The sequence below is a fragment of the Suncus etruscus genome, chromosome 8 (assembly GCF_024139225.1).
Source record: "Suncus etruscus isolate mSunEtr1 chromosome 8, mSunEtr1.pri.cur, whole genome shotgun sequence".
NCBI classification, from domain to species: Eukaryota; Metazoa; Chordata; class Mammalia; order Eulipotyphla; family Soricidae; genus Suncus; species Suncus etruscus.
In genome coordinates, this window is record NC_064855.1 from 44,868,825 (window position 1) to 45,013,003 (window position 144,179).

Consider the following 144,179-nt stretch of genomic DNA (forward strand, 5'->3'; position numbering starts at 1 on the left):
CATCCCTACTATCTCACTCTGCACCCATCATAAGACCATCCCCAAATTCTCAGAACATGGAAAGTACTTCCATGCCCTTAATGATTAGTAGAAGATCTAGCAGACAACATGTGCATAAGGAATGGCACAAAAGTAGCATCTTTGCAAACAAATTGTATGTCTAACTTAGACTACAAATTGTAGTTATTTTTGATGATGGAACAATTTGGGGGGAATATTTAAATAATTTGGAATTGGAATCATGTGATGTCTTGATATGTATTTAGAGAATCCCATATTGCATTAATTATCAGATAGAATAAAACTATGTTCTTTCAGAAGATATTAAAGGAGAAAAATTTCTATCAAAAAACTATTTCCTGTGCCAATTAAAATATTTTTAAATTAAGAAGAATAGAAGTTGAGTTTCTTTGAGATTAATATAGAAACTATGCTGGAATCACTGATTATAATAAAGCAAAAAAGGTGCAGATAAATCTATATGGTATTCTTGAAGCAAAACCAAACTCTGCTATCAATAAAATGTTCATCCCTAAGCACATCCTTCCCTTACAAATGCAAAAAGTTATGGAGAAAAAAAATTCTTCCGGGAACGGAGAGATAGCATGGAGGTAAGACGTTTGCCTTTCATGCAGAAGGACGGTGGTTCGAATCCCAGCATCCCATATGGTCCCCTGTGCCTGTCAGGGACGAATTTTGAGCATAGAGCCAGGAGTAACCCCTGAGTGCTGCCGGGTGTGACCCAAAAACCACGGGGCCGGTGTGGTGGAGCTAGAGGTAAAGTGTCTGCCTTGCCAGTGCTAGCCTAGGATGAACTGTGGTTCGATCCCCCGGAGTCCCATAAGCTCCCCCAAGCCAGGAGCGACTTCTGAGTGCATAGCCAGGAGTAACCCCTGAGCATCACCGGGTGTGGCCCAAAAAAGGGGAAAAATTCTTCCAAGTTGTCAAAAAGATAAGATTATTTAAGGATGAAGTCTAAGGGTATTTTTGGAGTTGGCTTATTCCTATCTACTCACAGTTCTTTTAAGTAGTGTAAGGTGAAAAGGAGCATTTTTAGTAACTGCAAAATTTCTAGCAAAGTTTATTTGCCCTTCAGCAATGACACCAATCGAAACTGTGTGTGTGTGGGGCGGGACAAAGGAAAAGGAGGGGATTAGCAACAAGTTAGTATATGAATGTTTCTTTTAGTTTTGTGACTAAGGAACAGTATGGTGGTAGGGACTGGACCTGGGACTTCACCTTACTCTAGTCCTGTGAGCATTTCTACAGACCTGACCCTCTTTTAACATTGATTTCTGAAATAAAGATAAAATAATTTTGTTTTATTTTTCAATAATTTATTAGTAAATGTTCTTCATGTGTGTAATTTTGCTTAATTTATAAACACTTTATTTTAACAAGGTTATCAAATCACTGCATGTTTGAATAAGACAAACTGTTGACAGATAATTTTCTTATTTATAAAACATTTACGATTTCTCGAATGTTTGTTAGCAATAATTAGTTATTTATAATGATTTTTTAAATATATATATTTTATTTAAACAACTTGATTATATACATGATTGTGTTTAGGTTTCAGCAATGTAAAGAACACCACCCATCACCAGTGCAACATTCCCATCTCCAATGTCCCAAATCTCCCTCCTCCCCACCCTACCCCCACCTGTACTCTAAACAGGCTTTCTATTTCCCTCATACATTCTCATTGTTAGGATAGTTCACAATGTAGTTATTTCTCTAACTAAACTTATCCCTGTTTGTGGTGAGTTTCATGAGGTGGGCTGTAACTTCCAGCCCTCCTCTATTTTGTGTCTGAAAATTTTTATTGCAAGAATGTCTTTCATTTTTCTTAAAACCCATAAATGAGTGAGACCATTCTGCGTCTTTCTCTCTGACTTATTTCACTCATCATAATAAATTCTATGTACATCCATGTATAGGAAAATTTCATGACTTCATCTCTCCTGATAGCTGCATAATATTTCATTGTGCATATGTACCACAGTTTCTTTAGCCATTCATCTGTTGAAGGGTATCCTGGCTGTTTCCAGAGTCTTGCTATGGTAAATAGTGCTGCAATGAATATAGGTGTAAGGAAGGAATTTTGTATTGTATTTTTGTGTTCCTAGGGTATATTTCTAGGAGTGGTATAACTGGATCATATGGGAACTCGATTTAAGTTTTTGGAGGAATTTCCATATTGCTTTCCATAAAGGTTGTACTAGACGACATTCCCACCAGCAGTGGATAAGAGATCCTTTCTCTCCACATCCCCGCCAACACTGCTTGTTCTCATTCTTTGTGATGTGTGCCAATCTCTGTGGTGTGAGGTGGTACCTCATAGTTGTTTTGATTTGCATCTCCCTGATGATTAGTGATATGAAGCATTTTTTCATGTGTCTCTTGGCCATTTATCTGTCAAAGTGTCTGTCCATTTCTTCTCCGCATTTTTTGATGGGGTTAGATATTTTTCTTATAAAGTTCTGTCAGAGCTTGTATATTTTGGAGATTAGCCCCTTATCTGATGGGTATTGGGTGAATAGTTTCTCCCACTATGGGGTGCTCTTGTATCCTGGGCACTATTTCCTTTGAAGTGCAGAAGCTTCTCAGCTTAATATATTCCCATCTGTTAATCTCTGCTTTTACTTGCTTGGAGAGTGCAGTTTCCTCCTTGTAGATGCCAGTAGTCTCAATGTCCTGGAGTGTTTTGCTTATGTGCTGTTCTATACATCTTATGGTTTCGGGTCTGATATCAAGGTGTTTAATCCATTTGAATTTTACCTTTGTACATGATGTTAACTGGGGTCTACGTTCAATTTTTTGCAAGTGGCTAACCACTTGTGCCAACACCACTTGTTGAAAAGGCTTTCTTTGCTCCATTTAGGATTTCTTGCTCCTTTATCAAAAATTAGGTGACTGTATGTCTGGAGAACATTCTCTGAGTATTCAAGTCTATTCCACTGATCTGAGGTCCTGTCTTTATTCCAATACCATGCTGTTTTGATAATTATTGCTTTGTAGTAAAGTTTAAAGTTGGGAAAAGTAATTTCTCTCATATTCTTTTTCCCAATGATTGCTTTATCTATTCTAGAGTGTTTATTGTTCCAAATGAATTTCAAAGTTGCCTGATCCACTTCTTTGAAGAATGTCACAGGTATCTTTAGAGAGATTGCAATAATTTGTACAATGCTTTGGGGAGTATTGCCATTTTGATTATGTTAAACCTGCCAATCCATGAGCAGGACATGTGCTTCCATTTCCACGTGTCCTCTCTTATTTCTTGGAGCAGAGTTGTATAGTTTTCTTTGTATAGGTCCTTCACATTTTTAGTCAAGTTGATTCTAAGATATTTGCGTTTGTGTGGCACTATGATGAATGGGTTATTTTCTTAATGTCCATTTCTTCCCTATTATTATTGGTGTGTAGAAAGGCCATTGATTTTTGTGTGTTAATTTTTTAGACTGCCACCTTGCTATATGAGTCTATTCTTTCTAGCAGCTTTTGGTAGAGTCTTTAGGGTTTTCTAAATAGAGTATCATGTCATCTGCAAACAGTGAGAGCTTGACTTCTTCCTTTCCTATCTGGATTCATTTCCAGAGCTATGTTGAATAGGAGTGGTGAGAGAGGACAGCTTTCTCTTGTGCCAGAATTTAGAGGGAAGGCTTTTAGTTGTTCTCCATTGAGTACAATATTTGCCTCTGGCTTGTGAAAGGTTCCTTTCATTCCCATCTTGCTGAGTGTTTTGATCAAGAATGGGTGTTGGACCTTATCAAATGCATTCTCTGCATCTATTTATATGATCATATAATTTTTGTTTTTCTTATTGTTGATGTTGTGTATTGTGTTGATAGATTTATGGATGTTAAGCCATCCTTGCATTCCTGGGATGAAACATTGATTGTAGTGGATGATCTTCTTAATGAGTCATTGAATCCTATTTGCCAGGATTTTGTTGAGGATCTTTGCATCTGCATTCATCAGCGATATTGGTCTGTAATTTTCTTTTTTGGTAGCATCTCTGTCTGGTTTAGGTATCAAGGTGATGTTGGCTTCATAAAAGCTAGTTGGAAGTGTTTCTTTTTTTTCGATTTCATGAAAGGAGTCTTGCCAGGATTGGTAGAAGTTCCTCTTGAAAGATTTGAAAGAATTCATTAGTAAATCCAACTGGGCCTGGACTTTTGTTTTTGGGCAGACATTTGATTACTGTCTTAATTTCCTCAATAGTGATGGGGGTATTTAGATATGCTACATCCTCTTCATTCAACCGTGGAAGATTATAGGATTCCAATATCCATTTCTTCCAGGTTCTCATTTTTAGTGGCATAGAGTTTATCAAAGTAGTTTCCTATTACCCTTTGAATCTCTGCTCTATCAGTAGTGATCTCTCTTTTTTCATTCCTAATACGAGTTATCAAGTTTCTCTCTCTTTGTTAGTTTTGCCAGTGGTCTATCAATCTTGTTTATTTTTTCAAAGAACCAACTTATGCATTCGTTGATCTTTCTAATTGTTTTTTGGGTTTCCACTTCATTGATTTCTGCTCTCAGCTTTGTTATTTCCTTCTTTCTCTCTATTTTTGGTTTGTTTTGTTGAGCACTTTCTAATTCTATGAGCTGTGTCATTAAGCTATTCAGGTATGCCCCTTCTTCTTTCCTGATGTGTGCTTGAAAAGCTATAAATTTTCCTCTCAGTACTGCTTTTGCTGTGTCCCATAGGTTCTGGTAGTCTATGTCTCCATTGTCATTTGTTTTCAGGAAGGTTCTGATTTCCTCTTTGAAATCATCTCGGACCCACTGGTTACTCAGTATTAGGCTGTTTAACTTCCAGGTATTAAAGTTTTTCTTCTGTGTCCCTTTGTCGTTCACATATAATTTCAGGGTTTTGTGGTCAGCGAAGGTAGCCTGCAAAATCTCTCTCCTCTTGATATTATGGAGGTATGTTTTATGTGCTAGCATGTAGTCTATCTTGGAGAATGTCCCATGTACATTATAGAAGAATATGTATCCAATCTTCTGGGGGTGGAGTGTCCTGTATATATCTACTAGGCCTCTTTCTTCCATTTCTCTTTTCAGGTCTAGTATATTCTTGTTGAGTTTCAGTCTGGTTGACCTATCAAGTGTTGACAATTCCATGTTTAGGTCTCCCACAATTATTGTGTTTATTGATATTATTTTTCAGATTTGTCAACAATTTTATTAAATATTTTGCTGGCCCCTCGTTTGGTGCATATATGTTTAGGAGAGTGATTTCTTCCTGCTGTACGTATCCCTTGATTAATACAAAATGTCCATCTTTGTCCCTTACAACTTTCCTAAGTATAAAGTTTGCATCATCTGATATTAGTATGGTCACTCCAGCTTTTTTATGGGTGTTGTTTGCTTGAATGATTTTCCTCCACCCTTTTATTTTGAGTCGATATTTGTTCTGACTATTCAGGTGCATTTCTTGTAGGCAGCAGAAGGTTGGATTGAGTTTTTGATCCATTTAGCTACTCTGTGTCTCTTAACTGACATTGAGAGAAAGAATTGTCCTGGGCGTTAGTGCCATCTTTATATCGAAGTTTGGTGTGTCTGTTGGTCAGTCTTGTCTTAAAGTAGGCCATTCAGTTTTTTTTTTTTTAAGAATGGTTTTGAGTCTGTAAATTTTCTGAGCTGTAGTTTGTCTGTGAAACCATGTATTGTTCCTTCAAACCTGAAAGTGACTTTTGCTGGGTGCAGTATTCTATGTGAAGCATTTATTTCATTGAGTTTTGTCACTATGTCCCACCACTGCCTTCTGGCATCTGAGTTCCAGCAGAGTTCAGCAGCTTCCCCCTTTCTGGGCATATCCATTTATAGTGATTTTTAAAGTTGTAGTTTTGCTTATTGTTATTGCATAGTCTGGCATTTGATAAATGTCAGTTTCATAAAATAATAACCACACAAATTAATATTTCATCATAAATCTAAAAAAATTTATTAGGGCAGAGCAATAATACAGAGGGTAGGGTGCTTGCCTGTATATGACTGACCCCAGCATCTCATAAGGTTCTCTGAGCTCTACCTTGAGTGATACCCTAGGTAAGAGCTAGGAGTAAGCCCTGAGCACTGCTAGTTGTGGCTCCTAACTAAACAACAAAGAGATTAACATGCCCACATGATTGTTAGAGTAATTGGGGAACCCTGCCTATATCATGATTTTTCTATGTTAATGACCAGATTCACTGAAGATGTTCATATCCCACCTGTACTGATCCTGATGGTACTGATGTGGCTGACCTAAGATGAGAGAATGTGGCCACTGGTCCAGGGAGAGAACAGACCTTCCCAGACACAAGGCCCAGACTTTTTTGTTTGTTTGTTTTCGGGCCACACCCGTTTGATGCTCAGGGGTTACTCCTGGCTAAGTGCTCAGAAATCATCCCTGGCTTGGGGGGACCTTATGGGATGCCGGGGGATCAAACCGCGGTCGTGATCTTTTCTTGGCTAGTGCTTGCAAGGCAGACACCTTACCTCTAGTGCCACCTCGCCGGCCCCAAGGCCCCAGACTTTTAGTCCCAGTAGTAATCTGAAACTGTGAGCAACCTTTGGACTATCTCATGATTGAGAGCATGAGGTATTAAATAAGATTACTATTTTCCCTAGGTAACAACAGCTCTTGAATGTAGACTAGAGCTGACATAAACCACTGTAACAAGGGCCCTTTCTGCTCTTATCCTCTTCTTCATAGTTGGAGTTAACAGAAATTATGCTTATGCACAAAAAACTTTTTTCTCCAACCTTTTTTAAAAGTAATATCTTCATTTAAAACCATGATTACAAACATAATAGTAGTTGGGTTTCAGTCATAAAAAGAACACCCCCCTTCACCAGTGCAACATTCCCACCACCAATGGTCCCATCTCCCTCCTCCCCTACCCCCTGCCTATATTCAAGACAGGCACTAAATGCTCACTCATTAACATTGTCAAGGTAGTTGTTAGTTATTTCTAACAATTATTTGTAGTTATTTCTCTATGTGCACTCACCACTCTTCATGAGCAGGTCCTTCTGGCCCTCATCTTTATTGTCTCTGGGCACTATTTCAATAATGTCTTTTATCTTTCTTAAAGTTCATAGATGAGTGAGACTGTTCTGTGTCTCTCTCTACCTCTGACTTATTTCACTCAGCATAGTGGTTTTCATGTCCATCCATGTATAGGAAAATTTCATGATTTCAACTCTCCTGGCAACTGCATAATATTCCATTGTGTATCTGTAACACAATTTCTTCAGCCATTCATCTATTGAAGGGCATCTTGATTGTTTCCATATTCTGGTTATTGTAAACAAAACTGCAATAAGTATAGGTGTGAGAAAGGTATTTTTGTATTGCATTTTTGAGTTCCTAGGGGGATATCCCTAGGAGTGGTATAGCTGGATCAGATGGCAGCTCAATTTCCAGTTTTTTGAGGAATCTCCATATTGTTTTTTTTATAAAGTCTGGACTAGACAGCATTTCCACCAGCAGTAAAAGACAGTTCCTTTCTCCCCACATCCCCGCCAGCGTGAATTTTTCATGTGTGTGTGTGTGTGTGTGTGTGTGTGTGTGTGTGTGTGAACTGTGGCATTGCAGAGAGCCCTGTCCTATAAGCAGGTCGTTGTTGTTGTCAAGTCTTCTTAATTTTAAGGAAAGTCTCTTTTGAGCAGGTTGATGTCAGAGCAGTGGAAGGGTCTTCCCTGGTAGAGGATTGCTTCCAGGTGTTGTTATAAAAAACCTTGGATGTTTCGTAGATAGCTTCCCTGGTTCAGGGGTGAATGGAGGATGCTCATTCTTCTGAGGCCTGTGCCAGGTCATTATATCAATGTTCAGGGTGTAAGGTCTCATTGTACTACAAGATTTTTGTGTTCCAATCTCTATTAGATAAGAACTTATTTGTATGTATAGCATTTTCCCATTTTAATATGCCTATGCAAACAAGGAACAATGCCACGTGGTGTTATCAGCGCATATGGGGGCCATAAGAACAAATCCAGCAATCCCCAAAAGTCATGGAATTTTTAATCATCTCACATCCTTTCAGATAATTGTGCTGGTTTTTTATTGCAGGCTTCAAATACAAGCTATTTGCTTTTAAACTGACTCGGTAAAATGTACAAATAATAATTGACAAAGGTGCATGGCCACATTAAAGTGAAATCACTTGAAAATAGAAGAAAAGATTGTGAAACACTTACCGTATTTACAGCATATAAGACGACTGGGCGTATAAGACGACCCCCTAATTTTGCAGTTAAAACATAGGTTTAGGCCTATATTTGCTGTGTCAGACAGAACATTCCTGTGCTGCAACTGTATGTACCACAGTGAGCCAATCACAACAAGCAAAGGTTCAAAGGTTATACTGTAATAGACTTCCTCTCTGACTCTGGCCAATGTGAGCAGGCTTTTTACAGTGTAGATTCAGGTCCAGAACACTGTCTAATTTGCATGCATAAAAAGCCTGCTTGGATTGGCTGAGTTAGAGAGGCGGTCTGAGCAGCCTTGCAGTGATTGGTGCAGGATCGAGTTGGAAAATTTGTTTTGTGGTAATATTCAGACAGTTTTCGTTTAGCAGCATATTGAAACATTTTTCAAGATATACTCGGCGTGTAAGATGACCCCCGATTTTTGGTTGACTTTTTTTTTATTTCAAAAGTCGTCTTATACACCAGAAAATACGGTATTTTTTAATCTCTCAGAGAGAGAGACACTTATATTCTCTTTCTTTTTTTCTTTTAGACACTGTGGTTTGAAATACTGTTACTGAAGAGGTGTCTCTTTACTTCCTTCCAGTTCCCCTAGAATAATAGTTTAAAAAATTGTTAAGACAGGGGCCTGAGAGATAGCACAGCTGTAGGGGGTTTGCCTTTCAAGCAGCCAATCCAGGGTGGACGGTGGCTCAAATCCCGGTATCCCATATGGTCCCCCGTTCCTGTGAGGAACGATTTCTGAGCACAGAGCCAGGAGTAACCCTGATCGCTGCTGGGTGTGACCCCCCACCAAATATTGCTAAGGTAGATAATGATCTCAGAATAGTATATTGTTACTGGTTTTTGTTTGCTTCAAGTCAACTATGGTCAGATGGATACCTCTAAAGCTCCTTTCCTTGGCTTCAGAGGCTCCTTCTCCCACTGCCTACACAACTTCCCAGGCTCATAGCATGCTTTACCTTTTCTTAAGGGCACAATCAGACTGTGCTAGCACAAGTCTTTAGGACTTTATTTTTAGATTTGTTCAGCGCCTTTAAAAAGTTAGGGTGAGGGGCAAAGGGTGATGGTATGTGATATACTCTAGAAATATGGTGGAGGGAGCTTGACACTGGTGATGGATTGTCCCTGAGTCATTGTATGTCTAAGACAAAACTATGAAGAACTTTGTAAATCACAATGGTTTCAATAAAATAAAATAAACTTAAAAATTAATTTTTTGAATCAACATGAATTACCAAGTTTCAAAGTTATGATTGAGTTTCAGGGGTACAATGTTCGAGCACCAATTTTTCATCAGTGTCCACTTCTCTCAACCAATGTCCCTCATTTATCTTTGATAGAGGAAAAAGCAGTAAATATGAAGTGGAGCCAAAGTCTCTTCAACAAGTGGGGTTTGGAAAAAACTGGCCAGCTACATGCAAAAAAAAAATAATAAACTCAGATAATTTTTTTGTTTGTTTGTTTTGGGGTCAGAAGTTACTCCTGGCTCTGTCCTCAGAAATCTTTCCTGGATCAGGGGACCATATAAGATGCCGGGATCAAATCCAGATATGTCCTGGGTCAGCCACATGCAAGGCAAATGCTCAATCTCTGTGCTATTGCTCTGGCCCCAAACTCAGACCTCTTTCTAATGTCATGCACAAAAGTCAAATCAAAGTAGATTAAAGACAGTTATATCAGAACTGAATAATTGTAGGCAGACTTTGCATTGCATTGAACTTGAGGTGTCTTTAAGAATGAAAAACTACTCACCAAGTAAGTGATTACTCCCTTTGAAGACCTTCTAGATAAATACAGCCATATTCTAAGCTACTGGGATTTCAGCATGAATTCAGGTATATGTGGGGGGGAGGGGAGTTACAAATCATTTGTAACATGCTCCTTTCATTTTATTTGCTTTATTCTAAGAGTTTTGGGGGGAGGTCCACACCTGGTGACGTTCATGAGTTACTACTGACTATGCACTCAGAAATGGCTCCTGGCTCGGGGGACCATATGGGACACTGGGGATTGAACCCAGGTCTGTCCTGGGCAGCCACGTGCAAGGCAAATGTCTACCACTGTGCTATTGCTCTGGCCCATATTCTATGATACTTAATATAGCCTTACTATAAATACAATCAATTTTAATAAACTGCACTTAACAAGTTCATAGCCTTAGAACACTAATGGCAGATATTATATTTCTAAAAAATTTAAAGTTCTAATTGTCTTGTGACTAAATATTTGAAACTTCAGGAATGTTCTAGATGCAACTGCTTATGTTCCCTAGCACACTGATCTCAACAATAGCTGTAAGCTTTTACACTATAATTAGGCGAAGCGTTCACTCAAAATGACTTTGGAAGATATTTATTGCAAATCTGCACATCAAATCTGTTTGCATGGTATAATGACTGGTCCACTCAAGAAACCTAGAAACTATTTTTGAGCCATTTAGACTAACTGTCGTGCTTTTTCAGAGAAATGTCAGACTTTGCTGTTGCCCCTTGTTGTATTTGCACACCAAATCTTTATCTAAAAAACAATAACTAAATGAAAAAACTTTTATTCAAATTTTAGAATAAGTGTTTTTATTTTTATTTATATCTACATTAATGTAGATTAATTTTAACATCTAAATAAGAAAAATCAATTCAAATGGATGTCTATGAAAATGTATTCTGACAGGGCTGGCAAGGTGGCGCTAGAGGTAAGGCTAGCCTTAAAGCACTAGCCAAGGAAAGGACCGCGGTTCAATCCCCCGCTTTCCCATATGGTCCCCCCAAGCCAGGGGCAATTTCTGAGCGCTTAGCCAGGAGTAACCTCTGAGCATCAAACGGGTGTGGCCCAAAAAAACAAAACAAAACAAAAATGTATTCTGATTGAAAAGCCTCAGAGAACTGAAAATTCCCTTACCACTGAAAGGAACATAAAGGTTGAGTTTCTTGACCTTTGTTCTGCTCTCTGGCAGCAGAATCATCTAGTATATGAACCACTCCAGATTGTGGGTTGTTCTAGCTGTGTTTTAAGGCATATTTCTCTCCCTTGACATCTAGCAGATGTTTGCCAGAGGGTAGATGTCATGGGTTGAGCTGTTTCCCAAAAAACCAAATGTTTACTATTCTGCTAGTTCCTTAAAATAAGAGTTTATTTGAATGTAGTGATTAGCAATATAATGAGCTAAAACAAATCCACACTAGCGGAGGGAAGACCCTTATACAATATGGCTGGTATTCACAGGAAATTAGAAGGTTTGGACACAGGCAGGGATACCATTAAACATGATGGTGTGCTTCTCCATCAGAGGAGCATTCGAGACAGCCAGCAGCTACGGGGAGCTAAGTGGTTGGTGGAGAGAAGCATGAGATGGCTTCTCCCTCACAGGCAGGAAGGAGCAAGGTGCCTTCCAACACCTTGATCTTAGACTTTCAGCCTCCAGAACTATCACTGTGCCTAGCTGTGCTCAAGGGAGAGAATTTCTGATGCTTTGGTAGGTGAGCTCTGGGAAGCAGATACTGTGACATTAATCATAGTGAGAGAGCTCTGTTAAAACTGCCACCCAGAAACAAGCATCACTGAGACATGCTCTGCTCCTTCCTATAAGTACTAGTTGAATATTTCCTTTCTTACCCCTTTGTTCTGTCTCTTACTGACAGGATTGCCAAAGCTCTACAGTGACAGATGCAAATTCTGTTTCTTGCACTGTGTCAACAAAGTCTTATTGGACCTCTGGTAAATCAAATATATTTTTTAGGGTCACTGAAGTTGCCATTTGTGACCATGTTATACAAAACGTGTCTACAAAAACAAGAATTCTGACTAGAAGAAACTAGCTTGATAACTCTGTACCTCAGGCTGGTGGACATACATTTCTCAGTAAACACATATGTCACCATCTCAGCACCTGATTCTGGCCTGGGAACAAAGTGGGTTGTAATGCTTGTTTCTAGTTCTCACTATGGTGAATGCATTTGGAGACCATTCATTCTCAACCACACATGTATTGGAGAGTTGGGCTTGAGGATTTGGGGAAGTGAGAACAGAAATAGAGATGTATGTGAAACTCCAGCACTGTCGAATTTGCAAAGGACTCTGGGTCCTCTCATTCCTGCAGCACAGTCTCCATTTTCTGTAAATCACATTCACACATTATTTCTCCCTTTGAATGTTACTTCTTTGCTCCCACAGAATAATTTTCATCTGAATTCATCCATAGGCACAGAATTTAAAACAAACAAACAAACAAAAAACAAGACAAATATTTATAACAGATAAGGCATTTGTTTTGTATGTGGCCAATCTGGATTTAGTCCCCATTACCACCTATGTTCCCGAGTCCTGCTTGAAATACTCATGAGCATAGAACTAAGAATAGTCAGGTTGACCCCTCCTAATATAAATAAAATATAAATAATGAAGTAAAAATAAAGAACACTTGGGGGATTGTCCTGAGCATATATCATACCTGTTTTCTATCTCTGGCACCTGAAATCTATACAGAATAATTGAAGGGGACCCTTGGTGGACCCAAGAACCTAATCAATCCTAGGCCCTTAATATCAAATCATAGGCTTGGTTGGTTGAGAATCTCTGGGCATTGCCCAGGACCCCCTGAAGACCCAAAGAAAACAACAACAACAACAAAGAAAAGAGAGTTCACATCTTTTGAGCATTTTCTCATTGAATATTAACAGCAATAAACCTCAGAGACAAGGTTTCCCATATCTATTTCCATATAAGGAAGTCTATGTTTAGAGAATTTTAATTCTATGCCCAAAATCATTTAAAAATCATTTAAGTAGATTAGGGTAGACCTGGGATTCTGAAGCACATCTTTCAGACTGTCGAACCTGTGTTTTTTCAACTTCTCAACAGGGGTTATATAAAGGCCAACTGGCAGTGTAGACAATAAACGAAAAGTAGGCTAAGGCTCATCACAGTGAATGAGTCTAAAACAGCTGAGAGTTTCCAGGCAACCAGGAACAGATTGCTGGGCTCTCATCTGATAAGTAGGTCAAAGCAATTCATCAAGAACTACATGACTTCAGAAAAATCAGTTACAGAGATCTCTCATAATATGGGATCAATATAATAATGCCAACATCCTCTACCATTCAGGAACTGTCTAATCTGCATCCTTTGGAAAAGAGGTGTCAAGGTGGTGTGGGCTCAGTTGTTGGGGGTAACTGGGGGAGAATATGTAGTAAGAGGAGGTGAGTGGCAATTAGTAAAATAAATACCAAAGAGAATGTACAGATCAATATCAGGTCTCCACATCATGGGCTGTGTGTGTGTGTGTGTGTGTGTGTGTGTGTGTGTGTGTGTGTTCTAGTGATTAGGACCAATTCTCAAAGAGGTCAAAACAAGTAGAAGTAAGATTGCATTTAGCCAGTTGAATTTCTAGTACCATATACAATCCTCCAAGTCCTCAAGTCCTCCAGGACTTTGATCATAGAGCCAGGGATAAGCCTGAAAATCCCTAAATGTTGTCCTAAAATATAAATAAAATAAAATAAAATTGTGTGTGCATTGTTCTGAGTTACGAAGGTAGAAGACTGGCTAGTTTGAGCAAAAGGACATAGTGTATCTAACAACTTAAAGGAGGAAGAAGACATCCATTTCCCAGCCACCTTTGACCAAATGGCCAGTTGCTAGGATGGCTTATGAGGAGGAAGCTTCCTGCAAGCCAGAATGGGATGCTCCAGACCAGAATCCACTGACTCTGTGCCAGGTCTTTCTAGCAGAACTTTGTAGTCTAGGTGCATGCTCTGGAGGGCAACTGTAATTCCAAACTTTAACTGAGTGCCCTGCACAGGAGGAACTTCATCTGGAATTCCAGAGGCATGAGAATCATGATAGTTGGGGGAGAGGCAGGAGCTGTTCTTAAGTGGTTCTCAGGAGTTCTGAAGCTTCAACAGTGATTCTTGTCCAACCAGGCTAGTAGTTTAATGCCAGGGCCTGGGGTGCTATGTTTCTTGGGCTCTGTGGTGCTGGGTATGATCTGGGAATGATCTGGGATACTCTGATGGTGCTAGGATCTTAGTGCTGCTTAGGAACTTTGCAGTACTAGGGAGTGAATCAGGTCAGGTACGCACTGTAAAGCCCATGATACTCCCCAGCAGTTTTTGCAGATATGTTAGAAAGTGCTTGGAATGGACATAGGATAAACCATCTCTCGTATTAATCACTGAACATCTTGAAGCTACAGACTATGTGTGCCTTCAGAAGTAAAGTCACTGATTAGTTCTTGACCAGAGGGGGTCAATGATCAGTGAAAAAAAAAGATTAAAAGTTTTATCTGGGGCTGTGAAACCTTAGTCCTTGAGGTCTAGGGTTTGATCCCCAGAACAGCCCCCCCCCACACACACAGAGTTTTATCTAAAGCCATATTCAGAGTAAATCTGTTATAAGGAAGTTTAAGTTGAAAATATTATTCTGGGCCAAAGAACTAAGCCAACGGGTTAGAGCAAAGGCTTTGTATGCAAAAGGCCCTGGTTTGATCCCTGGCACAGCATGGTCCCCTGAGCACCAACAGGAGTGACCCCTGAGCACTGATCAAAACGTAGACACTACACAACCTCAGACCTGGCCCACAAATAAAATCAAACATTTCTCCACCTTAGCTAAAGACATGTGGGAGACTGTCGTTCTGACACACGTCTGAGAACATGGAGTCTGGAGGCAGGAGATAGCCATGGAGAGAGAGGGGACTAACCTGACCCCAGCTGACATCACAACCCTGTGTGCCTCATCTAAGAGAGAGATCCTTGCTAAGCATGGTGTAAATCTCAGTGAGCACTGTGGTCAGATGGGGGAAAGCCATGGCCGTATGTGTGTCCACATGTGAGCATCACAGCTAAAAACATGAACACCACAGTAAGGCATATGTCATTTCCCATCATCCAGATAGCAAATACTATGGCAAAGAGGGAGAGAAGAGGAGAATGTACAATAAGAAAAGACATCATCTTAAGGCAAGTGATTAAATAACCATTACAACGGCAGAATCAGACCTAAAGTACAGTGGGCAAAGTGCTTGCTTAGCACACAGCTAACTGGTTCAATGGAGGCACCTATAGGGTCTCTTGAGCCCACCAGGAATGATCCCTGAGTGAAGAGTCAGAAGTATGCTTCAAATCACTGCTGGGTGTGATTCCAAAGCCAAAAATAAATCAATAAAACAAAAAATGCCAATAATTTTACTTTTTTCCCCATCATTTTGCCCAGAAGCTGAGATATTAAAAAATGACATTTTTATTATGATGAAATCTATGAAAAATTTACCATTTCAGATGTTAAATAGTTGGAGGTGAATATTATATTCTGTAGTGCTCAAAGGATTTTCCTTCCTGAGATTTTCCTTTCCAGGGATGCTTGAGGCACCAAGAAGAACCCATAATCGTCTCTTGCATACCAAGTATGTTCTTCAACCTTTTGAGCTCAGTCTGACCCTGTATAGTTTTAAAACTATTTTAATTTGAGGTCTACTGTTCAGGGGCCTCGAGATTTGCTACATCCAGCTCCAGGCTCTTCTCATATCTAGCTCAGACTCTGCACCCAGGAATGTTTACTTCCCCTCTCTGCTCCCTCCTGTTTTTGGGAGCCTCTAGCTACTTTGTGTCTCTGTTAAGGTACTCATTTAAGGCATTTCAAATAGTACTTATCCTTTCGTGTTTGCTTATTTCATTGAGCATAAAACCATGGAGGCTCCTCCATGTTTTAGACTATCTTGAGGAATTCCTTTCTTTTTGAAACTGAATAATATCCTACTGTATGTATATGTTACATGTTTATCTGTTCACTGGTGTGCAGACAGTTTCTACCTTTGAGGTATTGTGAATAATGTTGTTAGATACATAGGAATCAAATCCTGTTTTTTATGAAGTTCATTTGTTGTCATTCTTTTAAAGTCTGTTCTGATTTCCTTATTTGGAGTAAAGTACTTGCTGAAAGTGATTTCATACTAATTCACATGCACACACTATCATATCTATCAGGCTGTTAGAGCAAAGTCTACAAATTCTGCTTGTCTCCTTTTCCAGTAGATTATGGATGGTAGCAAGCCAAAGTCACTTCATTTAACTCAGAATCTTTAATGCCTCACCTAGTATTGATGCTAATGCTCAATAATGCTTTGGGAATTGATAATTGGACAGAATTGCACCTGGCAGTGCTCAAGGTGCTTTATATGTACTGGGAATTTAAACTGGGTCAGTCATTTGCAAGGCAGGTGCCTTCCTTGCTGTACTATCATTCCTGTCCCAAGGGTCAGGTGTATTTTAGGTATAAAAAAAGAGGGTGGGGAGATATGGGTAGGAATGAAAGGTAGAAGTGTGTCCTGGGTGCATAAGCATCATAGTTATAACTTTAAAAAGTGTCAAGCCGGCAGGCTGGGAGGAAGGAGGGAACTTGGAAACACTGGTGGAAGAAGTTGACACTGGTGGTAGGATTGGAGCTGTCTAAATACATCAATGATTTTGTAAATTATGGTTCTTTAATAAATAAAATCTGCAAAAGAAATTTCATAAAGTAATATACACAAAATGCGTTGAGTTCAAATTTTATGTGTATCTACCTATGCAGCCACCACCCATTTCAAGATATAGAACATTTTCAGCACCCAAAATGGCCTACATGTTTTCCTGCTGAGTAGTGTTTCCCACATGGTGAGACCACTGTATTGACCTTAAGATTACAGGCTAATTTTGCTTGTGTGTGAACTTTATTTAAATGAGCTCAGAGTATGCATTATTTCATGTCTAGCTTCTTTCCCCATTATTATTGATTCAAGTAGCAGTAGTTTGCTGTTTTATACTGCATTATAATTCTCATTGTATGAATATCACAATTCAAAAATCTATTCATTGTGAATATTTTATTTGCTCCTAGTTTGTAAGTTGGCTATGAAGACTCTTGTGCATATCTTTTATGGATCTTATCATTTTTGCTGGACATATACCCAGGAGTAAGTAGAATTTAGTGTTGATAAATGCAACACAAGTTTTGTAAAATGTTGTTCTAATTACAATTCTTGCTAGGAAAAAGCATTTCAGTTGTTTCAAATTCTCGCAGACTTGATACTACCATTTTAATCACTTTGGTGAAGAATAAGCCATTACTCCATAGTAGTTTTAACTTTTAATACTTTTATTTAATAGTTTTGATATATTTAATAATATATTTTTAAAATTTTAATAAATACATTAATTAAATGATATGCCTATAAACTGAGTATTATGTAATTATAAACAAGTGTATTCCAAAGTAAATTAATATTCAGGGTAAGAGAGATTCTACAGTGGGTAGAGTGCATGCTTTGCACACAGGTGATCCCCTGCACCATATATGGTTCCCCAAGTCCTGCCATAAGTGAGCCCTGAGCATAGAGAACAAGTTTTATTTCCTGTAAAGAAAAAGGCCAGTGATGTGCCATGGAACAGTGCTTGTCTGTCATCCAATATACAGAGGGCAGCTTTCAAAAACAGTTTCTTAGCCTCAGCTGAAGAGAATTTCGGAATGGACTTTGAAAATGACCTTTTGGAGAAGACTGAAATAAGAAGTCTCATTTGGATCTCAGATTTTAGAAGGCAGGGAAGGTTTCATAATAGCGAAGGGTATGTGAAAAGAATAGGCTGTCAAGGAGGGTTTATCTGTCTGGGCCCTTAGTAGATAGGTTATGGTGGATGTGAAAATGGGCCTTGGTTCCTGACTATGGAGACTCTGAAGTGGATATTGGGCTAAACTTAAGAGTATGTTTTTCTAGAATTCTGCAAGGCCAGTCCACTATGTCCAGTTATCTAAACCCAAAGTAATGGGAACATTGTCTGCCGGTTACACCCTCATCTTTCAGCTTCCAATTCCATTTTAGCCATATTACTCCTTCCTATGTTTTTTATTTGTATTCTTGGTTTATAAGTGGTTCTTTTCATCTGCAAAAAATCAAGGCAACTGTTGAAGCCCCAAACCTCTTGCTATAATTAGGCTGATGTGAGAGATTTGGGTATCAAAATTTAATAGTAAAATATCAGAACTGCCTGATTCTTTTCTATAGTAGGGTGTGAGAAAGAGAACTTCTAGTTCTGGACACAAAAGGCACACTTTTAACTGTCAACTCTAGTTCTGATCTCAATCCTTTTGTCACATTATTATCAATGGTGTTTGTAGTCACACTTGGCTTAGAGAGCCAAACTCCCATTTTCTTCTTGTCTTAAAATTAAAGGGATTGGGGAGCTGACTTGGTCTCATTAGAATGTCTCCAGCCTCCATCAGGGTTAATTTCTATCATTTAAGATTTATTTTTGAGAATCTGAACTCAGAATCAGTTTTCTCATCTTTTTATGTGAATTTCCTAACAATTAGAGTATGTTGATGCTGGAGTATATTCCCTTCCATGTATTAGGAATGCTTTTGGAATGGAAGTAGGGGAAAAGAACCTTCAATAGATTGTCTATCTAGAAATGTAAAGCACGTGCTTCCTCTGAACAGAAATGGTCAAGTCCTCAGTACCTGCATAGGTTTCGAATGACCTATGGCTGTGCCTCAGGTGAGCTCCCCACAACATGACTTTACAGATTTTAATCTTTACCTCTAGACCAGGGGTCTCAAACTTGCGGCCCGCGGGCCGTTTGCGGCCCTCTGTACATTTTGTGGCCCTGCCCTAGAAGAATCTTTTTTTGTTTTGTTTTAGTTGTTTGGGTCACACCTCCCAATGTTCAAGGCTTACTACTGACTTTGCACTCAAGAATCACCCTGACTTTGCCTCCTGCGGCCCCCAGGTAAATTGAGTTTGAGACCCCTGCTCTAGACAAAACACTAATACAAGAAGTCTCTTTAGACTGCTTCATATCTAAAATTTTCAGTCAAGATCCCAGATCCACTTCTTAATCTTTTACATCAGAGATTGAACCCTTGAAGCGAAACAGGACAGCACTTCACTGGTCACAAAGAAGGTGAAAACGACCACCTGCAATCTTCCCAAAATAAGGGCTCAACCAGTGAGGGAGAAGCAGGACTGCTGGAGAAGTGCCCATCAAAATGGTGTTTTCATCACAAGTAAAGCACTTTCTCTGTAGGTCCCTCATACATCCCCAATTATCTTTCCATTTACAGCTCAATCTACCAGTGGGGGTTGTTATTTGTTTTTGGTTACTACTTACCTTATTGTCTTTTAACCTGTCAACTTGTTTCCTGGTATTACCAGCAAGAGTTAACAGGCTCTCTTAGGAAGTTACACACCCAACAAAGTTCTTTGCTCACCAATACACTGCTTTACCTCAATTTCTTCCTTGCTTAATTAAATTCAATAAAATCAACAGCCTAAATCTGTAAAAACAATTAAAAATTGTTTTTTCTTTATCTTCTACTAATCCACTTTGCCTCTTAGTTCTGTGAAGTTCCACCTAATTTGGGATGAGAATTCTATTTTGCTATCTTGCCAACAAATCCTATCTCAGAATGTCCTTAACATGTGTTCTCATGTCCCCCAACATGTCAGCATGTGCTTTTTTTGTAAGCTCATTACCTGGTGTCTGGAGTTATGTCTCCTGTCATTAGTAGGCCCTCTACTTTTGTTCTAATCCAAGATGTGAAGATCTCTCCACTAGCAGATGTCTACGAATAGTCTCTGAATACATCCTTACACTGACATTTTCATAAGCTGTTTTGGCACCTTCTTTCCAATGTCTTTTGACAGGTTTGCTAGTCTATGAAGTAAGCTCTTCAGCAGGTCAGTGCTCTTAAATATTAAGTAACCTATAAAATCTCCCAAAGTAATTTTTATTCTTATTTTATAAAAGAGCAAAGCCAAAGAAATGATTTGTTCTGTTAGCCATCTTGAAATCAGCCTTTACAACCACACCCACTATTCTGAAATCTGAGGAATGACAGTACTAGTCATTATATTTTTAAATGCTTCCAAGAAAGTGAGAAATAGCACACTAATAGAACCCAATTAACTGATTCCCCCCCCATCAAACCCCAGAGATAAAGGTGGCAAAAAAGGCTCCAGAATATTGGATAAGTTCTCTTTGGAGAACTGAACATATCCCAAATTTTATGATAGGGACTATCTGGGCAGTATAAAGCAGCTCTAACCAGAATTCTGTTTCCACATAATGCTATTGAAAAGATTTAAGACTCTCCCATCTCCACAAAAATTTCTTACATGGTAATAAGGCTCAAGAAAATGTTTGTAGGAAACAAAAAGATACTGGATCATGTTTGAATGTGTAATAACTACACTTTGAAATCAGATTCTCTGCCTAAGACTCTTAAATCACTCCCAGAAACATTTTAGGATCTATGTATTTTGTTTACCCAACTCTTCTTTTATTGGCTGAACTATCGGAGAAGATTGACATTCCTTTTACCAAGAGTTGATTTACTTTGTAACTATTTACTGAAGGTTGTCATTCTTGAAGAGGGACAGAAAGTAAATATACTAAAGAACTGTCAAAGACCACAAGATAACTTAATAAATCAAATGCCTTTATAATCTAGAACTGGTTCGAGTTTAACTAAGGATTAGATATTAGATTTTGCTGGTGATCTCTTTTGGAAGCCACCATTAATCACCATAACAACTTGTCCTTAAAAAGTTTATCCAACAGATTAGTATTCTGAAGTACACACAGCCAGTGTCCCCTCCAAACCAGGTCTGAGATGTCCATTTGCCAACCTATGCCAGGACAAATGTACCTACATAACAGCAGCAGTCTAGAATGTCATTTCCACCAGTTGAGCATAGCTGCTTTTCTTTTAAGCTCTCTCCCAATCAGTACCTGGCTATCAGGTACAAAAATGGTAATGGGAGAACATTGAAGCTATACCTGCAGCTAACAATAAGGATGGTATGAAGGCATGTGATTTTGGATGACTAGCTATTCTTGACTTTATGGAAGTAGCAAAATAAACTGAAAGATAAAAAGAACAAAATCCAAAATTAATAAATTGGGACCATCTAAAAGAAGGGAGATATTCTACAACAGATGAATAAAGTTTTAATTTCTTTTCACATTAAACATTGTTTACCACAATCAGCTAACAGAAATTACTATAACATTGGTCAAGTTGACATAAAACTAAGGGCAAGTGTTTGTTATGAGAAAACCTCATTTAATATGAATGACTGATGTTAGGAACTATATTTTTCATGATAAGATACAACTTATCAGGAAAAAGCAAATAATCCAGAGAAGACATGCTTAGGTTTTAATAAAGATGACAGCTTTTGCTTTGTTCAGAATAGTTAATAAAGTCTAAGATAATTTAGGTTAAAAGAAGTGAGTTGGATATTCATCTGGGTTGGGTCATTAGGCCCAGAATTCTGTCATTATATACATTATTGGAATTATGTGGTGCTCACGTTTAGACAGTGAGTTGTTAATTTTGGCAGAGGATCTTCCGTTGTAGCCTTGGAACAGACCAACCAAATTCTGACCTCCAGGCAGCCTAAGGAACTATTTTAAGAGGGATAGTATTTTCATGTATACACTATTAAGGCATCCAAATTTTTGGTGCTTTCAGTAAATAATTTTACTGCTAATTTTTATTCTATTTTTCACAACAGTGATATTAAGTATTGTGTGATATCATTCTTTCTATCAACCAGTTTATCTGTTTTGCAAACTTGAAATTGAGGTTTTGTGAAAGGAAAATTTATAATATGGGAACACGGAAAAAATATATTGAAAATCAATAGAGGATATTTTTTAACCACCAATCACAATTAACTGATAGTCTTTAACTTTGAAAAAAACTGAAAGCGTAATTAGAATTAAAATAGATTTTAAAAATAATCAGTCATAGTAGCTTGCTTTACAAAAAAATAGAGCAATAAATGGCTTAATTACCCAATTAAGGAACTACTAAATTCTTCTTTAGTCAATACTAACAGAATTCACATTTAAGCTAGTCAACAAAGCATATAAATATTTAACAACCCATGACTGTGACATTTTAGTGATTACAAAGACTATGTAAGTCTATCTGTATGAAACTCTGCACACTTTAGCCAGATGAAATAATAAAGACACACTGGGAATATTCCCCAAACCAACAACAGAGTAATAATAAATGAATTAAAAGATTCAGAAATAAAAGCAGAAAACAATTTAACATAAATGAAACAAAACTTAAACAATTATTGACCTAATCAAGACCTTTAAAATTACCACTGAAATGCACTATACTTTTTTAAATTTAGTTTTACAGAAAGAATCTATTAAGTACAAGTTACAGAAAGAAACTGTTTAGTGCTATTTACACTCATTTTAAAACTCTGCTCTATACAAATTTAATTCTGATCAGTATGAACAATATTTTTTGTAGATCTACTGCATATAAAGCCTTTTCATCAGTGTTAAGATGAAGGAAATAATCCAATTAATCTTTAAACAAAGTTGACCACTTGAAACCATTTACACTTAATGTTTGCCAAGGCTGTGAACACTTACTTAGAACTTAATGTCAGCCAGCAATTTGATTCTTAAAAAGGCTAAAGTTATGTATATGGAATATTGTTCTATGTACTACACGCCAATCTATATTTAAGTTCTATATTTAGGTATTTTATAAGTTCTTTATTAAATATATTCTACACATATTTGTAATTTCATCCAGGAAGGATTTCTTCCCAGTGAAAAAATATAAAATCTTTTCTATTTTTACAGATTTAGATGAAACTAGCTCATGCTTTAGTGTTGTGCAAATAGTTTTTTTTAGCATATCAATTTTTAAATTATTGGTATAAAACAAAAGAATGGCATCCTTACCCATGTATGCCTTAAAAATTACCTTTTGATTTTAATACAATTGCAAGCACTAATACCAAATGCAAACTACATAAAGAAATAAAATTAGTACTATGGAGAATTTTAAGAATTCATCTGAACTCTCTACTGAGTAAGACACTGGGCACAATTACAGATGAACAATAATTATGGAAAAATTCAACTTGCTAATATTGAAGTAAATAAAATTGATGAGTAAACGAGGTTTTCTACTAGTTTTGCACAATGATGAAAGTCTACGAGTGATTGGAATTTACCCCTCCCACATTAAGGCTAGGAAACGCACTCGCCCCTTTTTGTGCTGTGTGAACAAGCACTCAGTTACTGTCTGACTATAGAGTGCACAAGTTAAAGAAAAAAACAATTCATTTCATCAGCCCTAGACTGAGTGCTTTAAAACAACAGGCACATTTTTTTTTCATTTGTTGCAGTGAAAAGTCACACTCAGTTTAGTATTCTGTGCCAGTGCAGCCACCAGGGCTGACTTTGGTAGAATTCACCCAACATTTTAGTAACTTTCTCATTTTCTCTTAAGTTGGCCCTTCATTAATTGCTGAGTGTCTTTAGTATGGAATTGTGCATGAGTATTTTTAGATACCATAAACCAAGTAATAAATTCTGCTTATGAGGAAAATAATGCCAATCATTTTAGTGAAAACTGTATTGGAACATTTGATTTGTTAGTTCTGGTGATGGAAATTTTTGTGGAGGAAAAATAATTTCTCCTATGAATGATAACTTCTTAATTTTTCCCCTGGAGACTGACTGTATTCACAAACCAGTATATAATAAAACTGCTTAACATAAAAATATCAGAAACAAAAAAATCAGAGTGAAAAATGTTCTTGGTTCTTTCTATTTTTATGAGAAATGATGAAGTGTTCATGTGGTAATTCAGTTCCATAAATTCACAGGCAGACTCTTCCTAAGGGTTTCTGAAGCAATGTTGGGTCTCTTCTGTCCCAGCAGCATGAAAGACAAAGACTACAGCCACATCACACTTAGCAGACATCTTTACAGGATCACACAGCAATTACTCTCTCCAGTCTTTTCACGATTTCTCTGACCTAGGAGCAAGAAAAGCTGTGTTTATAAAACGACAACATCCACCCCACAAAAACCTCAAATGAAGGGGTTTAGAGTAGATGGCACCCAAGTATATTAAGAACTAGATTTTCTCATAATTTAATGCTTATACTTTTAAAATAAAAAAAAAACGGTAATAATGCTCTTAAAAATTTAGCTAGATTCAATTCTGTCTGGTTATTAATAAGTTATATTCATAATCTATAAAAACTTTTTTAGAATGGCTGCATCTGAGGCTCAAGAGAGAACTTCTTTAGTTCCAAGCTTAGTAAGCTATGAGCTGCAACCTACATGGGTCACGTAATTGTGTGGTGTTGTTTTGAAGAAAATTTATGACTTTATTTTCAATAATGTTTAATCTGCATGCCTATTTCATATACCTGGGATTACATAAAAAATGCATAAAAACTGGGGGAAAGGAAAGGAGTTGTTAGTAGAAAAAGTTTAAGCAACTGTGACCTAGTGGACACTTACCTTGTGAATTTGGCTCTGGCAATGTCTCTCTGGCCACCAAATGCATCACTGTTGTTTTACCAAAAGGAAGTTTTAATGCTGTGTGAAAAGAGAAAGGCAAGTTGTTAACAAATATGCTGAGGGACTAAAATCACTGTAACCAGAATGATTTTAATGGAATACTTTTTGTAGGACTTCCTCAAAAGGTTTAACTTCTGACTGGATATAGTATCTCAGAACTCATATCCATATTATTAAAGAAAGGGGATAAGGAAACATACATATATGGTTAAACTAAAGACATTATACAGAGATAAAAAGAAATTAAAATTTTAATATTAAGGTATAAAATTTAGATGAACAGATATTTATATATTTAAATATATGTCAGTTATGCAATATAACTAACTACACTGAACCGGCCATTATAATGCAGAAATAAAAGCAATCACAAGCAATTTAAAACATTTATTTTTAAGCTTGCATTTTTCAATTAGTAAATTATTTTCATAAAAACATTGCTTAAAAAGTAAAACATTGTCTTGTTTTACTGCTAATCTGCTAACGATCTTGATCTACTTGATCTGCTAATAATCTTGTCAGAGAATAATATATATATTAATTCAGTTAAAACTTGTTCAAGTACAAGTCAGGAATGAATGCTCACAGTCAAAAACTTGTACTTGTACAAATACAAGTATCAAATTTCACTGTAAATCTCTTTACTCTGCATAAAATTAGAAACTGCTGAGTATCTGACTTCCGAGTTATTTCCATGGTAGTGATGTGACACCCCATACTCTACTTTCTACAGATCCAAGAAACTACTTATCAAGTACGAGCCATAGGTTGATGTATTTTCAATCTTCTCCCACAGTGTTATGATTAATATGTAGATGAGATGAGCCTAATTATCTTCTATTTTATTTCCTCATCCATTAAATACATTATTTAAAGTTGGCCCGCTATTTTCAGTTCCTTCTCTAAGCTTCTAAAGTTCAAACAAAGCATAAGGGTTCACAAAGATATATTATGATGAAGAGAAAACATACTGATAATTTCCTTGACATTAATGTGAAATAATAAATTGAAAGTAAGACTTTATATTATTCAAAAACCCACTATTTGTACTGTATTAATTGCAATTATATACAAATCAAACTTTATTTTATCAGTCTAGTAAGTCAGCCCTGGGTAAATTGCTTCTCTGCTATTTGCAAATTTTTCACTTTGTTCAAGTACTATTTTTTAAATTGGATACAAAATTACCAGCCTTCAATTTTCCAGTTTGTCCTGTCTAATTTACAATGTTGGGCACCTCAAATCTTTTTCTATTTTTTATTTATTTTATTTTTTAAATTTTTATTGTGACCAAAGTGCATTACAAATTTTTCACTGCATCATTTATGGTACATAGTGACAATGAATGAGGGGCATTCCCACTACCAGTGCTGTCCTCCCTCCACCCCTAGTCCCAGCATGCATCCCATATCTCCCTCCTCTACCCCACAGTATGCTAGTGCAACTGCTCTCCACTTTACAGCTTGTTGTAGATTGAGCATCTATTCCACCGTCATTGGAGATAAAAAGGATAAGAAAAAGGGGAGAAAAAAATTTGGTGACAACTACCAAAAAAAGAAAGGAGAAAAAAAAAAAAAAGAAAAATGGAAGAAAAAAGAAAAAAATGGACCCGGCAAATAAAAATAAATCTCTAAATAATAACCACAAGAATGAAAAAGAAAGAGAAAAGTGGAAGAAAAAAGAGAAGGAAAATAAAGTAAAAAACTAACAAATCAAAACAAAACAAGAAAAAGTATGGGTGCTGGAGTGGTAGGGTTTGGCGTTCCCCCCACTTTTTTTTTTTTTTGCATAGGCACAGTAAGCATTGGGGAAGAAAGGGAATTCCTGTGGCCTAAGAGATTCAGGGTTTCTCCATCCTTGAAGCATACCATCATGGGATCAACCCCTGGCTCCATATATACTCATTACCCCATCCCAAAGGCTTTTTTGTGATGCCAGGAAAGTTTCCTCTCGGTTGTGTGTGAAAAAATCAAACCACTGTAGCTAGCGATCTTGGTATTTGTGCAGGTTATAGGTCAGGGTCTAGGTTAGAGTCTCTAGGTTCTAGAGGTTCCTATCCATCGTTGTTGTGGTGTTCAGTCTTCTGTAACATTTGCTCCCTGTTTTCGTTCAGTCCCTAAGCCGAAGCCTAGGATATTATGGATCCAAAGGTTCTGCTCAGTCTCTGTTGTCCAAGTTGGACCTCTGCAATAAGACATCTTGTTGTTGTTGTTGTTTATGTGTCCTGGACTACAGCCTAGAATAGGGTTTTCCTTATTAGTCCCAAGGTAGGCTCTGTTTAGTCACGGTTGTCAAAGTCAGTTTTCTGTTGTTGGTGCTCTTATTTTTCACAGTTCAAAGGAAGATATCTCTTCTGATTTCCATTTAGTGTTAGGTAATGTGATAGGACAGTCTGGTCTTAGGTCAAGTTTTCCTTTCCTCTCTGTCATATCAAAACTGGCACAAGTTGGTGTCAGAGTAGCGTTCTAAATCTCCCAATGGAGCTTAGTTCCTGGTGGTGTTGCCCGGAGCTGTATCATTTCTACGTCGGAAATGTGGGGTTTTGGATTGGACTAACACTGTCCAATCTCCTGGGGACTGGTTGTATCCACATGACACATGTTCAGGATGGGAGGCACCCTTCTGCTATAAAAAGTGAGTTCTTATCCCTAGAAGATGAGATCTTGTTTCTGTGTATATGGTTTCCCCTTTTTTTTTTTTACTGTGCCCATACAAAAACGTATGGTGTCATACTGTGTTGCTGGTGCTATTCTGGCTAAGGATGACAGGCTGCACACAGTCTCTGTCATCTGATTTTGTTCTGAGCTTTTATCCCAGTCAAGGCTTTTTGTACCAAGCAGCACCAAAAATGGTAAGGATAGAGAAAAAAATGTATATATTAAAATAGAACAAATAAATAAAACTGAGTTAAAAAAAAGTTATTCGAATAAAACAAGTGGTGGAGGAGGCTACTTGTATATTCAGGAATACATATCTTAAGATGTATTGTTATACAGACAGGTAATTGAGCTTCCACAGGCATTATAAGACTCCCAATTAAGTCTTTTGATATATTCTTGTGGGGAGTAAAAGCCAAGGTACTTTTCGATTCACAGGCCTTGGAATTGAGTATGAGAGATGCTTTGCTGCATTACGAGACCATATAGATGAAACCTCAACCTTCTTCAAACTGGTTACTTGAATATTTGAATATTAGTAGCTATCACTTTGTATGCTATCCCCCTTTATAACTCACATTCAAGTATACTATAATACTGGTGACTAAAAAAGAAAAAGTGATTAAAAAAAAATCAAAAGCAAAATGTTATTATTCTTTATTAAAAACCCAGCTAAACAGACTTGAAAGGTACAGGACTAAAACAAGGGGTAGTTCACTGTTTTTGTTTTTGAAAAAAATGAATAAATTCTATCAAATTGAAAGATTTCATGGAATGATAAAAAATAATCCAAATTGTTACTCAAAAACAAATGAGAATATTGCCCAAAATTTATATCTGAATGGTAATAAATTAACAATTTTAGCATAAATTCCAAAACATTTAAAATGAAATTAATAACTCTAAGGCCATACGAGAAAGACATATAGATCAATACCCATACCCAAAGGGAAATAAAGTCTTTAGGTTCACTTACGTAGTCAAAAGATTAAATTTCCTCAACATTTACAAAGTTTATTTGAGGTATAGATATAATAATAACGATAATAATAATAATAATAATAATAATAATAATAGAAAAGCAGGGCTAGAGTGATAGCACAGTGGTAGGGCGTTTGCCTTGCACATGGCCAAACTGGGACAGACCCAGGTTTAATCCCTGACATTCCAAATGGTTCCCCAAGCCTGCCAGGAATGATTTCTGAGCACAGAGGCAGGAATAACCCCTGAGAGAAGGTGGGTGTGGGCCCAAAAACCAATAAAATAGAACAAAAAGAAAATCTTCATGACAGAATCAGTGTTGGTTGCTAAGAGTCAATTCTTACATTGAATTGGCCCATGTAACATACAAAGGAGAGAATTACCAATTAAAACAACTATATTTTAAATGATTCTTTTTTGGGTTATCTTTGATTTATTATGAGAGACATGTCAACTATTAAATGGTTTCAGACCATCAATGTCAGGGGCAGCTGTCCAACAGTGACTTATTCTCTCTGATATGTTCTAAGACTGTCACTATCTCCAAAGAAATAAAAAATTGCTAGAGCCATACTGTTCTCCAGTTTTGACACTAACTGGTTAAATCTCTAACCCTTGGTGACCCATTCCATAGCTACTATGTTGCTTATAAAACTTTTCTTGGAGGTTTTTCTGGAAAAACCCTACCTGGTTTCTAAGCTGCACTCTCTCCAGACTGATCGAGTCACTAAGGTGATTTGGTGAACTTTCTGAGTGCCAGGTCGCTGACTCTAGTTGCTTCAGCCTGTTCTCTGACCTTGTACCATCACTGCAAGGGAGTGGCACTTTGCAGCTTTTATGACATGGTCCTGAACTAGGGTATGTAGAAAATGAAATCAAGATATGCTTTTACTTCAGTCTTTTGCCCAGTATTTGAAGGGTGAACTGTATGCTTTTCTTACATAATGTATGAAACACCCTGAAGATTCTACCTTGATATACCGTCTTCAATTATTTAGCAGAGTACTGACAAATAAGAAATAAAATGCTGAATAAATAACTGAAAATATGCTTTTGAGGACAAAAACAGGTGGAATGTATTTTAGATAAAAAGAGACATTTCAACAAAGATGTGTTAAAAGTAAGCTAATTTACCCACAAGTTTCTTATTGACTATATCTGAGAAACATAATAAAAACAAAATTGCTGGTGGTAAAAAACATGCCCCCCGTTAGGGGGCACTATTGAGCTATTTTCCTCCGAATACCTTAAGAAGCCATAATAGTTAATAATTAAGGCGTTTTACTGTGTGCCAAGCACTGTTCTAAGTGCCTAGAATAAACAAGCTAATCAAACCTTCTACCCTTTGAGGTATGCACTGTTGTTACTCCATTTTAATGATAAGAACAATACTGAACACAAAACAATCATTGCCAGTAAGAAGTGGAACTCAGCTACATCTTGGACAGTCAGTCTGGTTCCAAAATCTGCTCTATTACCACATCCTATTGTCACTCACTTGAAGTTCTATCATCTAGTTTTATTTTTGTATGACTGGCAATTATATCAATCTTAAAACATTCCTTCATTATTACAACTGAAAAACCATTCATCACAAACTTTTCTACTTTGGTTTTAACTTTAAAACTTCATAGCTCAATAATATTACACAGAATATAATAAAATTATACTTATGAAAAAACAGGTCCCAATTCCAACCTATAATGAGTTTATTTCATAAGGAAGTAAACTTACCATAGGGCTAAAATTAAATTTAACAGAATATAAAATGTAAAGACATTGAAATGCTAAAAAACAGATTTATACTAAATTTGAGATAACATTTTAATAAATAATTTTAAAGCACAAATATTGCTATGGCAATATACATGTAATTACATTACAAAGGTGACTTACCTCCTAATGTGACATTTCCATGTAAAAATCGCCCTTGATAAATAAGTCGTAGAATATTTGGACTGCTAACCTGCTCTTCTTCCCAGTCTGAAAAGAATAATGAACTTATTAGGCACATTTAGCTCACAAAGTATTTCTGCATTGGTCTAAATATTCAGATTCAAATCAGAGAGATACTTTGGAACTAAAAATATATTAGTATAGAGAATAATGAAAGAGTTAGACCTCAATAAACTGAAACAGAAACCAAAAAGAAAGAAATAACAACAACAAACCCCCTAAATACCTGCTTCCGAAAAACATTGATTTACTACTTCATTGTCTTTTTAAAGTAATTAGTAAATATCACTAAAGACTATTTCATCCCCACAAAAAATAAACACACAGCAAAACCAAATGTGATTACTGCAAAGCTATGTTAGTTCACAAAGAAAATAAAAGGCAAAGTGATGCGTTGGATGAGCGACCAACAATTTCATTACAGCAAGTATACACATGAGATTAAAATATGGGGCTCTGCTATTAGGACTCTGATGTTGTTAGAGAACATACGATTATTGTTTGTTTTGGGGGTGAATCGTATGGTCAGTGCTCAGAACTTAACTCCTCTCTACTCTCAGGAATCACTCCTGGAGGGGATGGGGAATCATTTGGGATGCCTGGAATTGAGCCTGGATTGATTAATACAATACAAATGTTCTACTCACTGTATACTATTGTTCCAGATTCCTGCTTACTTTTTACTAACTTGTATATTTAATAATTTAAGCTCTGGTTTTGATGAAGAGTTGAGCATTCATTCATCACCTGTCTCAATTCTAGTATATTCTTTGTATTAGCTGATGCTAATACAAAAACTATGATAAGTCACAGTATATTTGGACTGCTGTGGCGGTACCTCACTATTATTTTGATATGCAATTCATTGATGCAAAACACTTTTTCATTTGCTTTTGACCATTTGCATGTCGTGAGAAAGTTTTTGTTCATCACTTCTCTTTTTTTTTTTTTTGGAACTGGCTATTTTTTTCTTGTAAAATTCTACCTTAGAAGACAGGAAGGTATGTATCTCATACCTTTATTAGATGAGTGGTATGAAAATATTTTCTCCCAATCTGTGGGATACCTTTGTATTTTGTTAATTGCTTCTTTTGAGGTGAAGAGCTTCACAATTTAATGTAGGTCCATTTGTTTATATTTGCTTCTTGGTGAATGGTGTTGACTCCTTAAAAATGCCTCTAGCATCAATGTCATGGGAAGTTCTATCTATGTTTTCCTCAATGTAACGTATGGACTTACTTGGGATAACAAGGTATTTAATTCACTTTGATTTTACTTTTGTATGTGATGTTAAAAAGGAGTCTTGAGTTCTTTTTTTTATTTTGCATGTGGTCAACAACTTTATTTAACACCCCTGTTGAAGAGGTTTTTCTTACTCTACTTCATACCTTTTGCTCTTTCATTGAAGATTACCTGTTCATATACCCTATTATCAATTCTATCTGATTCATCTAAGACTCTATTTGTATTCCTGTATCATGTTGTATTAATTTCTATTGATTTATAGTACAGTTTGAAGTCGAAAGAGTGACACTTCCCATCTTCTTTTCTCCCTCCACTTCGGGAAATTCTGATCTAGATTACTCAAATACTCAATCACCTTACAGAGCCAGCACTAAAATTTTAGTGTCCACATTTGGATTAAGGCTTATTAAGAAACTAACTAGAAAGAACAGAATACATAAGTAATGCATTCTTGCTAAGTAAAGGCTGAATTTTGGTGCACTGTATGAATAGAGGTTTTGTGGTGATTGGAGATAACTAAATATTCAAAACACAAGGATACTAAAGTCAACACTGTCATATTCATGGGTAAGCAGTGAGCTTCTTTAGAACAAATTTCTATATATTATATTGAATATATATTATATTATATTCTATATATATTATATTCTATATATATTGTGTCTATATATTATTTACAATCAATAAACAGTAATCTAATTCCTTTTGTGTACACTGTGTCCTTTGTTGAGACAGCTCCTGTCCCTTACAAATTCAAATTGCTCTGGCTAGTAAAATGGAGTGAGAGAGAAAACAGTTAAGTCACCTGGCATATACCATAAAAAAGATGACTTAGGAAAAGTTCAAAGGAATTTTGAACTAAAGACTCATTTTAGAGAGGAAAGGCAGAAAATAAAGAAGCAGGAAGAGGAAGGAATTCTTTATTGCTCTTCTTTCCTTAATTTTGTTTATCATGGATACCGACTGGCTTACAATTCAAAGAACAGGGATGAAAAGAAAGCTCATTGGGATGAGCATATTTTATATGCAGAAAGCCTGGGTTCCTCCAGCACCGTATCTCTGTCCACTTGCCCAAATAATGGCAACAATCCCCGAACACTGAGCCATGGGTAGATAGTGGTTGAATACTTCCAGCCTCCTACCTCCACCATAAAGGGGGGAAAAAAAATCAAATTATAGAGACCAGAGATGGCATATTACTGGATAGGGTGCTTGCCTTGCGCACAACCAACCTGGGTTCAATCCCGACAGCCAGCACGGCCAGTAGTGATTCCTGGTACAATGAGGAGTTACCCCTGAACAGTCATGTATGGCCCCAAAATAAGACAAATTTTGAAGGGATAGATGGATTTTAGACTTCCTGACCTTGTAATAGTACAGCAAATGCTGATATACATAATAAATTAATTTTATGCCAAATTTAATTTAAAACAGGATATAGATAAAATAGGCCAAAGAGAATTTATTATGAATTATATAACCTGTTAAAGATCATTTTCTTTCCTTTGTATTTTGGCATAGATTTATTGATATGAAAGTAGTGTATCATTTTATTTTAAAAAGCATATTTTAAATTTATATTAAAATAGTTAAAACTTTTTGGTTTTTTTTCCATTTTTTTCTTTTATTCATTTAAGCACTATGATTATAAGCATGTTTTAGTTGGATTTCAATCATAAACAGAATGCAACATTCCCACCACCAATACCACCCTCCTCCCCCACTCCTGCCTGTATTCACAATAGGCATTCTATTTCTCTCATTCTTTAACAATGTCATGCTGGTTGTTAGTATAGATATTTTCCTAACAGCATTCACCACTCTTTGTGGTGAGCTTCCAGTGCTTAACTCTATTGTCTCTGGGCTTTATTACAGTAATGTCTTTAATTTTTCCTAAAACCCATAAATAAGACTATTCTGTGTCTATCTCCTTCTTTTGACTTATTTCACTAAACGTAATAGATTTCCATGTATAGGAAAATTTCATGACTTTATCTCTCCTGACGGCTGCATAATACTCCATTGTGTAAATGTACCATAGTTTCTTTAGCCATTCATCTCTGGAGGGGCATCTTGATTGTTTCCAGATTCTGGCTATTGTAAATAGCGCTGCAATAAATATAGGTGTGAGGAAGGGATTTTTGTATTGTATTTTTGTGTCCCTAGGGTATATCCCTAGGAGTAGAATAGCTGAGTCATATGGGAGAACAATTTCCAGTTTTTTGAGGAATCTCCACATCATTTTCCATAAAGGCTGGACTAGACAGCATTCCCACCAGCAGTGAATAAGAGTTCCTTTCTCTCCACATCCCCGCCAACACTGATTATTCTTGTTTTTGTGATGTGTGCCAATCTCTGTGAGATAGTACCTAATTGTAGTTTTGACTTGCATCTCCCTGATGATCAGTGATGTGGAGCATTTTTTCATGTGTCTTTTGGCCATTTGTATTTCTTCTTTGAAGAAGTGTCTCTAATTTTTAATATTTTGATAGGGGTATATACTTTTTTTATTAAGTTCTGTCAGTACCTTGTATATTTTCGATATTAACCCCTTGTCTGATGGGTATTTGGTTAATAGTTTCTCCCATTCTATGGGTGGCTTTTGTATCTTAGGCACTATTTCCTTTGAGGTGCAGAAGCTTCTCAGCTTAATATAGTCCCATCTGTTTATCCCTGCTTCTACTTATTTGGACAGTGATGTTTCCTCCCTGAAGATACTTTTAGTCTCAATGCCATACAGTGTTTTACCTACATGTTGTTCTATATACCTTGTGGCTTCAGGCCTGATTTCAATGTCTTTAATCCATTTGAATTTGACTTTTGTGCATGATTTTAGATGGAGGTCTAAGTTTGATTTTTTGCAAGTGGCTACCCAGTTGTGCCAACACCGCTCTTGAAGAGGCTTTTCTTGTTCCATTTTGGGTTTCTTGCCCCTTTATCAAAGATTAGTTCACTGTATGTCTAGGGCACATTCTCTGAATACTCACGTCTATTCCACTCTGATCTGAGGATGTCTTTATTCCAACACCATGCTGAATTGATAACTATTGCTTTGTAATACTGTTTAAAATTGGGGAAAGTAATGCCTCCCATATTCCTTTTCCTAAGGATTGTTTTAGCTATTCGTGGGTATTTACTGTTCCAAATGAATTTCAGGAGTGTTTGATCCACTTCTTTGAAAAATGTCATGGGTATCTTTAGAGGGATTGCATTAAATCTGTACAATGCTTTGGGGAGTATTGCCATTTTATGATATCAATCTTGCCAAACCAAGAACGGGGTATGCCCCCATTTCCTTGTATCCTCTCATTTCTTGAAGCAGGGATTTGTAGTTTTCTTTGTATAGGTCCTTCACCTTTTTAGTTAAATTGACCCCAAGATATTTGAGTTTGTGGGGCACTACTGTGAATGGGACTGTTTTTTTAATGTTCATTTCTTCTCTATCATTACTGGTATTTACCAAGGCCATTAACTTTTGCATGTTAATTTTTGTAGCCTGCCACTTTTCTATATGAATTTATTGTTTCTAGAAGCTTTTTGGTAGTCTTTAGGATTTTCTAAATATCATCATTCTAAATATCATCTGTAAACAGTGAAAGCTTGACTTCTTCCTTACCTATCTGGATGCCCTTCATATCTTTTTCTTGCCTAATCATTATAGCAAGTACTTCCAGTACAATGTTGAATAGGAGTGGTGAGGGAGGGCTGCTTTGCCTTGTACAGCATTTTAGGGGAAAGGTTTTTAGTTTTTCTCCATTGATAACAATATTTGCCATTGGCTTGTGGTAGATGGCCTTGACTATGAAAAAAGTTCCTTTCATTCCCATTTTGATAAGAGTTTTTATCAAGAATGGGTGTTGGCCCTGCTCATGGATTGGCAGGATCAACATCATTACAATGGCAATACTCCGAAAAGCATTGTACAGATTTAACACAATTCCTCTAAAGATACCCAAGACATTCTTCAAAGAAGTGGGTCAAACACTGCTGAAATTCATTTGGAACAATAAACACCCTCAAATAGCTAAAGCACTCCTTGGGAAAAGGAATATGGGAGGCATTACTTTCCCCAATTTTAAGCTGTATTACAAAGCAATAGTTATCAATTGGTATTGGAATAAAGACAGACCCTCAAATCAGTGGAATAGGCTTGAGTACTCAGAGAATGTTCCCTAGAAATACAACCATCTAGTTTTTGATAAAGGAGCAAGAAATCCTAAATGGAGCAAGGAAAGCCTCTTCAACAAGTGGTGTTGAAAGAACTGGTTAGCCACTTGCAAAAAGCAAACTCAGACCCCCAGCTAACACCATGTACGAAGGTAGAATCCAAATGGATAAAGACCTTGATATCAGATCTGAAACCATAAGATCTATAGAACAACATGTAGGTAAAACACTCCATGACACTGAGACTAAAGGCATCTTTAGGGAGGAAACAGCACTCTCCAAACAAGTGGAAGCAGAGATAAATAGATGGAAATACATTAAGCTGAGTAGCTTTTGCACCTCAAAGGAGATAGTGCCCAGAACACAAAAGCCACCCACTGAGTGGGAGAAATTATTCACTCAACACCCATAAGATAAAGGACTAATATCCAAAATATAGAAGGTACTGCAAAACTTTACAAGAAAAAAACTTCTTACCCCATCAAAAAATAGGGAGAAGAAATGAACAGACACTTTGTAAAAGACAAAATGCAAATGGCCAAAAGGCACATGAAAAGATGCTCCACATAACTAATCATCAGGGAGATGTAAATAAAAAGAACTATGAGGTATCATCTTACGCCACTGAGATCGGCACATTTCACAAAGAAGGAAAACAAGCAGTGCTGGCAGGGATGTGGAGAGAAAGGAACTCTCTTTCACAGCTGGTGGGAATACTGTCTAGTCCAACCTTTATGGAAAGCGATATGAAGATTCCTCCAAAAACTGGAAATTGAGCTCCCATACGATCCAGCTATACCACTCCTAGGAATATACCTGAAGAACACAAAAATACAATACAAAAATCCCTTCTTTACACCTATATTCACTGCAGAGCTATTTACAATAGTTAGACTCTGGAAACAACCAAGATGCCCTTCAACAGATGAATGGCTAAAGAAACTATGATACATATACACAAATGCAGCCATCAGGAGAGATGAAGTCATGAAATTTTCCTATACATGATGTACATGGAATCTATTATGCTGAGTGAAATAAGTCAGAGAGAGAGAACGACGCACAATGGTCTCACTCATCTATGGGTTTTAAGAAAAATGAAAGACTTTCTTGCAATAATGTTCAGAGACAAAAGAGATGAGGGCTGGAAGATGTAGCTCACGACATGCAGCTCACTACAAAGAACGATGAGTGCTGTTAGAGAAATAACTACATTGAGAACTATCCTAACAATGTGAATGAATGAGGGAAGTAGAAAGCCTGTCTTGAGTACAGGTGTGGGTGGGGTGGGGAGGTTTGGGACATTGGTGGTGGGAATGTTGCACTGGTGAAGGGGGGTGTTCTTTATATGACTGAAATCATACAACTACAATCATATTTGTAATCACGGTGTTTAAAGATTTTTTAAAAAAAGAATGGGTGTTGGACCTCATCGAATGCTTTCTCTGCATCTATTGAGATGATCTTATGATTGGACCTTTATATTTTGCAATGAATTAGGTGAAAAGTAAAATCTAGGAAGCTTGCAGGAATTCTTCAAGACATAAGTCTTCAATAACTTACTTGTTCTTTAATAACATTTTTGGCTTTGGGCCAATCCTGGTGGTGTCAGGGATACACCTGGTTCAGTGCTCAGTGAGATGCAAGAAAAGTAACTTACTTAATGTACTCTCTCTCTCTGACCCTTATTAGTTTTTTGTTTTTGTTTTTATTTTTTTGGTTTGGTTTTTGGGCCACACCCAGCGATGTGAAGGATCTTCTCCTGATTACACTTCAGAATCACTTCTGGCGGTGCTCAGGGGTACCATATGAGATGTTGAAGGTTCCAGATTGGCTATACTAACCACTTATCCACTGTACTTTCTCTCCAGCTCCTTTTTTGAACTGAAAGTCTTTTTTAAATGTTTATCAGGGCCGGGCGGTGGCGCTAGAGGTAAGGTGTCTGCCTTGCCAGCGCTAGCCTAGGACGGACCGCGGTTCGATCCCCCGGTGTCCCATATGGTCCCCCAAGCCAGGAGCGACTTCTGAGCGCATAGCCAGGAGTAACCCCTGAGCATCACTGGGTGTGGCCCAAAACCCCCCAAAAATGTTTATTAAACAGGCACGGCATAAAAAATTAACATTTTTCACTTTCAAGGTAAAAACACCACTCACCCATTGGCCAATTGTCATACACATGCTTTGCAATGTCTGAAGCTGAATCGTTAGGAGAAAAGAGGAACTCCTTCGTTTTCCCGCTTACCAAGATGAGGCGTAGATTTATCTGGAAGAAAACAACAATTTAAAAAAATACAACACTTAAAATTTTTATTTCGGGGCTGGAACAGTGACACAATCTGCCTTGCCCAAGCCCTAGGATGGACCACGGTTCAACCTCCCAGTGTTCCATATGGTCCCCCAAGTCAGGAGCAATTTCTGAGAGCATAACCAGGAGTAAACCCTGAGCATCACTGGGTGTGGCCCTAACACCCCCCCCCAATTTTTTTTTGTATTTCATTTATTTATTTCACCACATCTGATGGTGCTCAGGGCTTATTCCTGGCAGAGCTCAGGGGACTATACCTGGTACCAGAGATTGAACCCAAGTAAGATGTGGACAAGTAAAATAAGATGTGGACAAGACTATACACTCTCTCTAGCCCCTCTTGAAAAATTTAATCTGAAAATATTACTCAAACTTTTTATTTCACAAATTTAAGTTACCACTAATATCTTTTAAAACTTTTACTTACTTAAATTATGTAACTTCAAAAAAATAAGAATGGGTATTTGGTGTATAATTTTATTTCCTCTTATTTGATATATATGTATATGTGGTGGGCAAATATAGTTGCAAGAGAATAAAGGAAAAAATCAAAATTCATTATGTTTTTTAATTTAACTACCTTAATGGTGCTATGCATTATACATATAGGCTATCACTTACAACTAAAGAATTATTAAATTTCTCACTGGACACTAATGAAAAAAGCAACCATGTAGAAATCATCACTAAACAAAAAGTATTTAGTTTATAATCAATGTATTAGAAGAAAATCAATAAATATAACTGTTATCTATAATACTTATTCAATCCAATACTAGTAAATAAAACTTGTAATTTAAAAACCTTACTATGCTAATAGTGAAATCAATACTAGTTATGACTTCAATCCCAATTGTATGATTATTTTCTTGGGAGATACGTGTAACAAAAGAGACAGATTCATCTGATGTGAAAACTTAATATACTGATAGAATTAAAATTTTGAGACAATACTGGCTTTATATTTCTAAATCTATATACTGTATACAATTGATTTAATTCAATATATAATTACATGTATTATATTTTATATAATCATATAATGTAAAACATAATTATATAATTGAAATATATTTCTAAATCAGTATATTTGTTACATCATTTTAAAATATTTTTCAAATGTCAGATTTTCATTTTTATCATTATCAATAATAAACATGATGGCTTTTAAAACCATATTCATTAATTTATCCCTACATCAAAGATCTAATGTATAAACTCTGCAGTCTCTGTTTAAAAGAGCAAATAATATCTTAATAGAAGTGGGATCTGGTCCAGAGTTGAGTCATACGACGACAAAGCAATAAATAAAGCCTCATGTTTCTATACAGAGAGTGTCAATTGTTCCAATATGACTTATGCTAGATGGATCCCAGGTTACTCAAGTTCTCATGTTATCAATATACTTATTTCTGCTTACAAAATACCAGAAATAATTTCTGCTTACAAAATATCATCTTTAAGATGACCAAATCTACAATAAATAAATTGGTGCCTACTGCCATCAAGATACTAGTCACTGAATATGCATCAGCATCATTGTCAATTCCACTTCCAATACCCAAACAATTTGAAACTATGTTGAACATTATAGTTATCAAAACAGCATGGTATTGGAATAAAGACAGACCCTCAGATCAGTGGACTAGGCTTGAGTACTCACATACATACAATCACCTAGTTTTTGATAAAGGAGCAAGAAATCCTAAATGGAGCAAGGAAAGCCTCTTCAGCAAGTGGTATTGGCACAACTGGCTAGCCACTTGCAAAAAATTGAACTTAGACCCTCAGCTAACATGTACGAAGGTAAAATCCAAATGTATTAAAGACCTAGATATCAGAACTGATACCATGCAGGGGTCCTCAAACTTTTTAAACAGGGGGCCAGTTCACTGTCCCTCAGATCCTTGGAGGGTCTGACTATAGTAAAAACAAAACTTATGAACGAATTCTTATGCACACTGCATATACCTTATTTTGCAATGAAGAAACAAAACAGATACAAATACAATATGTGGCCCGCGGGCCATAGCTTGAGGACCAATGCAAGGTATATGGAACAACATGTAGGTAAAACACTCCATGACATTGAGACTAAAGAAGAGTAAACTGCAGTCTCCAAACAAGTGAAAGCAGAGATTAACAGATGGGAATATATTAAGCTGAGAAACTATTCATCCAACACCCATCAGATAAGGGGCTAATATCCAAAATATACAAAGTAGTGACAGAACTTTACAAGAAAAAGAATCTAATCCCATCAAAAAATGGGGAGAAGAAATGGATAGACAATTTGACAAAGAAGAAATACAAATGGCCAAAAGACACATGAAAAAATGCTCCACATGACTAATCATCAAGAAATGCAAATCAAAACAACAATGAGGTACCACCTCACACCACAGAGATTGGCACACATCACAAAGAATGAGAACAAGCAGTGCTGGTGGGGATGTGGAGAGAAAGGAACTCTTATCCACTGCTGGTGGGAATGCCGTTTAGTCCAACCTCTATGGAAAGCGATATGGAGATTCCTCCAAAAAATGGAAATCGAGCTCTCACACGATCCAGCTATACCATTCCTAGGGATATACCCTAGAAACACAAAAATACAATACAAAAATCCCTTCCTTACACCTATATTAATTGCAGCACTATTTACAATAGCCAGACTCTGGAAATAACCAAGATGCCCTTCAACAGCTGAATGGCTAAAGAAAATGTGGTACATATATACAATGGAATATTATGCAACTGTCAGGAGAGATGAAGTCATAAAATTTTCCTATACGTGAATGTACATGGAATCTATTATGCTGAGTGAAATAAGTCAGAGAAAAGAGAACGATGCAGAATGGTCTCACTCATCTATGAGTTTTAAGAAAAAAGAAAGACATTCTTGCAATAATTTTCAGAGACAAAAGAGAAAGCTGGAAGTTACAGTTCACCTCAGGAAGCTCACCACAAGAGTGATGAGTTTAGTTACAGAAATAACTACACGGAGAACTATCCTAACAATGTGAATGAATGAGGGAAGTAGGAAGCCTGTCTAGAGTACAGACGGGGGTGGGGTGGGGTGGGGAGGAGGGAGATTTGGGACACTGGTGATGGGAATGTTGCACTGGTGATGGGGGCTGTTCTCTACATGACTGAAACCCAACCACAATCATGTTTGTAATTAAGGTGTTTAAATAAAATGCTATTAAAACACTGTTTAGTATTTAAGAGGAAAAAAGGAAAACAGAGAGAGAAATAGAGTGAGTAGAAAAATGTCTGTCATAGAAGCAAGCAGACAGTAGGCAGTAGGGAGGGTGGAAGGGAAATTGGGGACATTGGTGAAGGAAAATGTGCACTGCACTGGTGAAGAGAAGCTGAGTGATGGATATTGTATAGACTGGAACTTAATCATGAGTAACTCTGTAACTATAAATGAACAAACAAACAAAACCTGTTTATTGAAATTATTTGAATGTCTTTTGAATGATTCCAATAAAAACATTCCCTTCCTAAAGACTAAAAAAACAGCCTTTCTTCCTGGAGATGGAGTGATAGCACAGTGAGTAAACGTGGAGCTGAGTTCAATCCCCAGCATTCCATATCGTCCCCCTAAGCCTGCCGAAAGTAATTTCTGAGCTCAAAGCCAGGAGAGACCCTGAGCATCATCTGGTATGGCACAACCCCCACTCCCCACCAAAACAAAAGTATCTCCTAGAAAAAAATTACACACAACATTCTGACTGGATGGATGTGTCTGAATACTAAATTAGATGAAGTAGAAATCTATATTAGGAAATGTATTCTTAAAAAGCATATTACATCTCAATACATTTTTTGAGAAAAAATTATACCCTAGGTAAAAATAAGTTTAAACAAGAATTTAAATTAATAAGAATTTCTTGCTGCCTTTCCAATTTTAGAACAAAATTAAATTTTATTAAACCAGAGTCTAACACAGGAAAAGATCTAAGAAATCATACTAATAATTATTATGTAAGGTTCCTCCAGTCATTAATGTCTAAGAAATTATGTCTCCTGAAATAATTCAGCTACATAAACTTAACAGAAAGATATAAAATTAAATTTCCTCAAAGAATGACTTAAGATTTACAATATGAATTTGAGATACTATCTGAGGCACTCTGCTGACATAGTGCCTAATTCTGTTTTAATGTCAAGCAAGTGATCAAAGGGAAAGTTACTAGACTTTATTTGTAAATTGCTTTTAAAGCTCTTCATTTACCTCAGGGGAATTGTTAATATACAAAAGTTACATGTTCTATGATTCAATTAATATAATATTTTCTAATGACAGAATTATGAAAATGAATTTGATTAAAACATGAAAGTCAATACCTTCTGTATTCTTTTCTCAAATATTGTGTGTGCATGTGTGTATGTGTGTGTATGTGTGAGAGAGAGAGAGACAGAGAGACAGAGAGACAGAGAGAGAGATTCTGTGTGATATGCTGGGTCAAACTAGGACCTACTACATGAAAGCAACTACTAATGCTAAGCTAAATCCATAGCCCAGAAAAAAATTTAAATTAATTCATATAGTTAACATCAACCACAATGCCTGAAGAATTATAGATGTTTAATATACTGGAAGCTGAATGACCAATATATATTCCAGGTGATGGTTAATATCCCTAACATATTTTAACAGCATACATTTAACAGGATACCTCTATGAATAATTATCAAAAAAGAGTACACTGGGGCTGGAGTCTTGCATGCAGCCAACCTGGGTTTGATCCCTAGCACCCCGTATAGTCCCCTGAGACTGCTAGAAGAGATTCCTGCACACAGAGCCAGAAGTAAACCCAGAGCAACAACAGGTTTGGCCCCCAAACCAGAAAACAAAACAAAACAAAACAAAAAACAAAAAAATAAAAAACAAGAGTATACTGGGACTGGAAAAATAGTTCAGCAGGTACAGCACTTGTCTTGCATGCTGTGGACCCAAGTTCAATCCCTGAGTATAGAACCAGGCACAGCCAGGTATGGCACCACAACAAAACAAAACAAAGAGTATTATGTTTTCTTTTGTAGAGAAGCAAAATAAGGAAAAAAAAATTTTTTTTTGTTTTGGTTTTTGGGTCACACCTGGAGGGGCTCAGAGGTAAGTTACTCTTGGGTCTATCATTCCTCACAACATGGCACCATATGGTATGTTGGAGATTGAACAAAGGTCTGCAGTGTGTAAGGCAAACAATCTATCTGCTATGTTTTGGGACCGTATTTAGTGGCTCTCAGGGATCACTTCCAGCTCTGGACTCAAAAATCACTCCTGGCAGGCTCTGGAGACCATATGGGATGTAGGGGATTGAACCCATGTAAACCGCATGCAAAATAATTTTGTTGTTGTTTAATGTTTTTGGTCACACTAGGCATTGCCCAGGGGTTTCTTCTGGCTCTGGACTAAGAAATTACTCCCAGGCCAGCCCTATGCAAGGCAAATGCCCTACCTACCTCTGTTGCTCCAGTCCCCTACAAAATTATTAGTGTGTGTGTGGGGGTCCACATCCAGTGGCACTCAGGGGTTCCTCCTGGTTCTGTGCTCAGAAATAGCTCTTGGCAGGCTCAGGGGACCATATGGCATGCTCGGATTAGAACTACAGTCTGTCCTGGGTCAGCTGTGTTCAAGGCAAATGCTCTACCGCTGTGCTATCTCTCTACACTCCCCCTGCATAATAATTTTTATTGAAAGAAATTTATTTAGAGAAAATATGAGTAAACTGAAAAAAGAGGAATACATGTTTAAGAGAGAAGACAGGTTTCAGGGTGGAAAAGCTTGGTTTTTGTTATTTACTGTCAAATAGAGGTGTAGATAGACTACTTGTTTTAACATATAAATACATGGAATGCAATTCCTAAGTCAGACTACAGCAATGAGAAAAAACAGTTGCCCTAAAGAAAAAAATATGAAGATGACATTTACAAATCTTTACAGTATTTTTGTCAGCCAACTCATTCAAACGTGATAGCTAGCTTTCCTACTTATGAAGAATACATTCTGTCTATGAAGAAAACGATTGTTTCTCACTGCCCATGCTTTGTAGCTCTATCAGCCTGCACAGACAATTTGCATCAACCTGTGACTAGTGATACTGTCACTCAGTGATATCCCAGACAGCCCTGACCTCATGTACTCTTCATACTGGGATTTTTGTTTCTATATTAATGTCTCTGCATACTTTTATACAATGTTTTATTAATTATTATTGATTACAATTTAAAATCCTAATAAATAATTTATGAGTTTATTAGGATTGGTATCACAAATTACTCAGAAGCAGAGCTATTAATAACAAGTAGGGAATGAAGTAGGCTAATGTAATAAATCTATCAGTATCAACAGACAATATTAAATACAAGTTAGTAAAATATGGCATAAAAGTCTGTACCATGCAGTCAGAATATACTGTCAAGAATGCCAACATACTTGTGAAATGAGTGCATTTCACTATACATAAAAAAAATCTCTTAATGCTCATAAAAAGGAGTTGTTACAAATCACAAATCCAACAGAATTGAAAGCAAAATCTTGGCAGCAGAGGGCTGCAAAGAGGAGAAAGAAACCAAGTACCACAAAAAGTAATGTTCAAATGAAAATGAAAAGAGGAAATTTTAGTGGAGAATGTGCAATGGTTAGTTTGCAAGCTTTGCTTGCTGGTGGAGAGGTTCAATCCCACCAAAGGATCAAGCTCAGGAGAGAATGGAAAATTAGAGACAGTAGTGGAAGGAATGTTACCCTGGTAGAACTGGTGTTGACCATTGAATGCCAGGAGCAATAGTATTAACAACTTTGTAAACCATGGTGTTTAAATTAAAAAAAAAAATCATAAAAATGTTTAAAAAAATGACTAACAGTGAAAGATGGGATATTTTTAAACAGAAGAGACTAAGATGAGCAAATTAAACAACAACTCAAACAACGCGAGAAAATGTCAAAAGTTGCCTACATCAACAATAATTTTAGAAAAGTTTGGGAAAAACTTAATGAGTCTCTGAATCTTGCCCATCAGAAGAATTAATGACATGTTCCTATCATTTCCGTTTCTTATATGATTTCTTTCATTTTCAGAATATTTGTGACATCGAACACTTCACAAAATTTCCTAAGGTATTACTCCTACTCTTATGATGAAAGTGTTAGAATTCATAAAAGCTGCTTTTTTATAGAACATAATAAAATTTCCCCAGTCTTATCAAAAGCAATTCAAACAATGTCAAGAGGAAATCTTTTATACTATTATTATTATAAAGAGATATATACTAATATGTACATACATACCATACAGATACTGAACTTTTCTGGCTGAGCTTAGTTATGTTTGTTAGATAAAATTAAGTACCCAAGTAAAGGTTAATTCTTTTTTTTTTTTTTTTTTTTGGTTTTTTGGACCACACCCAGTTGATGCTCAGGGGTTACTCCTGGCTAACGTTCAGAAAATGCCCCTGGCTTGGGGGGACCATATGGGATGCCGGGGGATCGAACCACAGTCCTTCCTTGGCTAGCAGCTTGCAAGGCAGACACCTTACCTATAGTGCCACCTCGCCGACCCCAAGGTTAATTCTTTTAATGGAACACAGTAATTTAGAATAGGAAGGTATAAAGAATAGGGAAGCTGCTAGTATATATGTTTAAACTGTATTTTAAAAGTCGTTCGACTTTTCCAAAGCTACTCATTTTATTCATTTCTCTTTCATCAGTATTTATTGCATCCATCCCTTCACATCTTTCCTTCTCACACTGTATTTTCATTTAAAAAATGTTGGGGGGGGTGGGCTAGTGGGCTGAGCAACCCAGCGTTGCTCAGGGCTTATTCCTTCTATGTGCACTCCTGGCGATGCTCAGGGGACCATATGGGGTGATGTAGATAAAACTAGGTCAAAAGCATGCCAGGCAAATTCCATATGTCTCTAGTCCCCCAACACACTAGTTGAGATCCTTATCATTAATGCCCTCTTAATTGGTCTTCAGGACATTCTATGTCCTCCTTTCCCCATGCATCTTGCTCTAATTAATTCTACATACTATATAACTCATGCATACATTAAACATTATCTGCCACCTATCAAGGAGCATGTGAATGGTAGCATTAAGATCTTTTATATTGGAGCCAGAGAGACAGCATGGAGGTAGGGCATTTGCCTTGCATGCAGGACAGTGTTTCGAATCCTGGTATCCCATATGGTCCCACAAGCCTGCCAGGAGCAATATCTGATTGTAGAGCCAGGAGTAACTCCTGAGCGCTTCCGGGTGTGACCCTCCCCCACCCCCCAAAAAAAATCCCACAACTGATGCTTCTGAGATCATAAAGTTGATGCATATGGTTGTTTAATTAAAGCAATTATGGGGAAGCATGAAGCATATCAGAACTAACATCAATAACAAAAGGTCAAAATTCTACCAAAATCTAAGGTGAGAATGATTAAAACCAGAGCAAAACTTTCCTTTCATGGAGTTTCTACATATTAAGAAAATAAATCTTCATTTCACACTCAAGTATTCAGGCTACTTAAAGTTAGTGATTTTGATTACATACACTTATCCATAAGCTTTCATGTGCTCTTATGACCTCATAATGCCTTAGACTCAGAGGAACAATTATAATTGACTTTAATCTCACAAATACTAAGTAATTTGGATTCTAACTGATCTTAATTTATACTTTTATACCTTGAGGCTTCTATGTAAACCTATTGTTCATAACCTGGATTACATCTTCTACAGAGGATAAAAAAAAACACCTACCTATTATACAATGAAAAATAGTATACTGTCCATAATTACAAATACAATGTTTTACATTTACCAATTCATTTATTTAATCCTCACAGCAATGCTATGGAAAAGTTGTTATTATGCCTTTACACTAGGAAATTGAAGTCAAGACTAAATAACATACTCGAGGTCCAATAGCTAAGAAGTATTCAAATAAGGATTTTTATTTTTGTTCTTTTTTGAGATTTGGGGGCTACATCTGACAGAGCTCAGTAACTAGGGTTACTACTAATTCTTGTGCTCAGGGGTCCCTCCTGGCAATAGTTGGAGGACCCTAAGTAAACCTTGAGCAAAGCATGCCTTGGGAAAGGCTGGGCAAACTAGCGAATGGAGAAAACTTTCAAAGTAACAAACTAGAGAGGCAGAAACACAGAGACAGAGTTTACACGTGGAAGAGTAATCTGACTTAGGGACAAAAGGTGAAGTGTGGGCTACTTGATCTCATAACTTCCCAATTAAGTTCAATACTCGGGAATATTTTGAGCAGCTCTGTGTGGTAAATCTGGTTCCTGATGAAAAGTTAAGTGATCATGCCAACTGGAATTTTTTTTTTCTGTGTGTGTCAGCAAAGGATATATATGGCTAGGATCATTCTGTATTGGAGAATTAGGGACAATGCCTCTTCACCTTGATTTCAGAGTAATCAGAGATTTACTAAAAATTATTTGAAAACTGGAAATAATTTATCTTTCTATCTCCTTCACCTATTCTGCCCAGCTTCCCAAGCCCTTAGTTCTCATCTCTGACAACCATTAATCAGTTATCTTTATGTCAGATTTTTCATTACACACATAAGTGAGATCATAAGGTAACTTCCTTTCTCTGGCATACTTCACTGAATGTCCTCAAGTTCCATTGGTCTTGTCAAAAATAAGCAAGATATCACCCTTTTTGGCTAATTAAATTTTCATTGTATGTGTGTAAACACACACACACACACACACACCACACCCAATATTTTGTTTCTCCATTGATGGACACAAAGTATTTCCTTGTGAATCTTGTAGCTAATATTTTGGCTATTGAATTGCAAGAGTATTCTTGAAAATACATTTGCCTGAGTAGTATTCAAAGAGCAAATCAAACAAAAACCACAAGGTGCCTATCAAATGAAAGCTTCCAGTCAGATGTAAAATCAGTACTAAAGTCATAAAAATTATTTTTTCAATGGTGGTAATGGGGGCAGGTGTTTAGGTTTGGTTTGTTTGTTTTTTGGGCCACACATGACCATGCTCAGGGGTTACTTCTGGTTCTGTGCTCAGAAATTGCTCCTGGCTTGGGGGACCATATGGGTCGCCGGGGGATCGAACCATGGTCCATCCTGGGTCAGCTGCATGCAAGGCAAACACCCTACTGCTGCATTATCGTTCCGGCCCCAAGGCGTTTGGTTTTTTTTTTTTTGGTTTTTGGGTCACACCCGGCGGTGCACAGGGGCCTGTCTGTCTGCTCAGAAATAGCTCCTGGCAGGCACAGAGGGCCATATGGGACACCGGGATTCGAACCAACCACCTTTGGTCCTGGATCGGCTGCTTGCAAGGCAAACGCCGCTGTGCTATCTCTCCGGGCCCATGTTTTTATTGTACACCATTTAAGGGGTTTTATTCCCCCCAGTGGCAGAAAAATAATTTCCAATATTAAAGTCTTACAATAGAGAACCAGATGAAACAGAATAAAGCTGCAGGATCCACTGCAAAGGGTGAATATGTTAGAGCTGTCCTAACAGAAATAAAGGATGAATAAAATCAAGCTATGCTAAAAGGCTAAAATGTGAGTTGATATTTTAGAATTTTCAAGGTAGCTTTTGTGCTAAGGATAGATTTGTGTGCACAGAGATTTCTACTTAGGAGATTACTTCAGTTTAAAAAATTAATATTAAACTTACAAAAGGCACAAATCAAGAGGTTAATCTTAGCTTTAGGGATAGTTTTAATTGTATTAAACTTTTAAATCCATCCAAATATATCACTTATTAAGTGGGGTTCAATTACTTAAATTTTAAATCAGAGCTATATAATAAATATATAATAAATTATTTTTAGATATTTAATAATCTGATAGCAGTTTTACCACTTAACAATTGTTTAAAATATAATAAACCAAATGAATAAAAATTACAGACTTTAACTTATCATAATTATTTAAATGTTACAGTAATATAAAACAAACTTAAGTATTTATCCTAAAAAACACAAGCAAAATCAACTTAATTACTGGAAGTAAATAAAGAGATGCTCAGCATCATTTCGGAAGTCCTCAGAAAAAAATCAAAAACACAAATGATTTATCACTTCATAGCTACTAGATGGCTAATATAAAAAATGCCAACAGCATGATAGAATTGGACTCCAAATATTATTGGTGGAAATGTAAAATGGTGCAGCTTTTCCAGAGAAGTTTGGCAGGTTGTCAAAATGTCAAACACAGTTATATGATACAGCAATTCTACTCCTAGAAATGGTTGGTTTTCACCATTCATGGTAGTTCTGCTCTACAAAGTCTAGTGAAAACAAATTTAGAAATCATAGAATCATTCTTCTAATCACTCTTGTGATTAGAAAAAAGAGTTTTTGTTTTTTGGTTTTGGGCCACATCCATTGACACTCAGGGGTTACTCTTGGCTCAGCGCTTAGAAATCGCTCCTGGCTTGGAGGGACCATATGGAAGCAGAGGGATTGAACTGCAGTCCATCCTAGGCTAGAGCTTGCAAGGTAGACAGACACCTTATGAGTATTGCCATCGCTCCAGCCCCGAAATTAGAAAAAAGTTTTAAAAACAAAGTTAAAGCCAAAACATTCTACAGAAGTATATTCAATTTTTCTACAAATCAATGTATAGGAAAAGAGAGAGGGAAAGAAGGTAAAGAAAGGAAAAGAAATAAAGGTATTTTTATTGACAAATGGAATGTGAAAACCATTTTTAGATGATATGACCATACTTTTTTATATGAACATACTATTATAGCAACATCATGGAAATATGGGCTGCATATTAATGTTATTCAAAAATTATGTAGTAATTCTTTGATTATATGAGGCTCTAATACTTAAAAGTATATATACTCATATTTTCAGAGATTTCTTTCTAAGAAAGGTAAAGTGACAATACATCAAGAATAGTTTGTACAATACTTCACTAAAAACAAACTCTGGGGAAGACTGGTAAATACAAGTAACAAGAATAGAAGACATTGTTGTCTTCATTGTTGCCCATGAAAAAATACAGAAAATGTTGGAAGCTTCCTATAATGGGGAAAAAATTCAAGGCACTCATTAATTACTCTAAGAAGTCACATTCTCTTAGTTATAAAAAGTATTTACTGTGCTGTAGATGCAGAATTTTATTTTATATTCTTTTTATACTTAGAGATTTTCCAAAGAGTAGATAACTAAAAAAACAATTGTCACCACTAACAATTTCGGGATAACTTTTTCATGAAACTTCTCAGTCGTGAGAGATCATGATGGGACAAGGATGGACGAACTCTGGCTTATCCACTCTTACTCGCAACTGTCAAGCCAAAGCAGTTTTATGAGAGCTCTATTAGTGCCTGCAGAGTTCAAAGGAGCCTGACCTTGGCAGTAAGCCTCAAATTTAGATCAGGCTCTTCTGACCTCCAGACAAGAGACTATCATAAAAATATAACTCAAATCACCACTATGTAGTTACTCTAGAGCAGAGTGCTTCTCAAATAGTGGGGCGCGCCCCCTAGGGGAGGCGCGACGCTCCGTAAAGGGGGGCGTCTTTGACCTTGGCAAACACTGTCATAACAAGCAAAGCCCGTGCTAATGTCTCTGTTATGTCTCTGGAGCTGAGAGTTGATGTGTCCTGCTTCAAACCCCTCTTCGAAAAGCTATGCATTGCAAAACGTGCTCATTGTAGCCATTCATCCAGATATCACCTCTGACTCAAAAATCAGCTCAAATTATTTTATATATTTTTGTTTTGCAAATTAAAGTTGTTTTTAATAAAGATACTATTTACAGTCACGTGGGGGGAGGCGCAAAATATGTTTTCTCTTCCTAAGGGGGCATGACAGAAAATAATTGAGAAGCACTGCTCTAGAGTCACAGCAAGAAAATGTTAAAACCCCTTTAAAATAATCAAGAATGTTTGACATGAATGGTGTCCCCACTCTAGGTCAATCTGAACAGCCTTGAGAATTAGAGCTCTATGTTCAAGTAGCTGAGTAATGTACAAATGAAGTAATTGTTCTGCATATTCAGACCCATGATCTTTATTCAGATAGTTAGTCTGATTAGACTGATATCTATCTGGATCTTGATGTGTTTTCCCATAAGACTAAGAACTTTGGACTAGATGGAATATGCATATTTTATGTCCATAATTTTAGTTCTCAGTTTTTTAGGTGATAAAATATTTGAGACCAGTAAGTACTTTTTATATGAAAAAAATTCATAATTTGGAGCTAGGGGGCTAGTTCAAAGAGTAGATACTTTGCATGTATGACCTCTTAATTAAATCCTCAGCAACACATGACCCCTAAATACTGCACCAGGATAGCTCCTGAGCACCAATGGGGTGGGGATGGGGATAGGAAGGAAGGAAGGAAGGAAGGAAGAAAATAAGAAAAGAAGTAAGAAAAGACATGGTTTCTAAGTTTATTTTTGTTCAGATATTTCACTTAAGAGTCATGGAATAATAAGCTGTAAGGTATATACAAGTTATTTACAACTTAATTGAGTTACCTTGTGAAAGCATTACCAAATAGGCTTTATAGAAAAAATGTCTGAATGTTATTTTATTAACCTCCATATTTAGCACCTATATGCTAAATTGGCTTATCTTTGATTTGTTCCTTTAGAAAAGGGAAAGAAAAAAAGTATGCCCCAGATGCTTTCCTATCTTGTAAAAGAGAAAAAATTCTCACAGTCAAAGAAACAGAATGAGTTATCAGTAAAATGTTTGAAGAATAAGGAGAGAGTGTTAGGTTTAAAGAAATGTACTATTTCTACAAGATGTGATCACCTAAAAGGTAAGATTAATCCTCAAGGTCTACTTTGATGTCTACAGGCCACAACTGTGCTAAAGAGGAATACTATTCTAACTCCACACTAACATTCACTAAAAAATGGTTTTAAATTGTCTCAATTATAATTTAATTTACATTTATATATTATCTTTGTTCATCTGAAAAGTGCTTTAGATAATGGTTAATTTACCCTTTATAGATCATGCAAAGATCAATTAAAACACATACAAACATTTGTAAATGCTAAGACCTTAAACTATTATTAGCTTCATATTTGTACGTAAGGAATAATCAGCTTCATTCAAATAAACAGGTGTCCTTGATACGTTGTCTTCTAACCCTGCTCAATTACTTTCTAGCTTATATACATAGTCTCCCAATCATCTGAGTCTTTATACCCTTTGAGAATTAAGCATGTTAGCCCTTCAACTATCCTATACACTTTTCAAGGGCAAGAATCATAACTCTTCTATTCCTTCTGACAGTATTTTCTTCTACTCAGACTTCAGTGAAATTTTTCAGAGAGTGGGTATTTGCAGAGCATTATTAGCTTCTTTAATGAAGACAGTACAAATACTGAATCAGCTGAACATTCTCCCTGAAGTGCGTCAATAAAGTCATCAGGGGCCATTAGATAGGAAAAAAAAATACCATGATCACTATGATTACTGATGCAGTCTTTAATAAGCTGCAGCACCTACTGAAGAATAAATGGAAAAAGTAGCAGTTATAATCTATTTACTTATACCACCCATTATTCAGAAGACTTTGCAAACCAAAGATTAAAGTTCTTTGAATATTTGTGATCCTTCAAAAAAAATTCTCTACATTATAACATTACTATTGCAATAATTCAAATCTTGATAAGGTAATTTAAGTATGTACAGTTAAAAAATATATGGAAAACAAAAACTTCTGTACCTATGTACTAAAATGTATATGACACTGTACCTATGACACAAAATAAACCTCTGTACTTATGACACAAAATAAACCTGTACTATTTTCCCATGCAAGAGAATTTAGCTATGATTCTAAATTATAAGATGCTTGTAAATTAAGTATCAAATTATCACTGTAGTAATCTTTGTTTGCTATTGTTGGTGATGTTAAGAATAAGAACAATATTTATTGTTTGGCTACCATATATCACAAACTGTACTAGCAACAATTACAGAAAGTAAGCATTATCATCTTTACTTCCCAGGTGAGATTAAACACCTCACCAAATTTATAGATGGAGGACTGAATAGGCTCTTTATATTGAGCTCATGATTTTTGCACTAAGATTTCTCCACCTCATCAGTGACTGATACTTTAGGCTAGATGATCCGTCATCACAAAGGGATGTTTTGTGCAGTGTACAATGTGTACCACCTTACTCAGTAGTTGCCAGTGGCACTTCACTTCCAAGTTATGGCAATAAAGCCTATTCCCTGATTGACTCTGGCAATATCTCCTTGGGGACGATTACCTTAGCTAATAATTGCTGCTCTTAATATTTTTAACTTGTTGAACTATCAAGTCAAAAACTCAGAGAAAACTAGGGCAGCAGAATAATGTCATGCTTTAAACTAGTCAACGAAAAAGGCTATTTAAGTCTTAAATACTAAGACTAAGTGAAGATGGTGTGTGTAAGTATACATGTTCCAATAGTATCTATATCAATGTACTGCCTCAATACACTATAACATTTATTTTCTTTCTTTCTATTTACAAAGACTATAAAATCATGAGTCTATAACAGAAAACTAAATATTTAACATGCAGAGGAATGTAATTTTTTTTGCTGTGTACATTGTGGGAGGATCAAAATTTATATTTTGGAAGTAATTCCAGGCACAGTTTAAAACACTGTATTTCTCTACCTCCTTTCCACATTGTATACATTTACAAACACAAACCTGATTCCTTGTTTTACAACAGGGGTCCTCAAACTTTTTAAACAGGGGGCCAGTTCACTGTTCTTCAGACTGTTGGAGGGCCAGATTATAGTAAAAACAAAAATTATGAACAAATTTCTATGCACACTGCATATATCTTATTTAGAAGTGAAGAAACAAAAATGGGAATAAATACAATATATGGCCCGCGGGCTGTAGTTTGAAGACCCCTGTTTTACAATTTATATATGACTTTTTGTTAAGAATTCTAGAACACTATTAAGTAGTTTGTCATTTTATTTCTAACTTGTTTTGAACAAGTCCAACTTTCAAATAAGACCAAGTTTATAGCTATTGTGGCTACGGAAAGAAAATGTCCAAAGAATGAAATAATTTTATAAAATGGCGGAATCAATGGACTAAGATTATAATTTTTAAAAATGACCAAGGGGGGCCGGAGATATAGCATGGAGGTGAGGCATTTGCCTTGCATGCAGAAGGATGGTGGCTCGAATCCCGGCATCCCATATGGTCCCCTGAGCCTGCCAGTAGCGATTTCTGAGTGTGGAGCCAGGAGTAACCCCTGAGTGCTGCCAGGTGTGACCCCCCCCCCCAAATGACCAGGGGGTGGTGATGGGCAGAAAGGAATACCTAAAGAAATACCCAAAGGCTTCAAAGGTTTACTTTAAAAGGCAGTTTGGGTGCTAGAGAGAGAGAGTTCAATGAGCTGAGTACATCATTTGCTTGCAGCGGGTCTGGGTTCAATCCTGGCATTGCACAATACTCTGAACACTACTAAGACTGACTCATGAACACAATACCTGGTGTAGCTCCTTAGCACTGCTGGGTATAGTTCCAAACTAAAATAAATAACTAAAATCCAGTTGTTATTCAACAGAGTTTAAACAAGACTTACTGCATTTTTTTTTTGGTGTTTTTTTTTGGGGGGGTAGGGCAATGCTCAGAGCTTACTCTTGTACTCTATGCTCAAGGTTCACTCCTGGCAGCTCAGGGGATCATACGCGATAGCAGAAATCAAACTGGGCTCAGTCATGTGCAAGACAAGCACATTAATCTCTGTACTAATGCTCTAGGTCTAGCTCTTACAAGGGTTTATTTTAAAATCCAGTTTCTGGTCAACACACAAAAATGTTTCCATTCCTATACACTGATAATAAGCTATCTAAAAAGAAAATTAAAAAAATATATATTTATAACAGAATCAAAAAAGAGTAAGAAACTAACATTTAAGTAGGTAAGAAACTTGCATAATTAAAGTAACAAAACAATGCTGAAAAATTAAAGATACAATAAAAATATCAAAAACTAAAAGATAACAGTTATCTTTAATAATAGCTAATGCTATTATGTTAATAGTATGTTAATAACTCGTTAATTATCCACAGCAATATGTACATCCAAGTACATGCAAGTCCTATCAAAATCCCAATCATGCTTTTGTTAAAAAAGTAAATATATAAAATATCTACAAAGAATGTCAAATAGTTAAAACAAAGGCTTTTGACTAAAATAAAAAGCAGGAAGATTTACACTTACTGGTTGCAAAATTCACTGTAAATCTAGTTCTCAAAATAATGAAGTATGGCATAAAGACAAACACAAAGACTGAAAAAGAACTTAGAGCCCAGAAATAAACCCAAATATTGTTCAAATGATTTTTTTTTATTTTTTGGGCTAACCCAGTGGTGTTCAGTGGTTACTCCTGGCTCTGCACTCACAATTCACACCTGGCAGGCTCAGGGACCAAATGGGGTGCTGGGGATCAAACCTGGGTTGGCTGCATGCAAGGCAAATGCCCTACCCGCTGTGCTATCGCTCCTGCTCCTATGTTTAAATGAATTTTGACATGGATGCCAAGAAAATTCAAGTCTTTGAAAGAACAGTGAGTGCTGAAAAAGCTGAACATGTGCAGAAGAATCAAGATGGATTCTTAATATCAGATATAACAAGTAACTCAAAATGAATCAAGAACTTAAATGTGACACAACAAAATTCTTAGGAAAAATTGAAAGTTCTACAGCACTGAACTTTGCAATGATTTTGCGATACAACAGCAAAAGTACAGTTAACGTAATAAAAACAAAAGAACTTCATGAGAATTAAAGTTTTTGTACATGAATAGACAAAGGAGAGATAGTATAGCAGTTTTAAGATGCTTGTCTTGCATGAAGCTGACTGGGGTTAGATTCCTCGCACCACAGAGCCAAGAGAGTGAGCCCTGAGCATCCCTAAGTATGTTTTTTCTATACTTGAAGTATACTTCTAAGAAGTAGCCCTCCTTCTTCCCCCCAAATAAAGGGTAAAAAGTAATTACAGAAAGAATTTGTTTGCAAATCATTAATTTGCAAATTTTGTAATGTTTATTATGTAAATTGTAAAGTGAACATCTAAAACAAGTTAATTAAAAACTGGGCAAAGACCTTGAACAGATATTTCTTCAGAGATCTATCTACAAATAATCCTCAACATCACTATGTACTAGCAAATACAAATTAAAACTACCATGAGATAATGCCTCTTATCCAATAGGATGGCTACTATCAAAACAAAATAACCATGTTGATTAGGATGTGAAAATTGTATCCTTTCCACTTTCTGTTATTTGGAATGTAAAATAATACAGTCACCATATGAAACTAGGAAGAAATAGAAAGGCTCCTCAAAAATTTCAAATAAGAAAAATGACCACATGATCGAATAATTTTATATCTGAGTATATTTTTCAGAGGATTTGAAAGTGGAGTCCCTAAAATGCATAGGAGTTCCTACCCATTAGGATAACGTACTTTTAAATTTCTACTTCATCCTTTCTTAGATTGCTACAATAATCATGATTCATTTTCGTAAACAAAGATTTTGAAAACAAAAGTTTACGATACACTCCATTATTCTATATTGCAAAATCTGGAATATGAAATATTGTAATATGGTCTCTTACATATGCACTAAACAACTTATATTTCAGATATCAGAAAAAATTCTCAAGAACCAGAAAGTATCAAAAACTTTCATCTGATTCATGACATAAAAGCGTAGGACCATTTCAAATAATCTAACATTAATAACACAAAATTTTGTAAAAACCTTGTACAATGATAAAACTTAGTTAATATTTTTGTCTTTTTTAATTTTATTAAATTTTTATTTTTAATTATGAGAACAAAGATGCAAAGAAAGAGGACAAGGTAAAGTTACAGTGGAAGGACAATCACCCATAAACAGAATTCTAAGTAGTCCCATTGCTGATATCTTAACTTTGAACTTTCAGCCAAAGAACATTAAGAAAAATAAAGCAGAACCCATGTACAAGTACTTTGTCCCTCAAGTCCCCAGATTTAGTACATATTTCTTAGTAGCACACAAAACAATCTAAAGACATAAAACTTATGTAACTCCTTAAACATTGAAGGCAAAGTACTTTATTACATTTCCATGCACATGCCTATTAATTTAAGTTAACCTCAAACGTTTAAGTGGGTTGTTTTTCTAAAGGATTAGAGTCAAAGGAGCACAGTAAAAATGGTGTTAGAGTGGCAATTATTGTTTCCATAGGCTCACCAAAATATGAGGGACAAGGAAAGGAAAAGCCTTGCCCTAAATACAAGGAGACCCTACCCCTGAAGTTTCCTGGCATAAGACCAACTCTAGGCTCCAGGCAAATTAGTTTGTCCAATCCAGGTCATTGCCTGTAGTGCCAATACACTTTTATTTTTCACACAGTCTCTGTTGTTGGTATCATGTTTCTGTATTAAAGATCCTGGAATCTGCATATCCTACATTGCAGTCAGGATGGAGCAGAGCGTCCTCTCCTTTCACCTCACACTTAAAGGGCAATGCAGACAACCCTGTCCTGTAGAGCGGGTCGTTGTTGTTGTCAAGTCTTCTTAGTGCTAAGGGAAGTCTCTTTTGAGCAGGCCGATGTCAGAGCAGTGGTAGGGTCTTCCCTGGTAGAGGAATGCTTCCAGATGTTGTTATAAAAAACCTTGGATGTTTCGTAGATAGCGTCCCTGGTTCAGGGGTGAATGGAGGATGCCCATTCTTCTGAGGCCTGTGCCAGGTCATTATATCAATGTTCAGGGTGTAAGGTCCCATTGAACTACGAGGTTTGTGTGTTCCAACCTCTATTAGATAAGAACTTATTTGTATGTATAGTATTTTCCCATTTTAATGTGCCTATGCAAACAAGGAACAATGCCACATGGCGTTATCGATGCATATGGGGGCCATAAGAACAAGACCAACCACCCCCATGACATGGTTCAATCATAAGCATTAAACTGAGGGACTCTTCCACCAAAATTCCTTATTGAACAGCTCACAAAGACCAGATAAAAAGTGGGTAGAATCGTCACGGTAAAAGAATATTTGGAAAGAGTTATAACTGTTAAGTAATATACACATAAAATATTCAAAACACACATGTGTCCATTGTATGTCTTTTGAAATAGTTGGGGGTTGTTAAATCCAATGCAAGACTTTGGTCTGTGATTAGAACTCTGTAGTACTGAAGTTTAAAAGGGTAAACATGGGGTACTGATGGTTGGGAGTGAGAGAGTTAAGGAGTAATAATGAGCTTTGTAGGGGTGTGTAAAGGGCAGAATCTGTTGGGGTAGGAGGTCGGTGTTGGTGCCTAACAAATTAAACAACTGAGGGTAAAGAGGGTTAATTAAGGGGAAGATAATAAATCCGGATTGGGAGATGAGGGAGTGGTCAGCCCAGGGGGCCTATGGCTAGCTGTCCTGCCCAGAGCCCCCGACATACCAGCTGAAGAGACACAGAAGAACTGGCATATGGAGTCTTCTCAGTTAACATTTTTGAATACTAATATTTATGCTATACATACTCATCAACTTAGGCATGTTTGTCATTTATGAAATTAGAAGAACCAAATGATCTAGTAGCTTCTCATATCAATTCTTATTTTAGAATTGACTGAGGAACAAGCTCATTTTAATTCACCATAAAGTTGCCAAATCTAAGTCCCTGAAAGATCACTTGAGGTGTTTTTTCAAATAGTTATAGTCCTGATCCCTGGACACATATTCTTTTAGATAAAATCATAGCACCTCTACTTTGAAAAACCTTATTTATTACTGTTTTCTCTTTAGCAAATGATGGATATATATGCTTTGCATCTTGTCATAAAAATCAGTCTCCATTAATTGAGGGCTGGAACAATAGCACAGTGGATAGAATGTTTGCCGTGCACACAACTGACTTGGGTTCAATCCCTGGCATTCCACATGGTCTCCCAAGCCTGCCAACAGTTATTCCTGAATGCAGAGCCCGGAGTAACCTAAGGGAAGTTGGGTGTTGCCCACAAACAAACAAACAAACAGACAAACCAGTTTTCTTTAATTGGAGAAAGAATAAGTCCCTTAGCTCAACTGAGATGTTATGAATTTGTTTATACCTCAGATAAATTTCTGTATACTATATTGCATAGATAGCCGAAAAATTTACATTATTCATGAAAATGACATGATGGAACACACCTTTAAATACTCATTATGCTCTCCCTGCAAACAACCCAACATTAAATTCTATACAGCCTAAGTAAAAAAAAAATACAGATTTATGCTACACCTAGCAGTGCTCAGGATGTACTTCCAACTTTGCACTCAGGGATCACTCCAGGGTATGGCACCTTAACCGCTGTGCTACTGCTCCAAATCTAAATCTAAATAATACATTTAAAAACTGCTCTTTTTATAACTGTTAAGGGTTAAAGAAACAAAAGCCTCAGGACATAAGAGATACCACTCTACTATAAACTGATGTGCACACTAAAGTAGAGCACTACTAAAGTAGTGCACACTAAAGTTGTACCTTCTACTAGCAAATTACATGCAAATCATTCAATTAGATAAAATTGTGCCCTGAAGAAGAAAAGTTTTTTAATCAGTCAATGATATTTTATCTTTCAAGGTCACTGGCTAACTTACTACCTTTTACTGAAATTTATTTTAGAAGTAAAAATAACAAAAAATATCTAATGGTAGCCTGAAAAATAAAACATCCACTATTTAATCAAAAGTATTCCCCCCCCAAAAAATCTCAGGCTCAGATGGATTCACTAATGAGTTCTTTCAAGCCTTTCAAGAGGAAAAAAGTACAACCAATCCTTTTCAGGCTCTTTCATGAAATTGAAGAATCAGGAACACTTTCAAATAGCTTTTATGAAGCTAAGACCACCTTGATACCAAAACCAGACAGAGATGCTGTAAAACAAAACAAAACAAAACCAAATTCCCTGATGAACACAGATGCAAATATCCTCAAAAAACATCCTGGCAAATAGGATCTAATGCCTCATCAAGAAGCTCATTCACCACGACCAAGTAGGCTTTGTTGCAAGTTAGCCCTTGAAGAAGTTGACTGATGGAGGGATGGAGGATGAGGCCTTTCTCTTCCAGCTCGGAGCACGCGTCTGCCACCCTGTCTAGCCAACGGTTCTGAGGTGAAACGGTGGGTAAACAGCTCGCAGACAGTCAGGCTTGTGGAAATACTAGCTTTATTTGGTGGACAAGACTGAAGTCCAAAGACTCAGCCTCAATTCCAGCAAAAAAGCCCCCGCCTTCCACAGACCCTTGTTTTTATCCCCCAGCATCAGGTACCACCCAATGGTGGGATCAGATACCAACCAATGGTGGAAGCAGAATCAGGTACTACCCTAAGGTGGGGGCAGAATGCCAGGTCACATCCTAGGGTAGGGCACAATCACCAATCAGGTTAGGGTCAGTAACATACTAATCCCCTAAAATATTTACATACACAACAGGTTTCACTCCAGGAATGCAAGGATGGTTTAACATACATATATCTATCAACATAATACACCATATCAACAACAACAAGAAAAAACTACATGATCATATCAATAGATACAGAGAAAGCATTTGATAAGATCCAATACCCATTCTTGATAAAAAGTCTCAACAAGATGGGAATAAAAGGAACCTTCCTCATTATAGTAAAGGCCATCTACCACAAGCCAATGGCAAATATTATTCTCAATGGAGATAAACTAAAAGTTTTTCCTCTAAAATCTGGTGCAAGACAAGTCTACCCTCTCTCACAGCTCCTACTCAAAATAGTGCTGGAAGTTATTGACATAGCTGTTAGGCAAGAAAAAGATTGATATCAAGGGTATCCAGATAGGAAAGGAAGAAGTCAAGCTCTCACTGTTTGCAGAAGACATGATACAATATATAGAAAATCCTAAAGACTGTACCAAAAAGTGTCTAGAAATAATAGATTCATATAGCAAAGTGACAGGCTACAAAATTAATATGCAAAAATCAATGGCATTCTTATATAACAATAATGATAGAGAAGAAAAGGGCATTAAAAAACATTCCCATTCCCATTAGTATAACATAAACTCAAATACCTTGGAGTCAACTAAAGTAGTGAAGTACCTATACAAAGAAAATCACAAAATCCTGTTTCAAGAAATAAAAGAGGACATAAGGAAATGGAAACACATACCCTACTCATGGACTGGTAGGATTAACATTAAAATGGCAATACTGCCCAAAGCTTTGTACAGATTCAATGCAATCCCTCTAAAGATACCCATGACATTTTTTTTCAAAGAACTGGATCAAAAACTCCTGAAATTCATTTGGAACAATAAACCCCCATGAATAGCTAGAGCAACCCTTGGGAAAATAAACAGGAGAGGCATCACTTTCCCCGACTTTAAATTATAATACAAAGTAATAGTCATTAACCCAGCATGGTACTGGAATACAGACAGACCCTCAGATCACTGGAATAGACTTGAAAATTCAGAGAATGTTGACCAAACATAAAATAAAGAGGCAAGAAATAAAAAATAGAACAAGGAAAGCCTCTTTAACAAGTGGTGCTGGAACAACTGGTCAGCCAGATGCAAAAAAGCAAACTCAGACCTCCATCTAACACCATGCACAAAGGTCAAATCCAAATTTACAGACCTTGATACCAAACCTGAAACCATAAGGTATATAGAACAACATGTAAGTAAAACACTACATGACTTCAACACTAAAGGCATCGTCAAGGAGGAAACATCACTCGCCAAACAAGTGGAAGCAGAGATAAGCAGATGGAACTATATTAAAATGAGAAGGAAAAAAACCCATCTAATCCCATCAAAAAATGGGGAGAAGAATTGAACAGATACCTTCTCAAAGAAGAAATACATATGGCCAAAGGCACATGAAAAATGTTCAACATCACTAATTATCAGGGAGATGCAAATCAAAACAACAATGAAATATCTCACACCACAGAGACTGGCACACATCACAAAGAAAAAGAACAATCAAAGCTGGTGGGGATGTGAAGAGAAAGGAACTCTCACGGCTAGTGGGAGTGACCTCTGGTCCAGCCCTTATGAAAAACATTATGGAGATTCCTCAAAAACTGAAAATTGTACTCCCACCTGATCCAGCTATACCACTTCTAGGGATATACCCCAGGAACAACAACAACAAAAAAATGCAAAAATGCCTTCTTCACGCCTATATTCATTGCAGTGCTATTTAAATAGCCAGACTCTGGAAATAACCAAGATGCCCTTCAACAGGTGACTAGCTAAAGAAACTGTCGTACATATACACAATGGAATACTATGAAGCCATCAGGAGAGATGAAGTCATGAAATTCTCCTATACATGGATGTACATGGAATCTATTATGCTGAGTGAAATAAGTGAGAGGAGAAAGATAGACACAGAATAGTCTCACTCATCTATGGGTTTTAAGAAAAATAAAAGGCATTAATGTAGTAATGTCCAGAGACAATAGAGATGAGGGCTGGAAGGACTGGCTCACAGCATGAAGCTCACCGAAAAGAATGGTGAAATAACTACAGTAAGAGAAATAACTACACTGACAACTACCATAACAATGTCAATGAGTGTGAGACCTGTCTCGAATACAGGCTGGGTGATGGGGAGCATTGGTGATGGAAATGTTGCACTGATGAAGGGGGTGTTCTTTATATAACATACCCAATTACAATTATGTCTGTAATCAAGGCGTTTAAATAAAAAATATCATTTAAAAAAATCTACTATTCTTACTGATAGTGGTTGCTTCCCAAAAAAGGGGGGGAATCTGCTTCATTAGAAAGAATTCAGAATTCAGAGCTCGTGTCTCGGGTGATTATATAACATAAAGTGTAATGTCTTTCATGATCAAAGGACAGGGACAAAGGGATTAAGGTGAAGCTAAAGAGAAAGTATCATGTATTTCACCTAGGTTTTATACTTAAATTGTATTAATAGTATTTTTATTTGAAACTTGTATATCACATGACCACTATTTAAAGAGATGCTGACCATAGCTTTGTCATATCTCACACTCTCAATTCATTTATTGTCTTTTGTAATTGATAATCAATCAGAAGGTTGTGTGTCAATGGAGTTGTTTTAGGTCTTATAATAATCTCTTTTTCATTAGGTTGTATTTCCCAATTATTTTTTGACATATTACAAATATTATTAATCCAATTATTAACAATCTTAATATGCAGTATACTTGAAATCACAAAATTACAAAGAAAGCAATGATTTAAAAAAGAAATTCACAATATAAATTTATGTATTTAAATTGAAAATTAATGTAATTTCATTCCTTTTCCACAAAAACCCAACTATTGTGAGAGGGAATTCGGCACCACAAACTGCAAGTTTAAAGAGTTTTTAGGTATTCTTTTTTGCTATTAGAAAAAAAAGTTAATATAAAATGAACTTTCTAAGGAAGAGATGTGGCTCAGGGTACAGAACATGCCACTCATGTGAGGCCCTGAATGGGTCTAACTGCCAGCACTACAACATACAAAACAAAACTCCAAATTTTCTAAAGACTATTATCTGTTTTATAACAGTTTGACTATGCTAAATGTAAACATTTCTTTTCCTCATAATATAAGAATCCACTGGAGAGGGGACAGAGTGATAGCATAGTTGGTAGGGAGCTTACCCTTCTCTAGGTATCATTGGTGTGGCCCTGATAACCTCTAGGCAGGCAGGAACAGTTCTAAGCTCCCTTGCACCCCAGCACCACTGACTAGGTATGACTGCTATTAAAAAAAGTACCCATAATATTTATCACACATTTGGAAAATAATTTTTGAGCACCCATTATAGATATACTGGGTACAAGAAACAAACAATAAAACAACATATGGGAAAACATATACAGGAAACAACACCATGTGCAAGGCAAACGCCCTATTCCTATGCTATTGCTCCAGCCCCAACTCTAGGAAGATCTTAAAATGTTACTTGTACTGAGACTGAAAAACAGAATTAGAAAACACAAAAGGTGGAGAGCAGAAGATTGAAGAGCATGTATGAAACTTCAATGGTGAAAAGAAAACTCCCATTTGAGGATAAAGACCAGTGAGTGAGAAAAGTGGCAAAAATGAGACTAATAAGCAGTGAGGACACAGATCTCATATAGTTTGGGAAGAACTTTGTGAAACCATTATAAAATTTTAAGAGGGGATCTTTCTAATTTTGTTAGAAATTTTTGACAAAAAAATATAAGCAGGAAAAACATTTGATTCAAATTATGTTGAAAGTCACACTTACTATTGTCTGACCACAGTAAGTAAATGAAGGGTGAGTTCAAGGCCTGACAAAAGTCCTGAAGGCTAATATTTAAAAAAAAAAAAAAAGAGGGGAAAGGGATGCAGTTCAGAGGTACTTATCTTGCATGTGTGAGGCATTAGGTTTAATTTTTGATACCACAAATGAACAAAAATGTAGAAATCAAACAAAAAAAAAGGTAATTTACAATGTGGGCAGAGGAAACAACTAGCTATTGAAGACAGCAATATAAGAGTCACAAAAAATAAGGAGGCTTAAAGATAAACCAAGTAATTCACTATTTTAAATACTTCTACAAGGTCAAATAAGATTAAGTTTGTAACCTGTTAATAGCTAATAATCTATAATAGTTCTACTGGTGTGCATACAATCTATATTTTGTACAATCCATAAAGAGTTAATGACTAATATATTCAAAAGGAAATACATGCATGTTTCCTATAAAAGCAGAATTTCTACACTTGGTTTAGTTGATCTGAATTCAACTTAAGGGCATAATATCATACTTGAACCAATACATTTATAAGTCAAATTATTATTAGCTACTAGCTCTGAGGGATGGGAGGTGTAACTGTTCATACAGCACAGAGGGACACATAATTAATTAATAGGTTTAAAAGACTGACTACAAAGTTGGTGCCTTTGTTCACTGTCAACGAAACTTTCAGAAGTAAAAGTCTTAAAGAGGTACTTAAAACTTCCAAAATATAAGTATGAATGAACATACTTAATATTACTTCAGTTCAATGAGTATATATACTACATAAAGTATCTGGTGGAAGAGTCCCTTCTCAAATAAAATACTGCGTTTTGACCTTCCATTCTTCATCACCTTGAACATAATGTGTGCTATGGAATTATAGTAGTCTTTGGACCAGGGAAAACAATCTATAAGTTAAGGAGAGGACAGGAAGATAGGAGAATCCTTGGGTACTGTAGAGTTATTTTTCAAGAATCCATCAAAAGTTAGCTGAATATCCACTCTTCTGAAGCATTGCAGTAGATCCTAGATCCATAACTGAACAGGACATTCATAGCTAATGTTCTTTACTGGAGAGCCTAGAAAACTCTTGATTAAGAATTCAGGTCTTTAAAATACCAAAAGCAACACTGGAAAATATTTATTATGTATGTCTGCAATCAGTTCCAGCTCCAAAAAGCCCCAAAAATGTAGGGATCAATAAATGTTATTATCTACATTTTAAATACCCTTTAAGAAAAAGTATGTCATTGTTCCTTACTAGGTGTCTAAATATTGTATATTCTATAATAAACTCTCAAATATTAAAAAAAAAAAAAGAAAAAGCATGAATTGAAAGTGCCAAAGTTTGGAAAGTATTTTGCTAACCCTTTTTTAGAAGAGATGTTTGTTTCTACATAGAAATTTTATGAAAATAAAATCAATTTATCTTTTTTCCATTAAATAAATGTTGAGCAAATATTTACAGAATACATTACTCGTTCCAAGCCATATGTGCTGGACTACCCCTAGGAAAAACAAAACAGTTGGGGCCGGCGAGGTGGCACTAGAGGTAAGGTGTCTGCCTTGCAAGCGCTAGCCAAGGAGGGACTATGGTTCGATCCCCTGGCGTCCCATATGGTCCCCCTAAGCCAGGGACAATTTCTGAGCACTTAGTCAGGAGTAACCCCTGAGCATCAAATGGGTGTGGCCTAAAAAAACAAAAAACAAAAACAAAACAGTAACTGAAATGTCAATCCAGAGTTATCTCATACTGCAGCTAAAAATCCTGTGTCAGCAGCACACACAGAATAAGAAGCAATACAGGGGCCGGGAAGGTGGCGCTGGAGATAAGGTGTCTGCCTTGTAAGCGCTACCAAGGAACGGACCGCGGTTCGATCCCCCGGCGTCCCATATGGTCCCCCCAAGCCAGGGGCGATTTCTGAGCACATAGCCAGGAGTAACCCCTGAGCGTCAAACGGGTGTGGCCCAAAAACCAAAAAAAAAAAAAAAAAAAAAAGAAGCAATACAGTTATAAAAGGGTCTGAAACAGCATTCCAGAGAAAAGGACTGTAAAGCCAAATGGAAGTAGATAGAAGATTTCTCTTATATTACATTTGCTTCTAACTTCTAAGACCGACTATTTTGGTTATTATAAATGTATACGTATATGGTCCCCTGAGCAATGCCAGAAACTGCCAGAAACATCAAAGAGAACTGAGCCACCAGGAATAACACCTGAGTATTAACAGGTATTCCTCAAAACCTGAAGAAAACAGGTATTGTGGTAATTGAAGAAATTGTGGAATAGAATCACAAAATTTAAAGAACTTTATTATGGAATCAACTAACAATGAGTTTTCATCAAAGTTGAGTTGTGATTACTAAGAGAACAATTCTTGATGTTCTAGCAAGACAGTGTGCTGAGATAATGCTTTAAATCATAACTAAAATAAGAACAAGAACACCCTTATTGTTGAACTCTAAAAATCATGTAGCAATAAAATTGATAAATTTAGTCATGAAAATTGTGTGATTATTTTTTGCTGACTAGAAACCTTTGTCATTTTATTAATAGGTGTTATCTAAACTCTAAGGAGCTGAGATTGCTGTAATGGTATTCAGTAGGTAAATTGAATTATTTGTCATAATGTTATATCTGATCTTAATTCAAGATGTGGAATACAAGTTATCTTGAATACAAGTTATCTTGAATATGCAACAATCCCCAAAAGCAAGACAAAAATTATGGCAAGGCTGCTATGATGTTTCCTCCTTTTCCCTATGCGTTGTGCTTTAACAAAACGTTAAACCACTTTATTTCTAAAATCACATGTATTAATTGTATACCTGAATTTGTCCACTATACTTTAATCATTTTAGAATATGCAAGCACTTTTCTCTATATTTTAAATGCCAATAAAGGAAAAGGTTATTGATGATACAGCTCAGCATGTTACTGTATCCAAAATGAAAAATTTATTCTATAATAACTAAACTTCCATCTCTGTCTATTTTGCCTCCTCTTTGGCAGATATGTAGAGCCAGCAGAAACTTTTACTTTTAAAACATATATGATGTAAGCTGTCTAGACTTGCTCTTGTGTTTTAATCACTGCTTTTGTCTCCATTCTGCCTGAGGAAGGTGGAGATAGTACAGGATGTGTTGGTAAAAGCTAGTGATAGTGATGGGAATGAGAGAAGCAAGAACAGGAAAAGGTCACAAACAAAAGTTCTTAAATGCATGAAAAAGGCCTTTTCTAGAAGTTTTTTACTTTTCTACATATCGATCTACAAGCCACCTCTAAAAACAAAAAGGAATCAGATACCAAAAAACCCCAAACAAACAAACAAACAAAGCCACAAAAACCAGACAGCAGAAGATCAAATATGTTAAAAATGATGCTCAACTACAAACTCACAGATATGTGTGTGTACACATGTACAAATTGGTGTTTTGCAAGGGAGGTCAAACTCCAGTCTACTCCAATCCAGCTTTTTGAGATGGGAGAGAGGTAGCAGGGTAAATGGCAACCAAATAATAAGGAAATGCTTTCTTGCTAACTTCCAATTAAATATGAAAAAATGCTTTAAATGTTTGCTTTTCATTAGGCTAAATATTATAGAAAAGTTACTCCACCCAGCCTGAACTGCTTACAAACATGTATTTTTAGCTCTCCATTCACCCTTTAGGAGTTAAGGAACAAAAATATTTTTATATTAAAGAAAAGAAAAAGAAAGAAAAGGAGGGCAGAAGGGAAAAAAGGACAAAAAAAAAAAGCTAAAATATGGGGGCTGGAGAGATTGCATGGAGGTAGGGCATTTGCCTTGCATGCAGAAGGATGGTGGTTTGAATCCCAGCATCCCATATGGTCCCCTAAGCCTGTCGGGAGTGATTTCTGAGGGTAGGGCCAGGAGTAACCCCTGAGTGCTGCCAGGGTATGACCCAAAAACCAATAAAAGAAAAAGAAAAAGAAAAAGCTGAAAAATAAGAAAACAGCCATATTTAACCTCTAGTTCAAGCTTTACAATTCATGATAAAAAAATCTAAATTTGGACTGAGGGAAAAAAGATACTATCACACATATTCTCTTCAGTCAGGAAGAGAAAGTTAATAGTATCTGTAAAGCCTTCAAACCACAGGGATTCAGAGACACTTTAACATCAATTATTAAAATAAATAGAAAAAAGAAAATAACTGCCTAGGTCACTTGACAAAAAGCAAAATGTTATTTATTTCCTTCCTTTCTTTCCAATAAAAGAGGACAATGGCAAACTAATGATTTCCCAAATTAAGGTAAGTCAATCATCTGCAGTATATTTCTTTTTTTTTCTTCAGTCATCAATGATTTTATTTTTATGGCTCAGCTTTTAACTTTCAACATATAATTAAAGTATACTACTAACAAATACGTTCTTTTTTAAATCTTTATTTAAGCACCATAATTTCAAGCATGACTGTAGTTGGGTTTCAGTCATAAAAAGAACATCCCCCTTTACCAGTGCAACATTCCCTCCACCAATGCGCCCCCAATCTCCCTCCTCCCACTCCTCTGCCTAAGTTTGAGACAGGCATTCTACTTCCCTCATTCATTAACACTGTCATACTAGTTTTGATGTAGTTATTTCCCTAACAGCATTCACCACTCTTTGTGGTGAGCTTCATATTGTGCAGTATATTTCTATATTTAAGAAATATTTTTAAATCTTGATGAGCTTTTATAGCTACTGAATGGACTATCTGACTTCCAAATTTTGAGTTATATGTTTACTGGACACAGGAGAAATGATTCCTCTAAAGGAATTCTTGGATGCCAGCAGGAAGTCCAAGTAAATTTCCTGAATCCACTCAAACTGTAAACATGCCTGCAAGCTCCAGACATCTAAACAAGAAAAAGGAAGGAAAATAGTAAAAATTGAAAACAATCAAAAAAAAAAACAAAAAAAAAACAAAAAAAACAAAAACAAAAAAAAAAAAAAATTGAAAACAAATAAAAATCATTATTTATCTCATATGCATGGCAACTATTATATAAAGCAAGGTATTTACAATCTGCTTAAAAATAATCCAGGAGAAGGTCCAGGGTGATAGTTCAAAGGGCTGGAGTGCATGCTCTGTATTCAGGGATCTGGTTCAAAATCCAGCACAGCAAAGCCCCCTTATTACCAGAAATGGCAACCTCAAAAACCAGGAGTGACTCCTGAGCACTAACCTAAAGTGCTCCCCCATCATGTGCCCCACCAAAAATTCAGGAGTATGTGGAGCATATACTCCTGATAAGGCAATGTCCCTGGAGTGCAGCTATGACAGGCACATTATTACTATTGTTAGATAGTACCACCATTGTACTCTCCAATTCTACAGAGTGTGAAATTTTTCACAAAGCTTAAATTAAATGATTACTAAATCCCAACTAAATGCAACAATCCAAAAGAAATGTGTCAAACTATAAAGCTGACCAGTGAGCTTTGGGACACAAAATGAGAACTTGGCAGTAAAAGTAACTTGGATGAGAATGTCAAGAGAAACTTTTTTTGGCAGTATCTTTCCATACCAGAAGGAAGAACAGGACAAAGCAGTACAGTTATAAAGATTTAAATAAAAAGTCTCAAAATCAGAAGAGATATCATCTTTTGAACTGTGAAAAATAAGAGCACCAACAACAGAAAACTGACTTTGACAACCATGACTGAACAGAGCCTACCTTGGGACTAATAAGGAAAACCCTACCCTAGGCTGTAGCCCAGGACACATAAAAACAACAACAACAAGATGTCTTATTGCAGAGGTCCAACTTGGACAACAGAGACTGAGCAGAACCTTTGGATCCATAATATCCTAGGCTTCGGCTTAGGGACTGAACGAAAACAGGGAACAAGTGTTACAGAAGACAGAACACAACAATGGATAGGAACCTCTAGAACCTAGAAACTCTATCCTAGACCCTGACCTATAACCTGCGCAAATACCAAAATTGCTAGCTACAGTGGCTTGATTTTCTCACACACAACCGAGAGGAAACTTTCCTGGCATCACAAAAAAGCCTTTGGGATGGGTAATGAGTATATATGGAGCCAGGGGTTGATCCCATGATGGTATGCTTCAAGGATGGAGAAACCCTTGAATCTCTTAGGCCACTGGGAATTCCCTTTCTTCCCCAATGCTTACAGTGCCTATGCAAAAAAAAAAAAAAAAAAAAAAAAGTGGGGGGAACGCCAAACCCTACCAGTCCAGCACCCATACTTTTTCTTGTTTTGTTTTGATTTGTTAGTTTTTTACTTTATTTTCCTTCTCTTTTTTCTTCCACTTTTCTCTTTCTTTTTCACTCTTGTGGTCATTATTTAGAGATTTATTTTTATTTTTATTTGCCGGGTCCATTTTTTCTTTTTTCTTCCATTTTTCTTTTCTCTTTTTTCTCTCTCTTCTTTCTTTTTTTGGTAGTTGTCACCAAATTTTTTTCTCCCCTTTTTCTTATCCTTTATGTCTCCAATGATGGTGGAATAGATGCTCAATCTACAACAAGCTGTAAAGTGGAGAGCAGTTGCACTAGCATACTGGGGGGTAGAGGAGGGAGATATGGGATGCATACTGGAAACAGGGGCAGAGGGAGGACAGCACTGGTGGTGGGAATGCCCCTCATTCATTGTCACTATGTACCAAAAATGATGCAGTGGAAGATTTGTAATGCACTTTGGTCACAATAAAAATTAAAAAAAAAAAAAAGAGAGAGATGTTTATCTAAAAAAAAAAGTATCAAATGCAAGATTCAACCCAATCTTATAAACTACTGAGGCTGTATTAGTGGTTCTTTCATAATTTGAAAAATGCAAAACAAAATAAAACAAAACAAACTAACCTATCTGCTCAGGAACAAACGGTTTCATTCCTAAAGAATGTAATTCTAAGGAACAGACTCCATCTTGGAGTCAAAGAGATGGGTCGAATATTGATCACATACTTTGCACATTGTATGTATTTATAATTTGGAATTAGAACATGATTTTAAAAGTGGTTACAGTGTCTGTAGCTAATTCTGGATAATTGCTATTTACTTCTAACAATGAACTCTACTCCAAAAGTACTGCAAATTATGTAAACTTATTTCATACCAGAGAAAAGATGCATTTTTTTTAACTTGGGGAAAATGTTAGAAGAGAATCACATTAGCAATTTGTAAAGAAACATTTTAAAGACCCCCAAAGATACTACTCAAGATTAGTAGCATACTTTAGTGTTAAAGGCTTATCAAAAAGATAAGAGACCACCATTACCAGGAAAACGCAAAGGCAATCCTCCCTCCCCTCAACTTCTGCCACAATGCCCTTAAACATAATTTAACACTGTTTGGAAATCCCAACAATGTCTCAACAAAGCTTGGTGTTTTAACGTCTTGTCTGGAAAGTTCTTAGTGACACTGCAAAAAAGATATACCAGAGATTAGCAGAATCTCACTGAGAAGTGCTTACACATTTTGTAGTAATGAAGAATTTTAGATTTGGACTATTCCCAAATTTTTACTGTTCTGGAGTTTACATTCATGATTCATATATTTGAAATGAAATTTTATACTAAAGACATCACATTTTTTCTTGTGTTACCATTCACTTTTGTTTTGTACTTTCTATTTGAAAGTCAGAAAACTTAAAACTAAAATAAATCTCAAGTTCTTTGTCTTGAAATAAAAAAACTTTAAACTGGACATTATTCAGTTCATCATGTTGTAAATTTCATATCCTGTTGGCTTTATTTGCTATCATTTGTTATAAGAATACTTTCTTTTCATACCAATCTTATCACATATATTTAAAACGAACTGCTTCATTCCTAACGAATGTGATACTAAGGAACAGACTCCATCTTGGAGTCAAAGAGATAGGTTGAAGACTGATCACATACTTTGCACATATAAGGCATGGTTTCAACCCTGAACTGATGGTTAAGAGCACCACCGGGAGTGACTCTTTCCAGTATCAGGCCAGAATAATTCCAGAGCATCATGAGATGTAGCTCTAAAACCAAAGGAAATAGATAAGTATAATATTGTGTATCTTTTCAACTGAATGAATTTGAATCCTGATTCCACTGGTAGCTTAAAATGGCTTATTTTTTCCATGTTTCCATTTCCTATAAAATGGGATGGTAATAAAACCTAGCTCATAGTACTATGGAGAGTTTCTTTTTAGTTAATACATGTTAAACACTTAGAAAAGATCCCATCTGGGCACTCAACTTGCTAAGCTAAATTCTCATGATCGGGTCTAATAGTGGCTAATGTATTTGCCTTGCACACTGCCAACCTGGGTTTGATCACCAGTACCACATATGGTCCTCCAAAGCCACAAGGAGTGATCCCTGAGCAGAGTCAGGAAAAAGCCCTAATCATGTAGATTATTTTTAAAGAATCTCATTATAAAAACCTGAAATCTGAGCAACACTATTACACTAAAGTCAAAGAAAACAATGCCTTAATGATGACATGGCAAGGCTGTATACATTATAAGAAGTAAACTATGCATTTATTGTTTACAGTTGTACTATGTCAGTCCATAGTAATCATAGTTCTTGAGCAACCAAATTACTCAGAAAGTTGTTTTGCAAAAGTTTATTAGTACTATTACTGCTTTGCAGATAATAATTTTTACCTGGGATCTGAAGATTTTTCTTTCTAAAAGAATATATGTCAGCTACATTAGATGGATCTGCTACCATTTTTGAATTCATAGCTTATAGGTTAGAGCTATGAATACATGAATATATATTCGCTGAATATATATTCTACAGATAAAACAGTTCAAGATGCCAATTAAAAACCTTTTGGTACATTTCATGTTTCTTTAAGGCAAGGTCATCTAAAAATATTGGCAAATTTTCTGTAAACTTTTTTTTTGCTTTGTGGTATTATACTACTTTGTAAAAAAAAAAATCCATAACCTAAATTATATAATTGCACAGAATTCCTAAAATAGAATCATCAACAGTGTCTCTCAAAGAATTCAGATAAAATTAAGGATCATTTATGAGCAGTGGTTGCCATGATCACAGCTGGTCTTTTAAAAATCCTTTGTTGAATGACTTAAATAAGAACATGTAAACATCTGCTGTTATTCAGAACTGTTTTCTTCTTTCTTCTTCTTCTTTTCTTTTCTTTTCTTTTCTTTTCTTTTCTTTTCTCTTTTCTTCTTCTTCTTCTTCTTCTTCTTCTTCTTCTTCTTCTTCTTCTTCTTCTTCTTCTTCTTCTTCTTCTTCTTCTTCTTCTTTTCTTCTTCTTCTTCTTCTTCTTCTTCTTCTTCTTCTTCTTCTTCTTCTTCTTCTTCTTCTTCTTCTTCTTCTTCTTCTTCTTCTTCTTCTTCTTCTTCTTCTTCTTCTTCTTCTTCTTCTTCTTTTTTTTTGGTTTTTGGGTCACACCCGGCAGTGCTCAGGAGCTACTCCTGGCTTTATGCTCAGATATCACTCCTGGCAGGCTCGGGAACCATATGGGATACCAGGATTCGAACCACCATCTGTCCTGGTTGGCTGCATGCAAGGCAAACACTCTACTGTCGTGCTATCTCTCCAGCCCCTCATTCAGAACTGTTGAAGAAGAATATTGGTGTCCTTAATTTTGATATAATTAACAAACTATCCCTGTAGTATGCTGCCTGCTAGAAAAAATAAAATAGGCAAAACAGCTTACAAACTAAATATGTAAGCAAATACCTTTATATAAATAGGTTCTGAAAAATATAAACAATGTAAAATTCTGTAAATAAAAATTTAGTGACATTTTATATTACTTTTGACAGATGGATTTGGGGAATAAATAAACTATAAATATTTATGTATAATATCTGTATAACCATATAAACTTACAAGCCTTGTATATACTTACAAAATTAAATACAGATCATAGCAAAATACAACTTGAGGAGAAAAGGCTTTATCAAAAGGTAAGTCATCCTGTGAGAATAGTCTAAACTTTCTTTAAACCTAAAATATATATAACATATATAATATATATGTAATCAAAGTCTTCTTTTGATTTTAATGAAATAAAGTGTGAGTTTTTGGTTTTTAGTAATTTTAGTAACAGTAATTAAATAACTAAATTTTAGTAATTTAGATAAATTACAGGATTAAAATTAGAAAAATCTTTCTAGTCCCTGAAACTAGTGACAAGATCTAGTCATCACAGAACTATAAAGACTGCAATGTAAAAAGAAAAAACTGCAAAGTAAGATTTTTTTTTTTTTTTTTTTGTGGTTTTTGGGTCACACCCGGCAGTGCTCAGAAATTGCTCCTGGCATGCACAGGGGACCATATGGGACGCCGGGATTCGAACTGATGACCTTCTGCATGAAAGGTAAACGCCTTACCTCCATGCTATCTCTCCGGCCCCAAAGTAAGATTTTTAAATCAAATTTATTTTGGGGAAGTAGAGTCAAAGACAAAGCTTTTCTTATGAATATAAAATTCCTAAATATAAATTGTTAAATTTGATCTCTAGACCTTCCAAAATCATAACATCTCAAGATGAATCAACTGTATATACACATTTAATAAATGTAAGAAAAACTTATACATTAAAATTCTAAAGCCTAACTTCTTACACTTAAGGGTTACAAAAACTTTTCAACCATGAAAAGTTTTCTGAATAGGCAACAACAAATTGACCACTACCAAGCACCAATAAATGCCTTTATATTTATCTGAATATTTATATTTAGATAAATTATATTTATCTAAGTATTTACAGTTAGATAAATATTTACATATTTATATCTGAATAAAGATATTTATTACTCAGGTGAATTTGAAGTGCTTTTGGAACCATTCACCAGGGTTGTATTTCTCAGGAGGAAAGGACATCATGTGGGAAAGGCTTGTCTAGAGAAACTCTTGTTTAGCAAGTAGAAAAGAAACCATTAACAGCTTTTTTATCTAAGTAATAGAACTTTCTAAATGGTATTGATTGAAATTGACACATGTTTTACATAATCCTACTACTTTTCTAATAACAAAATTAAAATACAACAAAAGCAACAAAGCTAAAAATTTTATGCTGCAAATACATAACATAAACAATCTGTCCAAAAATGTGCAAAATAAGAAGATACACCAGATAAAACACATCCCTTTAGAAAACACTGAACAAGTCTATCAACAGATCATACTCACTTTATTGTGGAAGGTCAGTAATATTTTACTTATTGCTGGGAAGCAATCACTTACCTACACATATCACATGATTATCTTTCCTTCTAGCTACTGAAGACTTTTTTTTTTATAGGGGCCACACACAGAGGAGCTGAGGGCAGTGTTTCAGATGAATGTTCCCTGGGTACAGTCTGATGGGTGATGTCCACAGAGTTTTTTTTACAACCAGTGTTGCTGGGGGCTGAGTGGTGGAACAGACCTCATCGACTAAGCTTAGGGATCCACATACCTGGTGCAGGCAATCACACTCAGGAGTAGGCATGAACTCTACATCTAGAGCTGTCTTCTGATAAGTAATTCAAATAAAAAATATTGACACTAATAAAACATAACTAGCAGAATTAGGAAGAGTACTCTTTAGCTAAAAGTAGAGAGATAGCATGGAGGTAAGGCATTTTGCCTTTCATGCAGAAGGACAGTGGTTCGAATCCCAGCATCCCATATGGTCCCCTGTGCCTGCCAGGGGCCATTTCTGAGCAGAGAAAGCCAGGAGTAACCCGAGTGCTGCCAGGTGTGACCCAAAAACCAAAACCAAAAAAAAAAAAAAAAAAAAAAAAAGTAGTAATATAGGAACACATATAGATATAACTATGAAAATTTTATGTTTTCAAAAAAAGTGGAAGTGGGTATTACTATTCTAGTGCCTTTGTTGTTCCTAACTGGAAACATCTCTTTTTAACAAATCTGTGATGATCTTTGGTAAACTTCCCAGGTAATGATAACACTTGTTATTTAGTCACTTGAGGAACAAGAAAAGGTTCGACAATTCCATAGTAGATTATTCTTCCTTCTAACAATCTGAACTAGCCACTGGAATAGTGCAGGAAGAACTTCACTATTTCAGAAATGAATCTTGTGATGGCATAAATTGAAAAGTGTTATTAAGCTTACATCTGCACTCTGTACTATCTATAAGAGTGAACCCACAGCTGAACCTGAATAAAGACATGTGTGGAAAATGTTTTCCCAGTTTTGCTTATTTGTTTTTCTTGGCTGCCTGTCCTAAGACCCAAAGGAATATGGTAAAGAGTACCATGAGAAATGAAAGAGCTATTTGCTTGCTTCCTGTGACAGCTGGGAATCTGACAGCACCTCTCTGAGGAAAGTTGTCATAATTTTCTTTAGGGTCTGGGGCAGGGGGAGGACCTCCCAAGCATTACTCAGGAGGCTCATGATCTCTCCTGGCAATTCTCAGCCAACCAGGCTCATGAATCAATGTGAGGGCCCCACAATACTGGGGATTACCCAGGCAACTCTGGGGGCTTTAGGAGCGTCCAGGGCTACACCTGGCAATTCTCAGAGAGCCTTGAGGTACTGGTGTTCAAACTGATCTTACACATGCAAGTCATGCACCTTTCTCTGTTTGAGATGTCCTATTTTAAGGCACAACTGTCTTTCTTTGGCCAGCTTAATTAAAAAAAAAAAAAGTGCCAGTAAACCCTGCTTCAAAGCATAAACTGAATGGTTACAAATGAACCCATAACCCTGCTATTGGATGAGACAAATTCTTATGCCAAGATTAAAAAAGATCAATTTCAAAGCAAAAGATAAATACCACTAATGTGTGTCTGGACTACATATAACACAGCAAATCACTGTAACAAACAGAAAGGGTTAAGAACAAGGTAAATAACCAAAAAAAAAAAAAAAAGAACAAGGTAACTATGGCCACACACAAATAATTAGTAACTGACTTTTTAAAGAAAACTAAACATAATGAACCCTTCCATGCCAATATAGAGAATTTTAACAAAAACATTTTGTATTTACAACACACTGAAATACCTCACAATGAGTTAAAATCCATACAACCGTCACCAAATTACAAAATGAACTTGATTGTTCCTCACATCCTACACCTCCCTATGTCTGCTGTGCCTGCCATTCTACCTACTTGGGCTTCTCTTGTAAGGCTTTCAACGATCATCTAATTTTCCCTTACATCTCTGTTCGTTTTCTCAATTTTAAAAATTCCCTCCATGCTTTTTTGGGACTGTCCCCTCTCTGTGAATTCATATAATCATGATTTTTCTTTAACTGAATGTTTATATTAGTATATATAGTTTATATTAATATATATGTGTGTATATATATATGTATATATATATGTAACTTTCTCTTCTTTCCTGAGAAATGACGTCACATTCTTATTAGAGCTAAGAAAAGATCAAAGATAGCTACAGTATTTTCAATTTTTAAAGGTAATTCTATAAACTTATTTTAGCCTTTTTTTATGTCATGTAGATTACAATCTGCAAAACTAAAGGCTGAAGATAGTACTGTGATGAAATAGCAACAAAAAATGGATGTTAATAGTGAGAACGAAAAAAGGAAAACCAAGAGTTTAGCAATTTGACCATATGAAATACAAACATATATACAAATATACAAGCATATACATATAAGATTGCTTTTGTTCAGAGATAATTATGTAAACTATATATAGCTGTATAATTCTACTGTCCATTTGTAGCTATTTAAATTAAATTAAAACTTAAGTTCCTTAGTCACACTAACTCTATGCAAGTGCTCAAAGCCATGCATAACTAGTAACTACAGCACAGATAAAGAACATTTGAATTATTACAGAAAATTCTATTGAACAAAGATGGTCAAATCATGCTTTTTTAAATTTTCTTTAAGTAACACTTTGCTAAGAGTAAAGGGATATTGAAAGGTATGGGGAAGTCTCTCTTTGCCCTCAGAGAGCAAAAGGTTACCAAAAGGAGGAAACAAATATAAAAATGTAAAAGTACTAGATCAGAAATAATAACATGAATGAGAGAGCAACTGATTTTGAAGTCTAGTTCCAACTTACAGACCAAGGAGCCAAAAATGTCAAACTTTTTACCTAGCTTTTTTACAGGCTGTTATAATATACAGCAAATAATGCCAAGACCTACCACTGCCCAGTAGTCTCTGGGCACAAGATGCTCAGACCTAAACAAGATTTAAGTTAGCACTGTCCCTCTGGACCTGGTGTTTTACACTGCTGACAACTCTTGACAGCAAAAGTCACCCTATCAATTTCCCCTTAGTCTCCTATAGGAGTTGGCTTTACCGCAACAGTCACTTTTGGTGTGGAATTATACAACCAAGTATGTTATACTTATGCTGACAAATAGCCTAACAGGTGATAAAAAAAAAAAACAAATAAACATTTATAGTTTCAAAAACTCTCAGATGCAAATAGAGAAGTGTTCTAAGCAAAAATAAATAAATAAATATAAAAATAAAAAGAAGGAATGAAGAAAGGAAGGTTAAGGCAGAAAGTGAATAGCAAGAAAGTTAAAAGAGAATGGGGGGGGCACAGAGAGAGAGAGCTCACTGGGTTGTGTGCATGCTTTGCATACAGAGGCCTGGGTAGTTAGTATTGTATGGTTTCCCTAAAGGCCTAAACAATGCCACAGGAGTGACCCTTGAGCACCATTGGTTGTGACCTAACACTAAAGGCAGAGAGAGAAAGAGAGAGAGAGAGAGAGAGAGAGAGAGAGAGAGAGAGAGAGAGAGCAGAGAGAGAGAGAGAGAGAGAGAGAGAGAGAGAGAGAGAGAGAGAGAGAGAGAGAGAGAGAGAGAGAGAGAGAGAGAGAGAGAGAGAGAGAGAGAGAGAGAGAGCGAGCATTAGGGAAGCAGAGTTTATGATAAATCAAACATAAGGGGCAACTAGGAGATACAACTGAACTGCAGCCTAACTATGAAGAATCTTAATGCTACCACCTAAAGAACTCAAATTAAGTCTGCTGCATTAGCCTGAAAGAAACAGCCAGTCTGGTTGTCAGATAGACAGCCAGATGATGAGATCTGTGTTTTCATCTGAATGACTACCTGTTTGATAGTAGTAAGATTCAAAAAGAAAAATGAATGTCAGGGAGACAGCTCAAAGAACCAGAGTACATTGAGGACCCAAGTTCAATCCAGTACCACATTCTCTCTCTTACATTATCAGTAGCAGGCTCCTTAAATGTTGGCAAGCACCCAGCCCCAAAACAAAATGAATTAAAAAAATAATAGGAAAAGGAGGGCCAAGGAGATAGCTTAGAGGTTAGGGATACATGAATGCAGATGGACTTCCTGTAAGTCTGATCTATAGCATCATTGGGGCCCCAAAGCACCCTCAAGCATAACTCCAGGGGCCCCAGAAACACCTCTGGTGTGACAATGGTGCTGTAGGTTCATTGCTAGGAAACTTAAAATTTTAAAGGAACAACTGGCAGTAGGAGAAGTAGAAAATACTGAAAAGAAATCAAAACTCATGAGGCATTCGTACCTCTGGGGCAGGAAAGATAGCATGAAGGTAGTGTGTTTGCCTTGCATGCAGAAGGACAGTGGTTCTAATCCCGGCATCCCATATGGTCCTCCGAGCCTGCCAGGAGCAATTTCTGAGCATAGAGCCAGGAGTAACCCCTGTGTGTGACCCCAAAAACCAAAAAGAAAGAAGAAAGAAAGAAAGAAAGAAAGAAAGAAAGAAAGAAAGAAAGAAAGAAAGAAAGAAAGAAAGAAAGAAAGAAAGAAAGAAAGAAAGAAAGAGAAAGAAGAGAGAAAGAAAGAAGAGAGGAAGAAAGAAGAGAGAGAGAAAGAAAGAAAGAAAGAAAGAAAGAAAGAAAGAAAGAAAGAAAGAAAGAAAGAAAGAAAGAAAGAAAGAAAGAAAGAAAGAAAGAAAGAAAAGAAAGAAAAGAAAAGAAAAGAAAAGAAAGAAAGAAAAGAAAAGAAAGAAAGAAAGATGGATGTTCCCCTTTTACTTCGTTCAGATCCTGGTGCAAATGTCAATATCTAAGAGATCTCTTCCTTGTTTATACTAAATTGTTTTCTCTTCCCTACCTTTATTTTGTCCATAGCACTTAGCAATGTCTAATGTAACATATTTACACATTTTATCTAATGTCAGTCTTCCCACTACTTACTTCAATGTAAGCTTAATCAGGAGAAGAATTTGTCAGGTTTTATTGTATGTTGTATACCAACCTAGAAAATTCCTGGAATGTTGTATGTGGTCAACAAATAAATGTCAAATAATTGAACTAAATTGAAATAAAGAGAGCTGAAGATTCGTGCAGAGGTTAAGATGCTTGCCTTATATGCAGTCACCCTGTTCAATCCTCAGCACCATACGTGGTCAGTCAAACCCCATGAGTGAGCCCAGAGCACAGAACCAGGAATGAGGCCTGAGGACCACTAGATGTAACCCCAAACTAAAATAAATAATAAACACAAAGAAAAAGAAATCAGGATGATGACTCAAAGCACTTGAGCACAAGTTTCACATGCAGAACCAGGGTTTGAGGCCTAGTACCAAATGGTCTCCAGAGCTATGTCCTGGAAACTGTCCACAGAAACACAGGTGGTGACCCTCCCCAAAATGAAAAGAGATAAAAAGAATAATATTTTTACATGTTGGCCTAATAAGTTTGAATATACAATTATCTCTAATGTGGAAATTCTACTGATTTTAACTATTTTAAATATATGATAATTATAACAGTCTTTGTATTTAAAGTCATAATATTGCGAAAAACTCTGCAGCTCAAAAACATTTAAAATACTTAATGACTACATCACAATTTGACCACTTTAAATATTTGAATCCTGTTAACACTTTTTCAACTTCCATTACAAATTATTTTATTTTGCTTCGAACAATTTGACTATTAGTAAATATTACGCAAATGTAGGAAGCAATACAATACCAAAATATTAATATAATCACAGCTTTATATTTAAGATGTAGAATCAGGAAAACAATTTAAAGGCCTCGGTTTGCTTCCCAATACTGAATTCCAATACCACTATCCCCAGAGCAGTTAGAGATGGCCTGAAACCACCAGGTATTTCCAAAACCAAACCAAAAAGAATAAGGTATTAGTGAAGAGAATACAATGTAAGAAGGATAAAAAATAATTAAAAAATTTTAGCATAATGAAAGTATCTAAAAGCATAACAAAGTCCAACTAAATGGGTAAACTTCAGGAAAATCCTCACCCACTTTATTGATAAAATAGTTCCAGTAGGCTTGTTCAGTTTTTGCTTGTCTTTTGGATCAAATGTGTTACAAGCAATAAGTTTGCTACAGTGTCTATAAAAAAGTCACTTGCTTCCTTAATCCAAAATTATTTACAAGGAATATGCTATGCTATCAGATTGACACATATTAGATACTGGTTAGAACAGCAAATGAATGATATACAACGATCCTCAAAGAATCTATGGCCTACTGGGAAGACAAATAAAATGAGACAAATGCTTCAGTAGAACTACTGAGACAGAAACTCTGAGAAGAAAGTAAATGCTAGGTGCATGAGTCAAAAAGACAGTACGTGTACAAAAGGATAAAGGAAGGATAATGACGTGTTTTAGAAAAATGCACTGATATGTGTAAAGCTAAGTCCAGCTACAGTGAAGAGTTTGAGGTAAGTTTGCAAAACTCAAAGGAACTGGTAAAACTAAAGAGTAAGTCCAATGAGATATGATCATATAAGTAGGCAGGAAACAGAACAAGCAAAACTCAGAAGAAAAAGATTTGTGATTTTATTCTATAAAAATATATTCTTCAATGAAGATTGCTATCGTTCAGAGAAAAATAATCCAATTTGTATCTCATCAAGACTATTCAAGCTATATTTAAAAACTACATTACAAGAAAATGGAAATACTGTTAGTTAAAACTAATACAGTAGTTCAAGAGATGATACAACAGGGTAGTAATATAAAGATGAAAAAAAAGGGAGATGGAATCCATATATTTTGAAACAGATTAGGGCTAGGTAATGAGGGAAAGAAAGGTATCATGAATGACTGCTATATGTCTCACATAGCAATTGCTAGGCTGATGGTACTATAGTGAATAACACAATTAAGCACTGAATATTAATTATTCTTATCTTCTATTAGAATAGGAGAAAAAGGACTGGCTATCCCAAAGCACAAAATAGGAGGAAGTAACAGGTAAAAGAAAGAACAAAAGAAAGTACAATTGGGTGAAACAATGAAGAACAACATCAGATCAAATTTCACACTGAAAAACAACTATAAAAGTAAAATTAAATAAAAACAATTATTTAAGGCATTGAGAAAGCATCCAAAAGATAAAGCTATTAAATGTGAAGAGCCCACAGAGACAAGAAAATCAATGAAATCTTCATTTTCCAATTTGGGTGGTATTTGCAGGGCACAGTATAAAGGCCAAGTCAAAAGCAGCATCCCTAAGCTTCTATCCTCTCACTGGTCTAAGACAAAAATCATAGTAATACTCTCCTAACAAGACAGTACAAAGTAAGAATCCCAAATATACAGAAATCTCAAAGGACCAATCCAACATTCTGCTCAGTTTTGTCCTTCAAAAAATATTCTGAGCCATGAACAAAATGGGCTGAAATGAACTAAAAATGGTAAAAATGATGCTGTAATGAAATTAAAAATTGGCAGAGCCTTCATCAGCCTCCAATACTGGAAAGTTCTCCACCTGCCTGGAAAAAAGAATAAATAGCTTGATAAATATTCCAAACACTGAATCTTAGAAAAGGGTGAATTTCCTAACTGACCTGATTCAGACTCATGTCATATCAGCCACTGATCAATCAATGTGATCAATGTTCTTCTAACTGCCTGCCAAAGAACATATCCTCTTTGGAGAAAAGTCACAACATTCAAAGTTTACGAGTTTTCATCAGAATATTAATAAAACACCACCAGAAATTTAGGGGAAAAGATTAAAAAGTAAAAAATCCAGAAAACTAAATAGGCCGACACAGGTTATCCAAGTAACAAAATCATGAGGTAGGACTTGGAACAACAATTAATATACTCAAGAAAACAGATGAAAACATTGTGATAACTTGGGAAAATGTATATTTTAGAACTGAAAATAAAAAGCAAAACAACAACTGGATTATAATTGAATACTAGCTCAAGAAGATAAAGGGGCCTGAAGACAGATCAGTAAAGAATTAAAAATTGATAATGGCAGGGAATTGTAGGGGAAGAAGGGAAACTGAAATGACCTAACATAAATTTATTTATAGACATAAAAAGAAAGGAGAGAATTGGATAGGAACAATTTTTTGTTTGTTTTGAGGCCACAATTGGTGGTGCTCGGAGATTACTCCTGGCTCTGCTCTCAGGATTTAGTCCTGGGAAAGCTGAGGATGGTATACAATGCCAGGGATCAATCTCTGGCTGACGGCATGACATAGAAGGCAAACACCCTACCCATTGTACTATCACGCATAAACAAGATTTTTAAATGCCAGGTAAATAAAATTCAAAAAGTTACAAAAGACAGCAGTAGCAGGACGAAATAAGTTCTGTAGCTACCTTGCAGACTTACAATAAAGCCCCACATAAAATCACAAAAGTAAAATTTTTGGAGCAAAGATAAAGATAGAAATATTTTATTAGATAATGGCTAACAGAAAACACACAGGGGCTGGAGAGGTGCCGCTAGAGGTAAGGTGTCTTGCCTTGCTAGTGCTAGCCTGGGACAAACAGTGGTTCGATCCCTCGGCATAACATATGATCCCCCCAAACCAGGGGTGATTTCTAAGCGTATAGCCAGGAGTAACCCCTGAGCATCAAATGGATGTGCTCCCCCCAAAAAAAGAAAGAGAGAAAACACTCACATCAAAGGAGCAACAATAAGAACAAAAGCTGACTCAAAGAACAGGATCCTAAAACTCTTAAAGTTTTAAAATACTACTGTGAATGATTTGTAATCCACTTTGGTCAAAATAAAAATTATTAATAAAAAAATCTTTACCATGCAAACAAAAAAGGCAATCCACTTTCATTAAAATCTTCTAGTTCAGAGGTTAAATAGTATGTTGAAAATATTTTGTAAATATTTATAAAAACAAAAACAAAACAGGGTCATCTCTATCAAACACCCTAAAACTCTTCAACAGTAATTAGATCAAGTGATTGGAAAGAAATCTGCTGAAAATGTGCCTGAGAGATTTTATTGTTATTTTATTATTATTTATTACTATATTACTTATTCTTTTATTATTTGTTCAGGTGTGGTATGGGAAGGGACTCAGTGCATTTATCACTATAGTAATCAGGCAAAAATACTATCCTACTTCTACTTTTTTTCTTTTTTTTAACTTACCAACACATTCCAATGCTCCTCAACATTTACACTGTGAGAAAGTAAAAATCAGTTCTGCTAATTTCACTCTAAAATGTTTTACAGAAATAGCAAATAGTAACAAAGTTTCTCCTACAACACATGCATTTCCAAAAAGGACTTTATCCCTTTTCCTTAGGACAGCTTTCTTAGCTCACTTCTCTAACCCCCTCATTTCTCCTGCCTCCTAAACAATGACTTTTGACACCCAGTACTACAACCCACTTCACTAGACTCTTTCCCTAGCCTCTCATTACAATCATTCAGCACTGCCCAATCCTATGAAAAACACACATTCCCTTCCACTGAGAGAATCCAATGACTTTTCAGGCATGTGCTTGATACAGGAAGTCCATAAACCACACTAGATGCACAGCAGTGGTCTTTTCCTCTTTTTCCACCTTCTCCTCCTCCTCCACTTCCTTCTCTCTTAAATTTTTTGTTTTTGATTTTTGGATCACACCCAGTGATACTCAGGGATTATTCTGGTTCCACCCTCAGGATTTAACCCTGGTGGATTAGGAACAATATAGGATATGGGGGATCAAACCCGAGTTGGCTAAGTGCAAGAAGGCAAGGGTCCTTACCTGCTGTACTATTTCTCTGGTTCAGCAGTAGCAGTATCTCCATCTAGAGACTTAACTATCCTAAGTCACTATGAGTATGAGGTAAATCACATAAAACGTCAAGGCTGGCATTCACCAGGGTATGCGTGCATCACTGCAGAGCTTTCACAGGTGCTTACACACAGACGTCACATTCTAGCTCATGAGGGAATTACACACTGTAGTACCTGGCCACAAGAATCCACAAGCTTGGGGCCGGGCGGTGGCGCTAAAGGTAAGGTGCCTGCCTTACCTGCGCTAGCGTAGGACGGACCGCGGTTCGATCCCCCGGCGTCCCATATGGTCCCCCAAGCCAGGAGCAACTTCTGAGCGCATAGCCAGGAGTAACCCCTGAGCGTCACCGGGTGTGGCCCAAAAACAAAAACAAAAACAAAAACAAAAACAAAACAAAAAAAAAAGAATCCACAAGCTGCTTGATTCCAGTCTGCACACTTCGCCATGGTGCTAACTTATCACCTGTTCACAGGGAATTTCAGATCATACTCCGTGCATACAGGAGCTTTCACTAGTGAATCTGGCATCCCCTCCCCCATATATGTAATCATATTAAAATATAATTATATAATATTAAAATTATATAAAAATACTACCTAATTCTTCACTATCAAGAATCTTCACACATCTATAAAATTCTAATAGAACTCAAAGCAATCAATATAAAAAAGAATATTTGGGCAATATTTGTTCATTTTTAATATACTTTATCCTAATAAAGTTTGATAATCTAGTTCCCATATGCATAACAAATTAGATCCAGCATCTCGAAACAGTATACTGTGGGCTAACAACAGGGAAAAATAATAGAGCAAAACATATCTCAAATACAAGAACTTAAAATGCTAAAATATTCAAAAATTTGAAATTACCTTGTGTAATGACTACTATTTTATTGATAACCCAATTATAAAAACACTTGTGAATATACTTGCAATTTATATATATTTGTTAATATTTTGTATCTTATAAAACTGCTAAAAATAAGACATTAAATTTGATTCTTAAAATTGAAAATTGTAACTATTATCATACTTATTTGAAATAGTTGTTATGTATAATCAAAAAAATTAGCATTCACATATCCAGTGGAAGCATTATTATTAAACATGCCTTCTAATGTTTGAACTCTTGGCTTCTAATCTGTGTTCAATGCATTTTTATATTTGGCATTAAATGCAATAAAAACTGAATACCTAGCTCACAAAGATACATAGACCCTTATAGAAAAGGATCACTTACTACTGGTTTACTAAAGCATGATTCCACTTTCTTATTCTATCACTAAATATGAAAGAAAAAAAAAAAAACAAAGCCTTTAGATATAAGTTATTTGATGATAGCAATGTTTCTAAATGTTTCCTATTGACTGATAATTTTCAAATTCAGAAAAATAATGCTTTTTATGTTTCCATTAATAGCCCAAAGTTCAGTGAAATTCTATCTCGAAAATTCTTCATTAGACTAGAAACAGGTCTAAAGATGTTTTTAAGTTGTGCTTCCCAAAACATTGGTTCTTCTTAAAAAAAAAATAAAAAGCTGATACTTTCTTGTTTACTGTTTAAGGGCTCTCATTTATTGGCCTTAGAAGAAAACTTGTGTTTGTGTCTCGAAAAATAGGAGCTATTCTTAAATATGATAGCTATTCTTGCTATCATGTTTCAAGATAAGCATCCAGATTTCTCATTTTTCATAAAATAAAACGTATAATTTACTTAAAATTATTCAACTCTTAAATATGTTGATATTGAACCTCAACTCTCTGTAAAGTATCACAAACCGTTTTACTAAGTATTTAAGAATGTAATTATATAACTACATTATAACAAACTGCAGGAACTGAGATATACCCAGTACTACTGTGCATCTCTACCTTAAGACATTTACTTTTTTCCTCATAAAAATACACTCACTAGCTGAATGTGAACCTGGAAAACCCTAAGAATCAATCTATGCCTTAAAATAAAAAAGCTGGCCTTCCCTCCTTTGGGAACACAAAGAGACTGTAAGTTGAGGAGATATTCAGGTGGTAAACATAGCTAGCATGTATTAAAACTCTAAGTCCAATCTCTGGCAGGGGAAAAAAAATAATAATAATAAAGAAACAAATAGAAGCTTTAATATTCTTATTCCCATATCTCAACCTACTTGCCTCATCACATCTTAGTATATAAATTACCAGTTCTGTAAAAGAGCATAAAACTTTACAATCATAAGGTCTGTGGGTTGTATAGTTGTAGTTTAGAGAATGATGGTAAATTATACAAAATACCCTATGATCATTCAACTCAATCAGTATTTATTCTAATCATGGCACCAAATCACCAATAATATTTAAATTATGTGTACTATACTTACTTAAATAAGAGTCAACCAAAACTGTTCATTCCAAATACAACCTTCCTGAATTCAGAAAAATATACCAATTCAAAAAGACTTATTTACTCAAGGTTTCCAGTTCATGTGAATTCTGTATTCAATGTTTTGTCCCAGAATGAAAGGAATTCTTAAGGAAAATGACTTAGTGGGAGGAGGGCATCTGCCTCAATTGCATAGTACCCTGGGCTCAATCACCAACAGTTTATATGTCTCTTTTTCTCTTTATTTTTTGTTGTTTGTTTTTGGGCCACACCAGCATCACTCAGGGGTTACTCTTGCTGCACTCAGAAATTACTACTGGCAGGGTAGTGGGACCATGTAGGATCCTGTGGATCAAACCCAGGTTGGCTGCATGCAAGGCAAAACACCCTACCTACTGTGCTATGACTGGGGTCCCTATCTCAATCTCTTAAAATAGATTCATTCTTCCATTGTATAAAAGCTAGTAATAACATCAGTCTACTCATTTAAAATAACTTCTATCCTTATTTTTCAAAGTCAAGACTGTAATAAGAACAGACATCAGAAACTTCCTATTTAACAAAGCTTTAGGACAGTAGTACATGACAAGATTTAATCTTTCATCTAAATAATAAAGATATTATTTCCTGAGTGAAGAAAATCATCCTAAGCTTTTTTAATGTCTAGTCTTTTTTCTTTAGAAACTATGTTTGATATGATAAATATGACGCACATCCATATTTGACATTGTCTAAGTATGTTAAATACACTGACAGAAAATGAGTCATAGGAAGGAAAGATCACTATGGGCTAGGGTTGGAGAGAACAAAAGCCCATTTTCACAGAAATAGGGATATGATTCTGAATGAGAATTCAGGGCAAGAAAGAAAGGGTATTCAAAACTGAGGGAGAATCATTTATCACTTGTCTTAATGAAACTACCTAATTGAGAACAGCAGAGAGACAAAACATTCCAGTCAAATAATTTAGAGAAGCATTCCATCCAAGATATGGTATTTATTAAGTTGTCTGTCAAGCCTCATCTTTATATATATATAAACAGTACTGACCTGTCCTTGAGCATCATAAAACCTCACTATTAGGCTTGAAATAACAGCCTTAGCAAGAATGAGAAAAAGAAGCTTTATGTAAAGAGTTAGTCTATGAACCTTTTGCTTGCCTGAAATTTTCGCTGGCGTTTCAATCTATATTAACTGTGATTTTACTTTAACTTAGAAAAACAATAAAAGTTCACTTTTAATGGAAATTCATTTCAACAGTTTCCTGTCCACCAGAGGGCTCCAATATTTCTTCCTAAGGAAGAGATAAAATCTTAAATAAAATTATTAACACTGAAAAATACCAAATTATCTTATTTAATCCCAGACTAAAAGTATGCCATGTCTGCTACTTATACATTAATAATATTAAGAGATAAGGTATTTCTTTACCTGTTTAGTCACCTAAAATATTTCAAATACCGAAACTGCTTTGCCATTATTCTCAAACTAAGCATATCTCTTGGGTTTTGAATTTTATATTATAATGTATAATTTTATTCCAAGGTTTGAACTAGTAGCTAAATGTTATATGCTGTATACTTATATAAATACTGCTTATTTCTTGATGACATCCCCATTCAGAAAACAAAATGACTTCCTTATCTGTCCAGCCATTACTTTACCTACAAACAGAAATAAACATTTTCTGAGCATGCTACTTATTAACACACTACAATTATAAATATGACTATGACCATATCATGTACTAAGATATGGGTTAAGTGAAAAAAAAACCAAGGAAATTAATTGATTACTTAAATACATGTGTTATGGTGATAGTCTTTTCATATATTTTCATTTTTCACAAATATGATTGCATTGGATTGCTAATAAAATGCAATCTAAACTCAGTCACATAACAAATAAATGCCACTATTATATATATATACTTTTTTAAAAAATTTCCAGGACATATGTCTATACAATGTTAACTGGAAAAGTATTACTTTTTTAAGAATACTGAAATTTGTTCTCTAGAGGAGCCACTCCCCCTCCAAAAAGATCCCCTTGCTCAATCTGGATTAGAAATACTCTTTTAGCTAAAATAAAAAAAAATAGATGTTTAAAAATTAAACGAGTTATATTTACACAAAGCAAACAAAAACAAAAATATCTATTTTAAATCAAATCACAATTTTACCGTAAGTCATTACCAAAAATCAATTAGATTTAGCCATTACTGTAGCTAAAGAATAAATTATCTAATGAAAATGTGACAGAAGTTATAACTTAAAAGTCTCACCAATCTCCAAATAGAATTTTTCTATACAATTGACAAAAATCATCAGAATGTAAAAAAAGTAACATTTGCTTCTAAATAGCTCATATTAGTTGTCAACGGCTAGAAATTAGAAAATGTCACTGTACCTAGCTAAAATCTAAGAATTCATACTTGAAAATATATATATTTTAATATTTATACCTATATTTTTATATGTATCCTGACCAATTTACAGTAAGTCTGCAAGGGATAAGTTAGAGTATAGACAGTAGGACATAGAGGCTTTTCAAGATTTTAAAGAGTGGTAAAATTGTTCTCACTTTGTCACGAATGCAAAAGTAAATTAACTGATACAAAGAATTTAACACATATGAAGCAGTTATGACAACTTCTAAATAATAATATATTTCAGAATTGAGTATTTTAACAGCTAGTCAGTAAGGTACTACTTAAACAAAAATGCAATGTAAGTAACAGCCAATGAAGGGTTGGGCTTTTTTTCAAGGGGAAAACAGCCCTTAAGATATCCATCAAGTTGAAAACCTAAAACATGAGACATAAAAACTACTCAGAACAAGCTAATCTAACCTGTGCCTTAGATACACTCTCAAAAAGCATCATATGCTTATTACATAATTCTGCTTTGCCCTTGCACATCACCTTTAATCAAGGATCTCAAAGCACCAAGAATCACCAAGGCCTTAAAATACAGTCTGAAACAGAGTCATATTTTATCATTGCAGCTATTAATAAAACCTCACCATTGTTTCCCAGATCCTGAACTGAACATTAGCTTCCAGCCTTTTCTCTGGTTTGAAACCAATTTTCTCTGTATCATTTCTGTTTGTCAATGCTACTCCACACGTACCAGTTTTTCTATGCATGGGGCCTAAGAAAAGCTGTGCTTTTTTTCCCCTTAATGACACAAACCTAGTTCATTGTAACTTCTGTTTACATAATAAAAAGGATTTAGATAAACGTTTCTTTGCAGTGTGGTATGATGAGGATAAAATGGAGGCTTTAAAGCAAATCTTTGCTGGAGGTGAGAGGCTCATAGAGCACTCGCCAAAGGAGGGAAACAACATTTTCCCAGCTCTTGGGGAATCTCTCCAGGGCAACTTCCAGAGCTGTGTAGAGGAAAATGTGTCCAGCCACCCTTAAGTGGCAAGAGACTGCTCTAAGAATACCAGGAAGGAAGGGGAAAACTAAAAAGACAATGCAAGAGTTTTAAGGCTAGGGAACGAGAGTGCAAAGTGGACCTGTGAGCCAAGAAGAGGTTGTAGAACCTAGGCGCATTTAAATAGCAAGTGAATGGGAAATCAAACAAAGGTGAAACCTTTTTAATCCAAGGTCCAAGTATGTAATTTAGGAGCCATTCAGTTTTTATGGTAAAAGTCCCTCACGAGTTTTTTTTTACTCATAGAAACATCTGACATTTTAAAATGTAATCAGCCTGGACTACAAAAACACCCAAATGCTATAATAATTCATGACAATGTTTTAACTTAAATTCCTTCATAAATTCATCTTCCAGTGAATTGCATTCTCTTTTCTCTAGGACTGCAAAGTGTCATTTCTCAGTCACCCAACCCACCAGCCAGCACTGCAAGTTTGTTACGGTTAATATACAGACACTCAACCTTAAACCTTTATTGAAAAAAAAAAAAGTCAATAAGCAATGCTACTTTTAGTCTCAAGGGCTCAACACCCGAAGATCAAGACTCAAAAAAAAAAAAAACGTGTTTTATGAGTTTTGAAAAGCCCAGTGATTTAACACTCTAACTAGTTGAGACGGAAAGTCCTGGAACACTCATAATAAAAACCTGATTCTATACGTAAATATAATATATATCCAAAACAACGCATCTTAAGATATCATTGGCCATAGCGTGTTCACCCGGACATTTGAAAAAGCTCGTAGCAAATTCTGGGAACCCTGAAGAGGTAGGAAGACACATCAGACTCCTGGTCCGGAGAATGCAAGTTTGTGCCTAACTGCAAGAATGATGTCAGTGCCTGCGAGCCAGGTCCTGCTTTCCGGTCTCCCCCAGCCCGGCGGGGACGCCCGTCCTCGGGCTCTGCCCACCGGCGCCCACGTAGCCCGAAGCTTTCAGGGGTCAAGTGCTCAAAGAGGGAAGAGACCTGTTTTTATTTCCTCTCCACTTCACGCTCTTGCAGGCTGCTTTTGCAGGGTCTCCAAAGGCACCCGCAAACGAGGCGCAGAGAGATTTAAAGACCTAGTTAAAGCCGCACTTTCTCAAAGGAGACAGCCAGACTTCCAACTTGTGCCAAACAGCCCAGTCCCGAGCCTTTCCCCACAGCACCGCAGCCAACCTTCCTCCGCCCCAACTCGGCACATAAAGAACGAAAAACAATAACAGCCTCATTCTTCCTGATTAAAACGCGATTCAAAACCACACGCAATCAATCAGAGAAGGCCGTCACTTACCATATCTGCCGGGACATTACTGGACATCTTGTCGCTTGATAATATATACCCGAATAGTCACTGGAGAAATAAAAAAATTTAAAAAAAGGAAGAAATGCAACCCCCAAAATAGAGAGGAGTCTTTAAGTCACAGAAATCAACCGTCACGATCTTGAGAGCTTCTCGGCTGGTTCACGAAAGAAGTTCTTCTGAAATCTCACAACTCGAGCGCCCGCCGGGACGAAGAGGAGAGGAGAACGATCCCCACAAGACGGACACGGCGTAGAGGAGCCCGAGCGGACGCAGGCCCGGGAGTCCCGGCTGGCAGCGGGCAGCGAGCAGCAGCAGCCCCGTCGTCGTCCTTAGCAGCAGCAGCAGCAGCAGCAGCAGCAACGAGCCCGGGACCAGCCGCCGCGCCAGGTGGACCGAGCCGAGTGACAGCCGGGCATGGAGGTGGGAGGGGGTTAAGTGCGCGGCCTTCCCCGCGGCCGCCGGTGATTCACGCGTGCTCCCGACTCAAGTCCTCCGCCAGCAGGAAGCAGATGCCCCGCCGCGCCTGTCCATAGATAACTATGTCGCTACACATGGACGCGGGAGCCAGCCGAGTGCGGGAAGCGACTCACCTCGCACGGCCGAGGCCGAGGCCGGGAGCCGGGCGGAAGCAGCCCGCGCCCGAGGGCATGGGCATGGGCGAACTAGGGGGGAGCCGGGGCCGGAGCGCGAGGCGAGGGGTGCTGCGCTGCGGAGGGGCCCCAGCGCCCGCCTCAGGCCGCCTCGGCTGTCCCGGGGGCTCCGCGTCGGGAGACCCGCTTGGGCTTCGCGGCGCTGCCGTCCGCCTCCGCCTCCGCCTCCGCCTCCCCCGGCTCCCACTTCCCCTTCCCCGGCCCGGCGAGCTCCGGGCGACTCCGACTTCGGGGCACCCCGGAAGAGGCCGCTTTTCCTCGGGGTGTCTCTCCCTCCTCTTTCCCACTTTTCAGTCCGAAACGCCGCAGCAGCCGCCTCCTGTCATCGCCTCTTAATTAAGCCAACATGGCGGCGGCGGCGGCGGCGGCGGCTGCCGAGCGCGAGCCGGGGACACCGGAGAACTGCACTCGCACTCCCCCAGCACCACCACCCCGGAGTCTGCCCTTCCTCTCCCCCTCCCCCGCGGACACCGATGGCGTCACGACGGAGACCACCCTGGAGCATCTCGGGAAATGTAGTTCACGCGCCCTCCCACCCCCCTCCCCGGCCGCCTCGAGCGCGTTCCCGTCCCACACGGAAGCCACGCCTCCCCTAGCAACCGTTGCTAGGAAAGAGAGCTTTGCTTTTGCTCCCCCCACCTCACCCCCCCAGCTGCAGGCCCAGGCACCCTAAGAGTGAGGTGATCCCTGTTATATTACCAGGAGTGTGCTCTGACCCTCCCGGCGAGTCGTTTGGGGGAGAAAATGTTTCTTCTGCACAGAGAAATTCCCTCATGAACAATAGAAACACGGAGTTCAAATAGAGTTTGCCTCCCTCCAAGGAGAAACATTCGTTTTCATGACAGCAAAACACTCTCCACATCCTGTCTTCTTTAAAGGATTTCATTTAAGGATTTCAACTTGCTCTCCTAAACAGCACTTTTGGAAGATCAAGACGCAATCATTGATTTCCAATAAGGTCATCGAAGTTCAACAGGAACAAGGATCTCATTAAGGAGGTGGTGGGGAGGGAAATGTTTGAACATGTGTTTCTGGAAGACCCAGGGCCATAAAGCTACAGTGTAGTTAATTGAAATGACCAAACGCTGTCTGAGATACAATTGTGTGTGTCGTGGTAAATATATATTAAGAATAGCCACCCCATGAGAGAATTCACCAAGCTATGAGACTAGGCCCCAAATCAATCTCGAAGTTTAGTTGGAAACCTACACACTTGCTGTTAGAAGCTAGAAGGGAATGTAAGTTCGAAATAAATTGCTGTTTTGCTTCTCTAGCCCTTGCTTTGCTTTAGACACAAAGACTGCCATGATAGGCCTCAGATATGTGGCAGAAAGGTCTAGGCCGGAATAGCCAGTTCCAGGAACTAAGAGGGCATTAGGAGAACAGTTAAAGAAACTAGCAACACCTGGGGAGACCTGTGGGCGATAAACCTTATGTAACTGCATGCCAAGGTCATAGGAGACCAGTGGATGGTTGAGCCCATCCTCTACCATTTCAACTGACACAGATCCCAAGACCCTATAAACCACAATATACCACTTTAGATATCTAGTCATAAATACCCTAGAAATACCCTCCACAACAACTTAAAGGTCAACTGTGATGGTTTGAAGCCTCTGTAACCCTATAAAAGGAATTTGAAAATTTGCTAGGGGCCATTACCTAACAGTCCAGCATGCTGATAATAAATTCCCTAGCATTTGCAGTACTGTTCGTTTCCTGTGGTCTTTGTGGTACAGATCCCAAGTATGGAGCTAACATTGTCCTGATTAGAAAATATGAAATAATGTCTCTGCAGATCTTCCTACACTTCCCAGGATTATACCCTAATAAGCAATCATACACTGAAACTGTCAATATGCTACCAGAAAGCTATGGTTCACAGCTATTGCTTAGCCTACTGTTTTTTTCTACTGAATTTTGACTCACACAGAAAAAAAAAATGAAGCCAAATTATCATATCTATACTGAGAGACTACCATGGAGAAATCTGACCCATATTTATAAACAAAAAACCAAACCTATAAATCTGAATTGGTTTCCACATCTTTCTTAGTGCTTCGGTAGAGTATTTTAGGATGGCCAGTTTGAATATGATACTTGCATAAAAGTGCCAAAGCCACCTCTCCAACCTACAGCTGGTGACCTCATCTGTAAAACAGTCTTTGTGAACCCTCCAGGGGTAAAATAGGTGCCCTCTTTGAGAATGATTTTATACATGGGAAATAAATCACTTTGTAAATAGTAATGCATCATTCAATTTGAAATGTTACTTTTCATTCATCTGTAAACAAATGTAGCAGGCTCTTACTGGCAATAGGAGTTTAAAAATGAATAATCTAAGCACTGTCCTTAGGAAATTCATTGTCTGGAAATCTGTCATTGTATACAGAAATCTCTGCTGTCAGATTTGTATCATCAGAACATTTTTTACTCACAGGGTATTTAGAATATCTGTTTCTTGATTAGCTTGGTTGGGGAAATTCCAAGCACTCCTACATCATTGTGTGATGAGTTGGGATTAAAGCAGGGAAGAAGATAGACCAAGTTTTCAAAAATACCAAATAATAGAAATAAACATAAACCCAAATATCATTGTTATTAAACTTTAGGATTTTGTCCAGATATTTCTGTGTTGGTTACATGGTTTCTTAGGGCTTCTGTCTCTCAGATGTTCAATCTTCGTAATTCTCATTCTCCAGAAAATAAGGACTGTTGAAAATGCTCTGATTGCCTGGTGAGTTCAGAAGGAACATTGGAGTCTTTCTTGAAAACTTTTCATTCATCATTAGTCCCCCGGTTCAAATTTTATCTAATGACTAGACTGACCAAGGCTCTTTTGGGCCTAAATGCTATTTAGTAGAAGCAGGAAAAAGAGAAAAAAGAAAAGAAAAGAAAATAGTAGAACATGCATAAACTTCAACTTATTTTTCCTGCTGCTTTCCAATAGCTACATCGTCAGGGTTTTAATCATCCCCTCTCCAGTCCCAGACCCTGACATTCTGACACATTACTACTTACTGTCAGATACCCTATTTTCTGTAACTACAATGAAAAGATCACCCATTTAAAAGTATAAGTCCCTGAATTAACCTACTTGTGTTGATGGTCTCTCTCTCTCCCTCCCTCCCTCCCTCCCATACCTGGCTATGCATTCAGAAATCACTCCTAACTTGGAGGACCATATGGGATGTGAGTGATCTAACTGCAGTCTGGCTAGGTTAGTGCATGCAAGGCAAACACCCTATTGCTTGAGCCACTGCTCCATTCCATCCTTTTTCTAAGAAAGATCGTGACTTGATTTTTTTTTTTTTAAATTTTTTTTTTATTTAAACACCTTGATTACATACATGATTGTGTTTGGGTTTCAGTCATAAAAGGAACACCACCCATCACCAGTGCAACATTCCCATCACCCAAGTCCCAAATCACCCTCCTCCCCACCCAACCCCCGCCTGTACCCTAAACAGGCTCTACATTTCCCTCATACATTCTCAATATTAGGACAGTTCAAAATGTAGTTATTTCTCTAACTAAACTCATCACTCTTTGTGGTGAGCTTCCTGAGGTGAGCTGGAACTTCCAGCTCTTTTCTCTTTTGTGTCTGAAAATTATTATTACAAGGGTGTCTTTCATTTTCTTAAAACCCATAGATGAGTGAGACCATTCTGCGTTTTTCTCTCTCTCTCTGACTTATTTCACTCAGCATAATAGATTCCATGTACATCCATGTATAGGAAAATTTCATGACTTCATCTCTCCTGACAGCTGCATAATATTCCATTGTGTATATGTACCACAGTTTCTTTAGCCATTCATCTGTTGAAGGGCATCTTGGTTGTTTCCAGAGTCTTGCTATGGTAAATAGAGCTGCAATGAATATAGGTGTAAGGGAAGGGGTTTTTGTATTGTATTTTTGTGTTCCTAGGGTATATTCCTAGGAGTGGTATAGCTGGATCGTATGGGAGCTCGATTTCCAGTTTTTGGAGGAATCTCCATATCGCTTTCCATAAAGGTTGAACTAGACAGCATTCCCACCAGCAGTGGATAAGAGTTCCTTTCTCTCCACATCCCCGCCAACACTGTTTATTCTCATTCTTTGTGATGTGTGCCATTCTCTGGGGTGTGAGGTGGTATCTCATCGTTGTTTTGATTTGCATCTCCCTGATGATTAGTGATGTGGAACATTTTTTCATGTGTCTTTTGGCCATGCGTATTTCTTCTTTGTCAAAGTGTCTGTTCATTTCTTCTCCCCATTTTTTGATGGGGTTAGATGTTTTTTTCTTGTAAAGTTCTGTCAGTGCCTTGTATATTTTGGAGATTAGCCCCTTATCTGATGGGTATTGGGTGAATAGTTTCTCCCACTCAGTGGGTGGCTCTTGTATCCTGGGCACTATTTCCTTTGAGGTGCAGAAGCTTCTCAGCTTAATATATTCCCATCTGTTAATCTCTGCTTTCACTTGCTTGGAGAGTGCAGTTTCCTCCTTGAAGATGCCTGTAATGTCCTGTAGTGTTTTGCCTATGTGCTGTTCTATATATCTTATGGTTTTGGGGCTGATATCGAGGTCTTTAATCCATTTGGATTTTACCTTTGTACATGATGTTAGCTGGGGGTCTAAGTTTAATTTTTTGCAAGTGGCTATCCAATTGTGCCAACACCACTTGTTGAAGAGGCTTTCCCTGCTCCATTTAGGATTTCCTGCTCCTTTATCAAAAATTAGATGGTTGTATCTCTGGGGAACATTTTCTGAGTATTCAAGCCTATTCCACTGATCTGAGGACCTATCCTTATTCCAATACCATGCTGTTTTGATAACTGTTGCTTTGTAGTACAGTTTAAAGTTGGGGAAAGTAATTCCTCCCATATTCTTTTTCCCAATGATTGCTTTAGCTATTCGAGGGTGTTTATTGTTCCAAATGAATTTCAAAAGTGTCTGATCCACTTCTTTGAAGAATGTCATGGGTATCTTTAGAGGGATGGCATTAAATCTGTATAATGCCTTGGGGAGTATTGACATTTTGATGATGTTAATCCTGCCAATCCATGAGCAGGGTATGTGTTTCCATTTCCGTGTGTCCTCTCTTATTTCTTGGAGCAGAGTTTTATAGTTTTCTTTGTATAGGTCCTTCACATATTTAGTCAAGTTGATTCCAAGATATTTGAGTTTGTGTGGTACTATTGTGAATGGGGTTGTTTTCTTAATGTCCATTTCTTCTTTATTACTGTTGGTGTATAGAAAGGCCATTGATTTTTGTGTGTTAATTTTGTAGCCTGCCACCTTGCTATATGAGTCTATTGTTTCTAGAAGCTTTTTGATAGAGTCTTTAGGGTTTTCTAAGTAGAGTATCATGTCATCTGCAAACAGTGAGAGCTTGACTTCTTCCTTTCCTATCTGGATTCCCTTGATATCCTTTTCTTGCCTAATCGCTATAGCAAGTACTTCCAGTGCTATGTTGAATAGGAGTGGTGAGAGAGGACAGCCTTGTCTTGTGCCAGAATTTAGAGGGAAGGCTTTCAGTTTTTCTCCATTGAGGATAATATTTGCCACTGGCTTGTGGTAGATGGCCTTCACTATATTGAGAAAGGTTCCCTCCATTCCCATCTTGCTGAGAGTTTTGATCAAGAATGGGTGTTGGACCTTATCAAATGCTTTCTCTGCATCTATTGATATGATCATGTGGTTTTTATTTTTCTTGTTATTGATGTTGTGTATTATGTTGATAGATTTACGGATGTTAAACCAGCCTTGCATTCCTGGGATGAAACCTACTTGATCGTAGTGGATGATCTTCTTAATGAGGCATTGAATCCTATTTGCCAGGATTTTGTTGAGGATCTTTGCATCTGCATTCATCAGTGATATTGGTCTGTAATTTTCTTTTTTGGTAGCGTCTCTGTCTGGTTTAGGTATCAAGGTGATGTTGGCTTCATAAAAGCTATTTGGAAGTGTTTCTGTTTGTTCAATTTCATGAAAGAGTCTTGCCAAGATTGGCAGTAGTTCCTCTTGGAAAGTTTGATAGAATTCATTAGTGAATCCATCTGGACCTGGGCTTTTGTTTTTCGGCAGACATTTGATTACTGTTTTAATTTCATCAATGGTGATGGGGGTGTTTAGATATGCTACATCCTCTTCCTTCAACCGTGGAAGATTATAAGAGTCCAAGAATTTATCCATTTCTTCCAGGTTCTCATTTTTAGTGGCGTAGAGTTTTTCAAAGTAGTTTCTGATTACCCTTTGAATCTCTGTCATATCAGTAGTGATCTCTCCTTTTTCATTCCTGATATGAGTTATCAAGTTTCTCTCTCTCTCTTTCTTTGTTAGGTTTGCCAGTGGTCTATCAATCTTGTTTATTTTTTCAAAGAACCAACTTCTGCTTTTGTTGATCTTTCGGATTGTTTTTTGAGTTTCCACTTCGTTGATTTCTGCTCTCAGCTTTGTTATTTCCTTCTGTCTTCCTGTTCTTGGGTCCTTTTGTTGAGCATTTTCTAGTTCTATTAGCTGTGTCATTAAGCTACTCAGGTAAGCTCCTTCTTCCTTCCTGATGTGTGCTTGCAAAGCTATAAATTTTCCTCTCAGTACTGCTTTTGCTGTGTCCCATAAGTTCTGAGAGTTTGTGTCTTGATTGTCATTTGTTTCCAGGAACCTTTTTATTTCCTCCTTGATTTCATCTCGGACCCACTGGTTATTGAGCATGAGGCTGTTTAACTTCCAGGTGTTAAAGTGTTTCTTCTGAGTCCCTTTGGAGTTCACAAATAATTTCAGAGCCTTGTGGTCAGCGAAGGTAGTCTGCAAAATTTCTATCCTCTTGATCTTATGGAGGTATGTTTTATGTGCCAGCATGTAGTCTATTCTGGAGAATGTACCATGTACATTGGAGAAGAATGTGTATCCAGGTTTCTGGGGATGGAGTGTCCTATATATATCCACTAGGCCTCTTTCTTCCATTTCTCTCCTCAGGTCTAGTATATTCTTGTTGGGTTTCAGTCTGGTTGACCTGTCCAGTGTTGACAAAGCCGTGTTTAGGTCCCCCACAATTATTGTGTTGTTGTTGATATTATTTTTCAGATTTGTCAGCAGTTGTATTAAATATTTTGCTGGCCCCTCATTCGGTGCATATATGTTTAGGAGAGTGAATTCTTCCTGCTCTACGTACCCCTTGATTAATATAAAATGTCCGTCTTTGTCCCTTACAACCTTCCTGAGTATAAAGTTTGCATTATCTGATATTAGTATGGCCACTCCAGCTTTTTTATGGGTGTTGTTTGCTTGGATAACTTTTCTCCAGCCTTTTATTTTGAGTCTATGTTTGTTCTGACTATTCAGGTGCGTTTCTTGTAGGCAGCAGAAGGTTGGATTGAGTTTTTTGATCCATTTAGCCACTCTGTGTCTCTTAACTGGTGCATTTAGTCCATTGACGTTGAGAGAAAGAATTGTCCTGGGATTTAACGCCATCTTTATTTCAAAATTTGGTGTGTCTTTTGGGTAGTCTTGTCTTAGATTAGGTCTTTCAGTTTTTCTCTTAAGACTGGTTTTGTGTCTGTGAAGTTTCTGAGCTGTTTTTTGTCTGTGAAACCATGTATTCTTCCATCAAACCGGAAAGTGAGTTTTGCTGGGTATAGTATTCTGGGTGAAGCATTCATTTCATTCAGTCTTGTCACAATATCCCACCACTGCTTTCTGGCATTGAGCGTTTCTGGTGACAGGTCTGCTGTAAATCTCAGGGAAGCTTGCTTGAACATGATTTCCCCTTTTGATCTTGCTGTTTTCAGAATTCTGTCTCTATCTGTGGGATTTGTCATTGTGACTAGGATGTGTCTTGGGGTGGTTTTTCTGGGGTCTCTTTTGGTTGGCACTCTTCGGGCATGCAGGATTTGATCACATATATTCTTTAGCTCTGGAAGTTTCTCTTTAATGATGTTCTTGACCATTGATTCTTCCTGGAAATTTTCTTCCTGGGTCTCTGGGACTCCAATGATTCTTAAGTTGTTTCTGTTGATCTTATCATAGACTTCTATTTTCGTCTGTTCCCATTCTTTGACTAATTTTTCCATTGTCTGCTCATTTGCTTTAAGTTTTTTGTCCAATCTCTCCTGCTGTATGGAATTGTTATGTATCTCATCTTCCACAGCACCAAGTCTATTCTCAGCTTCTGATACCCTGTCCCAGAGCTTATCCATTTTGTCATTCACTTCGTTTACTGAGTTTTTCAGGCCTGTTAGTTGACATGTTATTTCAGTTTGGAGTTTTGTCATTTCTGCCTTCATATTTTCTTGGTTCTTATTAGTGTTCTGTTCAACTCGATCCATGGTTTCTTGGAGTCTGTTGAGCACCTTCCATATTGCTAGTCTAAAGTCCTTATCTGAGAGGTTGATTAGTTGTTCAGTCATTATCTGGTCCTCAGAATTGTCATCTTCATTCTCTATGTCTGATGCTGGCCTGCGCTGTTTCCCCATTGTCACATTTGTATTGTGGGTTTTTCTACGTGTTGTAGTGGTATTCATTGTCTATATGATGTAGGCAGCACACTCCTCTGGCTCCTCCCTTTCTGGATGGGCTGACTTGCCTCTAAGGGAGGGGAGTCCTCCGTGGATGAAGCCTCACACTGGGTCAAATCTTAGGCCCGAGCATGTAACAGAGAAGACAGTCCAGAGAGAAATGTTTGCTTCTGTGATATAGCGCCGTTCTTAGTGTGATTTTTCCTTCTTGTTGCAATGGAGTTCTTTCCTTAGAAAGAGTGCACGGCCGCGTAGCGAAGCGGAGCGGCCGTGCTCCTCTGAGCCTCTTTTTGCCCCACTCGCAAGAGTTTCACGCAAGAGGACAGTAGACAGACATAGACAGGTCACACTCACAGTCTTTCACAGCTGAGCCCCACTGGGCCGGTGTACTTTCGCGGATTTTCCCCGCCTGGTGTCACACACAGGGAGCCAGCTTTTGCAAAGGATAGCCGGTTTTTATGCTCTGAAGTCCCTCCCTGAAAATGGCGTCTGGGCGAGCGAGGTTTCTGGAGGCTCTTTTTGCCCCACTCGCAAGAGTTTCACGCAAGAGGACAGTAGACAGACATAGACAGGTCACACTCACAGTCTTTCACAGCTGAGCCCCACTGGGGCGGTGTACTTTCGCGGATTTTCCCCGCCTGGTGTCACACACAGGGAGCCAGCTTTTGCCGTGACTTGATTTTTTTATAAAACTTCAGAAATCATCACTTACAGAGATGAGACATGAGGTTGCTCTATCAAGCATAGCTGCAAATTCTTCCACTCTCTATTCACTGCTCTCAACACAGATATTTGAGAAAAGAGACTTGAAAAATGAGCCCCTTGGTTATAATGAGGAAGAGGATCATCTGGATACATTTGAAGGAAGGAAGTGACGCAACATTTTTGTGTTGGAAAAGGAACTTTACAGGAAATCAAAGGAAATCTTCACAGGAAATCTTACCCAGTCATGAGTTAGCTGTGTAATCTTCCCCAAGATACTGTGTAGCTGAGACTCTATTTCTTTATCTGAGAAAGTTGAACTAAGTCTGTAAGGTTCCCTGTAAAGGTCTGTGACGGTTAAGTTGCACAAGAATAGCTCCTGAGATATCAAAGAGTACAGAGGTTAACTGGTCTTACGTGTGGCCAGACCCTCTGCACCGCATATAGTTCTTGAGCTCTATCAAGAATGATCCCTATCAAGAATGTAGATTCATGGGTAAGTCCTGAGCATCACTGGATATGATACCCAAATTCAAAAAAACCGTACACAACATCCATGACCTCTTACAAATATCTCCCAATGCAACTGCTCATGGAATGAGGATTCTTCTTTATTTAATTTTTTGTTTTCAGACCACTTCTCTTGGTGTTCAGAGCTTACTCTTAGCTTTTTGTACAGATATCATTACTGTCAGGGCTCAGGAGAATCACATGTGGTACCAGGAATTGAACCTAGGTCATACCCATATAAGTGCTTTAATTCCTGCTCTATCTGGCCCATTTCCTATATGTCTTTCTCACACACACACACACACACACACACACACACACACACACACACACACACACACACACAAATATATATATATATAATTCACTAACACCTATGTGAGGACCCTAAGAGAAGAAATTTCAAGAAGTATTATCTCCTTCGTATAATCATCTACAGTCTCTTCCTTGAAACCAGGGATACATTGTTGTTGGCACTGGGCTTTCGTTCTTTATTCTTTACCCTTACTGGAGCAGATTGGATGTATGTCTGTTTGTAGATTTGAGAATGATGCTGTGAAGAAATTTGGGATGTGAAGAATTTAAGTTAATGTGTCCAACTCCTTCAGAGAGTAGATAGTACATACTAGTTGACCTATTTTTACTCCCTAGGAACTCCCAAACACTCAAACTGTAAATATATCCAGCCTCTTTAATCCTTTACTTGCCTAGTCAGACATTCTCAACTTGACTCTCACCAAAATACATTGAGCCACTTAAAAAGGCAGAAATGTCTGAGCCCTGCCCTCAGAATAGCCGAAAAAGACTCACCAGAGCTAGGCCAAACAAGTATTTTTCAAAGCACACTCAAGCAATTCTCATGTGCAACCATGAGTGAGAAGCCCCATCTAGGCCAAATCCTACTCCTTTCTTTTTCTCATGCAAGTTTTATTAAATAAATAAAAAAAAAAAAGTAACAACCTGAAGGTTCTGTGATTTGTAAAAGGGACATATAACGGTGATTAAAGGAATATATAACCTCCTGTTGCTCTTGCCTCATCCACTCTGTTATATTCATTTAGTTGCCAAAACACTGACCTCTTCTCTAGTGCAGCGCATGTCACTTTATCTAAAGACTTTCCTTTCCTACTCAGAGTTTCAGGAGAGACATAAGGTAAAAATAAATATATCCTGTGGATGGCTGGAGTGATAGCACAACAATAGGGCATTTGCCTTGCAAGCGTCTGACCAGAGATAGACCTGGGTTCAATCCCCGGTTCCAATATGGTCCCTTGAGCCTGCCAGGAGCATTTTTTGAGCACAGAGCCAGGAGTAACACCTGAGTGATGGTGAGTGTGACCCAACCACCTTCCCTCAAAAAAAAAAAAAAATTCCTGTGGACATGCTGATAAAAGCCACCTTAGGGAAAAGCATCATGTATACTTTGAAAGCTCTTTGGGAGATAAATCAAATGCAGTCTCGGTGTCTGTATTTGAATCAGGTGATTGGCAAGTGAACATGCAGAGTGCCTAGGAAAAGAACTCACTTGGCAACCTTAGACTAGAAGTCAGATTGTAGGAAGGGAGGTGGCTGAAGCTCAGATGACTACATGAGAGTTAGGGAGGATGGGGGACAGTAGAGAAAAATGGAGGACAATTACCAAGGACTTAGCAGTTCAGGGTAAACCGGCTGAAGTTATTCTGGTAAGCAAATTAGAGTCTCAAAAGATTTTAAACTGGGAAGTGCTATGAAAAGGTCTGTTTATCGGGGCTTTTATTATGATTTAAAAAAAAAAGCCTCTAAATTCCAACAATACCTTTACCTTTTGTCTTTATGCTTGGGGATTAGCTGTCATATGGAACTGCTTGACTTTACACAATTTTAAAACTGTCAAGAGATCTTGGATACAAGGAGCAACAACTCTTCATTCAGCAGATTCAGAAACAAGCCAGTTTCATTGGAGACCAGGGTTGAGGCCTAACACATACTGGTTCTATTACTCCTTCATGTGCCACAGTGTTTTATAAAACCAAGAAGTTTGTCAATATGTTACATATGAATTTATTGTCAATCTAGTGTGTATTTTCTCTTTTATTTTTAAAATGAGGAGTGATTTTAATATCAGAAAGATGAGAATTAGAAGAACCATGATCAGGGGCTAGAGAGGTGGCGCAAAGGGTAAGGCATTTGCCTTGCTACTCTAGCCTAGTACGGACTGCAGTTGGATCCCGGCATCCCATATGGTCCCCGGGCCAGGAGCAATTTCTGAGTGCATAGCCAGGAGTAACCCCTGAGTGTCATGGGGTGTGAGCCAAAAATAAAAAAAGCAAACAAACAAAAAAAGATGAATCATGATCATTTTAAGGTGTATTTTCTTTCAAATGTTTTATGTACATAATTCACATTTACAGCATGAGATAGTTTTAAATGTCAATATTTAATGGATAATTTAAATAGAAATTGTTTATTTTCAATATACAGATCATTGTTTCCAAGTATTATAATTTCCACAATCACTGTCTATTTGGAGGGCATAAAAATTGCTTGCAATTGCTCCATGTGTGTATTAATCTTGCTACATTTTGAATGACTCATTTAGGCAAGAGTTCAAAATGGTTTACCAACAAGTCAAAGTCTCTGAATGTTCTTGGTTCCTGAACTACTCAGTCAAGTTATTTTCCAAATGACCTTACTTGCATAGAATGTAACCCATGAATGAGAATACAAGCTTGACCATTCTTACTCCCAATCCTTCTGACACTCTAGATGTGTTATCTACATGTTTATACAATTTATACACATACCCTTTACACAGTTTGAGGGCTTGATCATGAGGTGGTCTGGACCTCTCTAGGATAATGTTATGGTCTCTTCTCTCCCAATAAAGACAATTCTAGTAAAAGCAAGTATTTGCTATTGAAACATAGCTCCAATCACACACACACACACACACAAATACAAAACACACACACACACACACACACACAGACTCACTCCACCCTAAAAGGAAACCCATTGTGTTTAGGCATTTTAGCACTGTGCCTGCCTGTGTATACTAGCTTATTAGGTTAAAAATAAAAACTCTGCTGCACAGTTGTTCATTTTGCATTTAGATAACTTCTGTCAGAGGAAGCCTTTCTCTAAGCATAGGAAGTAATATTTTTGAAGAACAGATCCAGAAACACTGATCATAGTGAAATGAGGGACTCAAAAGAGACCTCCCAGGTGGGAGGGATTCATCATCTCTCCTGGCTGGGGTCAGATACAGTCCCCAGGCTCCACTCCCCCAGGAGTATGCACTCAGGCTTTAATCACTATCTTGGTCCTGGAGTTTAAGAGGTAATTTGAGAACAAATGTGATAATAAATTTGACCAAAATTCACAAATAATGTTCTTATTTGTATGTAATTTGCTGGAATAGCACAGCCTCCGGGTCACCATTCAAAAGAGGAAGAGACATCATCAAATTTCACTACAGATTTATAGCTTGTTTTTTATTTCTTCTATTTTTAATTTAATTTATTTTGGACAGGTAAGGAGAGTATAGAAGGTGACACAAAGTGTGTACTATGTTACTAAATGTACTATGGGAATGAGTTTCCTCTAAGTTGTTCTAAGATGTTCACAGAGATGGGGATTGAACTGGGCTTAGCTGTATGCGAGGCAAGAGCCTTAACTCAGTACTATCTCTTCATTCCTGTTAGTTGTCTCTTGAGCTATATATTTCATTTCTGTTTTTTTTTTTAGGCCACATCCGTTTGATGCTCAGGGGTTACTCCCCGCTAAGCACTCGGAAATTGCCCCTGGCTTGGGAGGACCATATGGGACGCCGGGAGGATTGAACCATGGTCCTTCCTTGGCTAGTGCTTGTAAGGCAGATACCTTACCTCTAGCGCCACCTCACCGGCCTGAGCTATATATTTCTATCTTTCCATCTGCTTATAGCATTTCTCTAACTACTAGAAAACTCCTAAAGGACCAGAATTGATTTTCAATCTTTGTGTCTCTAGGGTAAAAGTGAGCAACTACTATCCAAAAAACCTTGTTTGATGTGCATCAAGAGATTAAGCTTTTAAATTCCCTTCCCAATCTGTGATTCTGCAAAGTTGAGGATTATAGTTTAATGTTATTTTCAAGCCTAAAGATCTATCTTATTAACACAGAATGATATGCAAGACTCAGCTTAATTGTTCTCCCATGACTTAGAAAATATGCCAAGAGAAAGGAAAACATGTTTTGTACAATCACTAGAGTTAACTTTTGAAAAAAAAGTTCAAGATTTACATATTTAATAGTGACACATTTCAGCTGCTGTTGGCAAATATACAATCTGTAGATAGCATAGTATAAGAATTCACAGAGACCATAAAAGAAATATTTTTATTTGTCTCTAGCTGATACTCTCATAGTATATCTTTTTTTCCTGGAGCTTACCTCCATCACCCAACACTAAATCTGGAAAGAAACTCCAAGATTATATCATCTCCTTTTTCAACAAATGAGGAAATAGAAACTTCTTGAGAAGCATCCACATTTTTTCCTTTAATTTGAAAAGTATCATAAGAATGAGTTTTCTCTAAGATATTCCAAGAAACAAAGAAAGAATGATTCCTAGTGACTTTATGTAATTGTTCAGTTGTTATGTAAGTTTTGTTAGTCATATTAACCAAGTAAGTATAATATGTCTCATCTAGCTGATATAAAATTCAACAGTATTGTTGGTTTTTACTGTCATTGAAATTGTGACCGTTTCATAGAATTAGTCAATAAAAATGTAATGCCCAAACTGATAAAAATTAGAATCTTAAAAAAGTATTATTATCTCCATCTCATCAGTGTTGTCAAGAAAACTTTCCCTAAAACCAATTCTGGGCCATGAATTATAAATTATGTTTGCTTTGTGCCCCATTTTCCCAAAGGTCACAGCCAGCATTTAAGGGAATATAATGGGATAGAACTCAGAGCCTCTTAAATGCTAGACCTGTGCCCTTCTAAAGTCATTTTTGAGATGCAAGGGTTTTCTTTTTGATTGGTTGATTCCTAATTAGTTTACATGGTTCAGTTTGTTTCTTTCTATTTGCCAAGGAGATGGTGACATTTTCTATCAAAGCACACTTAAATTCTTCTTAGAGGAGAGACTAAAAAAATCGAAGAGAGATGGCTCCACTGCCTTGTGTTTGATATTCAGGGCTGCCAATGCAGCTTATTAATGTGAAATAACCCATTGGAGGATGGCTGGTACTGGAGAGTAGCCTCTGCCATCAATGATTTTGTAATGACAAAAACTGATTTTGTGACTTGAGTCAGTCCTCTTAGGCAACCAACCATGTGGTAGCTTTTCATCACCACTGTTTCCTACACTGAATAATCCAATTAGCATGTGCCTCTTGCATGCTTATGGAAGTCTTCGTTTACAGTGGGGCTGGTTATGCCTCTTGGGTAATGGCAATTCAAGAACCAATTGCCCTGTTCAACTGATCATCTACCCCAGCATTTTAGGACCCTTTGGAGCAGATTGTCCTTTGTTTTTAGTTTTTGTTTTGTTTTGTTTTTGGAGGGGCAGGGGCACACCTGGCAGTACTTAGAGGTTCCTCCCAGCTCTGTGTTTGCCAAACACTCCCATTGGTGCTTGGTGTCGAACAGGTATCAGCCTCATGCACACTCCTTAGCCTTTGTACTTTCTTTCAGAGTACTTTTTGATCGCAATAATAATTCTTAACTCGAGTCACAGATTAAATAGTAGACCTAAAATAAACTTATATCAGGTTTGTAGGAATAATGTAGTGGTTTAACATACCTGCCTTACAAGCAGATGGTCATGATTCCAATCCGTGGTGTCCCTAATGGCTAAGTACAGTTGTAGAGCTTGGTTGTTGAAGCCTGACAGACCTCCTGTCTAAAGTCATTGGTGTCACCAGCAATGTACCAACAGTGCAATCTTTGACCCCTTAGGAAATACTATAACTAGACAAATGTGTGAGGAATGTAGCTTCTGGAATTCACAACATCTAGTAAGTATATGTGAGAGTACCACCATAGCCTCAGGCAAGCTCTGCCTCCATAATATGGGTACCTGAATGAAGAGTGTAATTCCCCAGTGAGTGGATGTACAAGTGCAACAACTACAGGAGTACAAACTTGGGTGAGCTGGGTTTGAGGTGGTTAGTATTACAATCTGATGTGAGAGTGCTGGTGAATACTATAGCTAAAACACTGTAGCTAAACACTACTCAGTCATCGCAACCATTACAACATCATCAGCAATAGGCCTGTGAAAGGGGAGAGACAATAAAAAATTTAAAAATAAAACAAAAATAACCTTACATGAAGATACTATTGCTAATAGTATATATCAGATATATAGAAAATATCTGTAATAAAAATGGATTCTATCAGTAATAAAAATGAATCTAAAACTTCACTCTGCCATTTATTGGATATAAAAACATGGGTGAATTATTCAATTTTATTATCCATTTAAAAAGAAAATAACATAGGTAGAAAAGTGAGTAATTTAGGAGCTGGAGTGATGGCGCAGTGGTAGGTCATTTGCCTTGCATGCGGCTGACTCAGGATGGACCACGATTTGATCCCCTGCATCCCATATGGTCCTTCAAGCCAGGAATGATTTCTGAGTGCATAGCCAGGAGTAACCCCTGAGCATCACTGAGTGCCCCCCCCAAATAAGTGAAATAAAAATGCAGACCTTTGGGGCTATACAGAAAGCTTAACAGGTTGGAGTGCATGCTCAGTATACAGATGTCCATCCCTGGCAACATATTTTCATGAGCATGAGCTAGGAGTAGCACCCCATCAGATGTAGCACAAAACCAAATATATATATATATTTACACTTAAAGCGGTAGTATTTCTAGACATAATAATGCTTTCAACAATAGTCCAGTATGATAATTATGATAATGAATAGACTCTAGAGACAAGAGCTTTGAAAGTTAGTGATATTGATCTATCACACTCTACTTTTATGCTATGTGATTTTCAGATGTGGTAATCACATGACTATAACCACCTTCTTGTATGCTTCCAGCTACTTGTTCAGATCTGCTTCAATTTATTCACTCCAGCTTTTTTAATAATAAAGATTCATGGGACCCTACTCAGGAGTAGGCTGTTAACTTCAGGCCTACCAGAATTCAACAAATTCAACATGGAATATGAATCCTAATATGACTTTGGGGCCTTCTACTTACAGGAGAAAAGGAGTCAAGTAAGAAATCCAACAAGTTTCTACCTAGCCCCTAATCCTACAGGACCTCATGCACTTCATGCACCTCATTGCCTTCCTAAACTGGGGAAACCTCCATCCATTCTAGGGGAGATCCCTGTAATGGTTCAGAGGTCACTTCTGTCTCCAGAACTTTGTTTGTGCAAACAACTTTTCTTTTTGTCTATCTCTGACTCTGCCTCTCCCCAGGGTCTTCACTTAGGATGGATATAGAAGTTACAGTTAAAACCAGAAAGTTTGAAGAAAGAGGGCACTCAGTGGGCAGAGAAGTTGAGCTTTTAGCAAGCTTCTCATCACATGGCACTGTGACCAAATTTCTAACATCTTAAAAAGCAGCAACAGGCACTGTCTCATTTTTTCTTAACTCCTACATCTTACAGTCTGTTCCTTATCATTCATTTCTTACAAGTCCAGAGAAGCACAGGTCATTACTCCAACTCTTGAAGAAGTGGCTTGATGGAAATTGAGGAAGCAAACTGTGGAGAGCCCCCTGGAGGTGCGGTGGTCTACACATAACTCACACCAGGCACAGGACTTCGCTGCACTTCATTATGACCTCAAGCTAAGATTTTTACTAGCCAAATACCACAAACACATTTCATATTTGGTCAACCTCACCTCCACCTCAAGTACTTGATGCAGCTAGCCACTCCCTCCATCTTAAATGAGTCTAGAGTTACATCTCATGCTAGAGATTCCAACTCTGCCACTCACAGGATTGTAGGGAAGTTTATTTGACCTGTGTGATATGAGAGCATCTCAGCTGCAAATAGGGTTAGTAAGAGTATCTTTTTCATAGGCTTGTCCTGAAGGACACATGAAATATAATCTGTAAAGTATTTAGTAGAGTGCCTATTAAGACACGCTAGAAATACTATCATTATCTCTAACAAAACCATACACAGACTGGCAACCCAGTTCAGTACTAGAGCTTTGCATGTGTGTGTCCCTGGTTTCCATTTATGGCATTACAAATAAACAAAAACAAAACAAAGAGAAATATGAACCATTTTCTAGTGTGCCACTCTTTCTTAATTTTCTAACACCTCTATCTCCCACTCCATCTTCTTCATTTCTTTTTACACTAAACCTGATCCCTGAGTGCTGATTTTGGCCTCTTTTTCCATAGCTTGGCATAATTCTTAATTCACAAAATTATTGCAAAATTTAGTAAGATAATATACACAGACCAGCAATGAGGCTTAGTAGTAAAATGCATGTCTAGGATTCTGGCTTAGATTCCTGGCATCCCTCTGGCCCAAATAAAAATATATCCAAAAGAAATGTTTAAACTAATTTCCTCTACAATTATGGGATGTTCCCACCTAAGTTTAATATTTCACCTGTATACTGTTGAAATATATTTTAGGCCTGGCTGATAATTTAAATCTTTTGGCAGACTTACAAAAGTGTACCAAAGGCTTTTCTCTTTCTTCTCTCTCATCTCGGCACTTCCTTCATTTTAACGATTTCAAAAACCTCACTGAAAACCATGATGTCCCATTTTTCAAAGCAGTATCACAAATAACTTTACATGAATAGTATGTGTGTATTATTAGAAATCAGTATCTGTGTATACTGCATTATGCTCACACTGAAAGTCTAGTTCACCATTTACTATCCAATTGGCCTCCTTTACATACTCCACCCACTGTAACTGCTCTCTTCATTTTTGGTAACTGCCCAATTGATCTTATAGTCTAGGTGCATGGTACAAGCTCAATTAACCTATGGAATTTCATCTTAGAGCAGAGTAAGCTGAGAGATGACATAGGCCAGAGATGAATCATACAGCTCAGAAACACTGGAACTGGATGAAGGTTTGACTTTCAAGAGTCGCTGTTTTATTTTTGCCACTATATCTTGGTCTCTGCTTTAGAATAGTTCAATCATGTCCCCCTATGTATACATTATCCCCTCTGTAATGTTTTATCTGGGATTTACCCATTAATTCCTACTCTAGTTAGATTTTCAAGTACAAGATTTTTGTAAATTATTTTAGTCATTGAATGATCTCTTCCTCTGACCTGTATATTTTCTCTCTGCATCATCATCTGAGTAACTACTACTCATTCTCTGATACTCAGAGTCCACTCAGTAGTCCATGAATCTCCTCAGATTTCTATAATATTGTACCCTCCCCAGGACCAAAGAGAAGATATTGGGTGTCTGGAGTGGTGTAGCCTGGACAGGTGTGTAGTCTGTTTTTTGTCAATTATAAGGTGCTAGGGTATGCACAAACAGGATGGGCAAGGCTTAGTTCCTAGGAAACTTTTATTTTTAGTTGAGAAAAAAATAAATACAACAAGTAAAAAAAATATATAAGATAATTTTATGCAGACACAGTCCTTAAATAAATAAAAATAAATAAGGGTAATGAAATGTGCAAGGCAGAAGGCAGGTCCTTTTCAAGGTAGATGGTCAGAAAATGGAAAAGATGACATTTAAGTTCTTAATGAAAAGAAGGAATTATGACTAGAGAGACATTTCAAAGAATTTGAGTATATACTAAGCATGCAGGAACTACATATTTTATTCTGGATACCACATGGTTCCCCAAGCCTGCCAGGAGTAACCACCAAGCACAGCTAAGTATAGCCCCCAAATCAAAATAATTAAAAGGAAGAAATAATGGAGATGATGGGGGAGGAGAAAAAACTATAGGAGAAGGGGATATGGGGGGGGGGAGAAGAAGCCAGTCTCATTATGAGATATGGAAGCAAAAAGCTTATGTGTTTTTACTGAACAGAGAAAAATTTCATCCAAAATTCCAATAGTACCTGAGTTCAGCACATGGACGTTCAATAAAAGCAAGTGGACTGTAAAGTTGAAGAAACTTGGAAAGATCAATAGCTGGACTTGATGTCTCTTAGCACTCTTTTATATCCCCCTGTTGGAAAAAGTTTATTTTATGAGGCATCAGATTATCTGGGTAAATTTGGTAAATAAAGTCAGTAAGGAATCATCGTGGTTCTAACTTGTGAACAAAGCTACCTCTAATTCTTGGGTACAGCCATGTCTGACAGCTGCAAGATTCTATGGGGATTTGAAGAGAAAACTTCTATTTTGTAGTTATGAGTAGGTGTTTTTTTTGTAAGATGTTTTTCTATTTTGTTCTCTATCACTTTTACATGCTTGATCTCGTCACTTGTCACCAAGTGACATTAATGCCAGAATGTGGGTATCTCATTGAGATCAAGATCACATAATGGGGGCAGGGAAAAAATTAATAAAGCCCTATCCACATGCTACCTGCTACTTAGTGGAATTTGTGTCTTGCCATTTTTTGATAGAACTGAACTAAAATCACAAATATTTAGACAGATTTAACATATACACACAGATACACACAGGTTCCAAGTTAGTTTTAAAGTGGATAAGAAGTTATTTCTCATATACTTACATGAGGGATTTTTACAAATATCTTATTTTAATATTATTCTAATCAAATAAATTACTTAATTGAATAATCATGAGATACAAAGTTAAAAAGTTATTCATGATTAAGGTTCAGTCATATAATGTCCAACACCTAGCCCTGAATATTTCCTATCCCAATGTCCCCAGTTTCCTTCTTTCCTGTCCTCCCCCCTCTATCCACCTGACTATCTCTATGGCAAACATTTTTCTTCTCTCTCTCTCTCTCTTCCTTATTTTCTTTTAGCAGCAGTATAATTTAATAGTCCTCATAGAAGATACATAGAATGATTTAAACTGTAAACTACAGGAATTTTCACCCTCATGAAGAATTTCCAACCTTTGTTATTTTATAGAAGAATCATTTGTCTTCTCCTGGAGAAGTGGAAAGCTTTAAGCAAACACATCCCCCACTACTGGTTGTGTCTTAGGATACATGCAGAATATCAGGTAAAGAGAAAGGCACAGAGCAGCAAACCCAGATACAAAGTCTGCAGAAGTGCAAGTGAGTGAAAAAAAAAAAAGAGAAAAAAAATCCAGGCTTCATGTCTAAAGTAAATCCACTGAGGGACTTCCTTTGGTGGATGTGCTTTTCTTTTGAGGAGTCCAAGGCAAGTATCCTGTAACTTGTCCTGTCCCCCAAGATCTTAGCTCCTGCTTTTTAAAATGAGGGCCTGGGTTCTTTACTTAACTTTGACCAAGAAGGAATTCTTTACGAAATCTTTACAAAGTCATAACCATGAATGAATTTGTGATGCTCTTTTACAATTTTTCATATGAGGCTTTATATCCAAAATAGAAGGAGAAAAGAACATGGAATGTTCTCCATACCATATCCTATCCTACTCCTGACTCACACAGCCAAACCTTCCTGAATTCTCCCTCTCCTGGGCGGTGTGTGTTGGGCCATCTTTGGTGGCACTCAGGCTTACTCAGGGCTCTGTGCTTAGGGATCACTCCAGGAAAGGCTTAAGAGATCATATGTGGTTCCAAGTATCTAATTGAGTTCATAACACCTGCATTTTATTTATTTGGGGCGGTGGATTTTGGGCCCGACTCATATATAACTCCAGCGGTGCTCAGAGTTTACTCCAGGCTCTGCGCTCAGGAATCACTCCTACTGGACTCAGGGGACCATATAGGTTTGCAAATGCCTTTCCTGCTGTACTATTGCTTCAGCCACATGACCTCTATATTATTGTTCAAATCCAACTTTCATAAAGTTAAAGAAAACAAAGTCAAGAGAAAGAAAAGAGAAATCAACATAGAAAGAAGTCACAGTGTCAGAAGAGCAACTGAACAGCTCTGTTTTCCTCAGGTGACACCTCCATAGGACAGGTACTATTGGGCCTTTATCTATTTTAGCTCATGTGCTATTTTACAACTCTGCTGGGAGGTCACATTTGTATGCCTGCTTTTCAAAGATAAAAAGGACTCAGAAGTTTGATAACGTTCTCAAGGTCATTGTGATTCAAACTCAGGCTTATTTAATTACTGAGAAGGTACAGAAGGGCAGGGAACCGTCAGAAAAGGTACAAAGTGGTGTTAACTTAATAACACAGAGATGAGTTCAATCCTTAGGATTTCAAGCTTCACTTCCTTTATCTCATGCATATATCTTTCCATTAAGAGTCAACACAGATATGTGGTTTTAGGGATTCAGAAATAAGCTATTGATTTAATTATATGCTTTTGAGTTTTCTTATTTTTTAATATGGATACATCTTTTTCTCATCAGATCCACCTTTGGCTATTCTACCTGGAATTGTTTCCTTCTTCCTGTACAAATATGATTATAAGTAGTTTGATTATGTAAAATAGTAAACAAATACAAATAAAGATAAAATAAAATAAAACCACCTTCCTAATCAATTATAAGTATAAAATGATGGCAAACTTCAACTTGGGGATTTTGACTCTTAAAATTTTCATCTGATTAAGACAAATGCTCCAAACTCTTGATTTAGAGTTCGCTAAAGGAGGATTTGCCAAATTTTAAATTCAACTTTCCTTCCAGACTGTGCTTAAGCATAAAGATGTTTTTGTTGACAGTTTGAGTTGCTTTACCTCTCAACCTGGTAGTTCCTTGGGGCTCTATTTGCCTGGTCATTATCTATCTATCTATCTATCTATCTATCTATCTATCTATCTATCTATCTATCTATCTATCTATCTATCAATCATCTATCTATCTATCAATCATCCATCTATCATCCATCTATCTATCATCTATCTATCTATCTACCTATCTATCTATCTATCTATCTATCTATCTATCTATCTATCTATCTATCTATCTATCTATCTATCTATCTATCTATCTATCTATCTATCTCTATCAATCTAATTTTGGGCCACACATGGCAGTGCCCAGGGGTTACTCCTGGCTCTGGGCTCAAAAATTACTCCTGATAGATTCAGGGGACCATATGGGATGCCGGTGATCAAACCCAGGTCAGCCACATGCAAAGTAGACACCCTACCTGCTGTGTTATCTCTCTGGCCCCATTGTCTGGTCTTTTATATTTTTCTAGAACAAATTTCTTTATTTAGTTGATTAAATTAATAGTAGAGGTCCAAAAGGAGGGCAGGTTTCACACCAGGATATTATTCAAATTTACAAATCATTCAGACCAAAACATAAGCCTTCAACTGTGCACAAAATAGTATAGATAATATGAATGCCAGTACTTGTTTTTGAAAGGACCGACCTTTACTCTTTTACATGAGTGTCCACACTTTTCCCAGTACAACAGGGGACCTTTTGTTCCTTCTAGTCTACAGCTTAAAAGGTTGAGGGTCTTTCAGTAACTTTGCAAATCAAATTCTTTAAAAAAATTTTTCAAATAAAATTAATTTTTTAAGATGATAATGAAATGGAAATGTCATGCAAGCTTTAAGAAAAATTGTCACTGTGATTCTCAAAAGCTTTACAACTCTAGCCTGCAAAGAATGTTAATAATGGGGCGGGGCAGTAGCACAGTGGTAGGATGCTTGCCTTGCACACAGCTGACCCAGGACGAACATCTCATATGGCCCTCCGAGTCAGGAGCAATTTTTGAGCACAGAGCCAGGAGTAACTCGAGCACCACCAGGTGTGGCCAACCCCCCCCCCAAAAAAAAAGAATATTAACAACATAATAAGTGGGAGCCTGGAGTGATAGTACAGCAAGCAGGGGGCTTGCCTTGAACACAGCTGACCCAAGTTCAAATCCTGACAACCCATTTGATCCATAAGCTTGTCAGGAGTGGTCTCTGAGCATTACTGTGTGTAACCCCAAAGCCAAAAGATGAATAAAAAACCTAACAGATAGCTTTGGTTATAACCTCCCATCTAAGAAAAACAGGTTCAGATTTGAAATGACAGCAGTATCATTTTGCCCAGTATTATTTGCCCCCAAAAAAGCTGCTTGCTCTGGCTACCTGGGGGGTGCTATTTAGGATGACAATTTTAGGGGGAGCACACTTAGTGCTTACTCTTGGCTCTGTGCTCAGAGATTACTTGGGCCACCGTATGGAATACCAAGGATCCAACAGGGGTCGACCATAGGCAAGACAAGAGCCCTACGCTCTGTGCTATTGTTCTGGCCCCTGCCAATACATTTTTAGAACATCTCTATAGCTTAGACCATGTATGTGCCATTTCTGCTGTGAAAGATTATCTACCTGCTAAATCTTTACTTGCCATTTGTTTCTGGATCATTATTACTTCAAGCAGTCTCTGAATGTAGAGAATTAAATACATAGTTCTTAAAAGTAGAAGGTATTTTCCAAGGTTAGTAATAAAGAGCTCTAAGTAAACAACATTTATAGACAAACACAAAACTGTAGATAATCTTTACAAATAATGCACTACTTTTAAATATGAACGGAATTAAGTTTAAACAAAACTCAGACCACAACAGCAAAACTTATTTTAGGCTGTTTAATCGATTTTCTTAGAATATTGACATTTTTTTTAGGTATAGTCTATTGTAGTAACTCTTTCTTCCTGCATTTTTCCAGCCTTCAGCTTAGAAGATGTTTCTTTCCAAGAAATTGAACTTTTCGGTCAAACGCCCTGGATCGAATAGGAGAATTGGGTTCATAAAATGGATTCAATGCAAACTTTATGTATAAGTCATAGACATCAGTAAAGAAGTTCTTTATTCCATCTTCCTGTCTTACATCATGCAGCATGATGAATCTCATGTGGCCCGCCGTAACAAAGGTCGAGACGAACCATTCGTTGAACTTGTCTACCGTTTTCAAGTACATGTTGTTCGACAGCCACATTTTTTCCTCGACGAGGTCGAGTGCAGCGTGGGCTATGAACTGATTCAGGTGAAGGTGGTCATCTTTGGACTCAGTTTTTCCAGGCGGCAAAAACTCCATTTCAAAGATCGGGTTGTCATGGTGGCCAACAATAACGAAGTAGTAGCTTCCAGGCATCGTCTTTGATGGCGTGCTCCCGGTTCACGAGCTGGGTGATGGCTCCTGGGTGTTCTGTCTGTCCTCGCAAACTTCCGTCCTAACGCCCTGCCCCTAAGATCGCTTCTCACGAGACCTGGGCTCAATGCCTGGTCTTTGAATTAACATGTGGTTCTTTATTTTATGCTGGACGAGATGATTCCTTTGGAATGTACCAAATTACGGTACTTTAAAAAAAGTAATTTTGGGGAAAGGTTATGTTGTTAGGTCTTTCCTTTCCTTTTCAAATACTCTTAACCTCAATTATGTTTGAGAAAGAGCACATTCTTTACGAGACTCTTTTGCCCTTATGCCTGTGATCAATCCAGTGTGGGAGGACTCAAATTTACAAACAAATCCTACTGGCAATGATTCTTATGAGTCTAGGTATGAAATTAGAATTCTTAATTATAAACCATCATCACTGCCACTGTCAAGGCTATTCTGTGACTCTCAGAACAGCTGTCTGATGATGCCTTGTGTTGTCATGGGTTGAGGATACCTCTAAATTGGTTCCCTATTCAATCTTTATTTATAGTATCATGGGTGTGTTTATTTTCATTCTTATAAAAAGTGTTCTAATGACTGCAAGTTATAACAAAGCTTTCACATCAAAATAGGGGATTATTGCTTTTGAAACCATTTATATGCATATACTATATATAATTATATATGTTATATATATACACACAATATGTGTGTACTGGGATCCAGGGCCTCAATCTTGCAAGGAAAATGCTTTCCTACAGCCTCAAACAATTGACCATTGATCCTTTACCTAAAGAGATGTACTTTCAGATATTTTTATTTTTAGCTTAATTTACCTGACTGTAGGATGGAATTCACTTAGAGGCAAAGGAAAATGTGTTTGTGGAAAGTTTTAAGTTTTGATCAGCCAATAAATTCTTCTTTTGGGGGCCACACCCGGTGGTGCTCATAGATTACTCCTGGCTCTGTGCTCATTAATCACTACTGGCAGGCTCGGGGCACATATGGGATGCCAGGAATTGAATTCGGTTTCTCCTGGGTCAGCTGCATACAAGGCAAATGCCCTACCACTGTGCTATTGCTCCTGCCCCTCAGCCAATAAATTTTATTGTCCCATAGATTGTGAGAAATCTAAAGTCAGAAAGGCCATCTGAATTAATCTACTAGGTCTTGAACTTAAGTCTTTTCTGAAAATATGAGGAGGAAAGAGGGAGAATTCTTTGTGATGCTTTTAGTACTTAAAAGATAAGTACTAATCTTACTGAGGAGATAGTTCAAAGGATAGAGGTGGGGTCATTGTGGGTCTGACCTCCAATACCACTTGTTTCCTGAGCACCACTTACATAGTCCCCCTACGGCATGTTGGGATTTGCCCCCACCAACTAAGTAAATAAATACATTAAATATAGTGCTATAAACTGCATACTTTTAACTGATATGCCTTTCAGTGGGCACAAATGTTAGATTTCTTAGATTTTGGCTGGGAAGTGATGGCATTGATTAACTTATGAGAAAATCTAATCATATAAGCTTAGCAAATGTACTTCAGGAGACTGAATTTTTCTTGCTGAAAAGTGGGATGTACTGGGAAAGAACAATAAAAATGATGTATAACTGCTATTTCTTTTGAATAAACTACCCCTTGTGATAGAATTGCCATGACAACGAGGATGCAAACAACAACCCCTGCCTTAATGATGCAGAAACTATAAAATCAGGATGCAAAGACACAAATAGGTCAGGGCTTGGAAGATAATACAGGAGTAGGGTGATTTCCTTGCTCATTGTCTACTGAGGTTCAGTCTGCAGCATACTATATGGCCCTCTGAGCTCCACCAAGAATGATTCCTATCAGAGTTGAGAGTAAACTCTGAGGACCACTGGGTGTGGCCTCCAAAAGAACAAAGAGAAAAAAATATTGGCAAATAAGTAGGGTTGCATTGTGTTGTATTACAAATAAATAAGGCAGTGACAGGAAGAACAGTTAGCATAAAGGGATGGTGGGTAGGCCTTTGAGAGAAGTCCTGATGAAAAAAAAAAAGGCCACATACAGAGTAGGAAGAAAACTAATGTCCAGAATTTGAACTTTGGCAAATTTGCCAAGGAGAGGTCAGCACAGAAACCTTTTCGTTGAGTCACCTTTATTCTTCCTCACTTGAGAACCTCCATTCCCATTTCTGTTTTGCATTCTTTCAGACTTTAATAAAACTGCAAAGCACTGTGTTATGCTTTGCTTAACCAAATATTGTGATTTTCCATAGTAGAAAAGTACATTCAAAAATTTACAAAATGATCTATGATTTAATCAATAAAACAAACAAACAACAAAACCCCAACAGTTGGGATAAGAATTTTCTAATTTCTAATTTTTTTTTATTAAAACCAATGTGAATTACAAATATTTCACAGTTGTATTTCACATAGTGACAGTGAATTAGGGCCACATTCCCACCATCAGTGTTGATCTCCCTTCACCATAGTTCCCAGCATGCATTCCATACTTTAGCCCGCTGGACTGCTAGTGTAACAGATCCATTTTGTGTATAGCTTATTATAGTTAGGGTCTCTTGATTTTATTGTTGTTAACTTTGGTTTGGGTATTTAGATTTGACCATTTTTTATTTCCACTCATTGCTCCTGAGACCACTTGGTCCCTGGGTCCCATACACCTTTTTTCTCTTTTCTCAGTTTGTAGGAGGACATAGAAATAGAAGCTATAAATACAATTAAAAGAAGAAAAAAAAATAAGAAAAAATGGGGAGTAAATGTGGCTTTTTTTTTTTTTTTGCATAGCTGCAGTAAATGTTGGGGAAATTAGAAAGGAAATCCTCTTGACCTAAGAGATATAGGGTGTCTTTACCCATTAAGCATATTGTCATAATACTGATTACAGGCTCTGAGCATGCTGTTGTCAAACTCCACGGTCTTTCTTTATGGTTCTAGGAAAAGTTCTGCTCAGTTGAGGTTGTTGTAGTTGGTCTTCTATAATTAGTGATCATGGTTTTTGCACAGATTCTAGAACAGAGGGTCTTCTGACTTCAACTCACTATTAGGTGATGAGGTAGAGCGACCTTCCCTTAGAATCAAATTGTTGCTATTTTCTCTTTGTCAGGGTATCCTATAAAACCTACCCTGGAGCAAGTTGGTTCCAGAGCTGTATTAGAACCTCCCCAAGAGGGAGTTTGAATCTGGGTGTTGGATGAGAGAACTGTGCTAGTTCTGAGGTTGAGATATGGGGTTTGGGTTTGGATTGTCGGTGTCTGACCAACAGAGGTCTAAGTCAAGTTACTATGAAAAATATTCAGGGTGGAAGGTGCCCTTGCATTATAAAATTTGTGTTCTTTTCCCTATTATATAAGAATTTCTTTTTATACTAATATTTCCATGTTTTAATGTGCCTATGCAAAAAGGAATGGTGTCATATTATATTACTGATGCATTTGTGAGTAAAATTAACATGCTATGGTTTTGACCTGAGGCCTTATCCCAAGCAAGACTTTTCTACTAGAATTTCCTACAAAGCAGAACCAAAACAAGCAAAAAAAGGGGGGTGGATGGGTGGGAAGGTTACCTCTACATATGGAAATTAACACTGAGTGTTATAATTCTTTTTTTTTTTAATATGGAAAGCTTCACGAATTTGCGTGTCATCCTTGTGCAGGGGCCATGCTAATCTTCTCTGTATTGTTCCAATTTTAGTATATGTGCTGCTGAAGAGAGCACGAGTATTATAACTCTTAAGGAAATCTGTCTATAGAAACATACAAAGAAAATAGAGATATCCCCATTAAATCTTTTGAGATAGTCTGAGGGGGGAATAAGATCCAGGGCACCTTTTCATCCCATACTGTGGTATTGTGGAGTCTGAGAAATGGTGTGGAGCAGTCAGAGATCAGGTAGTGTCCGTGAGCTGGGGTCCCTCTGGAGCTGGTTCCAGTAGCAATCTACAGTCCACATAAAAGGGAGGTGGGAATAAATAGGCCACATAGAATCAGTAGGAGCGGTGGCGAAAGTCTCTTGCTTGAGCAAGAAATGGGGGGCTGGAAGAGTGTCTTTTTTTTTTTTTTTTGCTTTGTGAGTCTGGTGGCAGTTTGCTGGGGCAAAGGGAAGTCCTGGTTCCTGAGGAGTTAAGAACTGAGAGTAAAGAGGGTTAAATAGGGAGATATAATGAATCAAGGTTGAGGGGGTGAGAGGATAGAAGGGATTTTGTAAGGTGGTGGACAGGGTAGGGGGGAAGAAGGAGAATATATAACAGGGATTATATAAAATATAGGCAGGGATTATGTACAATACTCTTTGTCCAGACACTTCAGGGAGTTTTTTGGGTCCCCAGGAAAGTGGGTGTAGGGTTCAGTGAAGGAAGGAGACACACTCAGTTGTTGTGGTAGATCATAATTGTGTGTCTGTTTATTAAATGCTACAGGGTGTATTTAAACATGAATTTTTTGTGTGAGAGACTTCCTACAACTGCTTTCCTGCAAAGTTAAAAAGTGTACTTTCTTGTTAGCAATAAGCTTATCAGTACATATTGTTTGATCTGTAAGTTTCTTCACAACAGATAATTCATGGGCCTCTAGTATGGGTTACAAATCTTCTGAATGATAAGTTCCAATTAAAAGACAGGAGGCAAACTTTAACATCTCAAAGTTTTTTACTCCTAGGCTGGACCTTGGGTGTCAATTCTGATATAAATTAAGAGATTAGCAAGTTCTCCAGGTGTTTCTATGAAGGGCTCCTTTCATATGAGTGAGCAGAACATCTTTTAAAAGACTTTACTTTGAGAATAATGAGTAATTTTTATGTTTCTCTTAATGCTTATTTTCCCAGGTAAAGTGATATTTAATCAAAGCCATTTTGTGTGTATTAATTTTGTCATCTGAAGTAAATGCTCACCTATATACGTACTTAGCACAGCAGCAGGAAGATTCTTATTAGGCCAAAAAATTGTTTGCAACTATTGTTTGAAACTATTACTAAGCTTGGGAAATACCACCCTCACTTTTCAAGGAAGAAACCTCTCTTTGAGGTCTTTTCTCAGCCATCTGCGCTGACTGAGCTCAGCGGGCCTTCTGACTTTAACTTTCCTTAAATTATGGTGGCAGTATAAGGTAGATTAAACAAACATAGAGGAATTCACCACCTGGGTAAGAATTTTCTAAGAGATGGTACTAGAGCACTCCAAAGTTCTGAAATGGGTATAGGCTCAGTGAATGCAAAACTTGAGGAGAGTGGCCTACAGAGATAGTATAGTAGGTAAGGTATTTGCCTTGTATGAAGCCAACCTGGTTCTGATCCCCAATGTATGGTCCCTGAGGTCCACCAAGAGTAATCCCTAAATATAGAGCCAGGAGTAATCCCTGAGCACTGATGGGTGTAGTTCCCTGCCCCCCCCAAAAGAAAACAGAAACAAAAACAAAAAATGAGGAGAAGCTTGATGTATCTTGGGCTTGCCACATGTGGAAGAAATGTAGAAAATGAAAACAGAAAGGGCAAATAGCTGGGAGGCCCACCACAGAGTGTGGCTGGTTTCAGACTTCAGAAAACCATGGAATATTTCAAGAGGACAGAGTCCACATTTGATTTAGGTTCTATTGAAAAGGATCTGGGTGCTATATAGATAATAAATTTTTGTTTTGTTTTGTTTTGTTTTGGTTTATGGGCCACACCCAGTGATGATCAGGAGTTACTCCTGGCTATCTACTCAGAAATAGCTCCTGGCTTGGGTGACCAAATAGGACCCTGGGGATCAAAACAAATTCTGTCCTGGATCAGCCACATACAAGGCAAACGCTCCACTCCTGCATTATTGCTTTGGCCCCTGGACAATAAATTCTACAGGAGTGTGAGAAGAAGCAGGGAGATCCACAGAGAGATTTTGACTAGGATATAGCTTTGGAAAGATGACTTGGATTTTTATGAGCAAAATGACATTTTTTTTTATGGTAAGGATTACTTGGATTTTAAAGGTGGCAGTGGAGGACAAATATTTGAATTGTGGGTGTGTTGTAATGGTTTGTTTGTTTCTTCTTTTGTGCCACACCCAGCAATATTCAGCAGTTACTTCTGTCTCTGTACTCAGGGGTTACTCCTAAGGGGGCTCAGGAAACCGTAGAGATGTCAGGGATAGAATCCATTTGGGCCATGTGCAAGACAAGGTACAATAGTACCCATTGTACTATAGTTTTGGCCCATAGATCTATTTTAAGATAGAATCAGCATCAGCCAAATGGCCTTCTACAAAGACCAGAACAGGTGACATTAAAAAGATAAGATCACCAAAAGACAATGACATTATTATAGGAACAAATCTATATATCATAATATGAATGCTTCTTGGGAACCCACAGCCTTGTCAATAAGAAAACTTCAAAATGATTACCATGCTGTTGTTTCAGGGAGAGCCCAGTGCAGACCTCAGCACCATAAACCTCAGTGTCCTTGTTTTGATCTTAGAGGAGCCTGAAAGTCTTCTTTCTACTTTTGCCCAAAATGTCTGTTATGCTCCCTGTGCTTTCCTCCCTCCCTCAAAGGTTGGCATCATTACTAGCAACACATATGAAGGCCAGTCTCTGTCATGTATTGATGAAAATAACTTTCCTCTTGATGGTCATTGACAAGGGTGTAGTGTGTATATGAGCAGGTGTTTGCTCATAAAACAGGGGCTCATTTGCTTCAGGTGAACCAGATCCCATGGTGTGGATAACTCTATCCCAGACTCACAAGTCAAGTCTATTTTTATTTGCTATTACCCGAATTACTGCCCATCTCCTGCAAAGTTCCTCTCTTCTTTGTCCACTCCTGAGCTTGGCCAAGCATTGCTGACTGCATGCCAGAGCAGCGATGCTGCTGAACTCTTGATTCCAGTCCAGGCTTTGGCAGGATTCCCAGTTAAATTTCTCTGACCCCAAAAAGAGGTCCCTTCTGATGCTTAGTTTCTATTGAAAACAACACTAAGTTTTTTCTACTGAAATTATCTTGCTTTCTGTCTGTATTCCCCTTTAGCTGCCTTTCACAACATTTGAAACCATCTGGTTTTGTGCGGAGGAATTCCAGAGTACCATTTGTTTACTCATTAAAAGACAACCCTTAATAATCATGACAGCCATTTAACAGATACATACACTGTACCCTGCATTGCCACCACACTAGACCTACCCAAGTTAGCTCTGATCCACCCAGTGAAACTGGGTCATGCCCATAACAGTCCTTTGGAATCTCCATTGATCTCATTATCTAACTCAGGCCCTTACAAAAAGAACTAAAGGATTAATGAAGAAAGACTAAGTTCCAAAAACCATAGAAATGAATGTGTGGTTTAAAAGTATGTTAAAAATCATGAATACAAACAAAAAGTAATGCATACTCATTTAAAATATGTAAAAGACATAAAGACAGAAAAATCAATTCCCATAGATTTCTCTTTATAAGTCTCTTTATGATATATTTTTTTAAATATCTACACCCCTCCCAATTCTTAAAAACCCTTTTTCTAAGATGTTATACACACAGTGAGCATATTTGTCTAAGCACAGGATGCCCCACATCCTTTCTCTTGTCAGATGAAATAAATTGGGAAATTCAATTCAATCAAAGTCCAGGTGAAAAAAAAAAGAAGAAAAATTTATCAACATAAAATTATTTTAATTTTAATTTTATACTTTCTGATAATTAAAGTTCAATGTATACAACTTTAGACCCCAGGTCTCTGGGCATTGACAAAGATGCTATATTAGCATTCAACTGTGAAGACAGTAGAACACATAGATGAGTATAACTGCTCATCAATGCTTCTATTACCAAAATGTTCTTCATGACACTTATCAATGTTTGCAGTTAAGGCAGGTGACACTTTATTTGTTATTAAAAAATAAATTGCTTTTACGAATCTCAAGCCTCCTTGAAGTAGTTGGCATTACCCTGGACTATTACATAACCAGGACCTTAAAGCTGAGATGATAGGCAAGGGACTGTCATGCCCCTTGTTACAGGAATAGTCCTCTTATACTAATGGATCTGAGTGACAATTTGGAGGAGTCAACACAGGGGCGAGGTTTAGGATGAGGGATACCATTGTTTGTCTGACTGATTTTAAAATCTCATTTTCAGGGAATGAACTTCATTTAAATGTCATTGTAAGTCAGTTTTTAGTTATTACAGTTTAGCAATAAAGGAGTTTGTAATGTATTCATAGAAATAATTAAGTGCTCATAATAGTGCCCTTGTTTACAGTTTCTGAAAACAGCACTATGAAACATCTTAGGACCCTCCTGTTATTTTTTATTGATTCCCTGAAATTCCCTCTAACTCAATTTTAAGCAGTAAAGCATACTGGGGTGTTAGAGATCCCCAAAGGGAAGATCAAAGGGTGATTGAACTGAGCAGTCAAAATGAAAGGGTTGGGGGGGGCAGGAATAGACTACATGAGGCTGTAGATTTGATTTCTAGTACCGTGTGGTATTCTGGGCAACACTTAAGTGATCCTGGTAGCTCCTCAGCACTGCTGGGCCTGAGTGTTACTAGTTAAGTAAACTGGCAATTGCTTAGCAACTGCTTGGGAAGTCTCTTCGATCCCCACCAAAAGGACAAATTAAAGACTTCCTTCTAAAAATGCATCACCTTGAGAAATATTCAGTTAAAAATCTTGAGACCTATGTAATTGGTAGGAAGGGCAGTACAGTTATATGGCATTATATGTTTTTCTCCTAATTCCTAAATTTCTGGACATAAGAGTCCCAGCAAGAAATCCATAAAGCAAGGAGGCGTAGGTACTAACATAGCAGTACAGATTCCAGAAAAAAATGACTTTAAATGTATCCTCTCTTGATTGCAGGAAGAATTTTTTTCTTGAAAAGAGTGCCCCTACTCCCACCATCAGATTTCCTCTGATTTTGGAGAAATTGTATAAAGTTTATGAAAGTGAAAGCTCTCTCAAACAAAGCTCTGCATTTGCTTTCAAGGTCAGGCAGGGAGAAAGGAAGAATCTTACTCTCCCTAGATGCTTAAATGGCAGCAAAATAAGACAAAAGCTTGTGAATGAGAAGCACCAAGAGAGACATAAAGAACCTGTCCCAGCCTTCCTTGGGAAGAAGGAAGCCTTCCCAGTTTTCTCTTCTCCAGGTTAGAAAAACACATCTCTTGGACAAATTTCATCCTTTTCCATCTCTGTGGTTTTGTTTTACATTAGCTCAGATCCTTCATTTCTCGGCCTACCAATCTCTTTCTGCTGTTTCATTTGCCATTGTTTGAGAACAGAAGCTGCCTTAGATTGATTCCTACCTTTTCAGCTCTGAAGAATACTGGGGTTTTGTTTGGTTGTTCATGTTTGTAGGCTGCAACTTCTCAAATGTCTTAGTGTCATTTGAGCAATATAGCACAGTGATCAAGGGCATTTGCTTGCATGTGGTGGACCTGAGTTCAATCTCCAGCATCCCACATGGTCCCTTTATTACTCCCAGGAATGACTCCTGCGCTCAGAGCCAGGAGTAACCCCTGAGCTGGGTGTGGCCTCAAAACTGAACAAAAGGCAGAAAAAAAAGAAATATAAGTGTTGGAGTGATGGTACAGTAGGTAGAGTATTTGCCTTGCAAGCTGCAAACACAAATTTTATCCTAGACATCCCATATGATCCCTTGTGCATCACCAAGAGTAGTTCCTGATGCTTATGAGTAACCCCTGTGCATCATGAGTGTGACCCCCAAAAACCAAAAAAATTAATTAATTAAAAATATCAAAGCGAGGCTGGGGCTGGAGTGGTGGCACAAGAGGTAAGGCATCTGCCTTGCATGTGTTAGCCTAGGACAGACCGTTGTTCAATTCCCTGGCATCCCACGTGGTTCCCCAAGCAAGGAATGATTTCTGAGTGCATAGCCAGGAGTAACCCCTGAGCGTCACCAGGTGTGGCCCAAAAAGCAAAAAAAAAAAAAAAAAATCAAAGCAAGGCTATGTCCAGATTTTAAGCACATCTGACTTGGTGGCATTTATGCCTACTCCGCCTCTATAGTAAAGTATTATTAATTTTTTGTTTTTTATTTTTATTATTTTTTTGTTTGGTTTTTAGGCCACTCTCAGTGATGCTCAGGAGTTACTCCTGATTATGCACTCAGAAATTACTTCTGGCAGTATATATCTTATATAGAATCATATAAGATACTCAGGATTTAACCCTGGTAAGCTAAGTGTAAGACAAATACCTTACCTGCTGTACTATTGCTCTGGCTCCCACACCAAGTATTCTTTTTTTTTTTTTTTTTTTTGATTTTGATTTTGAGGCCACACCTGGTTGGTTCTCAGGAGTCATCCCTTCCCAGGGCAAAATGCTAATTTTACCTGTTGGTCAGAACAGCCCACTTCTGGGAGGGGTCTATGAAAGGTAACAAAAGGGTTTCCTCAGGGAGATAAAGAGGCCTGCAGAAGGAAGCAAGAGGCGGCTAGAAGACTTGGCAGCATGGAAAGATAAGAAACAGATTTAAGTTCTGGGTGGCTTATGGAGCCTGCTTAAAAGGTTTAAGCTTAGAAGCCACACATGGTGGCTGGGACCTTAATAAAGCTGATGTCTCCTGAAATCTGACTGCCTGTGGATCATTTCCTCATAGTTACCCTGAACCTACAGACCCTGCTGGCTGGAAGGGGTTGCAGGCACCTGGCCTAGGCTGGCAGAGAAGGCCTCACCCTCCATTCATCACCATCCACAACCATCCAGGACTCTATAATTAATATGTAATTCTACATTCGGGGATTACATATGGTAGTGCTTGGGAGACCAAATACATTCTGAGGATTGAACTGGGTTTGCTGTGGACAAGGCAAGAGCCTTAAGTCAGTACTACCTTTCCAACTTCTTTATTTTTTAAAATTTTAATGTAGTTTAGGTAAAATCTTACAATATTACAAACATTTATATTTTTTTGTGTACAAAGTTATTGCTTTACTTGGGCAATAACCTAAGTGCCCAAGATCATCACTGTTAGTCTAGTTCTTCCTCATCTCCCAAAAATGTCCTCTACTTGGTAAACTCAGTATGGTACAATTCTTCTGGTAGAAAATACAGAAATATATTAACATAAAATAGTACACATATTAAAATGTATGCCTTTGTTTCCGAATTAAACTTCTAAGAAGCCAATTATTAATAGTATGTATTTAAAATAAAATTAAAAGCCATTTATAGAAAATATTCTTATATATAGCAGTATATTTATAAAAAGGTATCTTTAGGAAAAGATAAATAGTAAATCAATTTTATCATGTGCCATATTTGGCACTTTGTTAAAGCAAAATATAGGGAATAAAAAGCATGTTCAAACAGAAACTTGAGCATGAATGTTCACAAAACCATTATTGCTAAGAAAAACAGTTGAAACACACTAGATAGCTCATCAGTTATTTATTTATTTATTTATTTATTTATTTATTTATTTATTTATTTATTTATTTTTGTGGTTTTTGGGTCACACCTGGCAGTGCTCAGGGGTTACTCCTGGCTTCATACTCAGAAATTGCTCCTGGCAGGCACGGGGAACCATATGGGACGCGGGGATTCGAACTGATGACCTTCTACATGAAAGGCAAACGCCTTATCTCCTTGCTATCTCTCCGGCCCCTAGTTATTTATTTAATTACAAACACGATTGCAGTTGGGTTTCAGTCATACAAAGAACACCCCCATTTCAGTAGTGCAAAATTCCCACCACCAATGCCCCTGATCTCCCTCCTCCCCCAACTGTCCCTGTCTGTATTTGAGACAGGCATTCTACTTTTCTCATTCATTAGCATTGTCATGGTAGTTGTTAGTGTAGTTATTTTTCTAACTGCACTCACCACTCTTGGGGTGAGTTTCATATTGTGAACCGGTGCTTCTGGCCCTCATCTCTGGACATTATAACAATAATGTCTTTTATTTTTTTAAAACCCATAGCTCAGTGAGATTATTCTGTGTCTACCGCTCTGGCTTATTTCACTCAGCATAGTTTTTATGCCTATCCATGTATAGGAAAATTTCATGACTCAATCTCTCCTGACAACTGCAAAATATTCCATTTGTATAAGTACCACAGTTTTTTTAGCCATTCATCTTGTGAAGGGCATCTTGGTTGTTTCCAGAGTCTGTAAAAAGTACTGCAATGAATATAGGTGTGAGGAAGGGATTTTGTATTGCATCTTTGTGTTCCTAGGGTATATCCCTAGGAGTGGTATAGCCAGATCATATGGGAGCTCAATTTTATGTTTTTGAGGAATCTCCATATTGTTTTCCATAAATGCTGGACTAATCGACATTCCAACCAGCAGTGAATAAGAGTTCCTTACTCCCCACATTCCGCCAGCAGTGATTGTTCTTGTTCTTGGTGATGTGTGCCAGTCTCTGTGGTGTGAGATGGTACCTCATTGTTGTTTTGATTTGCATTTCTCTCATTATTAGTGATATGGAGCATTTTTTCATGTGCCTTTTGGCCATTTGTATTTCTTTTTTTGAGGAAGTGTCTGTTCATTTCTTCTCCACATTTTTTGATGGGCTTAGATGTGTTTTCCTTGTTAAGTTCTGTCAGTACCTTGTATATCTTAGATCTTAGCCCCTTATCTGATGGGTATTGGTGAATAGTTTCTCCCATTCTGTGAGTGGGTTTTGTATCCTAGGCACTATTTTCTTTGAGGTGCAGAAGCTTCTCAGCTTAATATAGTCCCATCTGTTTATCTTTGCTTCCACTTGTTTGGAGAGTGCTGTTTCCTCCTGAAAGATGCCTGTAGTTTCAATCTTATGGAGTGTTATACCTACATGTTCTATATACCTTATGATTTTGGGTCTGATATCAAGGTCTTTAATTCATTTAAATTTGACCTATTAAAGTATTCTTTATATTAATCATCACCCCTGTCAAAACCAGAGTATTATTGGAGCAATCAGGTCTTGGTTTTTATCCTCTTTTGAGGAGATGGATAAAGGTATTGTTGGGCCACAGTGATTCATGGGACTCACACTTAGGGTTAACTCCTGGTGGGACTAATAGACTCTATGTTGTACCTGAGTCTGTACCTAAGGCTAAATGTGTACAAGGATATACCTTACCTACAATACTAGCTCTATATTTTCCCTTTTGTTCTTTAAGTTATGATCAAGTACAGGGACTTAAAATAACATACCTTGCAAGTGTATGAACAAAGGTTCAAATCCCTGGTGTCTCACATGTGCTCAGCATATGATCCTGGCTTCTCTCTTGTCAGAGAGCCCTGGCACTACAAGCAATTTCCATGCTGCCTCCCAAAAGGTGAGTGATGGTGAGAAAATAAGATTAACAAGATATGTGAATGCCATAGCCAGAAAGTGGAAAGAACAGGTGTGAGATCCCTTCAAGCTCCAGATCCCACAATTACTTGTGTGCCTTCACTAACAGTGCAAGTCTTGGCCATCACATGTGATAGCACTGCAATTATGAAGCCAAAAGACCAACCCTCAGGGTAGCAAATAAAGAAGGGTCAACCTGATTTCAGAGCACTTGATGGATTAAATCTCAGACTTGTAAAACTCAAACATTAAAAAGTGATTAATGGATTTGGAAAAGAATCTTTACATTGCACAGAAAAAGCCTGAAGATTTATCTTAAAGCTCGATTGAATATAAAATAATTTATTTTACCTATGTTTAGTTTTACCAAGAGTTCTTATATTGAGTAAAGTCAGTGACATCCTCCAAAATGCTAACCACTCAATAGAAAAAGTCAGAGGGACCAAGGAGAGACCCCAGAAGGGGTGAATGCAGTTTTGAGGCTCTGGGTTTATTCCTGAACTACATGGCAGCACCACAATGTGTGATCCCTTTGGTCCCTGAGTACTGCTGGGAGACCCTTCTTTTGAAAGATAACATTTTTTCAAGTCTGAAAGGTAATAATTGTTAAATAACTACAGTACTCATCCGGAAGCCATTTCTTCATGTATATACTAAGAGGTTTCCACTTGGAACAAAAAGTGGCTTTTGATTATTTCTTTATTCATTTTAACTTTGTTTTTGGGGAATTGGAATAGCTGGCAGTACTAGGGGCTTACTCCTGGCTTTGTGCTCAGCAATCACTCCTGAAAGGATTCAGGGGACCACATGTGATGCTGCAGATCAGTCTGGGTCCACTGTGTGCCAGACAAGCATCCTAGTTGCTGTACTATCTCTCAGCTCTGAGAAACAGAATAGTTTTATCCATCACTGAAAACCTGTTTTATGTGGTGGAATAATTAAACTTTGCAAATCAGAGATCTTGATTGAGATAGAATGCTACAAAAGTACACAGCAGGAAAAAAGTTCTAATGAAGAACCTTAAGATAAGTGTTTTAGGAAGAGATCATCCAGTTTAATTTAAAAACTGTAAATCAAATAGTTCCCATTGTGCATTTGAAGCTCATCTTTAAGAAATCATAGAGTGAATTAATAAAAGAAAGTTTGGAATGCGCAATTAATCCATATTATTGTAGATCATAGTTAATTATATATTTTAGTTTAAAATAATAAAATAGCACTTATTGAGTATCAAATACCATAGCCAATAAGCTGGACTTTTCTCCCTCTATCTTGAGTAATGCAAAGTTGTCAATAAATGAACCCAACACTCTAAATCATATAAAAGTAGCTTTTATTTAACTCTGAACGATAAGCAAAATCTTAGTCACTTTTAGACTAGACATTTCTTTCTAATGGCAAGAATTTTACATTTGCAAAAAGAACACATTATGTTGAGCTCATAGGTAATTAAATATGACTGTCATATCTAAATTATTGTTTATTTTATAAAAATTAAAATGAGACACATATGTGTAATATGGCAGAGAATTAAAGTAAAACCACATTTTATCCTCACTTTTTTCTAATAGCTTTCTGTGCAAATGTTTTCCTTCCTTTCTTTGTATCCCAAACGATTTTGCTAAAAAAGAAAACCCCAAGTCCTCTTAAAGTTGGGTACGAAAGAGAGCTAATGGTCATTCTTACAAAGTAACCTGGGTGTCTTCCTACTCCTGGAGAAGTAAGAAGAGCACTCATCAGACTCTTCTTTCTTTTTAGTATATGATGAATGCTTCTAAATGGAAAATTTCCCTAAGATATTATTGATATTAAGTTCCGGCCCCAATGCTGGTCTTCAGCAATTCTGAACACTCTCTTTGAAGTTGGTATAGCTCATGGTGTGCCCTCAGTAGACCTTTCCAGTCCTGATGTCATTCTACCCACCTTGTCCTTACTCATCTGAAATCTATTTTTAGTCATGTGCATTGTTATTTCAAGCACTGATTTATGGCATGACATCACTAATTATCTGCAACTGACATTGTTCCCTAATTGTTTTTCTCATTCTGTCTTGCCTCCCACAGTAAGTCTACCAGCTAATCGTGGGCTGTTCAGTCACATGATGACTTCTGCCTTGTGATGCCTTGGGGAGTGCTGCTCAGACAAAACAGCTTCTCCTGGTCTGTGAACTCTGACTTGGGAAGTGTAGGACCAAAAACTACAATTGCATAGCAAAGGGCACTGATTATAGTGAAAACAAGAGGAGGTGGAAGGAACGTAAGTTTTGTACTGATGTGTGGGTAACTGCAGATATTTTGGATAGGCTTTTTAAAAAGCAAAACAACTCATTTCCTGCCAGGAATTCATTGTTATCAATAGCAGTTTGATGAAAGAGAGGGGGAGAAGGAAGAGGATGGTAAGATAAGGAGAGCTGAAAAGTAAGATAAGAGGTTACTATGAGGTTACTTGCTCCTATACTTAACAAAGCCTGTCTCGCTTTTCAAGGGACTGCTATCTTTAAGGAAGATGGTTTACAATTACATGTTGGTAATAAGCTGTTTCTTTGGGGTCCAGATTACAGGCTCAAATTACTGTATTTCTACTAGAAGTGGTGCCAAGTGGGAGGCTAAAAAAGGGTGGATGCTTCAGGCAGCATTTGATGATTTGGGTGGTCTTTTGTATTTCTTATTACATATTTCCCTGAAAGCTCTTAGTCATAAGGCATACAGAAAAGTCATTAAATTTTTGTTATTGAAACAACAAAAAAAATCATTATGATTTCACAACTAATCACTAGGCTTTATTTTAATGGAAAAAGTAAGAAACACAATTTCACATTAATTAGTTGTAGTCCTATCACCTCCCAATTGAAGGAGATTAAGTACCAAAATAACACTACTAATAACACTTTACTAAGGCACATATGGAGTTGACTTAGGTTAGATGTTTGGGGGTGGTTGAAGGCTAGCTGATGGGCATTTTGGGTGGAAGTCTAACACTTTCCATCATACATTGGTATTTCAACTTGGGGGTATTTTTCAAATACTGTTTCCAGTTTTCATGGGAAGAAGATAAAAAGAATACAATTTTTGGAAACTTGAAAAATTTTAAGGTGTTAACTTCCATACTTCCTCTTACCCAGTATCATCTATCTTATTGTGAACACTATGGAGAGGGTTTTCTACAAATAAGCCACGTAATGTGAAAGCTGAGACATGTATCTAGGAATCCTAATTGAATCTGACATGCTATGTATGTAAACGTAGAGTTCCATGTCAGTTTGCAGAACTATACTTCTTCTGTCAATGTCAAAAAGCCTGCCTGTCTGCCTGCCTGAAAAGACTTACCATAATTGCCTGCTAGGGTGCCCACATTAGTCAAAGCTTGTGTCTAGACATTCAAGTCCCTGTTGGAATGCTATATTAAAATTTTAAATTTCTATTATTTCCTGTGAATATTACTGCAGATGTAATGATTCCATTACCTTACCTTTCACCTTCCAGATACCAAGGGGATGTGATGTAGAGTTGGTAAATCTCAATAGAAGATCAGTGTTGTAAATATCAGTAAAGAATGAGTGATTAGTAAAATTGCAGAGTGTAGCTTCTTCTGTGAAGAGTCCTTACAGAAGTGGAGAAAGGACAGAGAAGGATAATGGTCTCTAGGATAAAAATCACAAAAGAGGGCCTTGAGATGAAAAACCAGTTTTCCTAAACACTAGTCACCTTTTTCATTTCCTCTATTCAATGTTTTACTATAACTTTTTTTAGTAGCATATAGTTAAGATTCAAATTGCTTGTTGGTATTATTTTAAGGCATATTGATGCCCACAGCATATTAAAGCAATAGTATATTGTTATATTGATAGCATATTGCCAAAAGGCAAGAAAGATTAGTTTTCTTTATCACTATTTTGACTAGCCAACTCTATTTAGAGCATGTAATTAGGGTTAAAATTGGTAGCCAATATCATATTGAAGTAAGTAAGATAGATTCTTTTTTATGTTCTATGAACTCATAGACATTTCAATTTGCTCTAATTTTGCTTCTGACTATCAGAAGAACCCTTACCTCTTTTATTCTGTTTACTTTTGCACATAGAGTTTACTGGCTCTTACTTGCTGCTACTGCTCCAGCTATTGCACTTACAGTCATATAAAAATAAAAAGGGAAAAGAACAAAAGAAGAAATATGTGAGACCTATTTTCCATTTTTATTTATATTTTATAGACCAAAATTGGGGCAAATGTTCTTGCTTTTTTCTCAACTGCAACAAAAATTGGAAAGCATGTTTATTATTTTATGTTCTATTACTCTGTGAATTCTATTATTATGCAAAAAAGAAAATACACAGGTTGACAAGAATTTTGGTTACAAGATATTTGCATCCATCTAAGCGATTCCACTGTTGGGGTTCTGTCAAGTCCCAGTGTTTCTACCCATTTTTTAGCAGTATTAGCCAGAGCCTGTATATGTGCCAGTGGTGTGAAAAACTGAAGATCCCTAGAATGACCAGAAGAAATGGCAGGGCTCGATAGATCTATAATTAAATAGAATTTTTTTCATGTGTTGAGGGTATAATATGGGCAAAACTTAAAGGAATGCTTTCTTCACATGAGAAAGCAAGTCTCCTCTCTGCTTCAAGAACGTTGAAGCAGGCTTAATTAGTCCCAGTTGAATATATCAGCAGCAGGTGAGGGTTGAGCTGGTCCCTTCTTAACACTGTCATATCTTAACATCAAAGTCTCCATGGACTTTGCCATTGTGAGTGGTACATATATTGGCATTTTCCACTCAGCTCTTTTCATTTTCTTTTTTCTTTAAAACTAAAGACAATGAATTATTTTAAAGTTATGGTCTAAAAATTAGGGTTCTCATGGCAACACTTGATTTCCCCAATTTTCACATCCTATTTTAGGATTTTACAATTAGTAGGATAATTGAAAATTTGAAAACCTATGGTCAGTATGACCGACTTAATGTTTTCTTGTGACTTGTTTTTAATTATTTTTTAATAAAAGCATAGCTGGTATAATTGTATAGCTTTTAGTGTTTCATGGTTCTTTTATTTTCTCTAGAAGGGTTTTACTTTAATATATATGAAAAATTTTATTGTAATATCTGCTAATATCTGTTTTACTATTGTACAGTAACCGTCTGCATGCAAAAGATGAGACTAGAACTTTGCAATACAACTTTGTAATGTTGATAAAGTGAATAAGATTATTTGTGTGTAATTGCTCTACTTTCTATAAACAGTGGGACCTGGTTTATTACCTCTCCATATATAGGTAGTATCCTGAGAGCAAAACCATTCCTTGGCCATAGTATGAGGCAGATGGTAGAGATTGTTGGGTATATTCTAGCAGACATTCTCTATTTTCTTTTTTGGATCAGAGACATGATAGGAAATACATGAAATTTTCAACTTTATTTTGTGGTGAGGGATAGCCATTGAATTAAATTCTAACCAATGAGGTAAAGAAGAAACCACATTAAAAGTTCTGAAGGAATGTCCCTCTATTTCTTTTTTGTTTATTTTTGGGCCACATCTCAAAGTACTCAGGAATCAATCTTGGAACAAGTCCTGGAAGTGCTCAGTGAACTGTATCGGGTGCTACGGATGGCACCTGTGTCAGCAGTATGCAAGACAATGCTCTACCCACTATACTATTTTTCTACTTTAACTTATTTTTTCCTAAAATGTAGCTACTAAATCATGAAATGATGGAGCACAGTTGACAAAAACAGCAGAACTGAGGAGCTTGAAGCCCATGGGGTCACTGTCTGGGAGGTCACATTTGCCATTTTTTTTTTATCTGAAAAACAAATGTAATTCTATCTAGTATAAACTATAGCTCTGTAAAGTTCCCAGTATAGGGACCCAAGATGAATTCTAATGAATTGACTAGGATTTAGGAACTTTGAAAGGAGAATATAAATCTTAGATAGAAGACAGGAATACTCTGTTTAGAAGCTGTAGGACCAAACTGAGATGCACATCATTTATTAAATAGCTGGACCAAGGAATGTCAGTCTGAATGTTTCCTCTGCAGATACTGAAATCTACTTAAAAAGGTCACAAAAATAACTGTTAAATTAATAAATAAACAATTGAGTAATAAAAGTAAAGCTTTGTTTGGAAGTAGAGGTGCCCAGACTATACCTTCAATACATGGAAAGAATTTCTACTTAATTATCGATATACTGAACCCAACCATCTCTTCTGGTCATTCTAGGGATCTTCAGTCTTTCATTCTATTGGTATATACCACAGGCTCTGACCAGCACTGGCTAAAACATGGAACTTGACAGAACCCCAACAGTGTACTAGTTTAGATGGCTGCAATAATTTTGTGAGCAAAACTCTTGTCACCTTGTATACTTTCAATGACTTCTAGAATTAACTATTTCAAGCTATTCTAAATTCTTTAAATTTAGTCCTCTTTGCTGATGATCCAGTTCCCTGACATTGTGGGAATTCTTGTGATTTTTTTTAAAGTTCTCAATTGGCACTTTAGGACTTTGTAGTCATTGACAGGAATTGTGAATCACTTCTGGAGCTCCCTCAAGAGCAAGTTAGCAAGGGCATTGTCAACCTTCATCTTCCAGTTTCATACCCTCAGATAGAGGGGCTTAAGAAGCTTCCTTTGTCAGGGCCATCATCAGATTTGGATGGGTTGGTAGTCAGAGTATCTCTCGATCAGTGTGGGAGAGGGAGAGAAATAGCTCAAAGAGCTCAAACTCATAGTCCCTCAGCATCACTGGTACTACTCTAAAGCACCAAGCCAAGAATATTAGTCCCTCACCACCACTGGACCCTTAAACAACAAATTAGTACTTTGCAGTGGTATCTATTTGAACCCTTTATATGTGGTTGGTGGACTGAAGATTAGGGTTTATTCATTTTGAAATGACTTAAAATCACCACATGTGGCTAGTGACTTCCATATTGACCAGCACAGCTTTAGAATGTTTGGTTCCTAGTTAGCATATATTTGTTTTTAGGTCAAGGACTGAAAATCATATTCAGAGAAGAATATGGAGGTCAGCCAGAAAAATTTCTTCCAAAGGGTGTTTATGCATGAGAGAATGGCAAAGAATCAAATCCGAGTACTGAAATCCAAGTGGGAAAGGAGGAAGGCAAGGCCAATCTGAGAGGCTGAAGGCAAATTCTTCAGTAGGAGGTATGGGCAATATTCCCTATACAGGCTTTGGGGTCCCTTGCCTACAGTTTTGCTTTAACTGGTATTTAATTGCCTTGGATTAAAAAAAAAAAGATCCAGGCTTGACATCCAGAGCAAAGCAAAGTTGTTTTGTTAAGGCCACATGTCAGAATGCCAGCATACATGTTGCCAACTGATCTGCTGATATTTAAATACTAGAAAATAATTTTCTCCAGAAGTTGTCTAAACTGTTGCTTTTCTATGTACTCATTTTTCTTTTGACATATAAGATTTTATTTTGTTACCAATCAACAAAATACAAAATATACCAGCGAAACAAAACAAACAAAATATCAACCACAAAACAAACCAAAATAAAACACCCCAAACTAACAACAAAAACAAAGAACATTATGCAGCTTTCAGGAGAATAAATTCATAAAATTTTCCTATACATAGATGAAGATGGAAACTATTATGCTGAGTGAAATAAGTCAGAGGGAGAGAGAGACACACACAGAATAATTTCATTTATCTATGGGTTTTAAGAAAAATAAAAGACATTTTTGTAATAATGCCCAGAGTGAGGACCGGAAGGACCGGCTCACAATATGAAACTCACCTCAAAGAGCGGTGAGTGCAGTTAGAGAAAAAATACACTAACAACTACCATGACAATGTTAATGAGTGAGAGAAGTAGAATGCCTGTCTCGAATACAGGCAAGGGTTGGGGGAGGAGGGAGATTGAAGAGGGGCATTGGTGGTGGGAATGTTGAACTGGTGAAGGGGGGTGTTCTTTGTATGACTGAAACCCAACTACAGTCATATTTGTAATCATGGTGCTTGAATAAAGATTAAAAAAAAAAACAATGAACAAAAACAAAATACTAAAACCAATACAAAAGATTAAAAAGTGAGGCAAAAATACATTTTCAAAGTATTTATAATTTAATCTGAATACTTACAAATTAATGCTCCTATCCTTAAAAGAGTATGAGAAACTCCATTTTAAAATGTTAACCAGAAAGCCCACCTGACAGTAACTGGCATTTTCTGTTGCCCTGGAGACAGACCCAGGCCTCTGCTCCTTTGTTTCAGTTTAATGAGACAATACAAAAGTCTAGTGTCATTGGGATCTTGCTTTTTCATGTGTCTTTAAATTTATCACTATAGATACTGGGTACAATTAACAAAGACTTTGGAAGAAGGAATCCTGAGAGCATTTGACATCACTGAATCATGTCTTTCTAGTTTTCCTCAATGTGAGTCTTTCTTTGGGACTATGGAAAAAAGTCAGGGGAAAACAGAACCACACAGGAAAATGGTCTTTGAAAATTCTTAAAGCAAAAGCACTTTCCTTGGAGACTTCTTATTTCACAGACAAAACTGAGAAGAGCAAGATTACAGAGCTCAGGACTTGAGCAGAGTGAGAGGGAAAACATGTATGCTCCCCCTTATGTATGTTGTTGCCTTAGAAGAGATTATAATCCTACTGAAATGGTCCTGATTTAGGCCTCTAGCCTATGGGAGTTGTGGCAGAGAGTGAAGTGTGTGGTTGGGAAAGTTAGACATGGAATTAAGAGAACTGACCCTGTGCTTGTTCTTCACATGGAAGTTGACCCAGGCAGGTTGTTTTGGGGAAGAATGGTTTGGAAAGGGATCACCACCGGGAGAACGCTAATATTACTGGCCCATTTTGTGACTCAAAATTTGAATCTCTGGGAGTAATGGGTGAATGGAAAGGTTAAGAGAACAGGTGGATAGATTCTGACTGCAAGAGGGTCCTTCTGTGCTCACCTTTACCCCACTCCTGAAGCAGAATTCTGCCATGAGAGTAAAAACATTCAGGTGTTCCCTGAAGTGCTCTACCAGAATGTGTGCAAGAAAATGAGTGTGGTGAGCTGAGAGTATTGTGCTCAGTGGGGTAGCAGCACCCCATTCTTATGCAAGCACAGCAAGTATATGAGTGAGCCCTATCAATGTGGGACTCTTGGTCATCAGGTCATCAACAATAAAGGGCAGGAAAGCATTTCTATGCTGAAAGAGCACCTCAATGATTATTACATTTGCTTTTGAATAGTCATCACACATGACTGCAAGTTTACACTAGGTAAGATTTGAAAAGGTACATTTACATTTGATGTTGCAGAGGAGTGTACAAAAGTGGTTACTGGATTATGGCAATAAGAACACCATGAGGAGTAGATAGGTGTGCATTAACACTCTCAGTGGGCCAGTCTGTCATCAGTCTCAGAACAACTGAGAGCTTATTAGAAAATGCAAACTGGGGGGCAGGAGTGATAGTACAGTGGTAGGGCATTTGCCTTGCATGCTGCTGAACCAGGATGGACCTGGGTTCAATCCCCAGCATCCCATATGGTCCCCGGAGCCTGCCAGGAGTGATTTCTGAGCACAGACCCAGGAGTAACCCCTGAGCTGTGTGTGGCCCAAAAACCAAACCAAAATGAACAAACTAACAAAAACACCAACCAACCAAATAAACAAGCAAACAAAAAACACAAAACGCAACCTGGGCCAGGAAGTATCTTGAGTGTAGATCAAATGATCTTTGGGCACTAAATCTATGCCTCTTTATCCCCAAATGTGGGAGCATACTCAGCTGTGGGTCTGGTGTCTCCTGAGTACCAATGGACCTGAGCACCAATAAATGTGGCCTTTATTTTTAAAAAATAGATCCTCTCCTAGACATGAGGGATCAGATTGTGCTCTTCAGAGAGATTCCCAGTAACAGGGTTCAAATTCTGCCTTTCTCTGCCTCTAGTCATGGCAAATGTTCAGATAGAATGAAGAGTTATGACTTGGGAGCATGACTGTCTCTTTTCCTGGATGCAGATGCTCTCTGAATATTAAAGCCAAGGGTGAATGCATATGTCCTATCCATGTCTCAGCCCCCATCTCTACCCTTGGTGGATAGTAACATCCTGCCACTCTCAGCTGGTATGAAAATGAAATAACACATTTATGTAGGCATTTATCTGGAAGGTGGTAAGTATTCAACACATGTGTGATCCCAGTCAAGTTTTCTTTAAATGGATGATGTTTCATAAATTTCTTCACCATTCCAGTTCTTAGGCTCCACATTGATACCATGAGGTCAGTAAGATCTAGTCCTGGGCTGTGGTGAGGATTAGCAGATAGTGATCTGTGGTCTGTAAATGTCTCTGCAGATGTGAGGATAGTGTTGTCAACAGGCTGTCAAAGGAAGAAGGATGGTAGAAAGGCAAAATGCCTCCAGGGGAGGAAAGACCACCAAGACTTTTCTGAAGCTCAGTGAGAACAAGACCACCCTCAAAGTTGTGATAAGGTGAAAGGTCAGCAAGCTCATCATCCTGTCCTTTGTTATTCTCTCCACCTCCACCTACAGACTGCTTGAGACCACCCAGGGAGGGTAAATGGTGTCTTTGTACAGAGCTGATTAAAGCAAAGCAAGAAGCAACAGGACTTTGCCACCTTAGAATTCTGGGCTCAAGTCTGCCCCACCAGTATTCCCTTTGTGTTTTTCTCTGACACCCCTTGAGCAAGTTGACAAACCAGGTATGTGACTCGTGTGACTCCTTTGTTTATCTGCTCTTCAGTATCTTGGAACCTTGACTGTTCTGGGATGAGGCAACATATGCCTCTCTGGGATACTGTTCATGGTCTGCAGTCTTTTGCACTCATTTTCTGTGGCTTACTTGTGGCAAAGGCTGGCCCTGGATTTATGTCACTGCATGACTTGGAAGGTTGCAGCAAAAACCATCACATCTTTCTTCCATTGGCTCTGCTGGGCGGAAGTACCTAGAGTCACAGTCCCAGTACCTTGGGAGGATGTTGGGGATAATGAACGATGCCACCCTACTGGATGAAAATGGAGGGTCCAGAAATCCCCTGAAAGGCCTGAGAAAATACAGGCAGGAGAAAGAAATGGAATCTCTGCTATCTTCCTAATATCTAATTTATTCTGTCAAATGATTTCCCTTCCACTTTTGAGGACCACATTTACAGCAGCTTTTTCTTGGTCTTCCTATTTGTAACAAGCAAGTCTTTTAATTTTTATTTTCATTTCTTCATCAGACCCTATATCTATATCTAGATCTTCTGGTAAACTGACAGCAGACTGTCCCTTTGTAGACATTTTATTCAGACTGGAGATGCTAGTTTAGTTCCCCTCCCTCTACAGTACTATTTCCCACCATCTCCTTAAGGAAAATCCCCATTCCTCCAATGCTCAAACACTCCTGTTGAATCTTTTGAATCACGCAAAGGAGTCTTGCTAAGTTAGAAACAATATAAAAGATTCTTGAGTAATGCTCATCAGTGGTGCTCCAAAATACTCAAGAACAATGCCTTGAGACTCCTGTTCTTCCTTCCTTCCTTCCTTCCTTCCTTCCTTCCTTCCTTCCTTCCTTCCTTCCTTCCTTCCTTCCTTCCTTCCTTCCTTCCTTCCTTCCTTCCTTCCTTCCTTCCTTCCTGAGACTCCTGTTCTTCCTTCCTTCCTTCCTTCCTTCCTTCCTTCCTTCCTTCCTTCCTTCCTTCCTTCCTTCCTTCCTTCCTTCCTTCCTTCCTTCCTTCCTTCCTTCCTTCCTTCCTCCCTCCCTCCCTCCCTCCCTCCCTCCCTCCCTCCCTCCCTCCCTCCTTTCTTTCTTTCTTTCTTTCTTTCTTTCTTTCTTTCTTTCTTTCTTTCTTTCTTTCTTTCTTTCTTTCTTTCTTTCTTTCTTTCTTTCTTTCTTTCTTTCTTTCTTTCTTTTTCTTTCTTTCTTTCTTTCTTCTTTCCTTCCTTCCTTTCTTCCTTCCCTCCTTCCTTCCTTCCTTCCTTCCTTCCTTCCTTCCTTCCTTCCTTCCTTCCTTCCTTCCTTCCTTCCTTCCTTCCTTCCTTCCTTCCTTCCTTCCTTCCTTCCTTCCTTCCTTCCTTTCTTTCTTTCTTTCTTTCTTTCTTTCTTTCTTTCTTTCTTTCTTTCTTTCTTTCTTTCTTTCTTTCTTTCTTTCTTTCTTTCTTTCTTTCTTTCTTTCTTTCTTTCTTTCTTTCTTTCTTTCTTTCTTTCTTTCTTTCTTTCTTTCTTTCTTTCTTTCTTTCTTTCTTTCTTTCTTTCTTTCCTTTCTTCTTTCTTTTTTTTCTTCTTTTGCACACAGGGCCACGCTCAGGGGTTACTCCTGGTTCTGTGCTCATAAATAGCTCCTGGCAGGCTTGGGGGACCATATGGGATGCTGGGGACCGAACTAGGGTCAGACCTGGGTTTGTCGTATGCAAAGTACTTGGCCTATCGGTGTGCCATCGCTCCTGCCCTTCCTAATTCTTTCTGACATGTGAGAATTCTGTTGTTCAACTAGCTATCTATCTGTGCAGTGTGGATGATTAGTTTGTATTCCATTTGTTCAATGTATGACTGTGTGACTTCTTCCCTCTGGCACCTTAGATAGAGATCCTTTTACACTTCAGGAAGTAAATAGCAGTTTGTTAGAGTTGGTTCTGCATCAAGGAATCTATTTATGTGTGTAGATCCACTTGGCTTTGGAAGCTTCTAAGAAGATTCTGGTAATAAGACAAATTTTCAGAAGGAAAGGGGCACCAGGAACACTATAATCCTGCTGCCTTGTTGGAGTAAAGCAGGCAATCCAGGTACTTTCACCAAGAAGCATTAAGTACTTCTTTCCAAACAAAAGTATCTCTTAATTGAACATAAAATGCTGGATTCTCCTTATTTTATGTGCTGTAGGTTACAAACCTTTTATTCATGTTCCGAAGGGTCTTTCTTTTTTGGAGGCTTCAGAAAAAGCTTCATTGTTAGGAAGTTGGAAAATGGAGGCCTCTTGCCACAGCTTTATGGCACTCACATGCCTTGGGCTGAGGGATGCCTTGGGGAGGAGGAAGAGTGAGTGAGTGAATGAGTGAGAAAGAGAGAGAGAAGAGACTTGTTTTGGTTTGAGATCCAGAGACTTCCTCTTTCATGGTGCACTCTTTCAATTTACTAAATGTGTCATTTATTTTCTTTTTCTTTTTTCTCAGACTAGGTGGGAGATAGCTGCAATAAAAGCATAGTTTGATTATCTTTCTTTATGATATAATTTGTTACCTACACACAAACAACTAAATCTTAAAAATTTGGGGGTCAGAGAGATAGCATCTCTGGCATACCAGATAGA

At 37.3% G+C, this 144,179-nt stretch overlaps 2 protein-coding genes and 1 non-coding gene across 3 annotated transcripts; all 3 read right to left on the minus strand.

The window, feature by feature from the left end:
* Positions 1–21,168: 21,168 nt before the first annotated feature.
* UBL3 (ubiquitin like 3) lies at positions 21,169–92,210 on the minus strand. The gene is made up of 5 exons (XM_049778868.1): positions 92,168–92,210; positions 37,763–37,871; positions 30,137–30,223; positions 24,543–24,620; positions 21,169–24,049 (listed from the first exon to the last, which is right to left on the minus strand). Exons 1-5 carry the CDS (start codon positions 92,192–92,194, stop codon positions 23,997–23,999), a joined length of 354 nt encoding a protein of 117 aa, XP_049634825.1. The 5' UTR covers positions 92,195–92,210; the 3' UTR covers positions 21,169–23,996.
* A 24,978-nt stretch (positions 92,211–117,188) lies between these two features.
* Positions 117,189–117,611, minus strand: LOC126016291 (trafficking protein particle complex subunit 2-like). The gene has a single exon (XM_049778863.1). The coding sequence runs from the start codon at positions 117,609–117,611 to the stop codon at positions 117,189–117,191; it is 423 nt and encodes a 140-aa protein (XP_049634820.1).
* Positions 117,612–121,233: 3,622 nt separating this feature from the next.
* Positions 121,234–121,340, minus strand: LOC126016928 (U6 spliceosomal RNA). Its single transcript, XR_007498612.1, has one exon. It is a non-coding gene; the product is annotated as a U6 spliceosomal RNA (small nuclear RNA).
* Between the last annotated feature and the right edge of the window lie 22,839 nt (positions 121,341–144,179).

What these genes read in the sequence shown, in the direction of transcription:
- UBL3 (XM_049778868.1), bottom strand. Translation starts at nt 92,194, where the DNA reads ATGTCCAGTAATGTCCCGGCAGATATG. An exon ending in GTAATGTCCCGGCAGATATG is followed by an intron (nt 37,872 to 92,167) that starts GTAAGTGACGGC and finishes GTTTTCTTCCAG; the next exon opens with ATAAATCTACGCCTCATCTT. An exon ending in GCCAGAGCCAAATTCACAAG is followed by an intron (nt 24,050 to 24,542) that starts GTAAGTGTCCAC and finishes TCTTGCTCCTAG; the next exon opens with GTCAGAGAAATCGTGAAAAG.
- LOC126016291 (XM_049778863.1), bottom strand. Translation starts at nt 117,611, where the DNA reads ATGCCTGGAAGCTACTACTTCGTTATTGTTGGCCACCATGACAACCCG.